General features: G+C 41.1%; 2 protein-coding genes, 1 non-coding gene and 3 pseudogenes across 6 annotated transcripts in view; 4 read left to right on the top strand and 2 right to left on the bottom strand.

Annotated features, from left to right (window-relative positions):
* The window catches only part of IRF5 (interferon regulatory factor 5), an 11,619-nt gene extending 10,577 nt beyond the window's left edge, over positions 1 to 1,042 (top strand). For both annotated transcript variants that reach the window (XM_002818429.4, XM_063726164.1), the window contains exon 9: positions 228 to 1,042. In XM_002818429.4, coding sequence (XP_002818475.2) covers positions 228 to 473 — 246 coding nt within the window. In that variant the 3' untranslated portion in view covers positions 474 to 1,042. The remainder of the gene's footprint in view (positions 1 to 227) is intronic.
* Positions 1,043 to 5,869: 4,827 nt separating this feature from the next.
* Positions 5,870 to 103,859, bottom strand: TNPO3 (transportin 3). 3 transcript variants are annotated; one of them, XM_054559071.2, is made up of 23 exons: positions 90,551 to 90,688; positions 68,204 to 68,404; positions 67,229 to 67,302; positions 65,230 to 65,386; positions 56,160 to 56,303; positions 52,204 to 52,379; positions 51,574 to 51,712; positions 48,555 to 48,701; positions 45,026 to 45,133; positions 43,211 to 43,302; positions 41,178 to 41,317; positions 37,956 to 38,147; positions 35,411 to 35,502; positions 33,482 to 33,558; positions 31,245 to 31,305; positions 30,257 to 30,397; positions 27,099 to 27,215; positions 26,152 to 26,246; positions 23,748 to 23,904; positions 21,448 to 21,615; positions 18,569 to 18,681; positions 8,907 to 8,998; positions 5,870 to 7,058 (listed from the first exon to the last, which is right to left on the bottom strand). In XM_054559071.2, the coding sequence occupies exons 2-22, from the start codon at positions 68,324 to 68,326 to the stop codon at positions 8,938 to 8,940; spliced, it is 2,574 nt and encodes an 857-aa protein (XP_054415046.1). In that variant the 5' UTR covers positions 68,327 to 68,404; positions 90,551 to 90,688; the 3' UTR covers positions 5,870 to 7,058; positions 8,907 to 8,937.
* Positions 76,637 to 79,557, top strand: LOC103891206 (ornithine decarboxylase-like; annotated as a pseudogene).
* Positions 103,860 to 104,750: 891 nt separating the features above from the next.
* LOC129060476 (triosephosphate isomerase-like) lies at positions 104,751 to 108,120 on the top strand (annotated as a pseudogene).
* Positions 108,121 to 113,069: 4,949 nt separating this feature from the next.
* LOC112134509 (small nucleolar RNA U13) lies at positions 113,070 to 113,173 on the top strand. Its single transcript, XR_002915925.1, has one exon. It is a non-coding gene; the product is annotated as a small nucleolar RNA U13 (small nucleolar RNA).
* A 4,378-nt stretch (positions 113,174 to 117,551) lies between these two features.
* LOC100937428 (protein transport protein Sec61 subunit alpha-like) lies at positions 117,552 to 118,003 on the bottom strand (annotated as a pseudogene).
* Positions 118,004 to 121,896: the final 3,893 nt, after the last annotated feature.

Genomic DNA, 121,896 nt, shown 5'->3' on the forward strand with positions numbered 1-121,896 from the left:
CAAAGTCGGCCTTGGCTTGAAAACTGGGGAATCCTGGGGCTAGGCCCTTGCCCCAGGCTGGAGGCTCAGGGCTCCCTGAGCAGTGTGAACTTGGCCACCAGAAACCATCAAGGCTCAGAGCCGGAGAATGCAGTCTATTACTCACCCCTGATGGCTGCCCTCATGCACAGCTGGATCTGGCAGCCCTGCCACGGGTCTCCCTGTCCCATCTCCTCTTTGCCTCCCAGGTGGTGCCTGTAGCAGCTCGACTGCTCCTGGAGATGTTCTCAGGGGAGCTATCTTGGTCAGCTGATAGTATTCGGCTACAGATCTCAAACCCAGACCTCAAAGACCGCATGGTGGAGCAATTCAAGGAGCTCCATCACATCTGGCAGTCCCAGCAGCGGTTGCAGCCTGTGGCCCAGGCCCCTCCTGGGGCAGGCCTTGGTGTTGGCCAGGGGCCCTGGCCTATGCACCCAGCTGGCATGCAATAACAAGGCTGCAGATGGTGACTGGCCCTGGCTTCCTGGGTGGCAGTGCGGACTGATGAGGAGATGTGACAGCCCGGGTGAGCACCTGGCTGGCTGCAGGGTCCTACCTCTGGGTTTCCTGGAAGTGGATTTGGGCCAAGAAGGAGAGGGAGAAAGGCCCGAGCCCCTGCCTTCCTGGGCCTTTCTCTCCTGGGCTGTCTCTGGTCTGGTCAGCCTGGCTCTCGAGAAATTCAGCCATGAGCAGGGAAGGAACTCCCCCAACCCTGGGGCCTAGTTGTATAGGAGGAATTGCCTAAGGGTGGCCCACTCTTGTGATTGCCCCATTTCCTCCGGCAAAAAAAGCCAGAGTGTTGTGGGCCAAGTCCCCCACGGGGCCTCTGCAGGGCATGGCCCTGATTTCCCTGGTTTGAGCCTTACTTCCTCATCTGCCTGTCCTCTGAGATAATATGAGTGAGCACTTAGGTATCATATCAGATGCTCAAGGCTGGCAGCTACCCCCCTTCTTGAGAGTCCAAGAACCTGAAGCAGAAATAATTTTTATGTATTTTTGGATTAATAAATGTTAAAAATAGACTCAGCTGTTTCTTTTCTTTTTCTACTACCAGTTGCTCCCATGCTGCTCCACCAGGCCCTGTTTCGGATGCCAGCTGGCCCACTCCCCAAGCACTTGCCCCCAGCTTGCGACCATTGGCACTGGGAGGGCCTGGCTTCTGGGCTGATGAGTCAGTTGGGCCTTCATAAACACTCACCTGGCTGGCTTTGCTTTCTAGGACGAAGCTGGCTGAAGCAAGGGTGTGGAATTTTAAATGTGTGCACAGTCTGGAAAACTGTCAGAATCAGTTTTCCCATAAGAAATGGTGAAAAAGGGTGGGCTAGCATTGCAGCTGCATTTGGGACCATTCAAATCTGTCACTCTCTTGTGTATATTCCTGTGCTATTAAATGTATTAGGGCAGTGCATGCAAATCGTCCTGATATATTTATTATATTGTCCCCCGAGGTGGGGACAGTGAGTTCTCACTCTTAGTCCCCCCCAGAGCTGGTTGTTAAAGAGCCTGGCACCTACCCCCTCACTTCATCTGTGTCATCTCTGCACACTTCAGCCCACTTTCTGCCTTCAGCCATTGAGTGGAAGCTGCCCAAGGCCCTTACCAGGTGCAGATGCCCAATCTTGATGCCCAGCCATCAGAACTGTGAGCCAAATAAACCTTTTTCTGTATAAATTACCCAGCCTCGGGTCTTCATTTACAGCAACACAAAATGATTAAACCCCCATAAGTGTTCAAGGATACCTTGCCCCACAGCCTCATCCACAGAATATATTGTCACTGTTTGGATATTTGCCAACCTGACAGGTGAGCTAGTATCTCAGTGCCACTTCTCATTATCAGCAAGGCTGAGTAGCTTTTCAAATGGTTAAGTGGCCTGTACAGATTTTTTTAAATAAACAATTTTACAGTGGTTTTAGATTTATGGAAAAGTTCCTAATAGAGTTCCTGTGGACCCACAGTTTCTCCAATTGTTAACATCTTACATTACTATGGCACACTTGTGACAATAATGAAACCACGTGGACAATTACTATGAACTCAATTTCTTTATTTGGATTTCATGAGTTTTTCGGATATCCTTTTTCTGTTCCAGGATACTATCCAAAATATCACATTACATTCACTTGTCACGTCTCCTTAGATTCCTCCGGTCTATGACAGTTTCTTAGACTTTTCTTGTTTTTGGTCTTGATGGTTTTGAGGAATACTGGCCATTTTTTAAAGCATGTCCCCCAGTTTGGGCTTATCTGATGTATTTCTCATTTGCTATTAGAGATAGGGTCTTTGCTCTGTTGCCCAGGCTGGAGTGCCATGGTGCAACCTTGAACTCCTGGGCTCAGATGATCCTCCCACATAGCTGGGACTACAGGTGCACACCACCACACCTGGCTTGCTTTGTTTTTTTTTTAAGAGACCTGGTCTCGATATATTGCCCAGTCTGGTCTCAAACTCCTGGCCTCAAGTGATCTTCCCACCGTGGCCTCCCAAACAGCTGAGATTACAGGTGTGAACCACTGTGCCCCGCCTGTTTCTCATGGTTTTTGTATGGAAGACCACAGAGGTGAAGCATCATTCCCACTACATCATATCAAGGGTGCATACAATTAACCTGATTTATCACTGTTTCTGACTGAGGTAGTGATAGGTTCCTCTATCATAAAGTTACTCTTCATCCTCCCTGATGTTCTGTATGTACACAGGTACAGTGGTTTTAGTATTATTCACCTGCATCCTCTTAAACTTCACCAACTAAAGTACAGTGATTATGTAGTGCTCCTTTTGTCTTTAGTCTTAGTTTTCAATCATTTACAAAGGTGTGCACCTTTTTTCTTCACAGGCCTGTGCAGTTCTATTCCCTCTCGAAATTGTCAATGTTTTGAGATTAGGAGAAGGGAGATGTCACATACCTGGTTTCCAGCTTCTTCCAAAAAACTGGCAAATATGAAAACACCGTCATACATTCCTCAAAGGCAATAATCAGCTGGAGCTCTGGATGGGGAATGTTCTCCCAGTTCAATACGGTCCTCTCCTGGCCTGCTTCCTTCCACTGCTCTCCGTGTCCCTAAGGGCATTTGAGTTTGCAACCCTTGATGAATGGTGGAGCAGGGAGACTGAGTGTAGATGAACTGGGGAGGCTTGCAAGGGCCAGGTGCCCCTCGCGACCATGAGTGGGCTGACTTCCCCAGGTACTGCTAGCAGTTGAGTAACTGCCAACAATCTTCCCTGAGTTTGTATTAATTGGTTTCCTAAAAATAAAATGAAAACAGCAATAAAAAACCTGGCTGTCACTTATAGATCTCTGTGTTGTAGTAGCCAGCTGTGGATGAACATCCAGAAGTGACATATGTAACAAACTCCAGAGGTAAAGGCAGGCCAGTGTGTGGTACAATTCACTGCTCCCAAGCCAGGCTAGGGCTCCCCTTGGTAGTAGCTTTTGGCTGCTCTGGTGGCCTGTGCTGGAGCTTAAGTTGGAACCCACAGGACTTTGATGCCCACACCCTGGGGATGAATGCATCCCTTTAGCCCCAGCAGTTTCTCTCCCTTCTTTCAAGCTCCTTGTCCCCACCAAGTTCATTCTTATAACCAACTAAATATACCCTTTTTAAGACTTTCAGCTCTTTGACACAACCTATCCTGGCCGGGTGCAGTGGCTCAAGCCTGTAGTCCCAGCACTTTGGGAGGCTGAGGTGGGCGGATCACGAGGTCAGGAGTTCGAGACCAGCCTGGCCAACATGGTGAAACCCCATCTCTACTAAAAATACAAATATTAGCCAGTCATGGTGGTGGGTGCCTGTAATCCTAGCTGCTCGGGAGGCTGAGGCAGGAGAATCGCTTGACCCCATTAGGCAGAGGTTGCAGTGAGCTGAGATCCCGCCATTGCACTCCAGCCTGGGCAACAGAGCAAGGCTCCGTCTCAAAAAAAAAAAAAAAAAAAAAAAAAAAAGAAAGAAAAGGAAAGGAAAGGAAAAAAAAAAAAAAAACCTACCCTTTTCAGTCTCTGTAGAGTAGAAGATATCAATGGCTTTTCCCATTTTTGCTGAACGAGCATTCTTGGAAGGCAATTTTCTCATTTGCTGGTAATCTATCCCAAAGAATCAGGCACATCTTGTTGCAAAACCTTGAACCTTTAAGGCCTCTTGGTTTTGGCTTTCATCTTATGATTCACTTAAATCAGGGTCACACAAGGTAGACATTTACATAAACTCATGAATGTTGATGCCATTCAAAAGCACAATTTCCTTTATGTCTTAGGTGTGCATTCTCAGTTATTGTTCTTTGTAACAATTCCCTTCAGATACATAAGGATTACAAGTTACTGTGTTTTAGTACAGTCTTGCTGGAAATAGCCCCAATGCTGATGATCTGTGCTCCACATAATCATGACCAACATCTCATGGCTAATCCTATCACGGAACAGACAATTCTGTGGGGAGATGACTTAGGCAAGTTCAGGTGCAGTTAGCTGACCTGCCCACATGGACGGGAGATACTCATCCTATTTCTACTAGACAATGCCATGCAGAAACACAGCATCTCCATTAGGTGAGCTGATCCTGAACAGTTCCTTTTTAAATTAAAATCTAGATGGGCAACCTTGCTCTGCCGAAAGTTTCAGAGCAGCCCTTTCAAATAATCTGTAAGGCTTAAGTAAGCAGTGAGGTTCTGACACCATTAACAACACAGGGCTGTTTGCAAAGCTATAGCTTTAGATATGCATTCCACATGCTGTTTTTCAGTGGCTGGGGAGGGCTGCATTCAGTCTTCCACACGTTTTTTTCAGTTCCCCACACAATTTCCTGTGAAAACAGCCAAATTCCTTAAACAGAGCAAAATCAACTGGTTATTTCAAGGACCTATGGTTGGACAAAACTTAAAAAGGTTTTATTATTTAGCCAGAGCATGAGAGGGATGGCTGGGGTAATGTGCTGATCCTTGGAATCTGATATCACTCTAAACACTCAAGTTTTTTTCTCTCCTTCTAATATTGCCTCTTTAGAGATTAAAACCCTGTGTACCACTGATGTTATGCTGGAAGATTTGTTTCACCAATTCCTATTGTTCTGTAGCTTGAGGATTTATGCCCAGGAGTGAAAAAGCTAAAGTGACAGGCAAAGAAAAGGCAGAGAAGTGTCAGTATATCAACAACACTGCCAGATGTATCACATTAGAACACAGCTCTGCAGTTATTAGCTCAAAGCCCAATTGCCATAACAGACTGTTATAATTCCATTTATTAAAAACTCAGGAAAATGCAAACTAATCTACAGTGACAGAAAACAAACCAGTGGTTATGTGGAAATGGGGATGGATAGGAAGAGGCAGGAAAGAGAGATTACCTAGGGGTTCAAGGAAACTTTTGGAAATAGAGAGTATGTTCACTACCCTGATTGTGATAACGGTTTCATGGATGTATCTTATGTCAAAGCTTATCAAAGTGTATACCTTAAAGACATGCAAATTATGTTAATGATACTTCAATAAAGTTTTTTTTTTTTTAAAGACCAATAAATCTGTAGGTCAGGGAACTGTCTACTTGGGTGGCCATAGTAGAAAAACCATACCACACTGTTTAACTGAAAGAGTAACCCAACTCCCTTTCCCACTGAGGCTACACGAAAGGGTAAAATGTAAGCGGGATGAGCTTTGGTGTGAATTAGGAGAATAAAAAGTGCAGAATGAGCCAGTTCCCTGAAGTCTGAAGGGTCTGTGGCATCAGGGCAGGGGCCTGCCCTTTCAACTCCATCCCCAGATGTCTATCAGGTACCAAAGGCTGCTTCCATAGCTAGTCTAGCTGAACCATTTCCGAGCTACAAGGCAGTGAATGAAAGTAAAAACAAAGAAACACTGGTTAAATTTTACAAATTTATTCTTTTTCTTTTGTTGCTGTTGATTTGTTCTTGAGATGGCTACAACACCAGACAGAACAGTGCCCTCATATCTGATGGCTGTGAAGGGCTGCACTCCTTTGAAACATTAAGATCTGTTTTGGGCTTCCCTCTTCGGCCTCACCCTCCCCTTAAAATCAAGTCATTTCCACACTTTTTAGTAAAATACTAAATGACACGTCATCCCTTGTTAGCCCTGTAAACATTTTTTCTCCACACACCCTCCCTCTTTTTTTCTCTCATGTCTGTGGGTGAATAACTCACTAAGAAAAAAACCTTAAAAAACAAAAACTTATACATTTATATCCTGCACCCCCCACCCACCCCAGTTTTGGCTCTTCTCTCCAAGGCAGACAACAATCTGATGTGGATTGGAAGTGGACTGAGAGAATGAACGGGGTCAGGGTTCAGATATCCATAAATTCTGACCCTGGCAGGTCCTGAGCATCACCAATGTGACCACAATAGAAAGCAGAACAAGTTCCTTGCTTACTCCTCCTTGTCTAAACAACTCTAAAGGTGGGAAGAAACAGCTGGGGAAGGTATAAGAAATTTCTACTCATTTGCATTTAAAAGGAGGGGAGAGAGAAAGAGAAGGAAGGGTAAGAGAGGAGAGGACAAAACAATAGAAAACCTGAACAAATGACCCTGACCCTCTTCTTCCAATTGCAGCTATTTAATTCACGTGAATCCCCACATTATCCCTAAGTAAATATTTTGTTTCACAGAAAGCTTGTCCTTTTGTTTTTCCGTGTACACGTGCGCACTGGCGCTTCTGTGTGTATGTGTGCGTGCGTGCATGTATCATTTGCTACCAGGTGAATGTTTCAGTTCTGGTTTCTGTTTAGTCTTCCTTTTTTTTCTTTTTTCTTTACTTAAAATTATTTTTCCTTTTAGAAAGTTCACCAGTAAACCAGCTCCCCTCCCACCACGCCGGGCAGGCCACAGCCATCTTTTTAAAATCCGCGCTGATTTTCCCTCACACCCCCAAACAGGAACTCCTCAGGATGGCCTCGGAAGGCTGGAGTCTCTCCCTGTCTGGCGGGACACCCTGGTGGCGGTGAAGGCCCCTCTGCCACAACGGAGGTTTCTGATTGTGGGACACAGTCTGGTTTTTGTTTTCTTCCTGTCTTCTAATTAAAAAAGACATTCCTGACAAAAGAGATAAGACAGTCAATAACTGCACCAGAAAATAGAGCATTTAGTAAAATCAGCCTTAAGGCAGAGGGTTCCATATTTCCTCAGGTACCTCATTCTGAAGTCTGCCATAAGAACTCAGAAAAAATAAATAAATAAATAAAAGTCTGGCGTTTTAACTTGTGGGTTTAAGGGAGCTACTGCTTTAATGAGACACCATCTGCAGTGTGCTTCCAATGCTGAGTGTGCTGTGGAAACAAGGGATGATGTGTCAGGAGGGCAAAGAGCCAGCAGGTCCAGGCCTCCCATTCCAAAGCAACCAGGGAAGCTTTGCCTCAGTCTGCTAAATCCCACAGGCTTCATGTCGATTTTATTTTGAAAGAAGGCTTTGCCTACTAATAACAGTTGAAAACAAAACAAAACACCAATTTAGATGCTATCGAGAGGATACTGTATTAAGCGGAGTGGTTCAAAGTGAGGACTCTGGTACCAGAATATCTACATGTGAATTCTGGCTCCACCAATAACTGTCAGGCAAATTGTTAAACATTGTTGAACCTCAATTTCCTCATCTGTAAAATGGGAAAAATAGTAACAAATCCAGAAAAGCAGATGAGGATTATCTTAGTTAATACATCTAAAACACTTAAAACAGTACCCTGACACACAGTAAGGGCACAATAAAAGTTAACCATGAACACCTACGGCTGTCCATGAGCAACCTTATGAGGTGTATCAATGTCAGCTAACCCAGACACCATGCAAAACCGGGACATCCCAAATGATATTATTACTCACTAAAACAATCAAAGTTGAGAAATGATTTTGGGTGTGGCAAGGCACTGCTGAATATCACCTTTACCTACGAATACATTTAACACAGAAACTACCAGTGAGTGCTACAGATTCATCAAGAATTGCCTCCTGGGAGAAGAAACTCACCTTGAGACATCAAAGGGTGGGCTTAGAGGAGAGCTGCCTTTCTTCTCTCCATCAAGAAACTGGCACCCAAATTCTACTACCCACTCCTTTCAGCTAAGCTTCTTGCTTTGCTTCAGAATCAGGAGACGGAAAGCACGTGGAGAAAAGTGCTCATGGGGAGCCAAAGATGCTCCTCCTTTCCTGTAAGGGCCAAGCATCCCTAACCTCAATAGCCAAAATGCTTCAACAGCTGAAACTTTTTGAACGCTGATATGACCATCAAGGGAATGACCATTGGAGCATTTTGGATTTTGGATTTTTGGATTAGGAATGTCCAACTGGTGTGCATCCTGCAAATATTCCAAAATCCCAAAAAATCCAAAATTGAAAAACACTTCTGAAAGTGTTTTTTCCTCCGAAATCCCAAGCATTTCGGATAAGGGATATTCAATTCATACCTCCTGCCCTGGTCAACACCTAGCACTTCAGCATTCAGGTCATAAAAGTGATAAGAATAAGCTCTTTGCTCATTACATCTGGAGGGTCAGTTTTAGGAGAATGGCACCACATGTAACAGTCAACTTGAGGTTGTTTTCGCCAAAGTGGCCAGGTTAAAAATACTTATTTGTTTGTTGCCATGTACACTTACCATCTTAGAAGTGTCTGTAAGGGGAAGGGGGAAGAAAATGTTTCAATGCACTGTGTAACAGTTACTTTCGTATGGAGGTGAAAATGGTACCCCAAAGACACTGACAATTACTGGCTGCCCAGGCCCCAAGAAAATCCGGGCCCTGTATATTCCAGCTGTTCACCACAGTTAAACTGCTGAGTCCTTCCCTGACTCTAGCTATAAGACCGGTCCCATGATAGGCATTAAAACCTATCCCCATTCCCAGGCATCCCCAGCAGTCCAGAGAAAAGCTGGGAACTATGTATCCTCACCTGGGTGACAGGCACAGTGCAGGAGTGTGAGCTATCGAAACAACCTGGTGAAGTCTCGCAAGGCCCAGCAAACTTGCTTACATTCCTCAGCACTAGAAAAGAAAAGGTAGGTTGGTCCTTGACTGAGGAGAAATACAGAATATGCTGAAAAACAATTGCAACATTGGGGCACACTGAGAACCGTCCCAACTCTTCTAGGAGCTCTCTCCATCGTCTCCTGAGCGACCCTGCCTTCAGATCTTTCTGTAATTCAGGGCAAAAATTATTATATATGAGAAAAGTTGTAAGCTTGATGGTCTTCAAAGGGTGGATTCTGGACACAAACTGCCCGAGTTTGAATCTTGGCTCCACTGTGCCCTTGAACACGTTATCAATCTTTGTCTCAGTTTCCTCATCTATTAATATTATCTACTTCATAACACTGTTTAGAGGATTAAAATCGTCCAAATACAGAGTGCTTATGAAAATAGAGCAGTGAACAAAATAGTATTCAATAAATGTAGGCTGCTACAACAACACTTGGTTGCTAAGGCTCTCATAAGTTTCCTCATTCTCTTCCAAAGATAGATTTTGTTTACAAAGGCCGGTCTAGCAACTAAGTCTCCACCAGTCATTGATTTTCTAGTTGAACAGGCTGCTCAGGATTTCCTCCTGTGGGAGGAGGAGGGAGAGAGGAAAGGGTTAAAGCATGTAGAAAGAGAGACGAAGCAAGAGACGCCTATGTGATATGAATAGCCCAATATTCATCTGACCCTGTTTTTTCAAAAGCCCCCCGACCTCCTCCCTTTGTCCAAAACTGTCACCAAGAAACCAGCTGATGCCAGCTTCATTCTACTGTATCTGTCTTCATAACAGTTTTTGCTAAATGAACATGAGGCTAAGCTAAAGCAGTGGAGAAGGAAGCACTTCATTTTTTTTTTCTTTTTTTTGATATGGAGTCTTACTCATATTATCCAGGCTGGAGTGCAATGGCATGATCTCAGCTCACTGCAACTTCCGCCTCCCAGGTTCAAGCAATTCTCCTGCCTCAGCCTCCCCAGTAGCTGGGATCACAGGTGCCCACCACCACGCCCAGCTAATTTTTTGTATTTTTAGTAGAGATGTGGTTTCACCATGTTGGCCAGGCTGGTCTCGAACTCCTGACCTTGTGATCCGCCCGCCTCGGCCTCCCAAAGTGCTGGGATTACAGGCATGAGCCACCGCGCCCGACCAGGAAGCAATTCTTAATATGCTTGCCTTCCTGTGGCCCTCTCCCTGGCTCAACTAACTAACTCAGATACCAGTGCCTACAGCCTAGGATTCAATGAAGATAAAAACACACTTTCCATCTCATAATGGTTAAACACCAGGGGAGGAAACTGCTCTAAGTGATCCAACAGAAAAGGTGAAAATAGAGCTATCCACTTAGGTTCCTACATCCAGATTTCCCCATCCATTATAAGTTCCGAAACATCATTAAGAACCTTGACTTAGACCCCATGACTTGATTCAACAGAACATTCTGGAAACTTTCTTCTAGTCTCTCCATCCTTAAAATGTAATGAAAGTAAGGCAGGTGGCCAGGCACAGTGGCTCATGCTGGTAATCCCAACACAGGGAGACCCCGTCTCTACAAATAATTTAAAACTTAGCTGGGTGTGGTAGTGCACACCTGCGGTCCCAGCTACTCATGAGGCTAAGGCAGGAGGATAACCTGAGCTGGGGAGGTTGAGGTTGCAGTGGCCCATGATTGTGCCACTGCACTCCAGGCTGGGCAACAGAGTGAGACCCTGTCTCAAAAAAAAAGAAAAAAAGAAAGGAAATGAGAAAGGTCTTTTGGCTTTATTGGAATTGCCATTACCTCTGCGGATTTAATAAGCTTCAATTAAAGTGTTACATTTCTCATTTTACTTCCAAATTAATACTGACTGTTAAGGAGGCAGCCAGGGTATGTGAGCCCATATCACTCATGCTCCCAATGTCAGGAAGGAGGAAGATCTGTAACCCAAGAGAAGTTGCTATGTGGTGTGTTATTACAAGGGACTAGGATAATAGAAAACCCTGAAACTTAGGACAGTGCTGGAGACTGAGATTTTTTTGCTATCCTAATGTCTTACATGTTTTAAATTTTACCCTTCTTCAAGAGACTTCTGTTTTGTTTTGTTTTCAAAACAGATAGAAACAGATAGAAACAGGGTCTCACTGTGTTGCCCAGGCTGCTCGAACCTCTGGGCTCAAGCTATCGTCCTGCCTCAGCCTCCCAAGTGCTGGGATTACAGGCGTGAGTCACTGTGCCCGGCAGAGACTGGAAGAGAAATGATAACTTCACAGCCTCCTTTGTGGCACATGAGAAAAAGTATTGAAACCGAAATGCAAGTGTGGGAGAACTTTAGTGCGATAGGGTGAAATGAGGGACAGGTGACACTGTCAACTCGGCTTCTGCCCCAATCCTATCTGCAAGTGCTTTGGTGTCAAACACTTCAGCCAAATGTTTAACTGAAGTGTCCTTGGTGGGGAGCCCATAGAAATGGATCAAAAAGCTCCTTGAGGCCGGGCACGGTGGCTCACACCTGTAGTCGCAGCACTTTGGGGGGCCAAGGCGGGTAAATCACCTGAGGTCAGGAGTTTGAGACCAGCCTGGCCAACATGGTGAAACCCATCTCCATTAAAAAGACAAAAATTAGCCGGGCGTGGTGGTGGGCACCTGTGATCCCAGCTACTCGGGAGGCTGAGGCCAGAAAATCACTTGAACCCAGGGGGCGGAGGTTGCAGTGAGCTGAGATCATACCACCGCACTTCAGCCTGGGCGACAGAGCAAGACTCCGTCTCAAAAAAAAAAAAAAAGCTCCATGAATGTTAGAACTATAGTTATATGCTACAATGATGTTTTGGTCAACGATGGACTGCATGTATGACAGTGGTCCTATGAGTAAAATAGAGATGAACAACTGCACGTTGCGTTACTCACATGCTTGTGGTGATGCTGGTATAAACAAACCTACTGCACTGCCAGTCATATAAAAGGACAACACAAACAATTATCTACAGTACACAATACTTCATCATAAGCAACTATATTACTGGGTTATGTATTTACTATACTACACTTTTTATCATTAATTTAGAGTATATTCCTTCTACTTACAAAAAAATTTTTTTTTACTGTAAAACAGCCTCAGGCAGGTCCTTCGGGAGCGATTCCAGAAGAAGACATTGTTATCCTAGGAGATGGCAGCTCCATGTGTGTTATTGCCCTTGAAGACCTTCTAAGTGGGACAAGATGTAAAAAGGTGGAAGACAGTGATATTGATGATCTTGACCCTGTGTAGGTCTAGGCTAATATGTGTTTGTGTCTTGGCTTTTAACAAAAAAGTTTAAAAGCTAAAAAAAAATAAATAAAGTAATTTTAAGAATAGAAAAAAGCTTATAAAGATATAAAGAGAAAAATTTTTAATGAGCTGTACAATACGTGTTTTAAGCTAGGTGTTATTACAAAGGAGTCCAAGAGTTTAAAAAAAATTTAGTTTATAAAGTAAAAAAGTTACAGTAAGCAAGGGTTAATTTATTCAACCTCTGCCTCCCAGGTTCAAGCGATTCTCCAGCCTCAGCCTCCTGAGTAGCTGGGATTACAGGTGCCCACCATCACGCCTGGCTAATTTTTAAAATTTTTAGTAGAGATGGGGTTTCACCATGTTGGCCAGGCTGGTCTCAAACTCCTGACCTCAAGCGATCTGCCTGCCTCGGCCTCCCAAAGTGCTGGGATTGCAGGCATAAGCCACCACGCCTGGCCAAGGGTTACTTTATTATTGATGAAAAAAATTTTTTTATAAATTTAGTGTAGCCTAAGTATATAGTATCTATAAAAAGTCTACAGTAGTGTACGGTAATGTCCTAGGCCTTCTATTCACTCACCACTCACTCACTGACTCACCTAGAGCAACTTCCAGTTCTGCAAGTTCCATTCATGGTAAGTGCCCTCATACAGGTATACCTTTTTTTTCTCTTTTATACTGTATTTTTACTGTACCTTTTCTATGTTTAGATACGTTTGGATATACAAATTCTTACCATTGTGTTACAATTGCCTACAGTATTCAGTACAGTAACCTGCTATACAGGTTTGTGGCCTAGGAGCAATAGGCTACACTATATAGACCAGGTGTCCGGTAGGCTATACCATCTAGGTTTGTAGAAATATACTCCACGACGTTTGCACAACAACTAAACCACCTAATGACACATTTCTTGGAACATATCCCCATCATTAAGTAACACATGACTATATTTTCTGTCTCAGTCCTTCTGACGTTTGATATTTCTTAGCTTTTTATTTTATTTATTTACTTTTTCAACTGCCAGTATTTTTTAGATTCTGTTTTCTGGCTTCTAGTCCCCAAATTCCTATCCTTCCACCATATTTCTGAAAGCTTTTATGGTCGCTATTTCTCAAGCCCCATAAGATTACTAGGGGAGTGCTGAGAAATGAGATCCTTTTGATCCGACGACCTGGTAGGTAACAGAAAATAATGAAACTCTGATGACTTGACTAGGGATTCAACCCCTTACTGGCCTCTAACTCCAGTATCAATGCTTCCCATGTTCAACATCTTTTGGCTTTGAAGAGCCCCAGGCAAGTGACAAGTAGTCACAGAATAAACACCAAGATGGAGAAATGGAAATGATGGCAGGGTTTCTTCTAGTCCCAATTGGTCTTAGTTAATGATAGGCTCATTTGGCACTTGGAAAGCAAGAATGTTATTTTAGAATGAAACGTCCCAGCTTTCTTCAAGTTGACCAACTAAAAAAGCTAGGGAATTAATTACCAGTACCATGTGAAAAGCAGGCTTGGACTTGCTGAAATGAAACTGAACCAGTTCACCCTCTCTGCCAGAATGGCAAACAAAGTAGCATGTTGAGGCAGGTGTTACGGACCTTAAAATCAAAAGGGAGACTGAGTCATGCATGGGACAGAAAGTTCAAGGGCTTTCTGTCCTGTCTACTACAGGCATTCTAGAGGAAGAGAATTACTAAGAGGAGATGAGCAATCTCAAGTCCTTTCTCTAGCACCTCAACATTAGCTCTTACTTATGTTCATTTCCCACCACTATGTTACATATGTTACAGCCTGCTATAGGAAGAGCTGCAAAACTTGTTTAGCAATGGAAGATCAAGTAGGTCAGGTTGGTGGTGCACCTTATTTTCCCATATCACAGGACAAAGATAACAGGTTTTTTTTTTTCCCCCGCACAGCACTGCTTTACTTAGGTCTCTTTTCCTTGCCCCAAGATTTATCTTAAATTAGGAAAGGATATCTATGACCTTGACTTCAGACTTACCATATTATTTTATCTGTCATATATTAGTCCCACTGAGGGAAAGAGGGCTTGATAGAGACTTATTCTACAATGTGTGGGATTCCAAATGTGTGGGTGGCTGCCTTAGAGTCAACAGGAGACATGCCCCAGCTAGTTTTGCAAGTACCTAATGACATTCTAGAAGTTTCTCCTCTGAGGAGAAAGGAGTTAACATTCACTGATCACATACTATGTGCAAGATCTTCTTTAGATTTCTATTTGGTATCTCATAATAACCTTATGAGACTGGTAGTACTAACCCTATTTCACTGGATAAATAAACTGAAGTTCAAAGTAATAGGGTATGTGGCAAGATTCAAACCAACATACTTGACTCCAAACCCCATCTTTGGAGGGTTTCCCCTAGGTTCCCATTTGCTTTAGGAAAATTAGAGCCAATATGATCCTGCCCTTATACTGTAACCAGCACTGAATGGAATAATGCAGAACAGAAGCAGAGAGAAGCAACTACTATACTTCTTTCCCCTGAGACAGCTTGTAGACAGAATACTACTTCTACTGAGAAGATTCATAGTAAAAGCAATCAAAGAATTTTTAGGGTCACCCCAGTCAATATATGCCTACCCAGTGGAGGGGAAATCCCCACTTCTGGCAAAATGTGTCATGAAGGGTCACATGCTATTTTTCAGTCATGCATGTCACTTGATCTATGGCTAAAAGTGAGTTATTTCTGGGGCATACTGGGCTTACTACTTAAGCCACTTAGTAAACTATAAAATAATAGCATTCCATGGTTTGGCATTTTAACATTAACAAAATTGTTGGAGACATTCCAGAAGATGAGAAAGTAAACTATTTTGGAAAGTGACATTAAGAAATCAATTCTGAGAGAAGACAACTAACTCTTGTACCACTGCTTAAAGTTCATTTTCTTTCCCTTCTAAGTCTGATTTTACCCATAAAAGTGTAATTTATGCTCATAAAAAAGTGCACGTAGTACAGAAAGTTATGAAATGAAAAGAAAAGCCTCCCTCCCCTCCTAGTCTCACTTATATATCTTTCCAAAAACTTACTGTGCAGAAAGTAGCCTGTGTGTGTGTGTATAATTTATAATAAAACAGCTCTTTAAAGTACAAGTTGGTTCATTTACAATAGCATAAAAAAATCCTTATGAAAAAATTTAACCAAGGAGGTGAAAAACTTATACACTGAAAACTACAAAATGTAGCTGAAAGAAATTAAAGACACCAATAAATGGAACAATATACTGTATTTGTCGATTTAGAGATTTAATATTGTTAAGATTTCAATACTACTCAAAGCAATCTATAGATTCAATACAATCCCCATCAAAATCCCAACAAACTCTTGTACAGAAAAATCTACCCTAAAATTCATATGGAATTTCAAGGGTCCCCAAGTGGCCAAAACAATCTTTTTTTTTTTTGAGACGGAGTCTCGCTCTGTCACCCAGGCTGGAGTGCAGGGGTGCAATCTCGGCTCACTGCAAGCTCCGCCTCCCGGGTTCACGCCATTCTCCTGCCTCAGCCTCCCGAGTAGCTGGGACTACAGGTGCCCACCACCACACCCGGCTAATTTTTTGTATTTTTAGTAGAGACGGGGTTTCACTGTTTTAGCCAGGCTAGTCTCGATCTCCTGACCTCGTGATCCGCCTGCCTTGGCCTCCCAAAGTGCTGGGATTACAGGCGTGAGCCACCGCGCCTGGCCACCAAAACAATCTTTAAAGTGAACATTACAGGCCTCATATTCCTGATTCTAAAATTTATTACAAAGCCACAGTAATCAAAACGGCATGGTATTGACATAAAGAAATACATCATAGACCAATGGAATAGAACAGGGAGCCCATTAATAAATTCTCCTGTATATGGTCAAATGATTTTCAACAAGGATGTCAAGACCATTCAGTGCAGAAAGGACAGTCTTTTCAACAAATGGTGCTGGGAAAACTGGATATCCACAAGCAAAAGAAAGAGGCTGGACCCTTACCTAATACCACATACAAAAATTAACTCAAAAAAGATCAAAGACCTGATATAAGACCTAACTGTAAAACTCTTGGAAGAAAACCTAGGCAGAAAACTTCATGACATGAAATCTGGCAATGATTTCCTAGATATGACACCAAACAGACAACAAAAGCAAAACAGATGAACTAGGCTACATCAAAATTAAAAACTTCTGTGCATCAAGGGACACAATCAACAGAATGAAAAGGCAACCTAAAGAATGGAAGAAAATGTTTGCAAATCATGTACCTGATAAGGAATTAATATCCCAAATATAAAAGGAACCCCTGCAACTAAACAACAAAAGAAACCCAATTTTTAAATAGGCAAAGCACTTGAATAGACATTTCTCCAAGAAGATAAACAAATGGCCAATAAGCATATGAAAAGATGCTCAACATCACTAATCATTAGGGAAATGAAAACCGCAATGAGATATCACTTCACACTTGGTGTGAAATGCTAAGATGGCTACTCTCAAAAACCCAGAAAATAACAAGTGTTGGTGAGGATGTGGAGAAATTGGAAGTTTGTGCACTGCTAGTGGGAATGTAAAATGGTGCAGCTACTCTGGAAAACAGTATGATGGTTCTTCAAAAAATTAAAGAAGATTAAATAGAATCACCATATGATCCAGTAATTCTACCTCTGGGTATCCAAAAGAATTGAAAGCAGGGGCTGAAAGAGATATCTGTACACCTGTGTTTATAGCAGCCTTACTCACAACAGCTAAGAGATGGAAGCAACCCAAATGGCCATCAACAGATGAAAGGATAAATAAAATGTGGTATATGCATACAATGGACTATTATTTAGCCTTTAAATGGAAGAAAATTCTGGCACATGCTACAACATAGATGAATCCTAAGGACATTATACTAAGTGAGGTAAGCTAGTCACAAAAAGACAAATCTGTATGATCTCACTTATATGAGGTATCTAGAGTAGTCAGACTCAAACATTAAGTAGGAAGTTAATTGCCAGGAGAGGGGGAGAGGGGAGAATGGAGAATTGTTGCTTAATGGGTATAGTTTCAGTTTTACAAGATGAAAAAGTTCTTGAGATTGGTTGTGCAATAACATGAATATATACTTAACCCTACTGAACTATGCATTTATAAAAATGGTTAATACTGTAAATTTCATGTTATGTGTATTTTTATAACAATTAAAATTTTTTTAAATTATTTTAAAAGCTCAAGTTAGGTTATGTAATACTGTTATTTTAACCTTTACAATTTATCTTGCATATTTTTCCATATTATCACATATTTCTTCTTCCTTGTTCATCTTTGGGACTATTTACTAGTATAAGCTTACTGTTAATTATTTAACTTTTTTCTATTGATGGGCAATTAGAATATTTCCATTTTTTTCACTACTACTAACCTTGCTATAACATTCCTTCTTTGACCCATATATCTTTCCACACTGTATAAGTCATTGCCTAAAATTTAGACAAAACTCTAAAGACTCTAGATATAAAAAGAGAATCAGGGCAAGGGAACAAGTAGCTATAAAATCGAACTTAAGTTGCTGTCATTACCATTAAGACCATAAGTCTCATAACCTTTGATTCGGTGATTACATTTTAAAGGAAAATATTCAGAAGAAGGAAAAGGCTCTATTTTTGACATTATCTGTAACACTAAAAAACTGAAAAATGATCTAAATGTCTACTAATACAGCCATTATAAGAAAATCAAGTAACACCTTTATGGCTATAAAACAATAATTAGGAAGACTATGTAACTGTATTAAAAATATTTATATGTTCACAGTAAAAAAACACACACACTTTACACTTTAGGCTGTAATCCAGAGATTGTAAGTGCCTCATGGGCCTAATGTATCCCAGGCAGATGTTCTGTTCGGACTACACAACTTCTTTGAAATTAGAATTTGACTATCTTTAGGCATGGTGAACATTCTCCAATTCACTGTCGTCTACATCACTTTCTGATGTTTTATAACCAATGCTTTGCCTTACTCAGGTATCTACATTCTTGACCCCCAAATGTGGATGAAAACTCAGAAGGACTTAGAAAAATATAGACAGATCTCCTGACGGGGAGTGAGCTGCTCAGTGCATTTTCCTTTGGGAGAAACAGTGCCTCCACTTACCGTTAAAAAATCTTATACCAGTTATCACATATGTTAAATATATGTACATACATACACAGTATGATGATGTTTTCCCACCAGATTGGCTTCCAATGCCAATTTGTGCAATTCAAGGTTAAACAGACTATAAATTGTCCATTTCCAAGGGTGCATAAGAAATAAACATGTTTCTTCCCACATCCCACACCTCCTTAAGAACCCCCAGTATCACTCACCTAGTGACTTGCTTGTGGAAGTCTGTAAGTTGTTTGTGTGTCACTGTGACGGCTCCCACGGTTGTTTCCTTTGGCAAACCTTTTAAGGAATTTTCTAACCATCGACAAAAAGTCTGTATAGGAAAGAGGTGTAAGAGTTTTAAAAGGAAGCATGGCTTACTCACCTGAAACCCTATAGATACTAATAAAACCCCACAAATTTTCCTTAGTAGCATTTACTTCTCTACACTTGGGAGCAAGTAAAGGAATCAACAGAAGTGCTCTCATTAGCCCTTCAAACCCTCTGGGTTGATGCAGTCTGCATACGCATGCCTAGACTTCCCTTCAAAGGGGCAGCGGGCATCATTTCAGAAAAGGACCTTCTACACCTTAGAAGTGAAGTTTCTTCTGGATGAGGCTATTGTTTTGTTCCTGTCATAACGTATATGACATATATACATATGCACGCATGCGAACATGAATACACACACACACACTCGCTCTCTCTTTTTTGAGATAGGGTCTCGCTCTGTTGCCCAGGCTGGCATGCAGTGCACTGCAGCTTTGACCTTCCAGGCTCAAGTGATCCTCCCACCTCAGCTTCCTAGGTAGCTCAGACTACAGAAGTCCATCAACATGCCTGGCTAATTAAAAACGATTTTTTTTTTAAGAGATGAGGAGTCTTTCTATGTTGCCCAGACTGGTCTCAAATTCCTGGGCTCAAGAGATCCTCCCAAAGTGCTGGGACTACAGGTTTAAGCACTTGACCAGTATATTTTAAAAATTAAACAGATTTCCAAAAACTCTTGAGCTTAAAGATCAAAAGTGATCCAGAGTAAAGGTTCAGATACCTGAAAGAGCAGGGGCAAAAAGTATACTAAGCCACCATGTCAGAAAGTATACATATGAGACATATGAGTCCAGAATCTCAAGGATTTTAAGGCCATCTCTCTCAGAGTAAGTCCTATCCATTCAGTTCCTTTGTGATATCTGCCTGTTCTTTGTGTTAAAAAACCTTGCTCTTGTTGCTGTTTAATTTACTTATATATATCTTTTATATAAGTATATCTGAGCATTCTCTTTATGCCTTTCCTATGCACAAAAATTGTCTCTACTCCCTTTACTTCCTTCCTTTCTAAAATAAAAATTCTACAGACTTCCTCTGGGTTCTTATTTTCAGTTTAATTGTTGTCCTTTGGGTCAGCGCTAATATTTCTTCATCCCTTTCTTAAGTGGAATGTATACTTCAGTCATAGTTTTGGGCTGTAAAATTACTCTTTTATACCTAATTTTTTTTACATTATATATTTTCCCATCATATTCATTTATGACCATAATAGGCCAGAGCAAAAGTATTATAAATGCTCACGAAGTACTAAGCATTTAATTATGGATACATAACAGTTTCTTAGTTCTTAAAAATACATAATAGTTGTTATATAGCAAACTTTTTTTTGTTTTTTTTTGTTTGTTTGTTTTTGAGACAGGGTCTTGCTATGCAGCTCAGACTGGAGTGCAGTGGCATGATCATAGCTCACTGCAGGCTGGAACTCCTGGGCTTAAGCAATCCTACCTCACCCTCCTGAGTAGCTGGGACTTACAGATGTATGCCACCACACCCAGCTAATTAAAAAGAAAAATTTTTTTTTTTTTTTTTTTTGTAGGGATGGGGTCTATGTTGTCCAGGCTGGTGGTCTCAAACTCCTGGCGTCAAGTGATCCTCCTGCCTTGGTCTCCCAAAGTATTGGGAAGACAGGCGTGAGCCATTGTGCCCGGCAGATATACAGTACACTCCTTAGAGTCCATGGCTACCTGGTTTCTTTTCCTGTCCAAACTTCTTGTTCTCATTTTTTGTTGTTGTTGTTAGCACTTAACAATATGCTTACAATCAAGAATGTTTTCATAAAGTTAGATTTACATAAGTTTTCTGTTACTTGGGAACCAAATGTATTTGTAAAAAAGTTTAAGCAGAGTATGAAGACTTTTTCCCTCAGGTCAAGGACTTTTGAATTAAATTTGCTGATTCCTGGAGGCTCAAAAAGTACTTTTCTTTAGAAAAACAAATATGCTACTCTATCAGGTTGAAATGGAACATGTGTATTGAACCAGCGATGAATAGGTACTATCTGTTATATATTATTATTATCAATTTTATATTCTGTGGTTCTGTAAGACAGCTCACTTTAACTAGGTCCCAATGAGTACTTTCCCGAACTGCTTTTACAGTAAGATTAAAAATTATAAATTCCATTTTAAAAATAATTTCAGGTTATATTATACTTTACCATTCTACTCAACTTTCACACAGTACACATAACCTGAGTTATGGTCATGTGGCCCAGTACTGTAATTACTTGGGCATTATTAGATAGCTTTAAAAAAACAACTCCATCCTTAGGTGGGTGATAAAGGATCTGGTTCAAAGAAATCCAAAGGGGAAATATATCCAACTGTACATTGTGGGTTACTTTGACAATTATGTGCTTCCAAATGTTCTGGCTAGATGTATCACCAAGAAATAATACCATGCTATAGAATAAGTCTGAAAGGATTAAATACTTCTTGAGTAATATGTAACTAATATAACTGACATTTGGGCATCTCTCACAAGTGAACAAATTTCACATTGGACAGCCACACGACTGAATTCAATGCTTGATACTTACTTCTGGTAATATACCCCCTATGACAGTGACACAGAAACATGCTTTAAAGAACTCAATAATAAACTACTGATCTTTACGGGCCTCTTCATCTACCAATCTAATTTGGCAATATGCCTAAATTTGGTTCCATGGACAGAAAACAGGGCTAGTTTCAAAATTAGGGTTGGCCTTAAGGAACCAAAGCCTATTACGTTTAGGGACTATGAGATAAATTCCTCATGAAAACAATCTTACCGGTCTGTCAACCTGCATGATCTCCCAGAGCACTTCAGCCACATCTGGTAGGGTATAGGGGGGGAGGCAAAAGCAGCAGGTGTGCAGCAGCTGGCTGACAAGCTGCTGTCCAAGCTGGTTCATCACCTGTCCAATCAGTTCTTTCCGTAATTCAAAGTCTTCTTCATGCTGTATGTAGGAAAGCAGGAACATCAGATAAATTCTGGTCTCAACTTCCCAAAGACCAAGCACTCTTTCCCCTTTAGTAATTTCTCTTTAATAGGAAAGTGTGTGTGTGTGTGTGCGGGTGTGTGTGTGTGTGTGTATGCAGGTGTGTGTAAAATAACAGCTGGATTCACAAAGTCCAGAAGTTTTTTGTCTTTAGAAAGAAAATGAAGGAGTTTATTAGTATCCAAGGAATGAACATGGGTTTCAGCAGAGATTAATGCTTAGATTTTTCATGATTTGAAGGCAGAAAACATGGTTGAGAATTAAAGTTAGCAATTTTTTAAATTTTTTTCTCTTCATCTTCTATGTGATGGTATTAATTTTTTTTTAATGTGAAAAATAACTTGTGTTCCTATTTCCTTTTTTAAAAACTAAGTCAGCCTGGCATGCAGCACACACCATAGTCCCAGCCAATCCAAAGGCTCAGGTAGGGGAACAGCTTGAACCCAGTGTTCTGGGCTAGAGCATGCTATACCAATTGGGTGCCTGTGCTAAGTTCAGCATCAATGTGGTGACCTCCCAGGAGCGAGGAACCATTCCTGGGTTGCCTAAGGAGGGAGGGGTGAACAGCCCGAGTCAGAAACAGAGTGGGTCAAAATTCTATTCTGATCTGTAGTGGGATCTCGCCTGTGAATGGCCACTACAGTCTGTCTGGGTAACACAGCTGGAACCCCATGTCACAACAAAACAAAACAAAACCAACTGAAATAAGAATTGAAGATGTCTATCAGAGATCTAATTTTTTCTACCAAAAAAAACAAAAAAAAAACCTTTTTTTCTTCTTGCGGTCTTTAATTTTTTTTTTTTTTTTTTTGAGACAGAGTCTTGCTCTGTCACCCAGGCTGGAGTGCAGTGGCCTGATCTTGGCTAACTGAAACCTCCATCCCCTGGGTTCAAGCAATTCTCCTGCCTCAGCCTCCCTAGTAACTGGGATTACAGGCATCCACTACTACGCTTGGCTAATTTTTGTACTTTTAGTAGAGACAGGGTTTCACCATGTTGTCCAGGCTGGTCTTGAACTCCTGACCTCAAGTGATCTGCCCACCTTGGCCTCCCAAAGTGCTGGGATTACAGGCGTGAGCCACTGCGCCTGGCCCTTCTTGTGGTCTTTAAATACACATGTATTTCTAATACCTTGAGAAAAATATTTTTTAAATTGCCTTTCCCTTCTAGTTATTTTCTTCTCTCTTTTACTGCCAAACTTCTTAAATGAATAGCCTGAATAGAATGCAGAATACATACTTCTTCACTGCTCTCCCCTGTCTACAATCTAATCAAACCTACCTTCTACTCCACATCTAATCAAACCTACCTTCGAAATTCCCGTGAAGCACTTTACTACTCCCACTGCTTAGCTGTCTAGTAACAAACTTAGTACTATTCTGACTTGCTCTGATCTTGGTTTAGAGGCAGTATGACCATCTGCCTCTCTAATCCATCAACATCCCACCTCTAATTCATGGCTCCATTTAAACCCCTCCCCTTCCATAAAGTTCTTCCAACTCTTTTTGGTCTAGAGCTTTCCCTCGTCTGATCTCATACCAATCATGACTTTTATCACTCATCTGACAATCAAATACTGGAGACCAAGGTGGGAGGACCACTTGAGGCCAGGAGTTCAAGACCAACCTGGGCAACATGGTGAAACGCCATCTCTACAAAAACTATAAAAACTAGCCAGGCATGGTGTTGAGTGTCTATAGTCCTGGCTACTCAGTAGGCTGAGGATCCCTTGAGATTCGCATCACTGTACTCCAGCCTAGGCGACAGAGCAAGACCCTGTTTCAAAAACAAATGAAAAACACCAAATACTGGCATCTCGTTGTTACTTAACTCTTTAAACTTGTTTGTCTCTTCAACTAGACACCAAATGATTTGGGAGCATGAACAGTTTTAGACTGCTTTATATAGCCTAAAGCACCCTGCACAAGTGTCTTAGTTGATATTTTGGCTAGTGAATGATCCACTATGATATATGTCTACCAATACAGATCAAGTGAGGAAATACTGGGATGCTGGTTTTCTCCTAAGGAATGACAAAGAGACAGGAGATAAAAGCTGTTAAATAGAAATGGTATCATTTTTATACTTACATCATTGGCTACCCCTGTATGAATGAGGTCTCGTAGAAACCTCATGACACTACAATTGGCATCCCGGTGGTCCAGGGTAGTAGAGGCAATGGCCCACTGTAAGATAGGGATGACTACTTGGCTCCGCAGCAAGGTGACAGGGCTACGCTGAATAAACCTGGTGTGGAAAGTGAGACTAGGTATAAATGACAAGATTAGGCTATAAAAGCAGCCAGGGTAAAAGGGCAAAACTATGAAGACAGTAAAAAAGATCAGTGGTTGGTGGCAGGTTTCAGGGAAGAAGGGATGAATAGACAGAACATAGAGGATTTTTTTTGGCAGTGAAAGTATTCTGTATGATACTATAACAGTGGATACATGTCATTACACATTTGTAAAAACCCACAGAATGTACACCCAGAGTGAAGCCTAATGTAAACTATGGACTTTGGGTAATAATGATGTGTTAATATAGGGTCACTGTTTGTACTACTCTGGTGGGGGATGCTAATAGAGGGGAAGGCTGTGTGTGTTAGGAGGGAGGGGTATATGGGAGCAACTTTTCACTCAAATTTGCAGTGAACCTAAAGTTGCTCTTAAAAAAAAAAAGGACCATGTCTTAGATTAGTATATTAAAAGACGTGTCACCACACCCTATTTCCAACTAAGATTTTATAAATCAAGAAAGACCAGTCAAAAGGACCTACAAGTAGAAACTCTCCTAGGTTATAAAGTCCTAAAGATGCTAGAAAAGCATTTCCCAAACTAAAGTTCACAGAATTCCAGTTCCCAGGATGTCAACAGGAATCCCTCAAAGAAAAGGTTGTGTGTTCAAGCAAGCTTGGGAAATGCTGCTGGATTTTGAAAGTAATTTTGCTTGTTTATTTTTTGCTTTAAACTACTATCAGGTTTCTAAGTTCCTTTAATATACAGGGAGAATCTCTTCAGAAAAAGATACAGTATACTCCAAACTTGTTTCATCATTTGTATAAAGAACATTTTTAGGGACTAGTTTTCCAAGGAATACATACCCTAAGAAAACAGAGGGCGGGCCGGGTGTGGTGGCTCAGGCCTGTAATCCCAGCACTTTGGGAGGCCTAGGAGGGCGGATCACGAGGTCAGGAGATCGAGACCATCCTGGCTAACACAGTGAAACCCCATCTCCACTAAAAATACAAAAAATTAGCTGGATGTGGTGGTGGGTGCCTGTAGTCCCAGCTACTCGGGAGGCTGAGGCAGGAGAATGGCGTGAACCCAGGAGGCAGAGCTTGCAGTGAGCCGAGATCACGCCACTGCACTCCAGCCTGGGCGACAGAGCAAGACTCCGTCTCAAAAAGAAAACAGAGGGTGACAGCCCATCCAACAATTCTATCAACTAAAAAAAAAAAAAAGAAAAAGAAAAAAAAAAAGGTTTTTCTAACCTATCCAAAAACTAACAAAAAAAAAGTGTTCAATATTCAATCCTACCAGGTACGGTGGCTCACGCCTGTAATCCCAACACTTTGGGAGGCCAAGGTGGGTGGATCACCTGAGGTCAGGAGTTTGAGACCAGCCTGACCAACATGGCAAAACCCCATCTCTACTAAAAATACAAAAATTAGCTGGGCATGGTGGTGGGCACCTGTAATCCCAACTACTCGGGAGGCTGAGGCAGGAGAATCACTTGAACCCAGGAGGCAGAGGTTGCAGTGAGCCGAGATCATGCCATTGCAGTCCAGCCTGGGCAACAGAGCGAGACTCCATCTCAAAAAAGAATCAATCCTAAGATGAAACAATCAAGTCAATATTACTTTGCATTTGTAAATGATATAACAGTTGGGCTTTTGTTGGTTTGAAAATAATGATTTTTCTTTTTTTTTTTTTAAATGCTGATATGGTAACAATTTTGGTTCAAATTCCTTAGTTAGGGACTAAGGAATTCAAGCAGAAGTTTGGCAATCATATTATCAGTGCTACTGATGAAGTAGGCTGTGAGTAGAGCTGAGAAATACAGTATGAGATAACTGCTAAGGCATCTTAAAATCCCAAACATTCTTTATTCCGAAACTGATTATATCTAAAGGATGCTAAGCTTCTCAAAGAGAAGGTTGAGGTGAAACATGAAATTGCAACAGCACGAACAGTTAAAACCTACAGAGGACTGTAGAGATGATCTAGTCAAGTGTTTTGCCAGGCACACTGCATTGCCTTGTGTGTGCGCCCTCCTTCCTGGCAGGAACTCAGCTCCTTTATCTCTTGCTTCCCGCAATACTCTGCATCATTGCTAGGGATATATCAGCTTGCAATTTACCTTTGGGTTATGAATCATTAATCCACTTACTCCAGTGACTTCATTTTACAAGAATAAAACAACCAAGGGTCAGATGGCAAGACTAAGCAGTGATAGGATGAGCAATTAAGAAATGGGCTCTTCAGAAGGATTTACCTGGTGGCTAGCCGGAACAGGTCATCTACAGTGTCAGGGTGATTCTGGAGACCATTCTGCTGTTCTAGGAGCTGAAAGGTGGGGATGCACAGTGCCTAAAACAGAACAGTGATTTTAAAAGAAATGCTTTTTCAGAAATGCCACAGCATTCAGACTTGCCAAATATTACAATAAGTACAAAAGGAACAAAGAAGAAAAGCACAGCTGGGAAAAAAAAAAGATTGTAATGAGAATCTGATCAGGAAAAGAAACACATAAATCCTTCCCAGTTGACATAAACAGTTTTCACCTATGAAGTCCACATTTAAGAAAGGGTTGAGGAAACAGATTTTACCTGATAAAACTCAACAGATGTCATCTCAAAGTTTTAGAAATTTCTGAAAGCAAAGATTCTATTTAGGTATAGTCCACTAAGGGAGTGGAAGTTTTTATAATAATTATGAAATATCAATTTTAAATGAAAAGACATCTTGGGAAAAGAAACAACATTCTTCAACTCAATATTGCCCTCTGTGGCTGGAAGGAAGGGAAAAGCAGTATCTGAGGAGCTGTTTCCAATGCTATTATTAACTCTAAAACCCTCCCTGCTGCTAAGTAAACTAGTCAGTTGGCTGTTCCAGGCAAGAAGTTAAAAATACAATAATGCCTGAGCTTAGAGATTCATTTTTCTCACCTCCTCCCCTCTCCAAACACCCTATCTCTGGAAGAGCATAAACCAGGCAGTAACATGTAATAATCATTACACTCATGTGGTCAGTCTCTCATTCTCTCAAACAGGCCTGTTCAGAGAACAACTGGGAAGCTTCCACCTCCCTGTTATTAGGAAATCAACATGCCTGGGGGAAAACATAAAGAAGCAACAGAATTACAGACATGGTAAAGAATACGCTGCTAGGCCTTCAGACCCTCTAGGCCTGATGCGTCTATACTCCTCATGGAAAAGATACCTGGAGCATGTCTAGTAGTCCCTGCCGACAGCCTTCTTCCATGCCATATTCATCCACGAGGATACTGCCAAGGTACAGGAAGCAGGAATGCTGATGTACGTGGTACACATTCACCATCTGTTGAGGGAAAAAACAATTAGTTCAATGCTATGTCCTTCAAAAAGTACCAACTTATGAAGCTGTCTCCAGGAAGAAATTCAGAGATAGATTGGCTTCTTCTCTTTAAGGCAACATAGTATAAAGCTTGTTAGCACTATTCTGTGAAACACAGGGCTCAATATCTCAATGATTTTCAGGTTCTCTATTCTTCCAACCCTTTGACCTTTCATCTTCCCAAGACAACGCTGTATAAGAGTTGTCTAATACTTAAAGCTGGAAGCTATCAGGGAGCTCATGGATTATTTGCAAAACCCCAGCACAGAATATTTCATCCAGTACGTAAAAGTTGCTCTCATTTGCACTGTAAATAAGTCATATTTTTAAATAGGATATATAGCCATAGTTGGGAAAACAGTATCAAACACCTTCATCTTGGAGAAGACAGCGAAAGCATTGTTTAAATTTTGAGTTGCTCCTAAACCTATTTTATCTTTTAAGTAAAAAATAGTGTTTTCTATGAAGATATTTGGATTTCAACACAGCAAAAATTTTAACACAATATGCACATTATTTTTTTTAAAGAGACTGGGTTTCGCTCTGTTGCCCAGGCTGGAGTGCAGTGGTGAGATCTTGGCTCACTGTGGCCTCAACCTACCAGGCTCAAGGGATCCTCCCACCTCAGCCTCCTGAGCAGCTGGGACTATAGGTGTGCACCACCATGCCCAGCCACGATATGCACTTAAATGATTTGTTTAGAATTTTTACTCCACTATCCTCCCAGAATTAAGAAACAATTGTACACTCACCTATTTAAAATGCCACCACAGTACGTATGTATTGATCTTATTACATAAATTCAACTCTATGAACTTGGGACTGAAAGGATACAGTAACTTAATTCTTCTATTGGCATATGCCATGGAATGAGCATGAGATGGGAGCTATGAATCCATTCCATGTTGTAAAATCAGAATTATATGCTCTACTAAGGAATGATTAAGTCAAGGGTTGCCAAACATTTTCTTAAAGGGCTACTTTGTAAAAAGTATAGATCTTGTCCGCCATTCAGTCTTCTGCCCACTCAAGTTTGCCAGGGTAGCACAAAAATGACCAATAGATAATACTTAAATGAATTATGGCTATAGCTCAGTAAAACATTAAAAAAAAACAAAAACAAAAATAGGTGGCAAGGCCACTGACTATAGATTGCTGGCTCCTGAGTTAAGGGATTTTTTTTAAGGATAATTTTCATTTTTGTCACATGTACTGACTCTAGGACACACTTCCTATATAATAGTGCTACCTACTCTATTGGGTTGGTCATATACTTAACTGGCAGGAATTAAAAAAAAGTATCAAAGTCATGAGGGTATCCTCCAATAGCAAAGGGGCATTCTATCAAGTTGTAGTAGACCCAGAATGTATTGCACTGAAAGGGACACTTGACCAGAGGTGGCAATCACCTAAATGCAAACATACATTATTGTGCTCAGCATATAGTGAAAGTAGAGAAATCACTAAAAATTAAAATTCTGTTGAAATATTTACCTGTACAACCTTTAATCAAATCTACAATTTAGAGAGGCAAGGTTATCCAAGTACCAACACTGTACCAGCATGCCTGTGCCCGTGGTTGAGGGCACCTATGATGCAGAATTTAAGAGGGAACTCATTCTTTTCTTCTTCTTTTTTTTTTTTTTTTGAGACGGAGTTTCACTCTGTCACCCAGGCTAGAGTGCAGTGGCACGATCTTGGCTTACTGCAACCTCCACCCTCCGGGTTCAAATGATTCTCCTTCCTCAGCCTCATGAGTAGCTGGGACTACAGGTGCCTGCCACCGCGCCCGGCTAATTTTTTGTATTTTTAGTAGAGATGGGGTTTCACCATCTTGGCCAGGCTGGTCTTGAACTCCTGACCTCGTGATCCACCCACCTCGGCCTCCCAAAGTGCTGGGATTACAGGCGTGAGCCACTGCGCCTGGCCAGGGGGAACTCATTCTTAAGGCCAGGACCTCTTTAAAATCTGCACCCTTAGGTGCCCTCCCTAGGTGGAGCATGGTCACTTCAGGTTGGGTGGGGTATGACTCTAGCCTGGAGCTCTGTGACTGTTTTCCTCACAGCATGGGTACAAAATTTCAGAAAGCACCTCAGAGTCCTGCAAATGCAGGACTGGCACTTTGCCTTGTGTCCCTAAATCTTGTGCCCTAGGCACTGGCATCCTGGCCCTGCTCTACGGTTAACATCAACACAATTACTTAGTGACTTAAGCATAGGCATCTCATACAGTTCTAGATGAGAATATGATTTTAGAGAACATCATTTAGTGAGTCATACCATCATAATTACATATCAATCTTAATGACTAAAAAAGTCAAATTTATTTTTTGACAAGAGACTTCTGTGGACAACTAACTGTGGCCAAGACTGAAGAAAATCCCTTTGGGCCAAGAAACAGGAAAGTCTGACTTGCTACATTTTTTTCCCAAGGATCTCAATATAAAAATGCTTACCATTAGTATATAAGTACTGAGCCCAAGTCATTCGCTTCACAGAATTTCACACTGGACTGTGTTGCTACTTAGAATACTGCTATAGCTACTATACAGAAGCGATTTTAGGCTGTTTCCCTTATAGACAATGTACCTATCACAGGCACTAATCTCTTTCAAGTGTTTTTTTAGTTTGTTAATAAATACAAAAGTGTTTCATTTCATCAGCAAAGTTTTTGTTCTAAAGGCTCCTATTTCCTTTTTTGAGATGGAGCCTTGCTCTGTCACCCAGGCTGGAGTGCAGTGCGGCTCCTGGGTTCAAGCGATTCTCCTGCCTCAGCCTCCCGAGTAGCTAGGATTACAGGTGCCCGCCACCATGCCTGGCTAATTTTTGTATTTTTAGTAGAGACAGGGTTTCACCACGTTGGCCAGGCTGGTCTTGAACTCCTGACCTCAGGTGGTCCACCTGCACAGGCCTCCCAAAGTGCTGGGATTACAGACGTGAGCCACCACATCCTGACTATTTCAAATTCTGTACATGGAACACGTCCTCCCCAACAGATAACTTTACCTGTGTGACTAGTGGCTGCAGCAGTGCTGCAGATCCTTTGCCTACACAGCGAACAGCAAAGCGCAGGCACCTGCAACAACGCTCTACAATCCGATTATCAGCTCGGTGCTTATTTAGAGTCTCGGATAAAACTGGCCATATCTGGGTCAAAAGTAAAAGAGCACAAGAAAGAAAATAATCAACAACTAGGACCTGAAAAACTGCTAAGTTGGTAACACCTCATTTAGCTTTTAAATAACTGAGATAAAACTTTCTGTATAGGAACACACATGGCCAGCATGCTCAGGTTCAATAGACTACCCACCACAAAACCCCACCACTTAACAAGAGAAAACAGTGCCTCTTTAGAACTGGAAGAGCATGTCTAACTTTGCTAAAAGATAGAGATACACAACTTCCTAAACTTCAGACTTCCCGAAAGGCTATGAAAAGAATCGGTATGAGCTATACAGGAAGAGATGTTTAAAGATAGTTCCTGGAAGGTGGAAGAATTTGAACAAAAGGACTAGAGTTAAGGAAATGGCATCATTTGAGACCACTGGACACTTAAGAGTATTTAGTGTTGATGTAATTTGTCCTCTGAAGTCTCAAGAGCAATTCTTAAAACATGACTTTTGATCCTCACATAACCTTCAGTGAAAAAAGTAGAGGGGAAGTATGTCATCACTGAGGAAAATGAAGTCACTAGCTTTGTCAAAAACATTCTGCTGGTATTGATGAGGCCTCCTAGTAACTCTAGGAGTCACACAGTGAATCTCTTTCTACCACTTCTCTGGCCTTTCAATGCATTCCCTTGCAGCCTGTTTTGTTATCAAATCTAAAATAAAAGACATTTGGATGGCTCTGTCCCTCATTTCATTGAAACCACATCAACAAACTGAATCTTGCTATGAACTTGGAAGACAGTATCTTCTCAGGTGAGTTACCCAAAGCCCTGTATGGAAAAAAGAAGCAAGCCTTGATTCCACAAGCATCCATTAGCACTTACTTCCTGTATGACTTTCTGACACGGATGAGTCTGTCCATTTTCCACAATGGGATTGGTATGCCTGGGAAAAGACAACAGCCCAAAATAGTGAACAAAGACCAATTTCACTGAGGACCCAGAGCCCTGATCCCTGCTTGCTTACTTAATATCATTTTCACTAAATAAAGAAACCAGATGATAAAGTCATTTATTTACATCACCTTTATAAGCACATCCTTTAAATCATCCTATCATTTTTTGGCCACCTTTAAGTCACTTCCAATAGAACATGCAAATTCAATCCAACTTTGGGTAGATGGGCTGTGAGGCACTATGGCTATCTTTTCCATTTTTCCCTTTATAAACCCAAATATGGGCTGGGTGTGGTGGCTCACGCCTGTAATCCCAACACTCTGGGAGGCCGAGGCGGGTGCATCACCTGAGTCCAGCAGTTCAAGACCAGCCTGACCAATATGGTGAAACCCTGTCTCTACTAAAAATACAAAAATAAGCCAGGCATGGTGGCGCATGCCTGTAATCCCAGATACTTGGGAGGCTGGTGGTGGCACATGCCTATAATCCCAGCTACTTGGGAGGCTGAGGCAGAAGAAACACTTGAACGTGGGAGGCAGTGGTTGCAGTGAATCGAGATCACACCATTGTACTCCGGCCTGGGCAACAAGTGGATGAAGTAAAATTCCATCTCAAAAACAAACAAATAAAAACAACAACAACAACAAAACCAAACCTGAATATGTAGTTTCTTCCTAATTAACAAAAAAATATACACAGGTTGTCTAAATCCACTACTAGAAACCAAGTATTGCTTCATTCCTTGCATTAAAAGACTAAAAGCTATAGGAACTGTAGTCCAAAGATGTTGTAGTTCTAGTCTGAATCCAATGTACTATCCACAATCAGCCAAATACAACTCCTCTGTCTAGTTCGATAGCTCACCAATTTGAAGAAAAGCAGGAAAAAAAAACCACACACATAATTAACTACAAACTACTTTAAAGGAAAGCTACTCTTTAGTTTTAAAAAGCTCAACAGCAACTTAATAAAAATTTAACTTTAATTCGAGTATTTACATCTATTTCAGATTTTCTTTCATTTACTGTGAAATAAGGGTTACTGTTAATAGGTTCTCAGAATGGCATGTTAATAGGGCTCTCCTAATTATAAAAGGAAAACATTGCACCAACTCAGAGAAAGATATCTGTTGACAATAACTAGTAACACATTACCTTTTTAAATATTTATCCCACATAGGCTTCTACACGATTACTATAACATTCCAGTTATACATAGGTCCCACAAATTATAAATTATGTTACTCAGTAAGAATCACTCTTTGAAAACTGTTACTCAAATGCCTTTTTAATCATTAGGCTCCTCCTCTTCACTTCAAAGATGCATTCATTTCACCTGATCACTGAAGAAACTTCATTATATTTTTGTACCCATACACTATATATAGCGATGGTTCTGAAAGTATGGTCTCTGGATTAGCAAGCAGAATCATCAGCATCACCTGGGAATTATCAGAAATGCAAATTTTCAGGTCCTGCCCAAGATCCAGTGAATCAGACACTGAGGGGATGGGACCTAGCAATCTGTGTTTTGATAAGCCCAGGTGATTCTGATGCATGTGGAATGATGATATATGTGAAAGTTTGGTCTTTTGGTCTCCACAGAACTGGAGACCAAAAGAATTCCATTTTTAAAGAGTCTTTTTTTTTTTTTTTTTTTTTTTGAGATGGGGTTCTCACTCTGTCACCCAGGCTAGAGTGCAGTGGCGCGATCTTAGCTCACGGCAACCTCTGCTTCCCAGGCTCAAGTGATCCTCCCACCTCAGCCTCCCAAATAGCTGGGACCACAGGCCCATGCCACCATACCCACCTAATTTTTTATATTTTTGGTAGAGACAGGGTTTTGCTACGTTGCTCAGGCTGGTCTCGAACTCCTGAGCTCAAGCAATCTGTCTGCTTTGGCCTCCCAAGTGCTGGGATTACAGGTGTGAGCCATCGCTCCCGGCCTTCCGCTTTTTAAAGAGTATTTTAACACAAAGACCTACCAGGAATGAATTCTTAGAATTTGCCTTTGCCCCAGAACTTCAGGTAACAGCTGGCTTAATTAGTCTCCAAACACAGGGAGATACTTGGAAGTATGAGGAAAAAATACTTGCTTACTTCAATACACAATGGTTTCATTTGAGCCTTTAACCCAAGTAAGGCATCCAGAGTCTCCTTTCTTACCTAAATATCACTGCAAGGCGATCTAAGAACACTGTGGGATCTGAGGATATGCCATTGCTGGGCTCTTGAGACAACAGCTGAAGAGACAAAAGGACATTAACACCCAATTGTCACATGTACAAATCTACAGCCAACACTGCAACATACATCAACCTTTGTCTCAATCTCTGCTTATTTCCTTATACAAAGTCCTAAAAGTATATAAAGTCCTAAAAGTTACTCAAATGGTGCAAATTTTAATTTATATTGTCAAATTATTTTCCTCCATCTTATTGCATCCTGGCCAAGACTACATATTGCTACATTTTACTGTCTGATCACTGAGGAGTAGAAAACAGTATCATTTGATTTTTTCCCATTTACTTTAATTATTATTATTATATATTACATAATATAGATTGTATATATGTTATGTTACACAATATGTAAAAGATTATATATTTAGCTTTATATTAAAAAGTTTTAAAATTATTATAGCTTTGTAATATATTTTAAGCAAATTGTCTCTTACTCTTCTTTCCTAAAATTTCTTAGATACTCCCATTAGTAAATCATCAGAGATGAACTACAGAATTATTTTATCAAGTTCTAAAAATCCCATTGGTATGTCTAAAGTTATTGCACTATAAATATAACTGGAGAAGAGTTGACATCTTTAAAATATCCTTTAAGGAAACATGGTAGGTTCTGGCGTTGATTGCTAACTTGAATGAATTCTTTTCCCATTACATTTTCTAACTGATGATTACCAATGTAAACTAAAAATAAAATCCTAAGTCTCCCACCAACTGAACAGGCCCCTCCTATTGCCACGGGGACTCCAGAGAAAACTTAAAAACTGAGCTCTCAGCCATGATGGAAAGGGAGGTCAGATATGTTTTGTTATACTCCCTATCTTTTGGAGTTTAGGGGCAAGTGGCCAGCGTTAATGTTAAATGGAGATTATAAGACCGATTGAAGACCTTTTTTTTTTTTTCTCTTTTTGAGATGGAATCTTGCTCTGCCACCCAGGATGGAGTACAATGGCGCGATTTCGGTTCACTGCAACTTCCGCCTCCCAGGTTCAAGTGATTCTCCCGCCTCAGCCTCCCGAGTAGCTGAGATTACAAGTGTGCGTCACCACACCTGGCTAATTTTTTGTATTTTTAGTAGAGACCAGGGTTTCACCATGTTGGTCAGACTTTAACTCCTGACCTCAAATGATCCACCTGCCTAGGCCTCCAAAATGCTGGGATTACTGAGCCACGACACCCGGCTGATCAAAGACTCCTTTACCAAATTATAAACAAGATCTGAGGCCACACAAAGCAAGAGTTAAGTCACATCTATAGCCCATCAATCTTATTAAACTGTCAGAGTTATGGCTGACTCTGACATAGCACCCTTAACTTAAACATTCCTTTCTGCTAGCTCCAAGCTTTTTGTTCCTTTAACCAACTGCAGATTAAAGAATCTCTGAATCCACTTATGACTTTCAAGCCCCCACTTCAAGACAGCCCATCTTTTTAGATTAAACCAATGTATACCTTCCATATTTTGATTTATGTATTTGCCTGTAACTCCTACATCCCTGAAGTGTATAAAACCAAACCATAATCCCACCACCTCAAGCACACTTTCTCAGAACTCCTCGAGACTGGGTTTCCCTGGGCTGTGGTCACTCATACTGGCTCAGGACAAACCTCTTTAAAACATTTTATAAAATTTGGTTTTTCTGTTAACACTGATATAATGAGAATCTACTAATTCTGAAATACTTATTTATTGTATGCAGCTACTTTGATTACATTATTAATTTTAATAAATTCTTAGTGCATTTTCTTGGATTTTCTAGGTAGACAAAAGATCTGTAAATAAGTAATTTCATCTTTTCATTTTTAACATGTAAACATCTTATATTTGTTTCACACCTTCCTTAATTGGACTTACCTTTTTCAATGCCATAACCTGAACAGAACATAGTTCACTAAGACATTCAGTAATCTTATCCAAAGGTAATCGGGCTAGGACAAGTGCTGTCCCTGAAAAACAAAGGAAGATACAAATGAAAAATAAACGCTGAATTGAGGTAACTCAACTGGTCTACATCATATGAGTGACCAGAAAAAGCGAACTGGTTTGGTTCCATTCTTTTAAAAAGATCAGCATTGTTTTTTAAAATGACAACACTTTGTTATTTACAGTTGTTTTTTCTTTATTTGGCTCAGAAGGCTAAGACTGATTAACACTTACAACTGAAGTTAATATTTGTCAAAGACTTTTAAAATCTCCTTCACAAAGCCAATGGCAAAGCTATTTTAAAATGTATACCACAGTGTAATGTTTCTCAGACTTCCCAGAGATTCTGATTTAGTGGGTCAAAGAGAGTCTTTATTTTTGATAAATACTTTCAGCAATTCTTATCACAAGAGAAATTCTGACATAATGGTTTTAGAAGAATGGGCTGAAATTAGAGACTTCACTCTTACACCATAACACTCTCTGTGAGGTTATAAGAGACATTTTCTTTGGGCTTCAGTTTCTTTATGAAATAAGTGACTCGAACAGCAAAGTAACAGTTAAATTTGCCTTTCTTACATTTAAAAAAAAATAGTTACAAAAGCCTCCTACCCCCTTCTTTTTCCCTCCTAAACAAATCTTGACTTAGAACTCCAATAAAATAAGTTAAAAAGAAAAACCGAAAGAGGCAGTTAGGTTCAAGGGGAGACAGAAGGTCCAGACCCTTCCTACTCAGCCTCCCTCTTGCTGCAATCTCCATTCTATCCCCACCAACTGCTGAAACACCTTCCCCAAATCCAAAGGATTACATATTAGCCTAGGTCCCTTCTAGGTCAAAAAACACCTTGAATATAAATGTTTTCATTTCCTGAAGTTTCATTCAACAGAAGAGTAATTTATCCCTAAATCTTCAAATCTGAATTAAAAAACAGAGTGAATCTTCTTGGCCATCTATAAGCCATAGATGAGTTAGACTTTTCTTTAAAACTAGGAGGGAAAAGCCTAATTTCAGCATGATTTTCCTTTTAATTAATTCCTATAGAAAAGTATGTTACTTTAAAAAGTTTTCAGCCAGGCGTGGTGGCTCATGCCTGGTATCTCAGCACTTTGGGAGGCCAAGGCAGGAGGATCACTTGAAGCCATGAGTTCAAGACCAGCCTGGGCTATATAGCAAGACCCTGTCTCTATTAAAAATGTAAAAAATCAGCTGAGCATAGTGGTGTGCACCTGTAGTCCTTGCCACTTGGGAAGCTGAGACACGAGGGTCACTTGAGTCTAGGGGTTCAAAGTTACAGTGAGCTATGATCATGCCACTGCATCCCAGCTTGGCAACAAGCAAGACCCTGTCTCTAAAATAAATAAATAAATAAAAATTGAAAACCATTTTCTACATCTATTAGATACCACTGAAAATTGGGAGGCCACATTGTACTATAGGTTAGACCTCACTTCAATATCAAGGTTAAATTCCACTAGAAAATGACAATATTTGAATCTGATTTATCTGTGCCTATGAAGGGAAACAACAAAAACCCCAGGTACAAAAAGAAAATCTGATATAAAAAAGCACAGTCACACTAGCTGGTAAGGAATCTGGTCATATGAATAACAAAGGACACAAGTCACAAATAAGGCCATCCACTCTTGCCAAGGCTAATTGTTTAACAAGTCACAGAGGCTTAGAAGATATCACACAGGTTATTTTACCCAATCTTTTAATATACCTCAATCTCTCTAATTTACCAGTGATAAGAATTTCATTACCTCACAGGGCACCCCAATCTGTGTTCAGAAAGTATGGTTAAGTGTTTTCTTCCTAGAGCCAGTATATGCTTCCCTATAAATGGCTGACAAGTGACTACTCATAAAATAAATATGATCCTTCTTTTATAAGACCATCTTTCAAATATTTAAAAATAGCCACCATGCTTAAAGGCTGTTCTAAGTCTTTTCCCCTAGCCTTAATATCTCTAGTTCTTCTATTAAGTCCGAGCCTCATCACAACGGCTGTTTGCCTCTGGATAGACAATCACTGAGTATAAGCTGATCAGTAATGGTTAAAGGCTGCTAAGAGACCAGGACTCCTGATTTCTACTCATGGCACTGATCCATGTATACTACCTTTCAACTCCCACTTACCTCTTTGGTATGGCAATGCTTCTTTGGTCTCCCTTTTTATTCTTCCAACTTAAAAAGCAGTTTAAGTTGAATATGTTGTCTCTACCCAAATCTAGGTCGGTGCTATATATACTGCAAGTAGTATTAATTAATTATATAGGCTTAAGATAGTCCAAGAAAAGAATGCATGTACATATATGTCAACACTATCCCCTCTGGTGGAAAAGCCATCTTCCTCATCTTATAAATTCTTAAACACTAAGTACATTGCAACTGAAAAACTGGGATATGACAGATGTAAGATTATCCCAAGTAGTGGCTTTGAGGTGACTATTAGTGGTTAACATCAAGTAAATACCTTTTAGCAAGCCCACAGCAGCTTCTGGAGACAACAGGAAGGAATCAAGGGAGCGGGCAATCTCCAGGAGTCCATTAAAGTGCTGAGCCATGTGATCTCGGCAGACAGAGCAAATGTTATGAATGGCTTTGGCTGCAGCAGAAGCCAGGGGCTTTTCACACAGGCCTTTCATCAAATAGCCCAACACAGGGTCTAAGAAGAAAAGCAAAGCAGAGATTACATACCTGAAACTAAAGGAAAACGTCTAGTTTATTAGAACAGAGGTATACTTGCTTTTCTTTTTTTAAAGCAAAAGAACCCTTTTAAAAAGTGAAATGTGTTCAGAACCACAATAAATAAAACACATAAAAATGGAGCTGATCTCACTTACATATTGTCAACAGGCCCTGAGACCCATCTATTTCATCTTCCATTTCTTCCCTCAGGGCAGTCAACGTAACTCCCAGGGATTCACAGAGCAGTTCATAAACCACTGACTTAAGAGCATATATGGCAACCCAGGTATTAAGAATATGGCAATGTAAGAAAGAATGCAAAGCTCAGGGAGTTACAATTACACTGAGAGATGAATTACTTGGTAAAACAGCCTATATGAATCAGGACAAGGACAGTTGTCTAAAGCTGAAACTTATATACTTGCTTCTTTCTAGTTACCAAAGGCCTTAAAAATAGGCAGATGAATCTTTAGCACTTCTAGATGAATTCACTATGTTTTAATTTTACCAAATATAAGTGCTCCAAGAAAGTTTATTATAAAGTTGAATTTCTATAGAGCTAATTCTACTCATCTTTTTATTTTCTTTTATAAAAATCAGAATTTTTTTCTATAGGAGAAAAACCTTAGAAAAACCATATATTGTTTTTGGGGACAGAGCCTCACTCTGTCCCACAGGCTGGAGTACAGTGGCACGATTTCAGCTCACTACAACCTCCATCTCACGGGTTCAAGCAATTATCCTGCCTCGGCCTCCTGAGTAGCTGGGACTACAGGCATGCGTCAAGCCCGGCTAATTTTTGTATTTTTAGTAGAGACGATTGTTTCACCACGTTGGCCAGGCTGGTCTCAAACTCCTGGCCTCAAGTGATACACCTACCTCAGCCTCCCAAAGTGCTGGGGTTACCACTGTAAGCCACCATGCCTGGGCAAAAAACCATGTATTGTTAAAGGTCATTGTGAGTACTTTATATTGACCTTGTAGCAAACTGTGAAAAAGTGGAAAGAATCAAAAGAATAACATCTTTTATCTTCTTTTTTTTTGAGATGGAGTCTCGCTCAGTCACCCAGGCTGGAGTGCAGTGGTGCAATCTCGGCTCACTGCAACCTCCGCCTCCCAGGTTCAAGTGATTCTCCCTGCCTCAGCCTCCTGACTAGCTGGGATTACAAGCATGCGCCACCAAGCCCAGCTAATTTTCCTGTATTTTTAGTAGAGACAGGGTTTCGCCTGTTGGTCAGGTTGGTCTCGAACTCTTGAACTCAGATGATCCTGTCGCCTCAGCCTCCCAAAGTGCTGGAATTACAGGTGTGAGCCACCATGCCTGGCCAATAATAATGTCTTAAAGCCCATTTAAAACCATTATGTCCATTTCCAGTCTAATGATCAATACAATGCCCAAACTCAGCACAATCTGCCTACCTCCACCAAAAAGAAAAAAACAAAACCAAAACCCCACCCTGTTTAGTCTAGGAATCAAAAGACCTAGAATCTAGAACCCAGCCCAAGCAACTCTAATAATATAGACTTCTGTGATTCCCAAATTGGGTATTTGTGGTTTTGACTATTCTGAGTATGAACATACAGCAATCTGTCTACTGCTGAGGCACAAATCTGAATGAGATACTGCAAGGTGGCACTGAATGATAAATCTTTTGATAAGAGTCTGCAAGTCAACCTAGATTTGCTGCTTTCTGGACATTAACTGAAGGTATTAAAACAAACAAATCTACTATGTTTCTTGGTGGAAAAATGGTTCAGAAAAGAAAGCCAAATGTTGAGCCAGATAAAGTGCAGAAATCTAAGAACTAAAAAACAGCCATTTTGAAATCACTTGGAAATAGTATGTTGGGCCAGGTGTGTAATCCTAGCACTTTGGGAGGCTGAGGCGGGCAGATTACTTGTGGTCAGGAGTTCGAGACCAGCCTGCCCAACATAGCAAAACCCTGTCTCCACTAAAAATACAAAAATTAGTGCGCATGGTGGCATGCACTTGTAATCCCAGCTACTTGGGAGGCTGAGGCAGGAGAATCACTTGAACCTGGGAGGTGGAGGTTGCAGTGAGCTGAGATCAGGCCTCTGCATTTCAGCCTGGGCAACAGAGCGAGACTCCATCTCAAAACAACAAAAAACAAAAACAAAAACAAACAAAAAAAAGAAATAGTACGTTGAACTTAGAAAGCAGCTCAGTGTATAGAAACAAAGAACACATTCACTCTTTTTAGCATGTGTTTCAGTCAGTAAAAACAGATGTATAAAATAAAATCAAGTAAAAAAGGCGATAATAAAGATATACACAGGAAACACATCAAACTTAATGATATAATACTAATCACAAATTTTGGCATTCCTAAAATTCTCAGAATGCATCCCTCTTAAATGTTAGGGCTTGATATATATTACCCTGGAAAAGTCATTTCGTCTCTTTGGGCCTCAGTTTCCTTGTCTATAAAATGAGGAGGTTAGAATAAATCATTTCTAACTTTACCTTCAATTCTAAAGTTGTTACTTACGATCTTTAGTTATTTTTTCAAGTCAATAAGGACAGCCAGAGGTTATATAACAGTCTTCATTTTAATTTGCAGTTACTTAGTTTTGAATAATTCTTGGCTTTTAAATGGAGCATGTATTACAAGTGAAAAATTATCTCCTTTGCTTTGGTCCTTTAGTAGCTTCTAGTATGTTAAAACTGTAAGAGATTCTGATTAGCTCAAGCATATGCCAAAGACTAACAGAGATAGAAATGTTCATGCTTAAACAGAGTACTAGAAGCAAACTGTTCACTGTTTCCCTATCTGTAGATCTAATCTTTCAAAGGTCCTTGTCCCAGATCAGATTATAAATGTTATATCAAATAAGCACTAACTTACAACATATTGTTTACTCTCAGTTTCTATAAACACTCCGTGTTAAAAAAACAGAAAGGAAAACACATGCAAAAGTAAAAGATGAGAAGAAAAATCAGAAAAATGACAAGTTAGAAGTAGCAGAGGAGAGAGATTACACATACCAAGGAACTGAGGATTTCGATCAACGACTTCACTCATCTCTCCAACCAATTCAATGCTGGTGTATCGCACAGCCGTATGTACAGTCTCCGGGAGGCGGACAACTCCTTCTAGGACTTCCACAAGTGTTGGATTGTTTTCCCTGAGTACAGGCGGTAAGTACTCACAGTTACTGATTTCAGAGGTTATATTCTGGCCAAATAACAGGCTGTGATGACACACAGCATTGCTAAAGGGCTTCTTTCTAAACAATCATTAAGATAAAAGTACTTGGTATTTGTTATGAAAGATTTTCAAATCCTCAAAAAAGAGGAAAACATAGAAATGAAAGATATTGTTTCAGGAAAAGCATACTGCTCCTTAATCTTCTGAATGCCAGTAAAGTGTCTAAAGACACATCAAGCTATCAAATGCAGGCTCTTTAAATTGGAGAGGCAGACATTTACTGTGGATGAATGTATTCTTCTAAAGAATCTATTTTATTTAGTCCTATAGCTGCAGCACCTAGAACAGTGCCTGGCACATAGTGGGCACTCAATAAATATTGCTGAATGGCTAAACAGATGAATGAATAATTCTCATAGACCATTCTCTGTTGTTATGCTCCAAAAGATTTCTTATGGCTGGATATTGGAAACTTTAAGAACAGGTAAGTATGGGTAGCCAGCTCACTAACTGAAAGAACAAGAAAATAAGCTGCAGTAATAGATTAAGTTGCCCCGATTTGGAACATGAGGGAAAATTAAAGTTAACCAAACACTTTCCATAGCTCCATGAGTTTATCTGTTCCCTCTCCTCCCTCTGTCCCCCACAAAATATACTGGCTAAAGGCGTTTTGAGCAGAGTGGAGGATGCCCCCAAAGTGGCAGAACTTAATCCAGAAATGAAAGATGTTTAAAATGTAAATAATATCCTGGATTACAGCAAGACCACCCTCTGCTAATAAACTAGTCTATTAAGTCCTTTTATATGCACTAAAAAATTATAATCATGCAGTTGGCTTGAAATGCATATAAACAAAAAAAATATCGAATCTCTCATTTATGCCTTATGTTTCCTAGGGACACTAAGTCAATTAATGAAGACTAGCCATCATTTTTCAAACCAAGACATATTAGTTAGAATATTAATGATTTTAATAATCTTCAGACTTGTCACAGAAGGTTCAAAATGACACCAAAATTGGTTTAAGAGTAAATAGTGTGGTACATAATTAAGGCCCAGGACTTCTTAATAGAGAAAAACAAACCTATTTGACCTCCTTGAATATTTACTGGATTAGAAACAGTATGCCACTGACGAGGCCCTGAAAGGCAGCTAAGAAAGAAGCACTGTGCTTTTTATAAATATCTGCCTTAACCATCTCTCCAATCAAGACTGAATACAGAGCTTGACTGCAGGTATCAGGTCACAATTCAGCGTGGCAGATATTAACATCAATTTATATACTCATGGCACAAAGCAAATTTTGTCTCTAGGGCTTCGTGTCATAAATAGAATTTCTATGCAATTAGAAGTAAAATTTGAATAATTTGAAATTTTTCAATGGCAATAACAAAAACAGTAATTGCCCTTTAGATCTGGCTCTTTTAGGTGAAAAGGTGCCTATGCCTTGCCTCTCTGAAACAATGTAATTAATTTTGTAGGAATAACTTACCCAAGGTCACAAAAGCAGGAAACCCAAATTAGTGTCTATTCAATTGCTTTTAAGCAAGTATCAACAATTAAACAGTCTAACAAATTCTTTACCATACCAACTTTCACAAGGGAGCCTCAGTTGGAAAAATAAATCAGCATTCTATTCCTAGCATCAAGAATAAAATAATTTCAACTCTAGGAAATGCTGTTAAAACATGGTATCAGCAATTCAGGCTACCCTGGACTAGACTCTAGAAGTCAGAAGACTAGACGGCACAACAGAAGTAAGAAGTTCTAAAAGTCTCCAGGTATATACCACATAAGAAAAAAAAAATAGTGTCATTTTCCTTCCTCTTGATATTTAGAGTTCCCAGCAAAAGACTTATGAGACACTCACGGATCAACACTCTTTGCTATAGCAGCCATGATAAAGAGAACCGCTTCTGTCACCTCCCAGGGTGGGTTGCCTTCTTTCAGAGTAGAATATAACTAGAGAAGAAGAGGTGGATTATGGATCCATTAAAAGGAAAACAGAATGCCAAAACAAACAAAACAAAAAATCCAGTTAAAGTAAATCCTACTCCTTGTTTCTAAATCTAATTACCTCTCAAGCCAGACGAGAATATTATTTTCACTTTTTTACATCATCACTAACTAGGAGTAACTATTTTAATATTTGAAATAAACCCATTTAGACCCCCAAGAGTTTATCAAAATTATCATCTGCCCCCAGAAAATGACTACTATGAGAAAAACAAAACACAGTACATGAGTGTCTTCTCCTGATCCTGATAATAACTGATAAATACATAAACACACTTAAAATAGAGACACAATGTAAATCCTCTATATATGTATTGGCTTTACATTTCTATTGTTTTAACTACTTGTCTGCATCAACACTGGTAGTACTGACTGAATTCCTAAAAAGCAGCTGTTTAGAAGCACCTATCACAATACTGTATCCAAGCAGAATTAATTTTTTTAAAAAAGGTACACCTAGCAGAATACTCAGAGATGTTCTGGTCCACAATTTCCCAGATTATATCCACCTACAGAACGTGACTAAATAATATTTTTATAGTGAAATAACAGACACTGTTAGGAAAGGCAAAATTAAACAGCTCTCTTATTATACAACTTCACAGAGCCTTTAATATACTATTTATACCATTTCCCAATTTTAATTAATGATATAACTTTTTTTTTGGCAAAAAACATCTCATGGGGTTGGTGTTCCACAGACTATATCTTGAACAACATTGATAATTTACATAAATTTGTAAATTAAGTCAAAGGATTGAGAAGATCAAAGGATTTCTCAAAGCCATAGAGCTAAAGAGAGAAGAGCTGAAATCTGAGCAGAGATCATCTGGCTAAGATCCAGGGATCTCACGTAAGTGGCTTTCTAAGAATCCTCAGCTCTTCACAGATGGGTCAATAAGCATGCTTTGCTTAATATAATGAAAATAGTTATACTTTTATTAATACTTTTTGGATCGTATTACGCCCAAATATACAAAAAATGACTGAGTTACCAAAAAAAAAAAAATTTAGTTTAGTTTAGTATTGCTGTGACAAAGCTTCCAAAGTAGTATTTCAGAGCTCATTAGAATATAATCCAGCAATATGAAAACTGCCTGAAATTATACTAATGTTAAGTGATATGGAATGATGATTATTGTAACCTTATGAGGTAAAATGTTACTCAATGATTGCCAGGAAAACCTCTGGACTATGAATCTTCTACTCTAGCATAGTCACCTCTGGGATGAAACTGCACAGGAATCTAACCATAAGTGTGGACAAAGATAATGCCAAATAACTACAAGAGTTACCAGGAGTTGGTACGTAATTACTAAAGCAGAAACACTTGCCTATTGTTCCTGGCTAGGTCCAAATTCCCTATAAGTATCCTAGAGGCTTTAATGCTTATCTATGATCTTCTATTCCAGCTGTACAAGTGGAACAGCAATCAGTGCAAGCATACAGAGTAAACCATAATCAAATCATCCATAAACTGCAACTGATTTGTAAAATGTTAAATAAACATAGCTACTATATGCCAGGCAGTGTGCTAGGCACTTGCGTATCTATTATCTCATTCAGCCACTAAAATTGAAGAAATAAGATAGAACATTCACAGAAGACACAGAAGTGAATACAATTAAGGTGACCAGTAAAACTGGAAACAATCTCCAAATAGGCTTACCTGAGCAAAACACTCCATAGACCCTATCAAGAAAATCAAGTCCTTTACCAGGTCTGATACCCTCATCCGAAACTCCCCGAAGTCATCAGTCTCCTCAGGAACCCCCTCCTAAAATAACAAATCAGATAACATTTGCTTTAAACTCACTGCGGCTTTCAATGACCTCTATAAAATCAAGAAGAAGAAAAAAACCATTAAGTAGTCAAGTTTCAATGAACAAAAGTTGCCTAAATCACGAGGGTATTTTATTTTAGACAGAGGGTTTCCCAAATTGTGAGGTATGCCAAGTCAAGACAACCTATTCTCTGCTTTTACCAGGAGAAACTATTTGGTTTGTGTGTGTGTTTGGTATTTTATTTTTATTTTTTTGAGACAGAGGCCCACTCTGTCACCCAGGCTGGAGTGCAGTGGTACGATCTCTGCTCACTGCAACCTCCGCCTCCCAGGTAACTGGGATTACAGACACAAGCCACCACACCCGACTAATTTTTGTATTTTTAGTAGAGACAGGGTTTTACCATGTTGGCCAGGCTGGTCTCGATCTCCTGACCTCAAGTCAGCTGCCCACCTCGGCCTCCCAAAGTGTTAGCCACCGTGAGCCGGCGTGCCCTGCTGTGTTTTGTATTTCTAAGCTACAGCTTGTTTTGTTGTCGGAAAAATGTGGTTTGGGGAGAGTGAGAAGTGACCTGGAAGAAGTAGTAAATTAAGTGATAAGCCTATCTAGAGAAGGTCAGCTCTTTAGTGCCAAAAAAACTGAAGATTTATGTTTCAAGATCTACCAAAATCAACCACTGTCACAATAACTTCACACAGAAAATATACTTTTTATTTTTGAGACAAGGTCTCACTCTGTCACCCAGGCTGGAGTGCAGTGACATGATCTCGGCTCACTGCAGCCTTGACCTCCTGGGCTTAAGCAATCCTCCCACCTCAGCCACCGAGCAGCTGGGACTATAGGCATGCACCACCACGCCTGGCTAATTTTTATATTTTTTGTAGAGTTGAGGTTTTGCCATGTTGCCCAGGCTGGTCTCAAACTCCTGAGCTCAAGCGATCTGTCCGCCTTGCCCTCCCAAAGTGCTAGGATTATAGGCATGAGCCACGTGCCTGGCCTCAATTAATTTTTAAAATTTTTTTGTAGAGGTAAGGTCTCACTATATTACCCAGGCTGGTCTCAAACTCCTGGGTTCAAGTGATCCTCCTGCCTTGGCCTTCCAAAGTGCTGGGATTACACATGTGAGCCCAGCCCGGAATTTTAAACTTAAAAAAACATTTCATGTAGGTGGACAGATACAAAAAACAAGCATAGTAAAATATGAACAGTGGAATTTAGGTGGTAGGTATACAGATGTTCTCTATGACATTATTTATGTTTGCTGTGCATTTGAAATTTGTCATTAAAAAATTTAAAGATCATTTATATTCCATGGTTTCCTATTCCAAACACTTCTGTATCTTTCCTATTCTGACACACTTCTGTAAATAAACAAAGAGTTACCAATTATAAGATGGTTAAAGGCATGTACGAGAATCTTGGGCCCAAACACCTAGGAAAAGCCCTTAGTACTATTGAGAATTGCTAATCTAGTTGAAGCTCCTTGCTTTAAGATGAAGAAATTAAGGTGAAGGAATGAGGAGGAAACGATGGCTATCTCAGGTGAGATAATGGCTAACATTATAAAGCACTATACAAATTATAAAGCACTATACACTTACAAGTGTAAGAAATTACCCGCAAGGGAAATGGTGGCACAGAATTAGCAAAGGCAAAAAAGGGATCAAGTACAGAGCCATTTAAACCAAAGGGGCCCTGCTTTATACATCAGGCTTCCAAGTAAAATGTGGTTGAAGACAGGAGTCTTTATTTTATTTTTTTGAGACTGAGTCTTGCTCTACTGCCCAGGCTGGAGTGCAGTGGCGCAATCTCGGCTCACTGCAACCTCCACCTCCTGGGTTCAAGTGATTCTCCTGCCTCAGCCTCCTGAGTAGCTGGGATTACAGGAACCTGCCACCATGCCCAGCTAATTTTTGTATTTTTAGTAGAGACGGGGTTTTGCCATGTTGGCCAGGCTGGTCTCAAATTCCTGACCTCAAGTGATCCACCCGCCTCGGCCTCCCAAAGTGCTGGGATTACAGGCATGAGCCACCACGCCCAGTTGGATTCTTCACTTTAAAAAACAGCGGGGGTGGGTGCAGTTTGAAAACCACTAGACTAAATCATGACTAAGGTTGTGTGGAGATACAAAATACCGTGACTCAAACACAATACTAATATTAAAATTAAGAGAATAGCATGTGGGATTTAATTGTAAGCAATAAAACTTACTGCAGGTCCTAGATTAAAGGACAGATTCAACCAACAGGATGAAATCAATGTGGCAAAATTTGAAGAGACTAAGCATGACGTTTGAAGAGTTTTCTAATAAACTAATATTTCTAGTATTTTTTTCTAAGCAAATAGATTTCTATATTCTTTTAAACTATAAAATCAGTATAAATAAGATTTTTAAAATGTGTATGTTCATGGGCAAAATCATATACACAAATATTTCACTTTTGTATTAGTTTTCATCTAACCACTTATTTTCTACTATTTAATAAAAGTACAAAATTTTGGCCAGGCGCGGTGGCTCACACCTGTAATATCTCAGCACTTTGGGAGGCCGAGGTGGGTGGATCACAAGGTCAGAAGATCAAGACCATCCTGGCTAACATGGTGAAACCCCGTCTCTACTAAATACACAAATAATTAGCCTGGCATGGTGGCGGGTGCCTGTAATCCCAGCTACTCGGGAGGCTGAGACAGGAGAATGGCGTGAACCCAGGAGGCAGAGTTTGCAGTGAGCAGAGATCGTGCCACTGCACTCCAGCCTGGGTGACAGAGCAAGACTCCATCTCAAAAAAAAAAAAGAGTACATAATTTTACATTCTGATTTTTCTCTTACCATATCATCATTTCACTACCTTTTAATTGCTGCATCAAGTTGCTAAATCATAACTCTTCTTATATAATTCATATAACTCTTGTTATACTGCTGTACATGGGTTTATAACTTTTACTTTTACAGATAACATTTTGTATATAAAATAGCTGTTTTTCCTTCTGCAAATTTAAGATATATTCCCAGGAAAAGAATTACTGGTTTAGCTAGAGTGTTTTTTTTTCCTAAATAGACCTAACAGATTATACTGGTACTCACTTCTTCAGTATAAGCTGTAGAGTGACAAAACCTGCCAATCCTCCCACCTCAGCTTCCTGAGTAGCTAGGACTACAGGCGTGTGCCACCAGGCCCGGCTAATTTTCTTTTATTTCTTTTTGTAGAGACAGGGGTTTCCCTATGTTGCCCAGGCTGGTCTTGAACTCCTGGGCTCTAACGATCCATCCGCCTTGGCCTCCCAAAGTGCCGGACTACAGGCATGAGCCAGGGTGCCCAGCCAGGTTTATTATCTATCTTTTCAGTTCCTTTTCAAGTTGGCACTGACAAGAGGAAGAAATTAAGATTTGAAGAGGTAGAGAAGGGAACTTACATGGTCTGGTTCCAGCTGGCAGTGTCGAGCCAAGGCATGAAGCAGCCTCTGAATGTAAGCTTTGAAGATGCCATGAATAACTTCATCGTTAGTTTTGTACAAATGCTCCCCTAGTCGGTACCAAAAGTTAAATGAAATTTCTACTACCTGTTAGGTTAAAAGAGATGATTTATTTGAACGGGAAAGGAATAGAATAAGAAGACATTTTATTATCACCACGACAATATAGGAAGAAAGATATATTTTTAAATAATATGAGTGGAGCCAGTTAAGAAGTCACCTTTTCTCCAGCAGATTTACTATTATCTCCCCAAACTGTCTTCCCATGTTAGGCCCAAATCTCCATTTAGAATGACTGGCTTTACATTCCATTTAGTCCTGAGGTAATGCCTCCAAAAGTATACTAAATTTTGAATTTAGAGAAAACGATAACAGACATGGAAGTCTTTATTTATTTTTTAGAGATGGAGTTTCATTCTGTTGCCCCAGATAGAGTGCAGTGGAACGAACACAGTTCACTGCTGCCTCAAACTCCTGGGCTCAAGCGATCCTCCTGCCTCAGCCTCCCAAGTAGCTGGGACTACAGGTACACACCACCAAGCTCAGCTAATTTTTTTTTTTTTTTTTTTCAGTAGAAACAGGGCCTTGCCATCTTGCCCAGGATGGTTTTGAACTCCTGCCCTCAAGTAATCCTCCCACCTAGGTCTCCCAAAGTGCTGGGACTACAGGCATGAGCCACCGAATAGTTTTATTTTATTTAAAACAAATTTCAGCCAGGCGCGAAACACCATCTCTAAAAAAATACAAAAATTAGCCAGGCATGTAGGTGGCACATGCCTGTATTCCCAGCTACTCAGGAGGCTGAGGTTGGAGGATCACCTAAGCCCAGGAGGCTGAGGCTACAGTGAGCCGCGATCGCACCACAGCATTCCAGCCTGGGCAACAGAGTGAGACCCTGTCTCAAAAGATATATATATTTTCTTTAGAGACAGGGTCGCCTAGGCTGGAGCGCAGTGGCACAATCATGGCTCACTGCAGCCTTGAACTTCTGGGCTGAAGCGATCCTTCCACACAGCCTCCTGAGTAGCTAGGAGGACTACAGGCGCTTGCCACCATGTCTGGCTAATTTTTAAAATTTTCTGTAGTGACAGGGTCTTGCTCTGCCATCTAGGTTGGAGTACAGTGGTGTAATCATGGCTCACTGTAGCCTCAAACTCCTGGGCTCAAATGATCCTCCCATTCAGCCTCCTGAGTAGCTGGGATGAGAAGTGTGCACCACCACACCCGGCTAATTTTTAAAATTTTCTATAGAGACAAGGTCTTGCTTTGTTGCCCAGGCTGGTCTCGAACTCCTGGGCTCAAGCAATCCTCCCACCTCAGCCTCCAAAAGTGTTAAGAGGTATGAACCTCATTAGAGGTATGAACCACTGTGCCCAGCCAGAAGTCTTTTTATTTTTATTTATTTATTTTTTTTTTGAGATGGAGTCTCGCTCTGTCACCCAGGCTGGAGTACAGTGGCGCGATCTTGGCTCACTGCAACTTCCACCTCCTGGGTTCAAGTGATTCTCCTGCCTCAGCCTCCTGAGTAGCTGGGATTACAGGAGCGCAATTTTTGTATTTTTAGTAAAGATGGGGTTTCACCATCTTGGCTCACTGCAACTTCCACCTCCTGGGTTCAAGTGATTCTCCTGCCTCAGCCTCCTGAGTAGCTGGGGTTACAGGTGCACACCATCACCCCAGCTAATTTTTGTATTTTTAGTAAAGATGGGGTTTCACCATGTTGGTCAGGCTGGTCTTGAACTCCTGACCTTATGATCTGCCCACCTCGGCCTCCCAAGGTGCTGACAGGCGTGAGCCACTGTGCCCGGCCAGAAGTCTTTTTTAAAGTACTTTTCTGAAAATTCTGAAATCATTTCATTGAATGTTTGCGATTAGAACACTTCTTACTTGGCAAACCATCTGTAACTCCTGAACATAACTGATTCAGCTTCATGTCACTTTTATTCACCTGTTTCCTTGAGTGTGAGAGAAAGGGAGAAAAAGCCTGGGATTTTACTCGTAGCCTCTTTTCCATATGGTACTGTTTAAAGGAGTGATAGGACCACTGTGCCTAAGGCACAGTAAGAGGATCCCTACCATCCTTTTCCCATCAAGGATCCAAAACAGAGCTATTTAAAACAATGCCCAACTTGGGAGCACTTCTTTCTCACTTTTTTTTTTTTGAGATGGAGTTTTGCTCGTCGCCCAGGCTGGAGTGCAGTGGCCTGATCTCAGCTCACTACAACCTCTGCCTCCCAGGTTCAAGCAATTCTCCTGCCTCAGCCTCCCAAGTAGCTGGGATATTACAGGTGTGAGCCACCACGCCCGACTAATTTTGTATTTTTAGTGGAGGCAGGGTTTCACCATGTTGGCCAGGCTGGTCTCAAACTCCTGAACTCAGGTGATCCACCCACCTCGGCCTCCCAAAATGTTGGGATTACAGGCGTGAGCCACCAAGCCTGACCCTTTCTCATTTCTTATACTATAAAGAGGTAAAACTTCTCAAATAAATGAGATTTTAAAAAATCTAGCAAACCTCGGTAGGTAGGTTGTCAAGGATTCTGAATGACAGAGACCCTTAAGTCCTTTCAATCCCTTTGTCATTCTCATCCATCATTTGGAGAAAAATTGGGGGTGTTAAGACTTGCGGAAGTATAGTTAGAATTTGGTGTTTTTTAGCTGTAAAGCTCTAGAGAATAAGTCAAGCTAGACAAGGGGTTCATTGGAAAGGCTTGCTTTCTAACAAGTTCCTTGAGGGGCCTACAACAGCCCAGTCAACCGGGTAAGAAAACAGAAATGGACACAATGCAGAAACCCAAATATAATTTTTTTTAAAATTCCAAAACAGACGAAATCACATTAATTAAAAACAAGACTGTAATTTCTCAACAATAAAAATCTGGGCACGAGGTAATGAAATATAGATAATATGCAGCACACAACTTGGAGAATAATGGCCTTTGAATAGCATAAACACTACCTCATATTGAGGATGTCCTGCACAGATAAGAAGCAGCTCCAGAGTTCGAAGGTCCCCAAGACCTTGGCCTGGAGTACAAACAATTTTTTCAAGAAAAGTTTCACATAGTTCAGTGAAAATACGGCAGTAATTCAGAACTCTGTAGAAGACAGGGGAATGAGAACAACGAGTCAGAAATCTGGATATTATAAGTATATACAGGCACAGTTAATCAAATAAATAAAAGGTTCCTCAGTCTAAGGGACATCTAGTGATTATTTACTATGCTGTATCACAATCCCCATAACAGACACCTTTACCTAGATCATACACTCCTACACAAATGACTTGTCAGTTCAAATTCTCAATTATTAAAACATTTGAATAAAAATTCCCATCAAATCACACTTGATATTTTAAAATTTGTCTCTAATTTTTAAAGCCTTACCTTTCTATGGTAATTCTACAAACCCTGCACCCAATTTGCCACTCTAGGTTCAGAAGAGCATAGTAGAGCATCTTTAGGAAGCACTATCTGTACTTTACAGAATCACTGAGAATCACAAATGACAGATGAATAATAAAAAGTGACTTAAAAGAATGACCAGACTGTAGGTAAACCCAGGGCTCCAGACTTAAACAATTACTCACTTGTCTAAATCTTCACGTGCCACAGCCATATGATAAGCAGTCTCCAATGTCAGCACTCCCTGAAAAAGTTGCATGGCTAATGGCAAGTTAGTCTCCACATTCTCAATGGCATAGAGAGCTGAGCATACACAGTCCGAAGCAGCTTCATGTAGGTTAGATGAGGTCTTATCCTGTTGCTGGGGAGGTAGCAGGAATAGAGAAGCAAGAAGTATGATCACTAAGGAGTGATCTACAGTTGGCCCTGCACAGCCTAGGGTTCAACCAACCATCGATAGAAAATATTCAAAATATAAGTAAATAATAATACAATGAAAAACACAAATTTAAAAATTACCCTATAACAACTATTTACATAGTATTTACATTGTATTAGGTATTATAAGTAATTTAGAGGTGATTTAGAGTATATGGGAAGATGTGGGTAGGTTATATGCAAATACTGCACCATTTTATATAAGGAACTTGGGCATCTGCGTCTCTTGGAAACTGTGCACAGAGGGGCAGGGGTAGTGGGTGGTCCTGGAACCAATCCTTTGAGGATAGTGATGGATAAGTATAATAGGAAAACAATTAGAGCCTCTTTCTTTCTTTCAATTATAGCCTCTTTCTGAACACGTACTTTAAATGTGTAACAGTTAAGTCATAGCCTTCCATAAGACAACATCCATCAATCTTCCCAATCCCATTTCTATTTCCTTACATGTCAAGCAAATCAGCCTTTCTGTCCCTAAGCCATGGTCATATCATTTCTAATCTCCATGTTCTTGTTCACACCAGCCCCTCCAAATGGAAAGCCATGTGTTCCCTACCCTATTCTAGTGTGTGAAAATCTTTTCCATCCTTTTTCTGATACTCAAGTACTACCTAAAATGAAAGGGCTCAACAAGTATCAAAGACACATATCTAAACACATTATTGTGAAATTTCAGAATACCAGAGTTAAACAAAGGTCTGTAAAATTTCAGGGGAAGAGAGGAGGAGGTAATAGTAAGGAGCAGAAATCAGAGTTCTCCGACTTTTCATTAACAATGATGCATGCTAGTAAAGGAGAGCAAGGCCTTTGAAATTTTGAAGGAAAATAATATTCAACCTACAACTTAATACCTAGCTGAGCCATCAATCAAGATTGAAAGCAAAATAAAAACAGTTCTCAGGTATGCAAAAATTCCAAGTTTACTTTCCATTATGTCTTTTCTGAAGAAGTTATTTGAGGGGGTTTGAGAAACAGCTAACCTAATCCAGAAAGCACAGTAAAGACAAGTCCCAAGATGACAGGGAGTAGATCTAAAGAACAACTGATGCAAATCAGAGCAGACGAAAAGGTCTAAGAAGGGAATCCTCCCGGGTTTCTAGTGAAGAGAGTACAGTTGAGAGGTTGAATACACTTAGTAAGGGCGTATTAGTCTTCCTTGAATAATTTTTTAAAAAGGATATTTAAAATCTCCAGTGGGACAAAAAGCTATATAAGCAGGTTTGGGAGAGTCCAAAGATGCAAATTATTCATTAGGTATTCTTAGATTGAATAGTGGGTTCAGAGATTCTCATTATATTACCAAGTTATAAAAAGTCAGTGTTCGAGCTGGGCATGGTGGCTCACACCTGTAATCCCAGCACTTTGGGAGGCCGAGGTGGGCAGATGACAAGGGCAGGAGATCGAGACCATCCTGGCTAACGCAGTGAAACCCTGTCTCTACTAAAAACACAAAAAATTGTCCGGGCGCAGTGGCTCATGCCTGTAATCCCAGCACTTTGGGAGGCCGAGGCCAGCGGATCACAAGGTCAGGAGATTGAGACTACGGTGAAACCCCGTCTCTACTAAAAATACAAAAAATTAGCCAGGCGTGGTGGCGGGTTCCTGTAGTCCCAGCTACTCAGGAGGCTGAGGCAAGAGAATGGCATGAACCCAGGAGGCGGAGCTTGCAGTGAGCCAAGATGGCGCCACTGCACTCCAGCCTGGGCGACAGAGTGAGACTCATTATCAAAATAAAAAAAAATAAAAAATAAAAAATTAGCTGGGTGTGGTGGCACACACCTGTAGTCCCAGCTACTCAGGAGGCTGAAGCAGGAGAATCATTTGAACCCAGAGGGCAAAGGTTGCCGTGAGCTGAGATTGCGCCACTGCACTCCAGCCTGGGCGACAGAGGGAGACTCTGTCTCAAAAATAAATAAATAAATAAATAAATAAATAAATAGTAAGTGTTCATACTTATTCTTTTGTATATATGAAGTATTTTAATTTTTAATTTTTTTTTTTTTTTTTTTTTTTTAAGAGCTGTTGGGGGCAAGTTGTACAAGAAAGTCATGGTCCAAACATCAAAATAAAATGTGACATGGGCCAGGTGTGGTGGCTCACATCTGTAATCCCAGTGCTTTGGGAGGCTGAGGTGGGAGAACCGCTTGAGGCCGGTTCAAGACTAGCCTGGGCAATAAAGAGAGACCCTGTCTCTAGAAAAAATTAAAAATTAGCCAGGCATGGTGGCACATGCCTATATCCCAGCTACTTGGGAGGCTGAGGCAGGAAGATTGCTTGAAGCCAGGAGTTTGAGACTACAGTGAGCTACAATCATGCCAATGGAGCTACTCCAGTCTGGACGACAGGGAGACACCCTGACTCCCTGTGACACTCCCCCCAAAAAGAAAAAAAGTAGCATGATTTTAAACCACTGAATGAATGTAAAAATGAGAATATATTTTACCCTGACTCTAGATAAACACTCTTACTAGTGACAGAGGGGTCCTGACACTGGATCAGTAGAGGAGATAATATAATCCTGGCATACTAATTAACTTCTTCCTTACTCCAATTCCAATTCCCAGAAATTACCACTGTTAAGTTTGAAGTGTATTCTACACGGTCCTCCATTTATATGTAATCACATGTACATTTTTTAAACAAAAGTGGGACATGACTTTATTTACAGTGATTACTCTTCACACTATTTGTTGAGGTGATAATAAATATTATCATTATTGAGGAAGGATACCAACATACATGGAGACAGACAATGGCAAGCAAAACAATGATTGGCATCCTAATTTTCCTAAGACTTAGCTTCTGATGCAAAAATGACACAGAAATACACTACCAATGACATGCCAAATGTCTCCTTGAAAAATGTCTTTCTTTTCTTTAATTCACAGTGGCATCAATCTAGCATCATGGTACTATCTTCTAAGTAATAGCGCATCGGCATACATTCACAATACATGCAGCTTCCATACTAATATATTTTCATTGAAGGAAACCCTCCAGCAGAAAGAGACAGTTTTTCATGTTTCCAAAGACCCCTTCAATAATATTTATGCTTGAGATAATGTTATGTTTCTTGTTCTAAAATGTAATCTTATTCTAATCACTCCCTGACTCCTATCTACCAAGACTATATTACTAGGCACTGCTACTTTCAAAGCTTAAAGAAGAAACACACAAGTATATAAAAAAGACATTAGTACTTATTCTACTAATCTCAAAAACCCAAATCCATTTTGCACGTACAATGTTTAATCTCAACTACAAAGATAATATCTTAATCTATAATTGTCTCTAGATGCACTAAACATAATTTTTAATTCTTCCTGTTCTGTTTTTCCTAAACTTGTGATGCACACATAATTATATCATGGAAATGTCTAGGATTCAATGACCATTATTGAAATACATAATTTTATATTTTTAAAACAAGGAAAAAGATACCAATGGTTATTTGGATTTTAATATGTAAATCATGTATCAACATATAAGATTGTTTTCCTCTTAAACATAACTATATCCTATTAGGAGTATTAAAACTGATACTTCTAATTTGGTACCTCGTAGCAAGGAAGGAACATTGCTGCATTCTTAATACACACCTTCCAGTTACTGTGCAAAAATTTAAAAACATTGTTATGTCCCAGCAGGTTAGTTACGAAAAGTGACTGGCAGAAATACTTTGATAAATAAGGTCATTACTTACCAAAACCTCAAAAAGGAGTGCTAGTAATTTATTGTTAGCCATGAAGTTACTGTCCAAAACTCCCAAGTTAAACCAACTTCCCAAACAGCGAAAAACCTTCATAAGCATTTTCTCATCTGTTCCTGCTTTTTCTACACAGGTCATCTGAATAGGGAAAAAAACTTAAAATGAATAATGTTAATCTATATATTTAAACCATTATTTCAATCACCTTACAAGTATAATAATGAGAAGGATGGCAATAAAACAGCCAATGGTTAAAAGTGCTTTTTAAGTTTAAGTGTCACTATTTTTTTTTCCTTTTAAGAGAGAGGGTCTTGCTACATTGCCCAGGCGGGACTACAGGCATATGCCACTGCATCCAGCTAGGCACCACTGTTCTAAATACTACTAATCTACTTAATCCCCGAAATGGTTTCGTTCTTCTTCTATGTCCCCACCCAAATCTCATGTCAAATTGTAATCCCCAGTGTTGGAGGAGGGTTCTGCTGGGAGGTGACTGAATCATGGGAGTGAACATCCCCCTTGCTGTTCTTGTGTTAGAGTTCTCACGAGATCTGGTTGTTTCAAAGTGTGTAGCACCTCCCCCTCCTCTCTTTCCTGCCGGCCGTGTGAAGATGTGTCTGCTTCCCCTTCACCTTCCACCATGATTGTTAAGTTTCCTAAGGCCTCCCTAGAAGCAGAAGCCTGTACAGCCCACAGAACCATAAGCTGATTAAACCTCTTTTCTTTATAATTACCCAGTTTCAGGTATTTCTTTTCTTTTCTTTTCTTTTTTTTTTTTTTTTTTAGATGGAGTCTTGCTCTGCGGCCCAGGCTGGAGTGCAGTGACACAATCTCGGCTCACTGCAACCTCCACCTCCCTGGTTCAAGCAATTCCCCTGCCTCAGCCTCCCAAGTGGCTGGGATTACAGATGCACATCACCACACCCAGCTAATTTTTTTGTATCTTTAGTAGACACTGGGTTTCACCATGTTGGCCAGACTGGTCTCAAACTCTCAAACTCCTGACCTCAGGCAATCCGCCCACCTCGGCCTCCCAAGGTGCTGGGATTACAGGCATGAGCCACTGAGCCCAGCCTCAGGTATTTCTTTATAGCAGCATGAGACTGGACTAACACAATCCCCAAATACAACTTTATAGGTAGCTACTATTATTGTCTCTACTTTCTCAATGGGAAAACTGAAGTACAGAGAGGTTACAGACTTACCCAAGTTGTTTCAGAAATAACTTACTAGTTCATTAGTTCTCACTTCTGCATTAAGGTTTATTATCCAAAAAATTATTTTACAAGTAATTTACTTATTTATATACCTGGTTGATATAGAATAGATAATAAGCTAGAGTAAGCTAGGCATACTACTGTATATTTCCATAAGAAAAGCTAATGTTTCAGCTTTGGCAATAGAATAATAAACATGTCATCCCACAGAAAGTGATACTACTATAAATACTGTAAAAGAGATAAAACAGAATTAGACTAAAACTCAATGTTTCTCCTTGTAGTCTGTTTCTGTGACATATATTTTTTCCAAAGTAAAATGTAATGCATCTTTTTCTAGACAAAGAATGTTTCAAAAAAGCTCTTGCAAGCAATGAGTTAGAAATACAGGAAATATTAACAGCATGGGGAAACAGAATCATCTATCACACATGAACCAACTATTTTACTAGTTTTAAGTATGTCAGCTTGAAGTATACATCATTTGTAATGAATAACATCAGAACTTGATTGCTAACTAAATGCAGACTCACTTCCACTCATTTTCATTTATTGTGCATATTGCATTATATATGCTTGTTGGAAAAAGGTGGAGTTGCAGCTAACTTGCAGAGAAATTAACCACATAACTATGAGTATACACATAAGTTTACGTCTAGGATATAGACTTCTGAGACATCTGTCACTATCTAAAGCCACAAGAGGCACACAGTAAATATCCAAGTATTTATAGAAGGAAGAATGGCAGGGGCCAGGCGCGGTGGCTCACGTCTGTAATCCCAGCACTTTGGGAGGCCGAGGTGGGTGGATCACAAGGTCAGGAGTTTGAGACTAGCCTAACCAACATGGTGAAACCCCGTCTCTACTAAAAATACAAAAATTAGCCAGGTGTGGTGGCACGTGCCTGTAATCCTAGCTACTCGGGAGGCTGGGGCAGGAGAACTGCTTGAATCCGGGATGCAGAGGTTGCAGTGAGCTGAGACTGCGCCATGGCACTCCAGCCTGGGCGACAGAGCAAGACTCTGTCTGAAAAAAAAAGAAGGAAGAATGGCAGGAAAGGAAAGAACTGAGAGCCCTTGCTTTAGAGGGGAAAGTATTTGTAAAAAGTCATCATAGGCTGCATGCAGTGGCTCACACCTGTAATCCCAGCACTTTGGGAGGCTGAGGTGGGAGGATCGCTTGAGCCCAGGAGTTCTAGACTAATCTGAGCAACAAAGTTAAGACCCTGTCTCTACAAAAAAATTAAAAAATAAAACAACATTTTAAAAGTCACCAGAAAACACACTAGATGAGATGAGAAAATGTCACAAATATGGTTCTGGCCCCATTAAGTTCTTCTAGTTACTTTTTACTCAAGACTTTCTTTGTTCCCCTGAAACTCAGAAAGAAAATATTCAGGGATGCCAGGCACTAAAATGGCCAGAATTTTTAGAAAAGACTATGACACTAATATATGCAATATATTTAAATATGTAATACATAAACTAATAAATGCACAGGAGCACTTAACTTAATACCGTTCAAGGCTGAAAGCAGCAAAATGAACGGAGTAACTAAGTTCCCTTAACATGAACTGGAGCCACTGAGAGAGTTCTCTTTAAGAGCTGATACTCATTCTCTCTCCCCCTCAACCTGTCTCAAACTCTCAATTGAATCTTTGATGCTGTTGATATAAACTCATTACATAATCACTTGGCCTTTATACTTCCTGAATGACATTTCAATTTTAATAAGACATGATATATACAAGTGGAAGGATTTGCTTGTACATTCTAACTATTGACTCAAACTGAAAGACCAAATTCTGAAAAAAACCTGTTTCTAAAACTAATCTCTTTGAAAAGATGAAATTCTGCAAATTAAATCAAACATACATTCTAAAACATCAGAACTAAGAGTTATCTTCTGTTCCTCTTTGAGAGCTATGCTATGTTAAAAATCTGTCTCTTAAAGTCCTCAAAAGCTTCAAGATAAATGCCACAGAGTCCAGAAGAGCTCACCAGTAAAAAGATAGCAGGGATAAATAAGGATTGAGATCTTAGATTAACAAAATAGAAAGTGGAGAGACAAAAATGTTAGAAGCACAGGTTCAGTTTAGCTATGAGAGCAAGCAGAAACACGTTTAAAACTTCAAAAAGTTCAACACCATGTTTAGGAATGGTCCATTAGGACAGACCACAAAAGTATAATACTAACAAGAAACAGGACAGAATGTCGTCATTGAAGGAGAGTGTGCAGGAAACTAAATGAGAAAAGGTCTTAAGAAGGGTTTGGAACCTGGCATTATAGCCACATGCCTATTTTTTTCTTGGCCATTTTGGACTAATTTCATCCCCTGGGTTCTATAACAAGACAAGCTACATGACAAAATTAGAGACATTTTTAAGCACCACAGGAAATATATTTTTCAGACTGCGTCACAATTCACCAAAATATCACCTGTGATTGATTGTCATGATGTGCTAAGTCAAGCACGTGCCTTGAATGCCCAAATGGCTGCTGTAGTTGACTGCTGCGGCAGTAACCATGACACAAAATACATGTGGACTGGATTATTTTAAGTTCACAAGTGCTTACAAAAAGAAAATGACAAATTCAAGTCCATTAACTCTCAACTCAGGCCATAGTCTGAGCACTAGAGCTTTCATGCCAAGTCTAAAAGCTGCTCTTTTTGTAGCTACAAAGTTAGTACTGCTGAAACTCGTATACAAAACTTAGTTGTGTGACTTGCTGAATTACAAACAACAGGTGAATTTACAGTCCCTCCACATTTCTCATGTGAAAGTTAGGAAACTGACTGGTAAAGAATGGGATTCTGAAACTTGGAAAGGAGACATCTGGTTGGACCTAAATGAACATGAGTCCATCATACTTCAAAAAGACAAAGCCAGAAAAAAAAAAAATTCAAGGCAGCTTTAAAATAAATCTTCATTTTGAAAAGAATTAAGATTTATCCTACCTTTCTAGTAGGAGCTCATAAGAATGCCAACTTATATGTACAAGAAATAACAGAAATAGTCAAATATCATTTTGCAACCCATGATGAAATTATTATTATTTTTAGAGACAGTCTTGTTCTGTTGCCCAGACTGGAGTGCACTGGCCCAATCGTGGCTCACTGCCACCTTGAACTCCTGGGGTCAAGTGATCCTTCCTGCCTCAGCCTCTTGAGTAGCTGGGACTACAGGTGCATGCCACCATGCTTGGTTAATTAATTAATTTATTTTTTTGAGACAGGGTCTTGCTATGTTGCCCAGGCTGGTCTTGAATGCCTGACTTCAAGCAACCGTCCCACCTCAGCCTTCCAACGTGCTGGAATTATAGGCATAAACCACATTGCCTGGCCCATAATGAAATTATTGATTAAGGTAGGGATTATCTACTGTAATGTAAAACAATTAGGCTAAAGTCTGATAGGGAATTGAACATTCATAAAATAACAAGCTACCATCACACAAACTACGTTATATTACAAAGGAGGAAAGTGAACTTTAAAAATGGAAGGATCAGACTTTCATCTTAATCCAGTGGTCAACCCTAGCATCACTAATAGAAAGTCAACTGAATGCTGTATATATACTAAGACATAGCATCAAGTACCTATGATATATGCTAGCCCAAAATATTTAACTTTTAAAAACTAATCCTCTAAGCCTCTCAGTTTTTCTCAATCAGGATTCTAGGAAAGAATTATATCCTATAGGTTGGGTGTGGTGGTTCACGTTTGTAATCTCATCATTAAGGGAGGCCAAGGAGAGAGGATCACTTGAGATCGGGTTTGAGACCATAGAGAGGCTCTATATCTACAAAAAAATATATTGTATAGAATTAAGCCCTTCAGAAAATTATCTGAGTGCCTATCTTCTTAATTATCCTAAGGACGGTATATAGCTAGAACCATTATTAATGTAGAGGAGAGAATTCATTACATATAATGAAGGCTTTAGGCTTAATTCTCTTGAGGAACCCCTACTGAGAAGGGCTGCTTCAGATACAACTTCCAATTAGAGGAAATACAGAGAAAAGAAAAACAAGCTAAATGAAACGAAGGAGAGGCAATCAGAAAATTATAAAGGTAAGATAATTCTATAAAACAACTGGTACAATCTGTTCAACAAGTCATGTTATTTTAAACAAGGAACAGAATGTGGGACTGTGACTAAGAACCTGATACAAGGCATAGTTATAGATTGGATATTCTTTGTAAAAAGTATCTTTTTTTTTCTTTTTGTTGAGACAGAGTCTCACTCTGTCGCCCAGGCTGGAGTGCAGTGGTGCGATCTCGGCTCACTGCAACCTCTGCCTACCGGGTTCCAGCAATTCTCCTGCCTCAGCCTCCCGAGTAGCTGGGACTACAGGTGCATGCCACCACGCCCAGCTAATTTTTGTGTTTTTAGTAGAGATGGGGTTTCACCAGGTTGGCCAGGATGGTCTCGAGCTCCTGACCTTGTGATCTGCCAGCCTCAGCCTCCCAAAGTGCTGGGATTACAGGCATGAGCCACCACGCCCAGCCTGTAAGGAATATCTTAGGACCAACTGGTGAAATGTGAATATGGTCTGGGTTTATCAGATGATATGAAAACTTACTAACTTGAAAAAGTAAGCAGATGACTGAAAAAGCAAGATGCAGAAGAATAAGTAAAGTATAATTTCATTTGGGCTTAAAAAATCTGAATATATGTCCATAAATATGTTCATAGAGGATATGTATTAAAGGGTTAACTGTATGATCTCCAGATGGTTTGAGTGTAATTTGCTGTCCATATTTTCTAATTTTCCATAAAACTATTTCTTTAAAATAAATGGCTAAGTGAAAAACATATATTTAACTTAAAAGAATTATTTTTCAATGAATTTCTTTTTTCTTTTTCTTTTTCTTTTTTTTTTTTGAGATAGAGTCTCCCTCTATTGCCCAGACTGGAGTGCAGTGGCACAATCTTGGCTCACTGCAACCTCTGCCTCCCAGGTTCAAGAGATTCTCCTGCCTCTGCCTCCAGACTAGCTGGGACTACAGGAGTGCACCACCACACCTGGCTAATTTTTGTATTTTTGGTAGAGACAGGATTTCACTATGTTGGCCAGGCTTGTCTCAAACTTCTGACCTCAAGTAATCCACCCACCTCAGCCTCCCAAAGTGCTGGGATTACAGGGGTGAGCCACCGCACCCAGTTCTCCAATGAATTTCTAATACAAAACTGAATACAATTTTTAATAGAATTTTAATTTTTTTCAAACAAAAAGATCTATGATCTTGCTATACTGAAACACATCTCTGAAAAATAATTTACTATAGGTTAAGTATCCCCAATCCAAAACTCCAAAATGCTCCAAAATCCAAAACTTTTTGAGTGCCAACATAACGCTCAAAGGAAATGCTCACTGGAACATTTCAGATTAGGAATGCTGAACCAGAAAGTATAATGCAAATATTCCAAAATTTTAAAAACTCAGAAATCCTAAACACTACTTTTTTTGCCCTACCCTAAAACCCTTCTGGTCCCAAGCCTTTCAGTAAGTGATATTCAAGTTGTATAACCACATTATTGAGAAAATTAAGCTGGACTATAAAGACCTAAAAATGAGATATGGGCTAATCAATTTATTAGCATCTACTTTAGGAACCAGTAAACATTTTCTATTAAAAAAACAGATAAACGTTCTACACTTTGCAAGCCATATGGTCTCTGTGAAAAATACTCAATTATGCTGATGTAGTCCAAAATAATGGACAGACAAAATATAACCAAATGGGCATAACTGTGTTCCAACAAAGCTTTATTTACAGAAAGAGGCAGCCAACCCATAAACTATAGATTTATCCACTCCTGCTCTAGAGTATTAAAAATATCAACTAACTGAAAGGAGCTTAATCACATCTAATTCTTTTAAAAATGTGTATTAGCTCATCCATAATGCGATACTCCTCAAAGGTCAAGTAAAATCTTCTATCACCTTTCAGTTCATCTTTAAGAGAGGATCCTTTATCTCTCACAATATACAAAAATCAAATCAAAATGGATTAAAGACTTAAATGTAAGATGTGAACTATAAAACTACTACAAGAAAACATTAAGGAAATGCTGCAGGACATTGATCTGGGCAAAGATCTCTTAAGTAAGACCTCAAAATCAAAGGCAACTAAAGCAAAAAAAGTCGACAAAGGTCAATCTAAAAGGCTTCTGCACAGCAAAAGAAACAATCAACCAAGTAAAGAGACAACCTACAGAATGGGAGGAAATATTTGCAAACTACCCATCCAACAAGAGATTAGTAACCACAATATATAAGAAACCCAAATAACTCAATAGCAAAAAAAAATTAAAAATTAAAAAATGGGCAAAAGATCAATAGCAAATGCTGGCAAGGATGCAGAGAAAAGGGAACGCTCTGGAATATAAAGCAGTACAGTCATTATGAAAAACAGTATGGAAGTTCCTCAACAGACTGAAAATAGTACTACCATATGATCTAGCAATCCCACTGCTGGGTAAATACCCAGAAAAGAAACCAGTATATCAAGAAGATGTCTACAATCCCATGTTTATTGCAGCACTATTCACAATAGCCAAGATATGGAATCAATCTAAGTACCTATCAACGGCTGAATGGATAAAGAAACAATGGTATAGATGCACAATGAAATATTCGTTAGCCACAAAAAGAATAAAACCCTGTCATCTGCAGCAACATGCACGGCGCTGTTAGACATTATGTTAAGTGAAATAAGCCAGGCACAGAAAGACAAATATCACATGCTTTCACTGCTATGTTGGAGTGAAAAAAAATGGATCTCATAGAGATAAAGAGTAGAATGATGGTGATCAGAGGCTAGGAAGGGTAACGGGGAGGGGAGGATCAAGAAAGGTTGATTAATGGGTACACAAATACAGCTGAATAGAAAGGATAAGTTACAGTGTTACACAGCAAAACAGAGTGACTATAGTTAATAATTTATTGAGTACTTCAAAATAGCTGAAAGAGAAGATTTAGAATGTTCCCTACACAAAGAAATGATAAAGGTTTGAGGTGATAGATATCTCAATTTGATCATCACCTGATTTGATCTGATCATCACATATTATATACTTGGACAAAAATAATACATGTCGCTAGGCACAGTGGCTCATGCCTGTAATTCCGGCACTTTGGGAGGCCAAGGCAGGCGGATCACTTGAGGTCAGGAGTTCGAGGCCAGCCTAGGCAACATGGAGAGACACCATCTCTACAAAAAATAAAAAATTTAGCTGGGCATGGTGGCGCACACCTGTAGTCCCAGCTACTCAGGAGGCTGAGGTGAGAGGATCACTTGAGCCCAGGAGGAGGAGGGTGCGGTAAGCTGAGATCATGCCACTGCACTACAGCCTAGGAGACACAGACCCTGCTTCAAAAAATAAAAGTAATACATGTTACCCCATAAATATGTACAACTATCATGTATCAATTAGAAAAAAAAAAGAAAGGATTCTTTCTTAGTAAAGTAGATTTATACACACTTCCCTTTGCAAGATCCTTTATTAACAGCCAACAGTTTGGAGCATTAAGCAGTAGAAGAGCACAAGATAAATAATGAGATGGCCTTAGTTCAAATTCTGAATTAACAGTTGTGTAACTCTAAAGTCCATTTCTCATTCATAAAAGAGATAACGTCACCTTTAGAGGATTATACAGAAACTTAAAAAGCATAGTTTCTGAAAGTATGTTGTAATGGTAAGGTGTTACATAAATGCCAAAGCATCATCATTAAATTTTGCAAAGAAAGCTATTTCACAATAATGCAATTGGATTACAAAATAACCACCATGGCTTTCTGCCTTTATGCAGCAACTTAGTATTTCAAACTGACTCACCAATAGAGATACTACTGTACTAGAGTAGAAGGCCAAATCTTCTATAATTTCTGTGCGCCGATTAGCTCCAATTCGTAAGGAACGACTATGTACTTCTTCAGGTAACACTGTAAGGATCTCTAGCAAAAAAGGCAAAGAAGTCACATCATTGCTGTATCTGCAAAAGAAAAAAGCAGAGATATGTTATTTATAGCCAGAAAATACACAATCACATAAGATAACAGCCATCAGAGTAACTCAGAACAACAAAAGCAACATTCCCACCACTGTTAAGGGGGAGAAAAAAGATACAAACATAAATGTCCTCCATAATTAGTTAAGATTAAAAAAAGGACACAGTTATTCAATGAAACATAGCCATTATAATGAACATGATATCTATATGTCCTAATATGAAAAAAATGTCCATAATGTAGTAAGTGAAAAACATGTATGAAACATATTGAATATGGGTGAACAAATATATAGGTATATGTACATTAAAATATATATGCACTTATTTATTTTAAAATGCATAAAGGAAACTCTACATAGCCAATTGTTAATAGTGGTTGCTTATAAAATACAGGGTTAAGGGCCAGGTGTGGTGGCCCATGCTTATGATCCCAGCACTCTGGGAGGCCGAGGCAGGAGGATCACTTGAGTCCACAAGTTCGAGACCAGCCTGGGCATCACAGGGAGACCGTTTCTACATTAAAAATTTTTTAATTAGCCAGGCATGGTGGTGTGCATCTGTAATCCCAGCTACTCGGGAGACTGAAGCAGAAGGATCTCATGAGCCCAAGAGTTGCAGGTTCCAGTGAACCATGATCACACCACAGCACTTCAGCCTGGGTGACAGAGCGAGACCCTGTTTCAAAAATAAAATATAAGGATAGGGAGAGAGGATGGGGTTCATTTTGTACTTTGAAGGTTTCCATACTGTTAGAATTTTTTCAAGGAGCATGTGTCAATTTCCCCAATAAAAATTTTATTTAAAAAATAAGCTATCCACTCAGGAGGCTGAGGTGGGAGGATGACTTGAGCCCGGGAAGTCGAGGCTGAGGTTGTAGTGAGCCATGACTGTGCCACTGCACTCCAGCCTGGGTGACACAGCAAGACTGTGTCTCCAAAAAAATAAAAATAATTTTTAAAAAAGTTATCCAAGCTGGATGAGGTGGCTCACACCTGTAATCCCAGCACTTTGGGAGGCCGAGGTGGGCAGATCACTTGAGGTCAGGAGTTCGAGACCAGCCTGGCCAAACCCCGCCTCTACTGAATATATAAAAATTAGCCAGGCGTGGTAGCACATGCCTGTAATCTCAGCTGCCTGGGAGGCTGAGACAGGAGAATCACTTGAACCCGGGAGGTGGAGGCTGCAGTGAGCCGAGATCGCACCATTGAATGGGCAACAAGAGCGAAACTCCATCTCAAAATAAAATAAAATAAATAAAAAGTTATGCGTAAAATGCTTTAATGACACACTATATTGGAGGTAAAAAGTAATTCTACTTTGTTCAAAAATAACTTCCCAACCAAATGCAAGCAAATATCAAGGTTATCTTGCCAGGACCCAGAAGGAATGCTTGTTTCAAAGTAGCAAGCTCTGTGTGTCTAAAAAGAATATTGCCCCTCTGACAAACGTGAAACAAACTCCAATTAGTAAGAACATATATTCATAACAACCTCCCATTTAATATAATCTTAAATTCTATATATTTACAAAATGGCTGTCATGCCAGTTAGTGAGAGTGATCCACAAGGCAATAAAAGACTTTGCTGCAATTAATTCAAGAAGTGTGTGTTACATAAATTACTAGTCTTTTACATCCCACACAATATATTTCAGTAGTATTTAAAATTTTAGATAAGTTTCACTTAATCTAACAAAGGTTAATAACATAATTCTATGTTAAGAGTTAAGGGAAATAGTCAAATATCTAGCTATTGCTAACAAATTTCTCTGTGTAGGTTAATGGCAATTCCAAATGCTAACATACAGTCAATACAAATTACTTACTTTTCCACCAGTGTTTGCACACATCCCTTCCAGGAAGGCATCTGTAGGGCAAGATCTGCTATTGCTAAAGCCAGCTGAATAAGAGAGATTAAATAAATGAAGACAGATAAACAGAAATAGGGTTACAATAAATATTAACTGGGAAGCAAAGAAACATTTCTTCCAAACAATATGACAACTAAGACTAACCTCCTTCCCCCATTTCTCCCAACCTCCAATTCTATATATCTGATGTAAACTCTTCTGGGTTAGCTACAAATTGCTGAAATTTAAGAGTTAACCTTTAAAAATTAAAAAGAAAAGAAAAGAAATGAAGTCAGAAACAACAGACTACAGACATTCCTCAAAATATACCAATATTTACTTTTATTTGGCAATACCACAGAACTTCACAGACATATAAATTACACTATGCCAAAGGTCAAAGCTACTAACAAAGTCAGACCTTTGACTCAGTTCTCAAGTAATGGATTGCCATTTCCCTTCTCTTTCCATTTCTCATCTTGAAGACTTAAGAAAAGCCTCCTCTTCAAGGGCACTTCTATGCCAGGAAGAGAACACATGTGAGTATATACTCACAGAAGTTTCCGGTTTTCCTATCTAATGTATTTCCCTGTCCAAGGGGGAAAGGACAGATGCTCTAGTTCAACCTTTCATTCATGAGACCTTTACTAAAGCCAATCAGCCCTGAAAGAATTTCTTAAAAGGCAACTACCTAAACCTCTGACCTAGCATGCCTGTGAAACCACATACTCACCTTAACCACTTCTGGTATCAAGTTAGTGTGAAACCAAATGAACTCCAAGATTAATACAAAAGATTAACAATTTCGTTTTCTATCCACTTACAAGAACATAGCAGTACATCTGTAATGAAGTTAACATTACCTCACATGGCCTAGCAATAAGAATTAAAACAATCCTGATAAATCCAAATGGCCATACAAATTTCTCTAATGAGAAGCACAGGATTTACCTGCGTTACAATGACAGGCGACAAGTCTTTCAAGTTCTGGATATGGGTTAGCAATGAGTCCCGTAAAGAGGCATGAGAGTCTGTAGGGAGCTCATAAAATGAGGTCTGAATCTTCATTTTCATGGTCTGTGCAGCAAAATAGCATGATTCCACATCCTGTCGGATCTGTAACAACTGGTCTGAGATCTCCCATGCATGAACCTGAAAGTGTATTAGACAAAGATGTCTTAAAGAAGACTACTTTTCTAATTTTAATGCCATAACCTCAATACTTATATAAACATATTTAGACCAAAGTATAAAGAAAGAAAAATCTGACAAGCTAAATTACCCAGTAATTCAGCCAACAGTTCAAAATACATTGTTATAGGCCCTGTTCAACAAAATAATTACCTAAAATCTGACTCATTCTAAGAAGGCATGAGAGCTATCAGTTAAATTAGTAGATACAATCTTGTTGATTTGAATGACTGTGTGGGTGTCAAGAGTATGAAAAAAATGTTCCAAAAGTCTCCACTAAACTAAAATGTCACTGTATAATTTCCAATCCTAATCTATGGCTGCATGTTTCTTCTCTTTTCTTGCTTAAAATAAAGCTTTGTTCACTCTAAGAATTGAATCCAGAAGCTGTTTTAATATATCTATAAATATGAGAATATATTTCATACTGGTCTCAGTAGCCCTACATTTTAATTATTAATTCCCGATTAAATAGCAGAAAAACTATCTTGGTTCAAGTAAATATTTCACATCCTTCAATTATTTTCTTTCTTTTTTTGGAGACAGAGTCTCACTCTGTCACCCAGGCTGGAGTGCAGTGGCACAATCTAGGCTCACTGCAACCTCTGCCTCCCAGATTCAAGCAATTCTCCTGCCTCAGCCTTCTGACTAGCTGGGATAACAGGTGTGCACCACCACACCCAGCTAATATTTGTATTTTTAGTAGAGGCGAGGTTTCACCATGTTGGCCAGACTGATCTTGAACTCCTGACCTCAGGTGATCCTCCTGCCTCGGCCTCCCAAAGTGCTGGGATTACAGGCATGAGCCACGGTGCCTGGCCCCTTCAATTATTTTCTGATGTATTACTACTTGGCAAAGTGCTACACATGTTACTGAAATCATTTTCAATGGAAAAATAAACTTATCTATAGACATAATAAGAAGAACCAAAGTATAAAATCTGGTCTCTAGTAGCTAGTCACAATTACAAAGGGGAGTCATATTTTGAAGTCAACTTTGGAAACAATATCGTGCAGTAGATTGTAGACAACTAATTAATTAGATTAATTCTAATCCAATTCTACACTCAACAGCCTCCGGAAGAAGACAAACATGGACGCAATAATGGACTGAAAAAAATTTCAACCTCAATTTGGGAATAGTGTCTATTGTAAAGAGAAGGGGTCAATTTCTTATGAAGACAGAGCTCTTCACAAGTAATACATAATCCTTGTATATCCTTCAAGATCTTTCCAAAGATTGATACGAAGCAAGTTAAGATATAGAAACAGGTAGAATAAATGGCTTGTACAAGTTCCTAAAGTAAATGGAAAATAAAGACCCTGAATTTCCTAATTACAGATTTACTGACATAAAACTTAGCTTTAGGCTGGGCGTGTGGCTCATGCCTATAATCCCAGCACTTTGGGAGGCCAAAGCGGGAGGACTGTTTGAGCCCAGAAGTTTGACACTGGCCTGGGCAACATGGCAAGACCCCCGTGCCTCTACAAAAAAATTAAAAAATTAGCTGGGGCCCAGCACAGTCGCTCACACCTGTAATCTCAGCACTTTGGGAGACAGAGGCGGGCAGATCACCTGAGGTCGGGAGTTCAAGACCAGCCTGGCCAACATGGTGAAACCCAGTCTGTACTAAAAATACAAAAAAATTAGGCAGGTGTGGTGGCACTCACCTGCAATCCTAGCTACTCGGGAGGCTGAGACAGGAAAATAGCTTGAACTCAGGAGGCAGAGGTTGCAGTGAGCCGAGATTACACCACTGCACTCCAGCCTGGGTGAGAGTGAGACCCTAAAAAAAACTTAAAAAATAAAAAATAAAAAATTAGCTGGGCATGGTGGCATGCACCTGTGATCCCAGCTACTTGGGACGCTGAGGCGAGAGGATTGCTTGAGCCCAAGCAACAGAGTGAGACTCTGTTTTTAAAAAAACCACCCTTCCCGCCCCCAACCAAAAAACCCCAACCTTAGCTTTCAATGAAATAAGGGGTGCAAAGTAAGCATGAGGTGTTAACTTCTTTACAGATATAGTACATTTTACTAATTTTTGTACTTTTTAGTCCAAACATCATGTCTCAAATGTATTCAACAAATGTTTAATTAATTAATGTAGTACTAATAGCACCAATTTTCCTTTCTCAAGTAAAAAAATCTTCCAAAGTTTTTAGCCATTGATTAACCAGTAACCCAAGCACACCTATGATTTAATAGACCATCAGAATATCTTTACTTTGCTCACATTAATATCTTTTTATTTTGTGAGACAGGGTCTCGCTCTGTCACCTAGGCTGGAGTGCAGTGGCACAATCTCAGCTCATTGCAGCCTCAACCTCCTGAGCTCAAGAGATCCTCCTGCCTCAGCCCCCTATTAGTTGGATCTACAGGTGTCTGCTACCACACCTGGCTAATTTTTGTATTTTTTTGCAGAGATGGGGTTTCGTTATGTTGCCCAGGCTGGTCTTGAACTCCTAAATTCAAGTGATCCTCCTGCCTTGGCCTCACAAAGTGCTGGGATTCCAGGCGTGAGCTACCATGCCTAGCCGATATAGTTTTAAATAGCAAAAAGATTCTATGAAGCTTTATACAATCTCCACAAATCCCTCAAAAAAAAAGAGCATTAGATAGCAACAAAACTAGGTGTTGTCTAGTTATCTCCAACGGTATCTACAAGAACCCCAAAATTTAAGTGGAAGGAGACAAACCAGTGACACCTGTAAGACCTGTGTGGTTTTAGTCTCAGTAAATGTGGAAGCAGAGGCAAACAACAGGGTGTCTAATGGACCTAAGAACAGAGAAACACCAAGAACCAACACAGATTCACCGGAAACTACAAGGAGCCAATCTGAGGATGGCAGTTGAAAATGGAGGAGGTTTGGCCGGGCGCGGTGGCTCACGCCTGTAATCCCAGCACCTTGGGAGGCTGAGGCAGGCAGATCACCTGAAGTCAGGAGTTCAAGACCAGTCGGGCCAATATGGTGAAACCCCATCTCTACTAAAATACAAAAATTAGCTGGGCATGATGGCGGGTGCCTGTAATTCCAGCTACTCGGGAGGCTGAGACGGGAGAATCACTTGAACCCGGGAGACGGTGGTTGCAGTGAGCCAAGATCGCACCACTGCACTCCAGCCTGGGCAGCTGAGTGAGACTCCGTCTCAAAAAAAAAAAAAAAAAAAAGAGAAAGAAAAAGGAGGAGGTTTTACCCAATCCAGTAGCCAGTGAGTATAAGTGTGAAGGGGATGCCAACAGTTTAGCCTTTATAAAACCTTGAAACCAAACAGTCAGGAAGAGACCCCAATTGAGGAAAAACTGCTATGAAAAAAACCAAAATAATATAGAACAAGTATAATAGAGATGAAGGAAGAAAAGGTTGGAAGTATTATCCTTAATCAAACCTCCTTCTAGAAATTCAGAAAAACTAATTTCACAAAAATAAGCAACTGAGGTCAAATGTCATATATGGCTGAAACAGAAAATAAGCAGAGTAATACCTTACGAGGAAAGAAGACCAGAAAAACAGGTTTAAAAACCTAGCCTATTACTTCAAAATGAGCTAAACAACATTAAGAAAATGATACAAGATACAGAAGAAAAGAATTGAGAAGGAAAATTTCAGAAATTAGGTAAAAATCTCAGGAAAAAATTAGAAATTAAAGAAAAAAATCCCTTCAGAGATGAAGACTAGGAGGAATTTCACATGTGACTAAACACCAGATAATGTCTTAAGAGAAACACATGAAAAGGAGTGTTTTTTTTAAACAAAAAAATTTAAAAACATTCAAGAGGAAATGACAAATATTGAACACAGGCAAATATCTAACATATAGACAACAGAGATCTCTGAAGAAGAAAATCAAAACAAGGAAACAGAACAATTATCAAAAACTGTAATTCAAGAAAATGCTCCTGGTTGGGCAAGGCAGTTTACGCCTGTAATCCCAGCATTTTAGGAGGCGGAGGCGGGAAGCTTACTTGAGGCCAGGAGTTTGGGACCAGCCTGAGCAGCATAGCAAGATTCTGTCTCTACAAAAAATTTAAAAATTAGCTGGGTGTGGTGCCTATAGCCCTAGCTACTAAGGAGGCTGAGGAGGAAGAATCATTTGAGCCCAGGAGTTTGAGGTTACAGTGCACTATGATCCTACCACTAATCTTTTTTAATTTAAAAAATTTGGTATCAAAGTTACCAAAAGAGGAAGAGTAAATAAATGAATATAATCCCATCACTGCACTCCAGCCTGGGTGACAGAGCAAGACCCCGTTTCTTAAAAAAAAAAAAAAAAGAAAAGGTTTCTGAAATGTTGGGGGGTAGGGGAGAAAGACATGAAACTATACATTGAAAGAGTATATCATATACTTAAAAATACCAACCCAGAACAACCAATACTGAGACATAATCTGGTAAAATTAATATACTTAAAGAAGAAAATAAAATAATTTGGACATCTATATAAAAAGAGCAACTGATTTATAAGGGAAAAAATTAGATTATCATCTACTTTGACTTGAACACTTCATGGCAGAAGAAAATGAAAGAACATGGTAAAGATATGCTAAGAAAGAAAATGTGACAAAGATTTTATGTCAAGTCAAACCGATTTTCAATTATAAAGGCCAGAAACTGTTACTTGCAAAAATGTAGATATTATTCCTCTAAGCCCTTCCTAAACAATCTGTTTAAAAAATCAAACTGATTAGAGAGAACAAGGCATCAACATAAGGACTGGGGATGAATATTAAACATAGTTTATTACAACAATTAAGAATAAATGAAAGTCAAAAGAGAAATGGTATATAATGATTACAAGCTCTGTACAGACACAGTGTGGAAGAAAGGGGAGAGCACATGCAAAACTATGCTTGTTTTTGGTGTATATACTGATGGTAGTAGTGTTAGTATTGTTAGTCTGAGGCTACTGACTAGGTTAATGTGGGACAGAGCTACTGAGTAATTATGAGATACTCTGTCACCCTCTGTGTCCCTCACAACCTGGATTCTCAGTATGGAAGAAAGGAAGTGTAGACATAAAAAGGCTTAAGTTAAAAACTTTATAGTGCTGTAGTTGAAAAGGCAATATCTCTATAAATTCATGAGGTATTTTACCTTTAAGTATTTATAGCCACTATTTATATACATACTTTTCTACACTTGTATACATACACGTGTAGATAATTTATATATATTATATAGATATATAAAAATATATAATTTCCTAGCTCTATCCACTGAAAGCCCTAAACACACTGTCCAACTCAGTAACAACTTGCATCCCTAGTGCCTACATTGTAGTCTTTAAATTCAATTTCCCACTAAAAGATACCAATATTAAATACACAAGATAGGCACATGATGCATCCTGTCATACTAGAAAGGACAGAAGACAATAAAACTAGTAGAGTCATTTCAAAAGTACTGAGGGGCAAAGGAGGCAACCAGCTGGCCAGAGACAGGACAATTTAGGATTCAGCTAAGGGACACAAGGAAAAAACAAACTGGCCACCACAGGCCATTTTTCTTAACAATTACAAGCAGACATAAACTCATTATCTTACAAGGGTAAAAATGATGTATTTATCTTGGTTTTCCTATATAAACTGTACTCCTAAGTAACCTAACAGAGAAGAGTCTCTTTATAGAAGTATTCTAATGGCAAAAACCACAATTACTTTGGCACCAACCTAATAGCATGTAAGTAAAGAAATAACAGATTTATAACGTTAACACTTCACAACCCACAATTAATGGATTAAGCACTGAACAATAACAGCCAGTTACATCACACACAAAAAACAATGAGGTGGATTAAAGATAGCTGCGAATATAATGTTAATCCTACACTGAAAGGTAGAATCTACATGCCTTTGAATCTGCACCGGCCTTCATACCCTGCTTAACTGATAGAATATGGCAGGAAGTGACATTCTGGGACTTTCAAGGTTAAGTAAGTCAAAGGAATCTTTGGAGCTTCTGCCTTGGTATCCTGAACACTTACTCTGAGGAAAGCCACTGCCTGTAAAAACTTAAAACTACTCTGCTAGAGAGAATGTGGAAGAGCCCTGAGACTACATGGAAAGTTACAGGGGCCGAACTGAATCCAGGCTTCCAGTCATTCCCACCAGACTGTCAGGCATGTAAATGAAGCCATCTTAGAACCTCCAGACCAGCCCAACCACCAAATGGATGAAAACTGAAGGAGCACAATCAGCATCCTGGATGCTGATTTGAGCCCGCTCAAATTCCTGATCAACAAAGTTATGAGATACAATAAAATGTTTTTTATTTCAAATCACTTAAGTTTTGGGGTAATCTGCTTCACAGTGGTAAACAATTAGAACCACCAGAAAACCAAACACTATACGCCTCTTGATGAAAGGAGATACCACAATAACAAGGGAATCAAATCTGTGCCTCACTGAGCCTCTAGATCCAGCAGCTAATTTGCCGGAAAAACAAGGGAGAGTAGAACTGAATCATGACAATAAAATCAGCAAAATCCTCTGTGGGAAACTCTACAGGTCAAATGGCCCTGATACTTCAACAGATAAATAACCTACAGAGGCCAGGTGTGGTGACTCACACCTGTAGCCCCAGCACTCTGGGAGGCCAAAGCAGGAGGATCACTTGAGGCCAGGAGTTTGAGACCAGCCTCTATGAAAAATTTTTGAAAAATCTGCCAAGTGTGGTGGCATGCCCCTTAGTCCCAGCTACTCGGGAGGCTGAGGGGAAGGATCCCTTGAGCCCAGGAGTTTAAGGCTGCAGTGAGCCATGACCACACTATGCACTCCAGCCTGGGCTACAGAGTGAGACAGTCTTAAAAATAAAATAAAATAAAACAGAGAGAGAACCTGCAGATTAAGACACTCAAAAAACATTATATAAAAAAACAGGCCAGGCGCAGTGGCTCACACCTGTAATCCCTGCACTTTGGGAGGCCAAGGAGGGTGGATCACCTGAGGTCACCAGGAGATCACCTGAGGTCACCTGAGATCACCTGGAGTACAATGGCACAATCTCAGCTCACTGCAACCTCCACCTCCCAGGTTCAAGAGATTCTCCTGCCTCAGCCTCCTGGGTAGCTGGGACTACAGGCACACACCACCAAGCCCAGCTGATTTTTGCATTTTTAGCAGAGATGGGGTTTTACCATGTTGGCCAGGCTGGTCTCGAACTCCTGACCTCAGGTGATCTGCCCGCCTTGGTCTCCCAAAGTGCTGGGATTACAGGCATGAGCCACTGCACCCGGCTGTTTGAATATTTTTAAAGTGTCTTTTGTAATTACCTGTTTATTAAAAATAACTTGTACTTTATATACAATTTTTTAAAAAGTGATACAGATCTTGTAAAATTTTTTTTGACAGGGCCTCTCTCTGTCACTCAGGCTGGAGGGCAGTGGGACCATCACAGCTCACTGTGGCCTCAAATTCTTGGGCTCCAGTGATCTGCCTATGTCAGCCTCCTGCATAGCTGGGACTACAGGCATACATCACGGCACCCAGCTATTTTTTTTTTTTTTTTTTTGTAGAGACAGGTCTTGCTATCTCCTGGTCTCAAACTCCTGGGCTTGCCTGCCTCAGCCTCCCAAAGTGCTAGGATTACAGGCACGAACAATCACAACGAGCCTGTAAGATTTTTTTCTGTAAAATTTGTTTAGAAAAGGTAGCAAAGCTTTTTTAACAACACACAGGAGTTAGTTTCATGTCCAAATGCTCCCTAAACAGTAATGCTATCTCTCTCATTACATTTATCCGGTGTTTCAACTTTGGTTATAACAGACCATCTGGTATTACACCAATTCATAAACTATCAGAAAAGATTCACTAAGACCAGGCACAGTGGCTCATGTCTATAATCCCAGCACTTTGGGAGGCCGAGGCGGGCAGATCACTTGAGATCAGGAGTTTAAGACTAACCTGACTAATATGGTGAAACCCCATTTCTACTAAAAATACAAAAATTAGCCGGGCACGGTGGCACGCACCCGTAATCTCAGCTACTCAGGAGGCTGAGGCAGGAGAATCACTTGAACCAAGGAGGTGGATGCTGCAGTGAGCCAAGAACACGCTACTGCACTCCAGCCTGGGCGACAGAGCAAGACTGTCTCAAAAAAAAAAAAAAAAAAAATTCACTAAATACTCCCTACAAAGAACCTTTTTAAAGACACCAAAGCTAAAATATGAGGCCACAGATCCCAGAAAGAAGGGAATGGAAGAGCAGAGAGTTCAGTTCACTCTTTGGCTCCACTTTTCCCCTCATGGCATTTGCCAATTTGAAAGTGGAAGACAAGAGGCTAAGAAGCTGAAGAGCTCTGGACAGCCTCTCAAGACTGGGGAAATAAAAACTGGAATTCAGAATATCGAAGAGAAGCCCTGGTAAATACTCCAAACTCTTGAGTTGGGACCCAGTGAAGGAAACAAGAAATATACCACTCCTTAAAAAGACTGATACGTTAGGCCACAAAGTAAGTCTTAATAAATTTTCAAAGACTGAAATCATACAAAACATCTTTTCTGATCACAATAAAACTAGGAGTCAACAGCAAAAGGGAAACTAGAAATTTCCCAAATATGTGGAAATTAAACAACATACTCTTAAAAAACCAATGGGTCAAGGAAGGGAAATCAGAAAACATCTTCAGACAAATGAAGATGTTTCTTGACTTGGGTGGTGGCTAAAAGGACATTCACATATAGTAACTCACTAAGTTATACATTTGTATTGTGTTTCTGTGTTTATGTTTAGAAAACAGAACAAAAACCCCAATGTTGCATATTAAACTGAACTAGTATAAGATCTAGTATAAAACTGAACTAAACTGAACTAGTATAAGAACACAACATACCAAAACTTATGGGATGCAGCAAAAACTGTGCTAAGAGGAATAAAATGTATAACTGTATATATGCTTACATTAAAAAAGAATAAAGGTCTCAAATCAACAACCTAATTTTACACCTTAAGGAGCCAGAAAAAGAACAAACTAAATCCAAAGCTAGCAAAAAGAAGGAAATAATAAAGATTTAGGGCAAAGATTAACAAAATAGAGGATAGGAAAATCAAGGGAATGCTACAAAAAGATCAACAAGGTCAGTCCCGGCAGCCACAGTCACTGGCCACCCCTCTGCCAACAGCTCCAGCACTACCTTGGGCCAGCATCTCTGGCGGGCAGAAGCAAGGCACTGACAGGCACAGCAGAGAGGTCCTGTAGCTCTGGCTCAGACAGCAGCATCTTCACTCTCCGTGGTACCCAGGTGCTCTGAGAATGTTTCCACTGCTGCTCTGAGGGCACAAGAGGCAGGATTTGGAATTCGTGGAGAACTGTCTTTGTGAGAAGCTGGAAATATTTCTTTCAATTCCATCTCTTAGTTTTCCATTCTGTTGTGTTTCAGAGGAACATCAAGAAACCATGAAAAGTTTAATAATGAAGAGTTTCACTGCCACTTGCTTCCTTGATGAAGGTTTTACTAACAAGGACATTCTGGACCAAAAAATTAATGAATTTTCTTCTGATGATGATTAGGATGCCTTCTATGTCATGGACCTTAGAGACATTCTAAAGGCACATCTAAGATTTTTAAAAGCTCTTCTTCATGTCACCCCCTTTTATGCAGTCAAATATAATGACAGCAGAGCCATCATCAAGACTCTTGCTGCCATCGGGACAGGATTTGACTGTGCTAGCAAGGCTGAAATACAATTGGTGCAGATTCTGGGGATGCCCCCAGAGAGGTTTATCTATGCAAATTCTTGTAAACAAATGTCTCAAATTAAGTACACTGCCAATAATGGAGTCCAGATGATGATTTTCGGTAATGAGGTCAAGTTGATGTCAGTTGCCAGAACACACTCAAAGCAGAGTTGGTTTTTAAGATTGCAAATGATGATTCCAAAGCAGCCCGTCACGTCAGTGTTAAATCTGGTGCCATGCTCAAAGCCAGCAGGCTTCTTCTGGAATGGGCAAAAGAGCTAAATATTGATGTTACTGGTGTCAGCTTCCATGTAGGAAGTAGCTGTACCAATCCTGAGACCTTCATGCAGGCAGCCTCCAATGTCCACTATGTCTTTGACACAGGAGTTGAGTTTGGTTTCAGAATGTAACTGCTTAATACTGGCAGTTGCTTTCCTGGATCTGAGGATGTGAGGCTTAAATCTGAAGTATTACCAGTGTAATCAACCCAGCATCGGACAAGTATTTTCCACCAGACTCTAGAGAGAGAGTCACAGCTGAGCCAGGCAGATATTTCATGTGGTATCAGCTTTCACTGCCAAAAAAATCATATTAAAAGAACAGACAGCCGTCGCGGTGGCTCATGCCTGTAATCCCAGCACTTTGGGAGGCTGAGGCAGGCAGTTCATGAGGTCAGGAGATCAAGACCATCCTGGCTAACACAGTGAAACCCCATCTCTACTAAAAAAAATACAAAAAATTAGCCGGGCATGGTGGCGGGTGCCTGTAGTCCCAGCTACTCGGGAGGCTGAGGCAGGAGAATGGAGTGAACCCAAGAGGCGAAGCTTGCAGTGAGCCCAGATCGCACCACTGCACTCCAGCCTGGGTGACAGAGCGAGACTCTGTCTCAAAAAGAAAGAAAAAAAAAAAAGAACAGACAGGCTCTGAAGAGGAAGATGAGTCAAGTGAACAGACCTTTATGTATTACATGAATGATGAAGTATATGGATCATTTAATCAATCCTTTATGATCATGCACAGGTAAAGCCCCTGCTGCAAAAGAGACCTAGATCAGTGAGAAGCATTATTCATCCAGTATATGGGAAAAACATGTGATGGCCTTGATCAGATTGTTGAGCACTGTGATCTGCCCAAAATATATGTAGGTAATTGGATGCTCTTTAAAAACATGGGCGCTGACACTGTTGCTGCTACTTCTACTTTTAATGGATTCCAGAGGCCAACAATCTACATGTGATGTCAGGACCAGCATCAAAACTCATGCAGTGTATCTAGAACCACGATCTCCCACCCCAAGTAGAGGAACAGGACGTTAGCACCCTGCCTGTGTCTTGTGCTTGGGAAAATAGAATGAAACATCAATCAGCAACTTGTGCTTCCGCTAGTATTAATATGTAGATATCACTCTTGTAGTTGTTAACCATGAGTCCAGCTTGAATTAAGGGATTTCGTAAGAGTTGAGTTCGCATGGACATGGCAATATGGAAGACTAGGATATGGGTTACACATTATTTGTGTTACTATGGAAACTATTTAAATTTTTGTTTTATATGGATTTTTATTCACTTTTATTAAGAGTTGGGTTCATATGGATGCAGCAATATGGAAGACTAGGATATAGGTCACACATTATATATGTTCCTATGGAAACTATTTAAATATTTGTTTTATATGGATTTTTATTCACTTTTCAGATATGCTACTCAAGAGTGCCCCTCAGCTGCTGAGCAAGCATCTGTAGCTTGTACAATGGCGGAATGGGCCAAAAGCTTAGTGTTGTGACCTGTTTTAAAAGTAAAGTATTTCAAAATTAACAACAACAACAACAAAATTGACAAAGCTTAAGCTAGATTAAGAAATAAGAGAGAGCCGGGTGCAGTGGCTCATGCCTGTTAATCCCAGCACTTTGGGAGGCCAAGGCGGGCAGATCACTTGAAGTCAGGAGTTCAAGACCAGCCTGGCCAACGTGGTGAAACCCTGTCTCTATTAAAAATACAAAAAAAGAAATAAATAAACTAGCCAGGCCTGACGGCAGCTGCCTGTAGTCCCAGCTACTTGGGAGGCTGAGGCATGAGAATCGCTTGAACCCGGGAGGCAGAGGTTGCAGTGAGCCGAGATCATGCCACAGCACTCCAGCCTTGGTGACAGAGTGAGGTTCTATGTCAAAAAAAAAAAAAAAAAAAAAAAGACAGAAAGAAAGAAATAGACGATTTAAATAACTAATCAGAAATAAAAGTCAGGATATTACTACCAATTTTACAGAAATAAAAAGGGTTATAAAAAGTATTATGAACAACTGCAAGTGAACATATTGAATAACTTACATGAAATAAACAAATTCCTAGAAAAATAACCTACCAAGACTAAATCATGAAGAAATAGAAAATCTGAATAGATCTATAACTTGTAAAGAGATGAAATCAGTAATGAAAAACTTCCCAATGAAGAAAAGCCCAGGACCAAATGGCTTTACTGGTGAATTCTACAAAACATGTAAAGAAATAACATTAATCCTTTTCAGACTCTTTCCAAAAACTGAAGAGGAAAGAACACTTCCTACTCATTCTATGAGACCAGCATTATTCTGATACCAAAGCTAGATGAAGAAACAAGAAAAGAAAATCACAGACTAATAACATCCCATATGAATAGTAATGCAAAAACCCTCAATAAAATACTAACAAATGGAATTCAATAGCATATTTTTTTCTCAATTTTTAAATTTTTATTTTCAAAATTTTAAATTTAGAGATGGGGTGTTGCTATGTTGCCCAGATGGGTTTTGAGCTCCTGGCCTTAAGCAATCCTCCTGCCTCAGCCTCCCAAATAGGTCAGATTACAGGCATGAGCCATCATGCCTGGCTTTTCAACAACATATTGAAGGGATTATACATCATCATCAAGTGGGATTTATACCTGGAATACAAGGGTGGCTCAACATACGAAAATAAATGTAATCCACCACATTAATAGAATGAAGAAGGAAAAGACATGGTCATATCAATTTATGCAAAAAAAGCATCTAACAGACTTTGACACCCTTTCATGATAAAGACACTCAACAAACCAGGAAGGAAACAACTTCAACGTAATAAAGGCCATATATGCAAAAACCAACAGCTAACATCACACAACAGTGAAGACAAAAAGCTTTTCAAAACTGTAAGATCAGGAACAAGACTAGGATGTCTACTGTTGCCACTTCTATTCAACATAGTGTTCCAAGTTCTAGCCAGAGCAATTAGGCAAGAAAAACAAAGGGCATCTAAATTGAAAGGAAGACATAAAATAATCTCTGGTCACATATAATGTAAGATCATTCTACATGATCTTACACGTAGAAAACCCAAAAGATTCCATAAGAAGACTGTTAGACTTAATAAATGAATTCGGCAAAGTTGCAGGTCACAAAATTAACAGATTAAAATTAGTTGCTTCTACATACTAACAATGAAAAATCTGAAAAGAAACAATTCCATTTATAATAGAATAAAAAAGAATAAAATACTCAGGAATAAGCTTAACCAAGGAGACAAAAGACTTGTATACTGAAAATTACAAAACATTGCTGAAAGAAATTAAAGATGACACCAATAAATGAAAGACATCTCATGTTCATGGACTGGAAGACTTAATATTGTTAAGATTTCAGTACTACCCAATGTAATCTACAGATTCAATGTAACCTTCAACAAAATCTCGATGACATTTTCTGCAGAAAATGGAATTGTTTCCTTCATATGGAATCTCAAGAGACCCCAAATAGCCAAAACAATCTTAAAAAAGAATAATATTGGAGGTCTCATACTTCTAATTTCAACACTTATTACAAAACCATAGTAATCAAAACAGTATGGGTACTAGCAAAAGACGGACACACAGACCAATATAATGGAATAGACCCAGAAAGAAACCCTCCTGTAAAGGATTCAAATGATCTTTGTCAAGGGTGCCAAGACTACACAATGGTGCTAGGAAAACTGAATATTCACATGAAAAAGAACAAAGTTAGTCCCTTACATCACATATAAAAGTTAACTCAAAAAGGACTAAAGACCTAAACGTAAGACCTGAAACTATAAAACTCTTAGAAGAAAGCCTAGGGGAAAAGCTTCATAATCATTGCAATTGACAGTGATTTCTTGGATGACATTTCTGGAATAAATATTTCTCCAAAGAAGATATACAAATGGTTAACAGGCATATGAAAAGATGCTCAACATCACCAACCATAGGGAAAGGCAAATCAAAGCCACAACAAAATATTACCTCACACCCAACAGAATGACCACTATCCAAAAAAACAAAGCAAAAAAACCTCAGAAAATATTACGTGTTAACAAGGACGTGGAGAAATTGGAACCCTTTGCATCACTGGTGGGAATGTAAATGGTGTAGCTACTATGGAAAAGGGGATGGAGGCTCCTCAAAAAATTAAAAATAGAACTACCATATATTCCAAAAATCCCAGTTCTGGCTATATATCTAAAAGAACTGAATATAAAATCTCAAACAGGGCCGGGCACAGTGGCTCACACCTGTAATCCCAGCACTTTAGGAGGCGGGTGATCACTTGAGGCCAGGAGTTTGAGACCAGCCTGGCCAACATGGCAAAACCTCATCTCTACTAAAAATACAAAAGTTAGGTGGCACATGACTGTAATCCCAGCTACTTGGGAGGCTGAGGCATGAGAATAACTTGAATTCGGGAGGCCAAGGTTGCACTGAACCAAGATCATGCCACTGCACTCCAGCCTGGGCAACAGAGCTAAACTCAAAAAAAAAAAAAAAAAAAAAAAGATCTCAAACAGATATTTGCACACCCATGTTCAACTGCAGCCAACTGCAGCATTATTCACAATAACCAAGAGACAGAAGCAACCTAAATGCCCATCTATGGATAAATGGATAAACAAAATGTATATATATGCAGTGGAACGTTACTAAGCCTTCAAAAGGAAGGAAATTCTGACGCACATTACAACATGGATGAACCTCAAGGACATTCTACTAAGTGAAAATACACTTACCACTAAAAGATAAATACTGAATGATTCTAACTTATATAAGGTATCTAAAGTAGCAAGACTCATAAAAACAGAAAGTAGGCCAGGCACAGGGGCTCATGCCTGTAATCCCAACACTTTGGGAGACTGAGGCAGGAAGACTGCTTGAGCCCTAGGAGTTCAGGACCAGTCTGGGCAACAAGGTGAAATTAGCTGGGCATGATGGCAGGTCTGTGGTCCCAGCTACTGGGGGGTGTGGGCAGGAACACTGAGGCGGGAGTATTGCTTGAGCCCAGGATGCAGACGTTGCGGTGAGCCATGATCACGCCACTGAATTCCAGGCTGGATGACAGAGCAAGACCCTGTCTTGGAAAACAAAACAAAACAAAAAAAGGCTGAAACACAGCTTAGAATTTGCTCAATTCCTTTTTGAATTTCAAAGAGATCTGTCCCTGTCATAAAGACCTGCCAGGCCGGGCGCGGTGGCTCACGCCTGTAATCCCAGCACTTTGGGGAGCTGAGGCGGGCGGATCACGAGGTCAGGAGATTGAGACCATCCTGGCTAACATGGTGAAACCCCGTCTCTAATAAAAATACAAAAAAAAAATTAGCTGGGCATGGTGGTGGGAGCCTGTAGTCCCAGCTACTCGGGAGGCTGAGGCAGGAGAATGGCGTGAACCCGGGAGGCGGAGCTTGCAGTGAGCAGAGATGGCGCCACTGCACTCCAGCCTGGGCAACAGAGTGAGACTTCGTCTCAAAAAAAAAAAAAAAGAAAAAAGACCTGCCAGAAGCAAAAGAAACTCATCTCGGGAAGGAAACATCATTTATCTCTTCAACTTATCTTAAACAACATATCGGCCAGGCGCGGTGGCTCACGCCTGTAATCCCAGCACTTTGGGAGGCCGAGGCGGGCGGATCATGAGGTCAGGAGATCGAGACCATCCTGGCTAATACGGTGAAACCCCGTCTCTACTAAAAATACAAAAAATTAGCCGGGCACGGTGGCAGGTGCCTGTAGTCCCAGCTACTCGGGAGGCTGAAGCAGGAGAATGGCGTGAACCCAGGAGGCGGAGTTTGCAGTGAGCCGAGATAGAGCCACTGCAGTCCGGCCTGGGCAAAATACCGAGACTCCGTCTCAAAAAAAAAAGAAAAAAAGAAAAAAAACAACAACATATCAAGCATCTATCAAACAAAAGCAAAGCCAGGCCAGGAACATTGGCTCACACCTATAATCCTAGCATTTTGGGAGGCCAAGGTGGGAGGATCACTTGAAGCCAGGAGCTCAAGACCAACCTGGGCAACAAAGTGAGACCTCGTCTCTACACAAAAAAGAAATTAGCCAGATGTGGTGCTACATGCTTGTAATACCAGCTACTTTGGAGGCTGTGGTGGGAGGTCCATTTATTTAGGCCCAGGAAGTCAAGGCCACAGTGAGCCTTGATCACACCATTGCACTCCAGCCTAGGTGACAGAGCGAGACCACGTCTGGGGGGAAAAAAAGCAAAACCAAGTGACAACAACTAGAAAGAAACAGACAATACAAAGTAATCATTATCTAGATAATGAATTATCAAAGACTAAAATAACTGATGTCTTAACCAAAGTAATAAAACATCACCAATAGATTTTATGTGACTCCTGATGTGATTCAGTAAAAATGACAAATTATCGCCTATGCAGTATTCTTCCAAAAAATGTTTGACCTGAATGCAATCATGAGAAAAGAACCAGACAAATCTAAATAGTGAGGCATACTAAAAACTAAGACAAAATGGCCCACCCTGGATTTGTGTGGGGTATGTGTGTTTTTTCTTTTCTTTCTTTTTTTTTGAGATGGAATCTCCCTCTGTCACCTAGGCTGGAATGCAGTGGTGTGATCTCGGCTCACTGCAATCACCGCCTCCCGGATTCAAGCGATTCTCCTGCCTCAGCCTCCCGGGTAGCTGGGACTCCAGGCGCCTGCCACCACACCCAGCTAATTTTTGTATTTTTAATAGAGACAGGGGTTTCACCATATTGGCCAGGCTGGTCTTGAACTCCTGACCTCATGATCCGCCCACCTTGGCCTCCCAAAGTGCTGGGATTACAGGCGTTAGCCACCGCACCCAGCCGTGTGTATATGTTTTAAAGGGACAAGGTCTTGACATGGTTGCCCAGTCTGGCCTCCTGGGCTCAAGCAACCCTCCCACCTCAGCCTCCTGTGTAGCTGGGGCTACAGGTGTGCACCACTGTACCTGTCTTGGATTTTTTAATATCATTATCATAAAAGAAAAAAAAATACCCAGGTAACTAGAGACATAACAACCAAAAGAAAAGCATTACTCTTGAAGGATCCTAGATTAGAGAAAATAAAATTTTAGAAAGCTTGAAATCTATAGCTAGAGCAATTAGGAAAATTTGAATACAGACTGATAATACCATCATATCAATGTCAAATTTCTTGAGAGTGACAACAGTTTTAGTTTATTTTAGAAACATGTCCTTGTTCTTACAAGATACAAGTGGAAAAGTTTAAGGAGTAGGGCATTATAAGGTGTATTTCTAAAAGGTTAAAAGAAATAAAGAGTTGGAAAAACTGAACAGCTGATTAATATATGCAAAGACTTAGAAGACAAAACTGGAGAATTTCCATTAATAAATGGAATATATAAAAAAGAATTAAAAGGAAATTCTAGAAGTAAAAAAATACAGTAACTGAAATTAAGAACCATTAGAAAAGGCCAAACAGCAAATCAGACAACTGAAGAATTATAGATTGCTATGCTTGATAACAGGTCAATAAAAAACAAAAAGACTGAAGCACAAAGTCAAAAAAAGGATAGCAGGTAAACAATGAGAAGAATGCAAGTGACATGTGGGACACACTGAAAAAGGCTAAGACACATACAATTGAAATTCTAGCAGGAAAAGAGAAAACGGAAATCAGGAATGAATGAAGAACAATGGAAAAGCAGTTAAGTATATGGGTAAATACAATTAACACTGATTATATAAAGCAATAATATCTTGTGGGATTTAAAATATACGAAGAATAAAAATGTCTCAGAAGAGTTCCGCATCCACCTAAGATATATAATGACAGAAACAATACTGCTTTCCGTAAGTTAACAATACACAAAAGCAAATAAACTACAAAATAACCTTGCTTAAATGCATCAGAAAGCTGAGGTCTTAGGGCAACCAAGTTGACTGAAATCTAAGGACAGACCTCTAACAAGGAAAATGAAGGCAAGCACTGGCTCATCTACCACAGGACAGAGGAAGAAATTCAGGGCACCTGGCAACCAGCTCATAAAAATTCAGCTAACACGTCTAACAAATTGAGAAAGGTTGCATGTGGGCTAGCATGAGCATATAGAACCCCTGGGACTCGCAGACACAAGGGGAACTCACAGTCACCCAGCAGATCACCTTCGCAGACCAGATACTCAAGAGAAAGACTGGGGGTAGGGCAGAAGACCACCTCCTTTGGTGGTGCAGTCCTGGAGGAGGGGAAGAGCCTCTGTTGGGAAAAAGCACAAAAATCTCTGACTGAACCCTTCCCTCAACAAAAGCCTTAGGCTATGGGGAAGGGGCAGCAAAGCATGTCACCACTCAAAGTACAGGTTAAGACTCACTGCAGTTGCACTAAGCGTAAAAGAAAAACCTCTACCCCTAGGGGATAGGCATAAAACAGTCTTGAGCCTATAATAATACTACCAACACCATGAGAGGTCTCCTACCACTGAGAGAAGGGAAAAAAAAAACTATTTTGCACAATACCTGCCAGATGCAAGGCAAAGAATGAATGCCACGAGAAAAACTAGGATCACTGAGGCCGCCCTACCAGTGAGAATGGCAGACAATGGAAATGCTAAAGACTAGGGTAGACCAGGGCAACAGAGAATGTTACTCCCCCAAATAAGCGAACAAATTCTAAATATATCATACTCAAACTCCTGAAAACCAGAGATAAAGAGAAATACTGAAGGGAAGCAGAGAAAAAGGACACATTAAATACAGAGGAACAAAAGTAAAAAGCTAGAGCAGACTTCTTGTCAAGAATGAGGATGCCAGAAGACATGGAGAGGTAGATCTAAAAAATGGGAAGAAAAAAAGGAAAGAATTCTAAAGCCAATGAAACCATATTTCTAAAATGAAAGCATTCAACATCAAGAACCCAATTTAAAAATGGACAAAGCAAAAAATAACAGATGCTGGTGAGGTTGCAGAGAAAAAGAAATGCTTACACACTGTTGGTGGGAGTGTAAACTAGTTCAACCATTGTGGAAAGCAATGTGGCGATTCCTTGAAGAGCTAAAAACAGAACTACCATTCGACCCAGCAATCCCATTACTGGGTGTATACCCAAAGGAATATAAATTGTTCTATCATAAAGACACATGCATGCAAATGTTCACTGCAGTACTATTCACAATAGCAAAGACATGGAATCAACTTAAATGCCTAACAACAGTGGACTGGATAAAGAAAATGTGGTAGATATGCACCATGGAATACTACGCAGCCATAAAAAAAGAATGAAATCATGTCCTCTGCAGGAACATGGATGGAGCTGGAGGCCATTATCCTTAGCAAACTAACACAGGTTCAGAAAACCAAATATCACATGTTCTCATTTATAAGTGGGAGTTAAATGATGAGAACACATGAACACAAAGAAGAACAACAGACACTGGGACTAACCGGAGGTAAGAGGTTGAGAGGAGGGAGAGGATCGGAAAAAATAATTAATGGGTCCTGGGCTTAACACCTGGGTAACAAAATAATCTGTACAACAAACCCCTATGACACAGGTTTACCTATACAATAAACCTGCATGTGTATCCCTGAACCTAAAAGTTTTTTAAAAAATGGACAAAGAACTTGAATAGACATTTCTCCAAAGATACATGAATGGTCGAAAAGCATATGAAAAGATGCTCAACATGATTAGCCATTAGGAAATGCAAATCAAAACCACAATGAGATATCACTTCATACCCACCAGGATGGCTATAATCAAAAAGACAGACAACAAGTATTAGTGAATATGTAGAAAAACAGGAACACTTATACACTGCTGGTAGGAGTGTAAAATGGTACAGCCATTTTGAAAACAGGATGCCATTCCTTGAAAGGTTAAAAATAGAGTGTTATCACCCAGGCACAGTGGCTCACACCTATAATCCCAGCACTTTGGGAGGCCAAGGCGGGAGGATCGCTTGAGCCCAAGAGTTTGAAACCAGCCTGGGCAACATAGTGAAACCCCATCTCTAGAAAAAATACAAAAATTAGCTGGGCATGGTAGTGTGCACCTGTAGTCCCAGCTACTCAGGAGGCTAAGGCGGGAGGATTGCTTGAGCTGGAGAGGCAGAGGTTGCAGTGAGCAAAAATCACACCCCTGCACTCCATCCTGGGTGACAGAGGAAGACTCTGTCTAAAAAATAAATAAATAAAAAATAAGAGTTATCATATAATCCAAAAATTTCAACAGCACTTGTACATGAATGCATTATAGCACTATTCACAAATGATAGCCAAAAAGTGGAAACAGTCCCAATGTCCACTGACCAATGAATGGATAAGATGTGGTATATATGTTGAATGGAATACTGCTCAGCCATAAAAAGGAGTGAAGTAATAACATATACTATAACATGGATGAACCTTGAAAACATCATACTAACTGAAAGAAGACAGTCACAAAGGATAATGAACTATATGATTCCATTTATATGAAATATCCAGAATAGGCAAAACTCTAGAGACAGAAAGTAGATTAGTAGTTGCCTAGGAATGAGGTGGGAGGTGGCAGGCCAAGGGGTACAGGTCTCTTTTTGGTATGATGAAAATGTCCAGCTGGGCATGGTGACTCATGCCTGTAATCCCAACATTTTGGGAGACAGAGGCAGGTGGATCACTTGAGGTCAGGAGTTCAAGACCAGCCTGGCCAACACAGTGAAACCCCGTCTCTACTAAAAATACAAAAATTAGCCAGGCGTGGTGGTGCACACTTGTAATCCCAGCTACTCAGGAGGCTGAGGCAGGAGAATCGCTTGAACCCAGGAGGCAGATGTTGCAGTGAGCCGAGGTCGTGCCACTGCACTCTAGCCTGGACAACAGGGCAAGACTCCATCTCAAAAAAAAAAAAAAAAAAAGAAAATGTCCAAAACTTGATGGATAAAGAAATCTCTATATTAAAAACCATTAACCGGTATACTTTAAATGAGTGAAATGTAGTTGTGTGAACTATATTTCACTAAAGCTGTTTTTTAAAAAACAGGCAAAACAAATCTGTGGTGATGTAAGTCAGAATAGTGGTTATGGGAGGGGAATGATTTACTGGGAAGAGGCATTCAGGTATCTGCTAGAGTAATAGAATGTACTATGCCTTGATGTTATTTGTGATTACTTAAAATATACATATAAGAAAAAATTGAGTTATACACTTAAGATGGTGCACTTTATGTAAGAAAATTACCTCTCATTAAAAAAATTATTTTTCTGCGAGTTGAAAATTGCACCTTTTAATGCTCATTTTGTTATTATCTAGTTTGCGGTTTTTTTAAACAAACTATGGATGGCAGCTATATGAATTTCTCAGGACAATGCTATGGGAAATTAGTCTTAGAAAAATCATTGACTTACTCTTGTGCAAATGTATCAAGTAGAAGCAAAAGGAAGGTACTATCTTCTAAATTCAATCACCCTTATTTACTTTGATACTGTCTTACCCACTGGTCAAATGTACTTCTCCTTTCAAATACTGTATTAGTTTTTTCAGAATAATAACTAAATATGAGAGTGACCCCTAAAGAATCACTTGGCAAACTTGGGTATCAAGGCTACTACTAAGTACATCGTCAATGAAAAATCACCCATGATGACACTGCCCATACTAAATATTAAGGGTCATAATTATCCCTTTATTTTGAATTCCAGGAGAGTTTAAGAATTGTTGACACCCAGCCAGGCATGGTGGCTCACACCTATATCCCAGAGCTTTCAGAGGCTCCTGCCTAGGCAGGAGGCTTGCTTAAGGCCAGGTGTTCAAAACCAGCCTGGAGACAATATAGTGAGATCCTGTCTCTACAAAAAAATTTAAAAATCAGCCAGGCATGGTGTACTTGTAGCCCTAGCTACTCAGGAGTCTGAGGCAGGAGGATTGGTTGAGCCCAGTAGCTGGAGGCAGCAGCGAGCTATGATCACACCACTGCCCTCCAGCCTGGGTGACAGAGTGAGATGCTGTCTCAAGAAAACAAAATGAAATCTTGTTTTGGCTACTGAGTCATAAAGAAAATTCAACCAAATCCTGATACCCTACAAACTACAGTACATTGCTCATTGTTCTTCCCCTCTGCTAAACAGCAGAAAAAAGGAAGGGAAGGAAGAGAATCAAGGAAGGAAAAGGGATTCTTTATAAGGAGAGAATAAAGCACTTACACTTCATAGGACTTTCTAGCCACAGATGCCAGGTGCTACCCACTGAAATCCAGGCTTGGACTAAGCTCCACATTTCTGAAAGGACCATCTCAACTGAAGCCTGGGGCTCAGAGTCAGCAGGAGGAAGCTGCAGCTCCCACTAGCAGCACATTTCAAAGAGGCTGCAACAAGAGAACATTTTCCATTTAAGCATCTAATTCCAATCTTCCATGTCACAAAGCAGTAGCAGAACAGGCCTTTATATCAGTCTTTTCAAAAGATATTTCCATGACTATGTGATGAATATGAGGCAGGCTATGGCCCAGCAATCCTTTCACTAACATGCTCTAAGCCCTTCATTATACTTCACAGCAGATCCTAAAGTACTTGCTCCCTTTTTTGTTTAATGGTGCACTGTTGCTCCAAGACTCACTTCTACACTAACGTTTCTAAAACTGCTGAATCAACCAAAATCACTGAGCAGGCCCTCAACAATGCAAGCACACACCCAGACAGGTGCCTAAGGACTCATTAGCTGCCAAGAATTAGAAGCAGATTACAGCTGCTAGTTAATCCTACATAAAAACTCCTCAAATTAAGCAGAATTACCTAAAATACTTCACTGAGTACCAAAGAGCTCTGGCAAATAGAAAATAAAGTTCTGGAAATACAGATAATTCAATAAGACTTGAAAAGTAACATAAGTGTCAGGTTGCTGCATTTTTTAAGCATTTCGATGAGTGAACGATATTATTTACTAAATGAAGACTTTCAAAGATTTATAGTATATTGGGGAAAGTTCTGGGAAGGAAGGCTACATCAGAACACAGAGAAAAAAGAACTCTTAAAAAGAAAACTATAAATCAGTCAAACAAAACAATATTTTAGATATATGCCCTGCAACCATGTGGTATAGAGCTAGAAAAGTCAGAATTTCCCATATCAAGAAAAAATCATTTTCATGAGATGGGGAAAGAAAGAACAAGTCTAATTTACCTGAAACAGAAAAAGTAATTTTTTAAGTCATCAACTACCTTAAGTTCTTTTATCTAATCCTTTATGAGAATTTTACAAAACGAGATAAATTGCTAGATTTGTTACAACAAATTACTTCCTGATAATTTTCTCGGACAGTGGGAAGAAAAATGGTTTGAAAGGATACTAATTAAGAAAAAAATAAACTGAGGGGCACATAAGATAACCATCACTACCTAAAAACATTTTTCAATATAACTTCTTTTGCAAGATGGCCTGAAACACAGAAACCAAGATGAAATCAAACTTAGCTAATATCTTCACCAAAGCAGTGATAAAACAACTCCCATCCTCCAAAAAAAAAAAAATTGTAAAAGAAAAGTAATCATAAATCTCCTAGCAAGCTCCCAGATTCACAAAATACACTTGGGTATACATAAATACATTTTCTAGAAGCAAAAAAGTTCCCTTATAGAGGTAAGTTCAGTCAACTTACATTTTCACAGCCATCTCCATAAGAGCTAAATATATAATCAAAAGGAAAACAAGTATTTTCCTTATGAGGAAAGATATTCGTAGCTAAAAACAATTACTTAAAAGGAAGGGCCAGGTGCAATGACTCACACCTGTCATCTCAGCACTTTGGGAGGCCAAGGTGGGAGGATCACCTGAGACCAGAAATTCTACACCAACCTGGGCAACATAGCAAGACCCAGTCTTTACAGGAAAAAAAAAAAAAATTAGCAGGATATGATGGTGCGCACCTTTGGTCTCAGCTTCTGGGGGTGGGGGTAGGGGACTGAGGTGGGAGGATCACTGAAGCCCTAGTTACAGTGAGCTGTGATCCTGCCACTGCACTCCAGACTGCGTGACAGAGTGAAACCCTATCTCTAAAATAAACTGAAATTGAATCAAAATAGAAGAAAGGAATCAATAAGGCCAATGACAGCACTGCACAGTGTGGTCTTCCCAGATTCTTCTGAAATCCCAGAAGTTCTGAGACAAGCATTTTTAAATAATCCTATATCATAATGACCTCTGACAAATGAATTTTGGCTGAACTATGTAGTTGTTGGTCACACATAAGATGGTACTAAGATATCTTGCCCCAATTTTTTCATGACAAGAATCCCTATCCAAAATAATAATCCTCAATTACCTATGAATGTCAGTATTAATCTCAAGAATGGCCCTCAAAAAGACAAATAAATTTAGATCCATAAAGCCAACTTCAGTTGGGAATGACCACGGCAAGCATTACTCGATAATCTTTTCACTGTGGGCCTTATTTATACTAGGCAGTCTTGCTTTAAAAATAGAAAATGCCAAGCTTGAAACCATTTCATTTGAAACAAATGGTTAGCCCATGCAAGGGCTTCCTGAAAGCCAAAATACAGAAAATTTATCTTCTTTCAACACTGGTCTCTATTTCTGCCTACCTGCTCAGTTTTATAACTCATATAAACCAGATGAGAATTCTATTATACATACAAAGCATATGTTAACAGTGCTTAAGACTCAAATTTTTCAAACTTACATAAATGTAATATATCTAACTTAAAGTATTGTAATAACGCATTAAAGTATTTAAATCTCTGAATGCTTATTTATATAAAAGCATGTATATTTTCTTGAACCCCTGACCTCAAGTGATCTGCCTGCCTTGGCCTCCCAAAATGCTGGGATTACAGGCGTGAGCCACTGCGCCTGGCCTTTTTAAATTTTTTTGTTTTTGAGATGGAGTCTTGCTCAAAACATCTATGTTTTCATGTCTACTTCCAAATATATTCTCTTGCTTTGAATATAACTGTTAAAATATTACACTATGACTGAGACAGAAAATACAACTAGGAAGCAATGAACACAAAATAGAAAAAAGAATTGTGCTGTGGGCTTGAGAAAAAAATAAGTAAAAACCATTATGCAAACTCTGTTAACAGAAAACCCACCAAAAAGAAAAATACTTGTTTTCTAATTTCATTTTGGATACTCTACCAGAAGAGGAAATTAGTACTTTTAAGAGTATGTACATACCAAACACTACAAAACTATCCCTTGTAGCAATACTGTTAACTTCCAGTAAAGAGAAATAAGGTTTATCTTAGAGGCTTCACCTATACAGCTGTAAAAATACTCTCTGGTAATATTTCAGCACCATGGTACAAGTGAGGGAAATACAGGACAGGTAGTCTGAGTAATCTCAACTTCCTAAGAAATAAATTTGTTTTTAAGTTTAACAGAGCTTAAAAATCTGGGAAACAGTATGGCAGTTCCCCCAAATAAGTAAACAAATAAATATAGAATTACCATATGATCCAGCAATTCCAATTCTAGGTATACTGTATATCCAAAAGAATTGAAAGCAGGTACTCCCACAAGTATTTATACACCCATGTTCATAGCAGCATTATTCACAAAGGTGCAAGCAAGTGTCCATTGATGGATGAATGGATAAGCCAAACGTGGTATATATACATACAACGGGATATTATTCAGCCTTAAAAAGGAAGGAATTTCTGACACATGCTACGCACATGGATGAACCCTGAAGATATTATGCTAAGTGAGAATAGCCCATCACAAAAAGGCTAAATACTGTATGATTCCACTTACCTGAGGTACCAAGAATAGTCACATTCATAGAGACAGAAAGTAGAATGGTGGTTGCCAGGGACTGGGGCAGGAAGCAAATGGGCACCTATTTTGTTTAGCGGGCATAGATTTAGTTTTACAAGATGAAAAAGTTTTGAAGATGGATTATGGTGATGGTTGCACAACAATGTCAATGTAATACCACTGAACTGCACACTTAAAAATGGTTAAAATGACTGGGCACGGTAGCTCATGCCTGTAATCCCAGCTACTTGGGAGGCTGAAGAGGCAAGATAGCTTGAGCCTGGGAGTTTAAGGTTGCAGTGAGCTATGATCGCACCACAGCACTCCAACCTGGGCAACAGAACAAGACCCTGTCTCAGAAAAAAAAAAACGTTAAAATGCTAAATTTATGTTTTGAATGTTTTACCACAAAAAAAAAAACCTATAAAACCTACTTTCCATTTCATCCATAAACATCAGTGCAATCACTATAAAAGAATGCTGAAGAAATATCTGAAAAGCTTTGAAAAAACTATTGTAATTAGAAAATATAGTAGTACCCTGATAATTTTACATCCTAAATCAAACTATCAACTTTGGCCCAAGGCCTGGCAAGACAAGAAACTAATCAAAATATGGAGAAATGCCACCACATAACAGACTACCATGGCAACAGAAATACTGTCACAAAATCACAAACATAGACTCCAATACTTCAAAGACATGAAATGTTCTATATTTGCACTGTACAGTACTTGGAATGTGGGTAAGTGCAAATAAGAAACTGATTTTAGGCCGGGCGCAGTGGCTCATGCCTGTAATCCCGGCACTTTGGGAGGCCGAGGTGGGTGGATCACGAGATCAGGAGATCGAGACCATTCTTGCTAACACAGTGAAACCCCATCTCCACTAACAATACAAAAAATTAGCCAGGCATGGTGGCATGCACCTGTAATCCCAGTTACTTGGGAGCCTGAGGCAGAATTGCTTGAACCCGGGAGGTGGAGTTTGCAGTGAGCCAAGATTGCACCACTGCACTCCAGCCTGGGCGACAGAGCGAGACTCCATCTCAAAAAAAAAAAAAAAAAAAAGAAACTGATTTTAACTTTTACTTAATTTTAAGTTTAAATAGTCACACTGGACTGGTGGCTACTACACGGGATGACACAGCTACATTGGTACACTCTCTGGGAGAAAGATCTTTGGTTTTCATTATTTACATACTCCCGTTTCTATCAGTGCAAGGCACAGAGTATTCCTAGACTGAACTCATCTACTGAAGTTGTATAGGAACATTTTCTGTTTTCTAGAAGGCTTTCCTTTCAAAAGCATGTTTTGACTGGAAGGTGTGAGCATAAGCACACACAAAAAATGCCTAAACTTTCAAGATAAATCAGTAACGACCAGAGAAAAGCCAAAAACCCTAGGTTTTATAACCAGGCTAAAGAATCAATAAATTCCAAATAGGAAAAGTACTAGGAAAGAAGTTTGAAGCCGATAGTCCATGACCCATGTATTAATGTGTTCTCACACTTCTAATAAAGACATACCCAAGCCTGGGTAATTTATAAAGGAAAGCGATTTAACTGACTCAGTTTCACATGGCTGGGGAGGCTTCACAATCATGGCAGAAGACGAAGGAAGAGCAAAGCAACGTCTTACATGGCGGCAGGCAAGAGAGAGCTTGTGAGGGGATCTCCCATTTATAAAACCATCAGAACTTGTGAGACTTATTCACTACCACAAGAACAGTATGAGGGAACCCCATCATGATTCAATTACCTCCACCTGGCCCCACCTTGACACAAGTCAGGGGGTATTATTACAAGGTGAGATGTGGGTGGGGACATAGCCAAACCATATCAACCCAAGACCTTTCTGATATGATATCTAAGAAGAAAATTCCTATGGACATGTGATAAACCAAACATGACAATGCCAACTTAGTCTATCAAAGCATGACTTTACTTCGTCTGCTTTATGCTTTTGATGCTTTTCATCAAAAAGCTGCATACATCCATGTTGAAGCATGCCTTTTCAGTTTCCAGGCTGAACTATAAAACTTTTGAGGTAATATCTAACCCAAAGATTGTCTCTGTAAAAGTTATCTCCTACTTACAACTTAAATTAAAAACTTATAACTGAGTAGCTTAAGTAATTGGCCCTATGAAAAGATGGTCTTTCCTTCAATAGCTCTCTACAACTTCTACTAATTTTGGTTAGTAGGGGTGGACAAATGAAACTACTAAATATACAGGACAGGCTACTAAGATTCCTTTAAGATCTGCCTCAAAAAAGTGTTTCAGAACACTTTGAAGTTATCAGTGATATCTACCTATCACATAAAACATAACCATGGCTGCACATCTCCAAAAATTTTGGTGGAAGAAGTTTAGAGCAATGAATACAGATTCTTCAGAAAATGGCTGTTTTATACAAATATTAGAGAAAGAGAAAAGATGCTAACTCACAGTACAGGCTAAAGCATATTCAAATTATACCTCTATACCACGTCTACTGTCACCAGGTCATTTGAACTATACTAAATTAGGTGGGGTGGTAGAGAAGAATAAGGATAATAGTTTCACACAAATACATATTCTTGAAAGTAGTTTTTTAGCAAACCACACAAATTCTATGCCTTACCAATTTCAAATGGATGTTAAAATGCTATACTTATTACTACAGTTAAAACACGCTTTTGTTCCAGTAGACAAAATCTTCTGGAAAGAAAAAAACCACCACACACATTACTTTTGGTTACAAATGACACTTAGTGACCACTTAAAGAGAGCCTTGGCCAGGCACAGTGACTCATGTCTGTAATCCCAGCACTTTGGGAGTCTGAGGTGAGAGAAGTGCTTGAGCCCATGGGCTCGAGACCAGCCTGGGCAACATGGCAAGACCCTGACTCTACAAAATATACAAAACATTAGCCAGGTGTGGTGGTGCATGCCTGTAGTCCCAGCTGTCCAAGAGGCTGAGGTGGGAAGATCACCTGAACCCAGGCTCAGGTGAGCAAGGCTGCAGTGAGCAGTAATCACACCCCTGTGCTCCACAGCCTGGGCAACAGAGTGAGACCCTGTCTCAAAAAACTAAATAAATAGGCCAGGTGCACTGGCTCACACCTCTAATCCCAGCACTTTGGGAGGCCAAGGCAGCCAGATCACTTAAGGCCAGGAGTTTGAGACAAACCTGGCCAACATGGCAAAACCCCATCTCTACTAAAAATACAAAAATTAGCCGGGCATGGTGGCACGCGCCTGTAGTCCCAGCTACTTGGGAGGCTGAGGCAAGAGAATCGCTTGAACCTAGGAGGCGGAGGTTGCAGTGAGCCAAGATGGTGCCACTGCACTCCGGCCTAAGCAGCAGAGTGAGCGAGACTCGGTCTCAAAAAATAAATAAACAAAGAGAGCCTTATTGAGTCAAAAAGTTCCTCTCCCTTTCTGTACCTGAATATTTGCAAGTATAAAATGAGGGCAACATATACATCTCATAAAGGTTTTTTTTTAAAAAAAAAAAGAAAAAAAGACTGGAAAGACTGAAGAGCATTAAAGGAGCCAAATATTGTTTATTTTTAACCATGTATATGGTGAAGAGTGACAGCAAAAATGAATAAAACTCGCAGATAAAGAAAAATGTGAGTTATCCAACTGAGTATCTGCATGTATGCACTTCTGACAATCAACATTTTTAAGAACCTGTGTGTGAAGCATCTTGATTGTTTATCTTAATAACCACGGTTTATTTCTTCAACTATGGGTATTGGACTATATAAACAAATGTGACAAGAATCCCGGTCTAGTAGGGGAGGCAAAACACTTATTTTCAAAAGGGTTTATAAAAAGGAAAACATAATGAAATAAAGTTCTCTAGGCATTCATTGGGGGCTGAAATCACTTTTGGCTGAAGAGAAGCAGGTAAGCCTTGAAGGACAAAGCAGAATTTAGGTTGGGCTTTCAAAAGATGAGTTAGTTTCTGCATTTGAAGAAAGGGTTGGGAAAGAGTAAAAGCAGAGAAGAAAGTAAAGTTGGGCAAAGGCAGCATCCACTCTACCCCAAAATATCTGTATACTATGAGAAATATTTCAGCTATTTGGATGCTGATGGGAAAGACTCAGTAAAGGAGTCTAAAGATGCAGAAAGACATAGGATAAACCAAAAGATCAAGGTCCCAGAGATTTCAGAAGATTGAGAGATGCAAAGCACCTAGATCTGACAAGAGGAGAAGCAGCTGCATACAACCATGCTGAAGTTTGACCAAATTAGAGGGGAAAGGTGATGGTGTATTTATAAAATGACTAGAATGATAGATCTTGGAATCCACATTTGATAAGGAGAGAAGTAAAAACAAGAAGACCTAATAAAGAAAAAGTAAGGAACAGTCAATGAACTGAGGTTTTGATAAAATTCAAGAACTAATGCAGGGACTTCTGTTTAAAATGACTAAACTAACTGATTGAACACAGCTGTCCGCTCTCAGGTCCTTCCAAAAATCTAATAAAAATCAGAGTAAAGATCTTTTTTAAAAAAGGCAAAAACACACAAAGACAAAGAAAATGGAAACAGGTGACAGATATCAATAGAACTGTGGAAACTGGAAAGCTAAAGGACAGTGTTAACTGTCTTAGCAGATCCGAAAAGGCTGATATTTGCCTGGGGGTGGGGAGGGAGGATGAGATGAGAATAGGGAAGGCAAGGGACAAACTATTCATGTTGCAAAACCCAGGAAGACTGGGGAATTGGAAGCACAGGTACATCTGAAGGCGGATGCACAGGTGGAACAAAAAATAAAGGAGTGGAGCTGGGTGTGGTGGTGTGCACCTGTAATTTCAGCTACTCAGGAGACTGAGGAGAGAGGATTGCCTGAGACCAAGAGTTCGGGTCCAACCTGGGCAATATAGCGAGACCCCATCTTTTCTTTTCTTTTTTTTCTTTTTTTAAAAAGGGTGGGGTGGGCTGGGCGCGGTCACTCACGCCTGTAATCCCAGCACTTTGGAAGGCCGAGGTGGGCAGATCACAAGGTCAGGAGATTGAGACCATCCTGGCTAACATGGTGAAACCTTGTCTCTACTAAAAATACAAAAAATTAGCTGGGCATGGTGGCGGGCACCTGTAGTCCCAGCTACTCGAGAGGCTGAGGCAGGAAAATGGCGTGAACCCAGGAGGCGGAGCTTGCAGTGAGCCGAGATGGCGCCACTGCACTCCATCCTGGGAGACAGCGAGACTCTGTCTCAAAAAAAAAAAAGGGTGGGGTGGGGGGAATCTGCCAGTAATGCAGCCTTAAAACAAAAAAAGAAAAAAGTTAAAATAAATAAAAGGGTCAAAATCTGTGTAAGAAGCAGTAGACTCCTAAATTTCCTCTCTGACTCTGAGCAACCAGGCTACTACTCTCCCACCGTAACAGAAGACTCAAGGTTTACTGTGGAAAGATTGAAGTAGGTGGTCTCTGGACTCTTAGACAACAGACTCAGCTATAGACAGGAGTATCATGCTGAAAAACAAGAGATTAAATTAAAACCTACACACTCAGTTGTGAGATCCATCCCCTGGCTTCATTCCCTGACCTGGCTTTAGAACACTGGCAGTCTAGCTTATAACCCCCAGGCTGACTAGAGAACTCAAGGTAAAAGCAGCCCAAGAAAAACAGACCAACAGAAAAGCAATGAGAGAAAAGATGAAGGTTCCCTTCTCGATGATCCATTAAATGGAAGAGTAACCCAAGAAAACATCATGGAATCCAAGAATCAGTGGATCCAGCACAACAAAGAGGCAAAGGGAATTCCCTAGGACAGTGTTTATGGAATCCCATGACAATAATTATCCAACAGACCTAGCAAACCAGGCCAGACTGGAGCAGGGAAATGGAGGGCTCTTGGGATAGATATTTCCTTCAGCCAAAAAAGAAAACAAATCACCAGTCTGAACAATGAGGATATTTACAGTACTGAGATTTGGGGGTGACTTATTGTGGATACCCAGAAAACCAAAATGTTAAAAAAAAAAAAAGAGGTATTTGATTGCCAACAGGAAAAAAAAGGTTCCACAAAATTTTGTTTTAAAAATAAAACTTAACTATTAGTAAAACTACATAAAGATTTAAAAAAAAAACTAGGTGACGTTATTTGAGATTTTTGAGCCAGCAAACTGGAAAACAGTGGGTTATGATCACAGCAGAATGTCTGAATCAGTGATTTGGAGGTGTGATGACTTTTTTTTTTTTTTTTTTTTTTTTTTTAACAATCTTGCTGTTTCCCAGGCTAGAGTGCAGTAGCGAAATCATAGCTCACTCAGTCTTGAACTCCTGGGCTCAAGGGATCCTCCCGAGTAGCTGGGACTATAGGCGAATGTCACCACACCCAACTAATTTTCCTATTTTTTTGTAGAAATGAGGTCTCGCTATGTTGCCCAGGCTGGTCTTGAACTCCTGGGCTCAAGGGATCCTCCACCTTGGCCTCCCAAAGTGCTAGGATTACAGGTGTGAGCCAATGGGCCTGGCCTGGCAGACAACTTTTTTTTTTGAAATGGAGTCGTGCTCTGTCGCCCAGGCTGGAGTGCAGTGGCACGATCTCAGCTCACTACAACCTCCACCTCCTGGGTTCAAGAGATTCTCCTGCCTCAGCCTCCTGAGTAGCTGAAACGACAGGTGCGCACCACCACGCCCAGCTAATTTTTGTATTTTTAGTAGAAACGGGTTTTCACCACGTTGGCCAGGCTGGTCCCAAATTCCTGACCTCAAGCGATCCGCCCGCCTCAGCCTCCCAAAGTGTTGGGATTACAGGCATGAGCCACTGCGCCCAGCCTGGGTGGTGGCTTTTTAGTAAAGACAAGATCCAGGGTGTGATTGTGTGACCAGGTGGCTAAAGAGAAGAGGTAAAGGAATCAAAAGGCCAAAGTGTTAGCTGAACTGTCAATCCAGATGCTGAAGTTGCCTAAACATGATGTGTGACTGCTGGATATTTTCCAGATCCACTTTTCCACCCTCCTCTATCATGTTTTCTGCTCCAATAGGCTGACCTGTATAGACTTTACCAACAGGTCACTGTGTCCCCTGGCTTCCGGTTGGGTTTGGCCAATGGGGAATCCCAGCAAGAAATTAAGAGAACAGGGTCAGGATATTCATTCCTCCAGCTTCATTCTCTCAAGGTCACCTGAAACTAGCTATGTCCCTTTGGCTGAAAGTCACCATTCCTCTCAAGGCAGCCAACTCCATACTTTTCAAGTAACTATTCCCTCTTTTATGGGATGTTAACCGTTCAGCTACAGGTCACCAAACTATTTCTTGTCGCACCGCTATACCTAAATCTTTATAATAGTATCTTTATAAAATAAACTCAAATTATCCTGTCAAGTGTGCCATCTGTTCCTGTCTGGACTCTGACTATTAACTGTGATGGTGAAGATGATGTAAGGTTGTAATAGAGTATTGGAAAGTAAGGAGAGAAAAGTGACTAATATTTAAATAACAATTGCTAACATTTTAATCTCTATGTTCCAAGAACTTTTCTAAGCTCTTCGTAGAATATTAACTCATTTAATCACAACTACCTTCTGTGGTAAGCAGAGATTTTTGTCTGGTTCATTTCCAAATCCAAACACCCAGCATAGTTGCTGGCACATGGTAAGCACTCAAATATTGATTTAAAATACACACAACAAGCAGGTTTAATTAGAAAGAGATTACTTTTTTAGTATAGTGTAGCATTTCTCCTAATTATACCTTAGAAAACTATACAAAGATCAGGGAATTGTTGACTCTCCAGAGATCACAGAAACACTAAATGAGACCATACATATGTGAATGATTTTCTTGTGTTGCCTACAGTGAGTCGTATTCCTTTATTTTCTGAAGAGGAGTTGGGCGCCAATTTTTTAGGTTTAATATTCAAAGTCAAAGTTGCAGCGGGGGGCGGTGGCTCACACCTATAATCCCAGCACTTTGGGAGGCCCAGGCGGGCAGATCACCTGAGGTCAGAGTTCGAGACCAGCCTGGCCAACATGGCGAAACCCCGTTTCTACTAAAAAATACAAAAATTAGCTGGGTGTGGTGGCGTGTGCCTGTAATCCCAGCTACTCAGGAGGCTGAGACAGGAGAATCACTTGAACCCGGGAGGAGGAGGTTGCAGTGAGCCGAGATAGCACCACTGCACTCCTCCAGCCTGGGCAACAGAGCCAGACTCTGTCTCAAGAAAAAAAAAAAAAAAATTAGTCGGGTGTCATGGCGGGCACCTGTAATCCCAGCTACTGGGGAGGCTGAGGCAGGAGAATCACTTGAACCCGGGAGGAGGAGGTTGCAGTGAGCTGAGATGGGACCACTGCACTCCAGCCTGGGCGACAGAACTAGACTCTGTCTCAAAAAAAAAAAAAAGGCAAGGTTGCTCCATACCAAGACCAGATTTTTAAAAAGTCAAAGTTGCAAATTTTTAAATATTATGCACTTGCAGCCTAGGAGCTCATTTAATAAGGCAGAGCACCTTTAAGTATCAGTTATGAGTTAAAATAAACGGAAGGGGGCCAAAAAAATATGGTTGTAAGTATAAAATGCAAAAATAAAGGTAAAGGTGAGTATTTTGTCAGCCTGTAAAAAAGCCTTTTTAGTTTTCAAAGTACTTAATTTTTAACGTACATCCTACATTAGAACCTAAGTCAGCCAGATCACCAAGAATACACATTTACACAGAAATGAAGCACAGCAAAGGCGGAAAATTAGGGCAGGAAGCATAAAACATGAATCAAAGAATGCAGAAATACAATAGATATAAGCTACAATTAAATATCTCACCGGATGCACATACAGTTTTATATGGAATAATCAAAGCAGCAGTGATACCCATCTTATAAATAAAAATCTAAAAGCCAGAGAAATAACAAGGTTAGAGGATTAATATGAAACAAAATGAGAACTCCAAAGATTTTCTGAAAGCAGAATTACTGTTTTTTCTTCATATTATGTTGCCACTCCAAAGCAACGGTAAAACTCGCATGAGTAAGAATCTAGAAACCTGAGAAGTTTCGAGAAGAACAGACTCAAACTGGAGTGAAAATAGGCAAAAAGAGTGAGGCATAAGGCTACGACTGGGAGGAAAGTGCCAGATTCAAGTCTTGGACACGGAGGGGAGACGAATAAAGCCTTCTTAAGCGGAAGGTGGAGAAACACTGGGGTTGGATTTGGTGGGAGGAAGACAAAACGGAAAAGCACGGCCCAAGAAGCAACGGCAAAGGGAGAACTTAACATTAGATTGATGCCATAATCGAAAAGTATGAGACCTACAAATCAGATTCTACCGGGTGGGGAAAGGGCCAGGTCGCGACCGATCAGGTGCGACTAGTTTCCCAAAAGCGGCAAAGATGTAGCTTCGCAGCCCCACCCCACGACAGCAGCTCCTCCCCAAGGAGGACCTCACGAGGTCAACCGCCGGGCTCTGGTTCTCTCCTGGAGCCTAGGTTCCACCCTGCCCCGGCCCCGCGGCACAGAACTGCCTCTCTGGGCCCCTCACCGAACGCTGCAGCTCCCCAAGCCAAAATGAGGCGCGCTCCTTTCCGCTGGGATCTGGGTCGTGGTAAAGCGCCTGCACTGCCTGGTACACGAGCTGCAATGTCGGCTTTGCTCCTTCCATGGTGGTGGCGGTAGTGGCGGTAGCGACGGCTCTGATTCTTCTCCGGAGGATTCCTCGGTTGCTCCGCCTTCGCGCTTCCTCACTGTCTGGGCCACGGCCGCTCCCTGACTGGCGCCATCTCCTCCTCTTTGGCCGTTACCAGGGCAGAAGGTTCTCCGTAGAAGTTGCCCCCTCGGAAACAGCTATTAGGTCGTATTCAGGTTCCTGGCCTTTTTTCCGGTTTTTCCACTTGACTCTAGACTTCTGAGTCCACAGATTCTGGCGCTCCCGTCTTCACTCGCTGACTTGCCCTCAGAAGACTATCTTCGCACGCCGCACACCAGTGTACCTAAGGTGCGTTTACCCGGACCGGAAGCGACAGCACCGATACCTTTGGCACACTTCCGCCTGGTACACTACAAACGGCCTCCTTCCCGGCACGCCTCCTCTTGTCTCCCCGCCCCCTCCCGGAAGTGACCCTGCCGGGCCAGGAGCCGGGAAGAAGAGCAGGTGTTTTCTCTGTTCCTCGCTAGCAGCTTGGGACATTAGCGCCGAGATGTGCCCCATATCTGAGCTGCCTTCAGCTCCTTGGAAATGGATCCAGGTTTTTCCTACCCCTTCCGACTTCCCCATCCCTCTCCAGAGAATCCTTTTCTGCCCTGGTGATCAAGGCGCGTCAATTCAACTCTCCCTAGAGTGGCCACAATAGTGGAGATCCAAAGATGACTTAAGACATGGTACCTACGCTGGCTCTAGTGGAGGAGACAGACACGTAGTCAACTGAGCTATTTTACAAACCTGAAATATGTGCCACGTTGAGATAAATCCAAAATGCCTAGAATCTCTGTTCAGCTCCCCTTTACTTAGTTCTTAAGCTCAAAAGAGGTCTTCGTTCTGCTTACAGCTCCTGGTGCTCTAACTCCAGAGCATTTTGCATACATCTTTAGGGTTATTCTCACATTGAACTGTATTTTTGTGAATGCCTTTCTGTCCGAATCCAATACCAATGGTCTAACAATTCACAAAAGAAAATAGAAATCTTGGAAACTGTACTATGGAGAAATTGGGGACAAAAGGTAACAGTATATTAATATTAACATTGCTGCTAGTCCTTTGCACTAGCAAATAACTGCTATTTGATAAATGATCACAATGTGTAAAACACTGTAGTTACAAGATCTCATTTAATCCACCTAACAACCTTGCCAAGTATTAATAAAACCCGTTTTAGGCGCTGACACTGACCTACAGCGCCTCAGCTCCAGCGCCATGGCGCCCTCCAGGAAGTTCTTCGTGGGGAGGAGCTGGAAGATGAACGGGCGGAAGAAGTGTCTGGGGGAGCTCATCGGCACTCAGAACGCGGCCACTGTGCCTGCCGACACCAAGATGATTTGTGCTCTCCGCACTGCCTGTATCGAGTTGGCCCCGCAGAAGCTAGCTCCCAAGATTGCTGTGGCTCCGCAGAACTGCTACAAAGTGACTAATGGGGACTTTACTGGGGAGATCAGCCCTGGCATGGTCAAAGCCTTAGGAGTCACGTGGGTGGTGTGGTCCTGGGGCACTCAAAAGGCATGTCTTTGGGGAGTCAGATGAGCTGATTGGGCAGAAAGTGACCCATGCTCTGGCAGAGAGACTCAGAGTAATCGCCTGCATTGGGGAGAAGCTAGATGAGAGAGAAGCTGGCATCATTGAGAAGGTTGTTTTTGAGCAGACAAAGGTCATCGCAGATAATGTGAAGGACTGGAGCAAGGTCATCTTGGCCTATGATCCCGTGTGGGCCACTGGTACTGGCAAGACTGCAACACCCCAAGAGGCCCAGGAGGTACAGAAGAAGCTCCGAGGATGGCTTAAGTCCAACATCTCTGATGCAGTGGCTCAGAGCACTGGTATCATTTATGGAGGCTCTGTAACCAGGGCAACCTGCAAGGAGCTGGCCAGCCAGCCTGACGTGGATGCCTTCCTCATGGGTGGTGTTTCCCTCAAGCCTGAATTCGTAGACATCATCAATGCCAAACAATGAGCCCCATCCGTCTTCCCTACCCTTCCTGCCAACCCAGGAACTAAGCAGCCCAGAAGCTGAGTGACTGCCCCTCCCCTGCACATGCTTCTGATGGTGTCATCTGCCCCCTATTGTGGCCTCATCCAAACTGTATCTTCCTTTACTATGCATACCTTCACCTTGTAATGGTTGGGACCAGGCCAGTCCCTCCTCCACTTACTATAATGGTTGGAACTAAATGTCACCAATGTGGCTTCTCCTTGGCTGAGAGGTGAAAGGGATGGAATTTGCTCCTGGGTCCCCTAGGCCCTAGTGAGGGGAGGAGAGAGAAACCATCCTCTCGCTTCTTACACTGTGAAGCCAAGATCCTCCACTCAGAAGCCAGGGGTGCTGCCCTCTCCCACGGTGCCAACGCCTTTGTGTGTTGTGTATGTGAGCCATCCCACATGTGAGGGAAATAAACCCCTGGCACTTAAAAAACAAACAAAAAAACCCATTTTAAAGAAAGAAAAATAGTAATGTAATTTGCCCAAGGATACAGTTCTTAAAGTTAGGATTTGAATCCAGATCAGTGTTGCTCCAAAACCTGTTAAATCACACAATCCCTATCATCTTGTGCGTTCCTTTGCTTCTGAATTGTTAGTCAAGGAATTTTTAATTGCCAACAACATGATGAAAACAATGTTACTGCACAGAGTTGATACAATTTTAGACAGAAAAAAGAAACTTGATATTTTAGTTACCTAATCCATTCATTCATTAAAAAAAGATTTAGTGCTGGGCTTGGTGGCTCACAACTATAATCCCAACATTTTGGGAAGCCGAGGCAAGAGGATTACCTGAGGCCAGGAGTTCAAGACCAGCCTGGGTAATGAAATGAAACTCTGTCTCTACCAAAAAAATGCAAAAAAATTAGCAGGGCATGGTGGTGGGTGCCTTTAATCCCAGCTACTCAGGAGGCTGGGGTGGGAGTATTGCTTTAGCCCAGGAGGTGGGGGTTGCAGTGAGCAGAGATTGTGCCACTGCACTCCAGCATGGGAAACAGTGAGACCATATCTCAAAACAAATTTTTTTGTGTGTATCAAAGGACACTATCAAGAAAGTGAAGTAACAGTCCACAACATGGAAGGGAATGTGCAAATAACATATCTGATAACTGATTAGTATCCAGAGTATATAAAGAACTCTTACAATTCAACAATGAAAAGACAACTCAGTTTTTGGGTGGGTGGGTGTGTGTGTGTTTTGTTTTTTTGTTTTGAGATGGAGTCTCACTCTGTTGCCCAGGTTAGAGTACAATGGCACAATCTCAGCTCACTGAAACCTCCTCCTCCTGGGTTCAAGCGATTCTTGTGCCTCATCCTCCCGCGTAGCTGGGATTACAGGTGCCCACAACCATGCCTGGCTTATTTTTGTATTTTTAGTAGAGACAGGGCTTCACCATGTTGGCCAGGCTGGTCTCGAACTCCTGACCTCAAGTGATCCACCCGCCTCAGCCTTTCAAAGTGCTGGGATTACAGGCGTGAGCCACCGTGCCTGGCCTCAGATAATTCAGTTTTTTAAATGGACAGTGAATTTGAATAGACATTTCTTCCAAGAAGATATACAAATGCACATGAAAAGATTCTCATCATTAGCCCTCAGGGAAATACAAATCAAAAACTGCAGTGAGATACAACTTCACACCCACTAGAAAAACTAAAATTTAAAAAATGATAAATGCTGGTGAGAATGTGGACAAATCAGAACTCTCATACACTATTCATGGGATTGTATCATGGTGCAGCCATGTTGAAAAACAGTTTGGCAGCTCTTCAAAAAAATGTTAAACATAGAATTATCATATGAACCAGTAGTTCTACACTTAGGTGTATATTCAAGATAAATGATAACGTGTGTGCATACAAACACTTGCACATGCATATTCATAGCAGCATTATTCATAATAGACGGCAGAAACAGCCCCAATATCCATCATTTGATGCACGGATAAACAAAGTGTCCTATATCCATACAATGAAATGTTATTTGACCCTTAAAAGGAATGAAGTACGGATAGATGCTACAATATAGATAAACTTGAAAAATTATGCTAAGTGAAAGTGGCCAGACACAAAAGGCAAGTTAATTACATGATTCCATTTACATAAAATGTTCAGAGTAAGCAAAATTCTAAATATAGACGGTAGATTGGTCATTTCCATGAGAAGGATGAGTAAGGAGAGACTGCTGATGCATAGGGTTGGTTTTTTGTTTTGGGTTTTTTTTTTTTTTATACTAACGGAAATAAATGCTCTGGAATTAGTGGTGATGTTCAGAAAAACCTCATGAATATACTAAAAACCACTGACATATGTTTTATATATGTTTTAAAAGGATGAATTTTATGGCAATGTGAACTGCATTTCAATAAAACTTATTTTTAAAAGTTCTATGGTTAGGAATTATTAAAACACCACATGGATATTTAGCTAACAGTTGGAGAAAAAAGAAAAAAAAATAGAGGTGATACCTAACCCAGAGTAGAGAGATTGGGAACACCATCTGGAGAAATTATGTCTAAACTGAGACCAGACTGATAGATAAATAGGAAGCAATTAGGCAAAGGGTTTAGTATTGTAGGCAGAGGCAACAGTATGAAAGCCTGGAGGCAAGGGAAAAAATTATGTTCTGAAGACTGAAAGTAGCTGAAGGATAGAGTTGACGTTGGGTAGGAGTAAGAAATGAAGCTAAACAGTGTTTAACCCATCTTTGTGACCTCATGCCCTTACCTGATACATAGTGGGTGCTTAGCAAATGTCTTAAGTGACATGTTTCTTCGTTCTTTAGTCTTCAAAAAAAAAAAAAAGTCTAGTTTAACATGAAATGGCTTGGGCAGGGAAGGTGGCTAGAACAGAAATAAGAAATGATTGTAATAATCGTGGTGAGGAGTGATGGTAGCCTGGAGTAAAGTGTTGGCGGTGGGCATGGAGATAGAGAGGTATTTAGGAACTTAGGAGGAAGAATCTTGATACGGTGATTACTTAAGCTGCAAGGTATGACAAGAGGGAAGAAAACCCAGGCTTTTGAGATATGGAACCTAAAGGAAGAAATGGCTTTTATGGAAACAGAAAAGGATACGAGGATGAAGATGAGTTTAATCTTAGCCATGTTGAATATTGAGGCACTTAACAGACAGCCAAGACCAGCAGGCTGCAGCATGTGTGGGACTGAAGCCCAGGGGGTGGGTTGAAAATCCAGATTTGAGAGTTGTCAGTTTCTAGTTGGTGGCTAAAGACAAAGGAGTGATTGAGATGTGCATCTTTAAGCACCAAATAAATGCACCAGAGATGTCGAATATTGTTAGAATAATACATTTGAAATAAAATATTAGAAATACGTGAAATATTTAAAATACCAAAACCCCTATAAATTTTGTCATTAGGCACAATGGTAACCCTAGGAAAACTGGACTCTAATGCAAAGTTTAATGAGACCAAACCCACCCCCAACAAAAAGAGCCCCGACTCCTTCCTTCTGCAAGCAAGCTAAATATGGATTCTCTGAAGGAAAGAAGGAAAGAGATAATGAGTGTTTCTTTTACTTTTTTTTTTTTTAATTTATGAAGTATTTATTGATCATTCTTGGGTGTTTCTCGGAGAGGGGGATATGGCAGGGTCATAGGATAATAGTGGAGAGAAGGTCAGGAGGTAAACACATGAACAAAGGTCTCTGGTTTTCCTAGGCAGAGGTCCCTGCGGCCTTCTGCAGTGTTTGTGCCCCTGGGTACTTGAGATTAGGGAGTGGTGATAACTCTTAAAGAGCATGCTGCCTTCAAGCATCTGTTTAACAAAGCACATCTTGCACCGCCCTTAATCCGTTTAACCCTGAGTTGACACAGTACATGTTTCAGAGAGCAGGGGGCTGGGGGAAAGGCCATAGATCAACAGCATCCCAAGGCAGAAGAATTTCTCCTAGTCAGAACAAAATGGAGTCTCCTATGCCCACCTCTTTCTACACAGACACAGCAACAATCTGATCTCTCCTTCCTTTCCCCACACCTCCCCCCCTTCTCTTCAACAAAACCGCCATCGTTCTCATGGCCCGCTCCCGATGGTCGCTGTCTCTTCGGAGCTGTTGGGTACACCTCCCAGACAGGGCGGCCGGGCAGAGGCGCTCCTCACCTCCCAGACGGGGCGGCCGGGCAGAGGCGCTCCTCACCTCCCAGACGGGGTGGCCGGGCAGAGGCGCTCCTCACTTCCCAGACGGTGTGGCGGCTGGGCAGAGGCGCTCCTCACTTCCCAGATGGGGCAGCCAGGCAGAGGCGCTCCTCACTTCCTCCCAGATGGGGTGGCCGGGCAGAGGCGCTCCTCACTTCCCAGACGGGGCCGCCGGGCAGTTCCTCCCAGACGGGGTGGCGGCCAGGCAGAGGCGCTCCTCACTTCCCAGAGGGGGCGGCCGGGCAGAGGCGCTCCTCACTTCCCAGACGGGGCGGCGGCCAGGCAGAGGCACTCCTCACTTCCCAGACGGGGTGGCGGCCAGGCAGAGGCGCTCCTCACTTCCCAGAGGGGGCGGCCGGGCAGAGGTGCTCCTCACTTCCCAGACGGGGTGGCCGGGCAGAGGCGCTCCTCACTTCCCAGACGGGGCGGCCAGGCAGAGGCGCTCCTCACTTCCTCCCAGACGGGGTGGCGGCCGGGCAGAGGCGCTCCTCACTTCCCAGATGGGGCAGCCGGGCAGAGGCGCTCCTCACCTCCCAGACAGGGCGGCAGGGCAGAGGCGCTCCTCACCTCCCAGACGGGGTGGCCAGGCAGAGGCGCTCCTCACTTCCCATATGGGGTGGCGGCCGGGCAGAGGCGCTCCTCACTTCCCAGATGGGGCAGCCGGGCAGAGGCGCTCCTCACTTCCTCCCAGACGGGGTGGTGGCCAAGCAGAGGCGCTCCTCACTTCCTCCCATACGGGGTGGTGGCCGGGCAGAGGCGCTCCTCACTTCCCATATGGGGTGGCGGCCGGGCAGAGGCGCTCCTCACCTCCCAGACGGGGTGGCAGCCGGGCAGAGGCACTCCTCACCTCCCAGACGGGGTGGCGGCCGGGCAGAGGCGCTCCTCACTTCCCAGATGGGGCAGCCGGGCAGAGGCGCTCCTCACTTCCTCCCAGACGGGGTGGCGGCCAGGCAGAGGCGCTCCTCACTTCCCAGACGGGGCGGCCGGGCAGAGGTGCTCCTCATCTCCCAGACGGGGCAGCCGGGCAGAGGTGCTCCTCACTTCCTCCCAGACGGGGTGGCAGCCGGGCAGAGGCGCTCCTCACCTCCCAGACGGGGTGGCAGCCGGGCAGAGGCGCTCCTCACCTCCCAGACGGGGCGGCCAGGCAGAGGCACTCCTCACTTCCTCCCAGACGGAGCAGCCGGGCAGAGGTGCTCCTCACCTCCCAGACGGGGCGGCCGGGCAGAGGCGCTCCTCACTTCCCAGACGTTGGGTGACTGGGCAGAGGCGCTCCTCACTTCCCAGACGGGTCAGCCGGGCAGAGGCGCTCCTCACATCCCAGACGATGGGCGGCCAGGCAGAGACGTTCACCACTTCCTACACGGGATGGCGGCCGGGCAGAGGCGCTCCTCACTTCCCAGATGGGGCGGCCGGGCAGAGGGGCTCCTCACATCCCAGACGATGGGCGGCCAGGCAGAGACGCTCCTCACTTCCTAGATGGGGTGGCGGCCGGGCAGAGGCTGTAATCTTAGCACTTTAAGAGGCCAAGGCAGGAGGCTGGTAGGTGGAGGTTGTAGCGAGCCGAGATCACGCCACTGCACTCCAGCCTGAGCAACATTGAGCATTGAGTGAGCGAGACTCCGTCTGCAATCCCAGCACCTTGGAAGGCCGAGGCAGGCAGATCACTCGAGGCCAGGAGCTGGAGACCAGCCCGGTCAACACAGCGAAACCCCGTCTCCACCAAAAATACAAAAACCATTCAGGCGTGGCGGCGCGCGCCTGCAATCCCAGGTACTCGGCAGGCCGAGGCAGGAGAGTCACAGGAGCTCGAGGCAGGGAGGTTGCAGCGAGCAGTACAGTCCAGCTTCAGCAACAGAGGGAGACCGAAGAAAGGGGAGAGGGAGAGGGAGAGGGAGAGGGAAAGGGAGAGGGAGAGGGAGAGGGAGAGGGTGTTTCTTTTACTGACTTGGGGTGAGATTATCCAAAGATTGAGGGCTGTACCTCAAGCACTCCAGTTCTTTACAGGCAATACCATGAAACCTTCCATAAAAGCTTTGATCTGGCCAGGCGAGGTGGCTCACACCTGTAATCCCAACACTTTGGGAGGCAGAGGTGAGTGGATCACCTGAGGTCCGGAGTTCAAGACCAGCCTGGCCAACATGGCGAAATCCCATCTCTACTAAAAATGCAAAAATTAGCCAGGTGTGGTGGCATGCGCCTGTAATCCCAGCTACTCAGGAGGCTGAGGCAGGAGAATCACTTGAACCTGGGAGGCGGAGGTTGCAGTGAGCCAAGATTGCGCCACTGCACTCCAGCCTGGGCAACAGAGCAAGATTCTGTACCCCCCACCCCCTGCCAAAAAAAAGCTTTGATCTGCCACGAGATGGAACCCATGATTTGTGATGAACCTCAGGTTACAATAATAAGCATAGGTTGTGGCCCCACAGAGGCCTCCTTAATTCTCTTCTAGCCTCTTGACACCCACCCCACCCCACCCCACATCATCCTCCAACCTCAGGGTAAAGTGAACCACTGCACTTTGCAGAGAAGTTGCAAAGGCAGTGTGTCAGAGGCCAGTGGTTTTACTCTAATACCCATTGTTTTCTTTCCTAGAGTTCTTTGAAGAAATAGTCTTTTTTTCTTAAGCTAATTCAAATTAAGTTTCTGTCACTTCCACCAAGAATTTTGAAGTCCAACTTCATCAAAATCTTAGCTTGACTTACCATAACAAAATACCAGCTTGAAGAAGGGAAATTTATTTTCTTACAGTTTTGGAGGCTGGAAGTTCGAGATCAGGGTACCAGCCTGATCAAGTTCTGGAGAGGGCCCTCTTCCTGGCTTGCAGATCACCACTTTCTTGCTCCTCTTCTTGTAAGGCCACAGTCCTCTTGGATTAGGGCTCTACCTTATACCTCATGTGACCTTAATTACCTCCTAAAGACACTATGTCTGGATACAGTCACATTGGGGGCTAGGGTGTCAACATATGAATTTTGGGGGGACACAACTCAGTCCATAGCATCTGTCATTATGCCCACTGGCCTTGAAGAGTTAGTAGAAGGCCCTCATCCTTGCCCAAAAGAATACGATAACATCAGACTTCTTTGGTACACAGATTATAGTAAAAGTTCAGGCAAAGCCATGCTGACTGCACCAGGGACAGGGACATGTTATGCTTCACTGAAAGACAATACCTTGATTCTTTTGTAGTTGATAAGCATGATGACTGGAGTTTCATGTGCATGTGTGAGACGTACCTCCCTCCAACCTTGTTACCACATCTGCACATTACCTGCCTGATGTGAACAAAAGAAAAGAAAGATTTTTTTTTTAAAGACGATGCCTTTGAATTGGATTTCACAGCTCCCTGCTAGGAAAACAAGCAGTCACAATTTTCTCAGGTAGTAACAGGACACTTATAGGATAAAAAGATGTATGCGTAAGAATGTTCATCCTAGTGTGGTTTCCCCTAATGAAAAAGTAGAAATATCCTCAATGTCCATCAATAGGCATCTTGATGTCCATCAAGAACTTTAGGATATACGCATGCTTTGGATACTAGGCAGCCACTGAAAACCAAGCAGAAACGACTCTCATTAATTTTGTTACATATGGTAATGATATTGGGGCTACATAGGAAAATGTCCTTACTTATTTAGAGGTACAGACAGTCCCCGACATGATTTTTTGACTTCACAGTGGTGCAAAACAGCTACTTGTGGGGGCTGAGGCAGAAGAATCACTTAAGCCAGGGAGGTTGAGGCTGCGGTAAGCCGAGATCGCACCACTGCACTTCAGCCTGGGTGACAGAGTGAGACCCCGTCTCTAAAAAAAAGAAAGAAAGAAAGGAAAAGAAAAACAAAAATCATAAATTGAAAATGCGCTTTTTATGTGTGAGATAGGGTCTCACTCTGTCACCCAGGCTGGAGTAAAGGAGCACAATCTCAGCTCACTACAGCCTCAACCTCCCACACTCAAGTGATTCTCCTGCCTCAGCCCCTCAAGTGGCGGGGACCACAGGCAGGCACCACCACACCCGGCTAATTTCTTTTTACTTTTGGTAGAGAGGAGGTTTCACCATGTCGCCCAGGCTGGTCTCAAACTCCTGAGTTCAAGCAATCCACCCACTTTGGCTGCCCAACATGCTGGAATTACAGGTGTGAGCCACTGTACCCGGTCTGCACTTTTGACTTACAATACCTTCAATGTACTATGGTTTTGCATATCCTAAAATACTTAGGCGCAATGTAGTATAATAAAGAATATATCAAGTCTTCATCCCCCGTTCCTGGCACAGTGCTTCAAATGCTCTTGAAATTTTCCAAGCGATGGCAATGCCTTCATTACAGTAATTAAGTGACTCTGTGCAGACCCCTAGATAACTTCAGGATAGGTTTGGTGACCAGAAAGACCAACCATGTGTTTAGAAGGTTGGGACTCTGGGCCCATTGGAACGCTGGTAGGAACTCTAGGAGAGAGAGGAGCTTAAGATGAGTTCAATCATGTGGCCAATTGTTTAATCAAACATGCCTACACCTTGAAACCCCAGCAAAAACTCTAAACACAAAAGTTCAGTGGCTGTTCCTAGTTTAACACATTGGTGTGCTGAAATGGTGATGCCCCGTGATTCCAGGAGAGGGGATGGAAACTCTGTCTTCCTCCCAGGCCTCTAACAATGTTTTTTTTTTTTTTTTTTTTTTTTGAGATTTTTTGAGATGGAGTCTCACTCCATCACCCAGGCTGGAGTACAGTGGTGCGATCTCAGCTCACTGCAACCTCCACCTCCTGGGTTCAAGCAATTCTCCTGCCTCAGCCTCCCAAGTAGCTGGGATTACAGGTACACACCAACACGCTCAGCTAATTTTTTTATATTTTTAGTAGAGACGGGGTTTCACCATGTTAGCCAAGCTAGTTTCAAACTCCTGACCTCAAGTGATCCATCTGCCTCTGCCTCCCAAAGTGCTACGATTACAGGTGTGAGCCACCACTCCCGGCCATGTTTTATAATAAAACTTTAATCATAAGTATTATGCTTTCCTGAGTTCTGTGAGTTGTTCTAGCAAATTATCAAGCATGTGGGGACTGTGGGAACCCCTGAGTTTGCAGCCAGTTGGTCAAAAGTGCAAGTGCTTAGGGACATCCCAAAGTGAGGCTGATGTCTGAAATGAGAGCATCTTATAAAAGACTAAGCCCTTAATGCCATGGAGTCTGATACTAACTCTGGGTAAATAACATCAGAATTGGGCTGGGCATGGAGGCACATGCTTATAATCCCAGCACTTTGGGAGGCCGAGGCAGGTGGATCATTTGAGCTCAGGAGTTTGAGACCAGCCTGAGCAACATGGCGAAACCCCATCTCTACAAAAAAAAAAAAAAAAAATTAACCAGGAGTGGTGGTGAGCACCTGTGGTCCCAACTACTGGGGAGGCTGAGGTGGGAGGATCACCTGAGCCTGGGAGGCAGAGGTTGAAATGAGCCAAGATCGTGCCACTGCACTCCAGCCTGAACAAGAGCGAGAACCTGTCTCAAAAAAAAAAAAAAAAAAGTTGCTGTTTTTTAAATAACCAACAGCACTTTGAATTGAATTATAGCTCACTTAGTTGGGGTGGAAACAGAACAGGTAACCTGCTCATCATGTCTATAATTGAGTTTAACATATATAAACAAAAAGAAGGTAAAGCAAATATGGCAAAATAATAATGTTATAGGGAATAAATAAATGTGTTTACCATTCTCTCTACTTTTCTATATGTTTAAAGTTTTCCATATTAAAATAAATTGCTTGATGACTCATGACATAGAAAAAAATAAAAGCTAGAAACAAAATTGTATCAGTTTTTGTTTATTGATATAAAAAGATATCTCAGAAATATTATTGGAAAAGAAACAGGTTATGAATCAGCCTGTAAAAATGCTTGTTGATACAAAAACATATTTGTATATTGGCAAAGAGAGGGGTTTGGAAGAATAGACAACAAAATGTTAACAATGGTTATCTCTGGTGATGAGATTTTGAGTGGTTTATATTTTCTTTCTTTCTTTTTTTTTTTTAAGACAGAGTCTCCCTCTGTCGCCCAGGCTGGAGTTCAGTGGCGCCTTCTCGGCTCACTGCCATCTCCACCTCCCAGGTTCAAGCAATTCTCCTGCCTCAGCCTCCCGAGCTGGGATTACAGGTGCTCACCACCACACCTGGCTAATTTTCTATTTTTAGTAGAGATGGGGTTTCACCATGTTGGCCAGGCTGGTCTCGTTCTCCTGACCTCAAGTGATCCACCTGCCTCGGCCTCCCAAAGTGCTGGGATTACAGGTGTGAGCCACTGCGCCCAGCCGGTTTATATTTTCTTTTTTGTGTTTTTCTTCATGGCACTATCACCACTTGACACATTCCATACTTGTGTTGTTTTTAGCTACTCCCTTCATTAAAGTGTAAGTTCCCTGATGAGAAAAGAAAATAGCTTTAATCTGAGGAATGAGAATTATTTTAAATTATCAGGCGCAGAGAGGCATGAAAATGAGATAACAATCACGCCCTACTTCCCCATTTTGAACTATGTATTCGTCTCTTGAAACTGCTTGCTATTGCCACAAGTAGCTGAAAATTAACTAAAATTAACCTAATAATGCCATACCTGACACCATAACCCACATTCTGTAGCTTAACAGTGTATGGCACTCAATAGTCAATGTTATTTCTATAAACCAATTAGAATTTTTGACAGATAACTTTGTATCGGCCTACTAGCTTTTCCCCTTTTTTGACTTTAAAAACCTGCTATAATAAAGGCCAAATGGAGCTCATATCCAAGGGTACTTGGGTCTGAGACTTCTGGGCAGCTCTTCTCACTTTGTCTCAAATAAATTCTTTCTGAGACAGGGTCTTTCTCTGTCACCCAGGCTAGAGAGCAGCAGCGCAATCATGGCTCACTGCAGCCTCAAACTCCTGGACTCAAGTAATACCCCTGCTGAGTAGCTCCTACCAAGTAGCTGGGACTACAGTTGTGCACCACCATGCCCAGCTAATTTTTAAATTTTTTGTTGTTGTTGTTGAGATGCAGTCTTGTTTTGTTGCCAGGGTTGGTCTTGAATTCCTTGCCTCAAGCGATCCTCCCACTTCAGCCTCCCAAAGTGCTGGGATTACAGGCATGAGCCACTTTGCCTGGCCTCTAGTAAACTCTTCAAATTATATTTTGTGTCTCTGCCTCTTTCATTTAGGTCAACAATGCAAACAGAAACTCTGTGTTGGTCACTGCCATATCCCCAGTGCTTTGAACAGTGGCTGGAATATGGTAGACAGAAAACAAATAGTTGTTGAATGCATTAATAAGGTTCACATCATTTGAATCCTTTTTTTTATAGACAGGTTCTTGCTCTGTTGCCCAGGCTGGAGTGCAGTGGTGGGATCATAGCTCTCACAGCCTCAAACTTCTGGATTCAAGTGATCCTCCCACCTCAGCCTCCCAAGTAGCTGGAACTACAGGCCTGTGCCATTATGCTAATTTTTTAAATTTTTTGTAGAGATAAGATCTCGCTATGTTGCCCAGGCTAGTCTCAAACTCCTGGCCTCAAGTGATCCTCCTGCCTCAACCTCCCAAAATTCCAGGATTACAGGCGTGAGCCATCATGCCCAGCCTGAATTTTTTCTTTATAGTGATTGTTTACATTTATTATAGTTTTTAAAAATTAATTTATTTTTTTAATTCCAGCACCCATTTCAGAAGGGTCCCTGTACATCCCTGTCATCACATACACGATAACTGGCCAATAGTAATGATCATGTGAAGTAACTTTTGGGCTTCATTGACGAGAGCTTGGTCTTTTGGGGTGCCACCAACTTCAATTATCTTGGCACCAGCCAAGAGTTGCATTATAAGGCCAGACATGACAATGGGAGAGATCCCCAGCTCCATCAATGTGCCTCTGTTAGAGGCTAGAATCACTCTCATCCAATAGAAAGGGTCAACTGAATCTGAAGACATGATACCAAATAGGGGAATCTGGCAGCACACTAAGATAAAGAGGGCAATAGCGGTCCACAGCATTTTCTCCTTAAACTGAATCCTCCTCTCCAGCTTCTGAATTTCCAGCAGGATGACACGGAAGGGCTTGATGACTTGCAGAAATTTGATCACCATGGCGGCGGCTACTCAGGCTCTGGGTCCCGCTTCAGCTCAGCTCTGTTCCGCGTGAGGCGACGCTGCCCGCAGCCCAGCCTGTTCCACTGCACAACTAAAGAGAGAGTCTGGCTGTGTTGCCCAGGCTAGCCTTGAATACCTGAGCTCAAGCGATCCTCCTGCCTCAGCCTCTTAAGTAGCTGGGACTACAGGCACAGGCCGCCACCCAGTGATTACTTACATTCTTAACAAGCGTATTTTATCAAAAACAACACAGCTGGAGTTCCCCTGCCCCCCAAAACAATGACACTATAAACTTGAAGTTATAATTGTCAGGGGGCAGTGTTGGCTGAATCTTGGTGGCTGTTTGTGGAGAAAAGGCCACATGGCACCAACCTCTCCTGACTCAACTTCTCCTGACTTACCAGCCCTCAGGGCACGTACTCTAGACCAAATTCCTGCAGCTGCACAACCTAAGACAGCCAGAAATCCAGCACCAAACACATTTCTTTTCCCTCAATTAAACCCAATTCAGGGTTTGCGTGCTGAGGACAGCATCTGCCTTTGTCTGGCTCTTCAGCTCAGAACCACCCTGAGTCATAGCCAGCATTTCACTGGATTTCAATTGCAAAGCAAATGCAAACTGGTGGGAGGGGCTAGAAGTGGAGGACACTGAACCGAGATCTTGAACTTCCATGAATCATGATGTTATGGAATTTTTTTTAAGGAATCAGAGAGACCAGTGGGGTTCAGGAGGATATTTATTATTTAGGTGCACTGGCTCAGTCAGATTAACATCCAAAGGACTGAGCCTTGAAGAAAGAGTTAAGTTACCTTTTAAGCATTTCGTAGGGTGGGGGGAGATCTGTGCAGGGGAAAGTATAATACAAAAGCGAGAAGCAAAGACAGTTATTCAATTAATTGAGACATGCATTACATCATTTGTTACTTTTCAAGGAAAAACATGTTTTACTACTTGAGTTTATCCGTCTAGTGACCTTGCAACTGCATAGCTAGGGAAACAGGGTTTTCACAATGCCTGGGAAAGGAGGAGAGATAAGGCTTACTAGACACAGAAAAATAGGCAGTTAATTTTTAAAGGACTCCAGCTCTTTTTCTTTCTTGGGGGAATTGGGTTTTCTTACATACAGCTGAGTTTCTGCTTACACGCTCTTTAATTTCTTTTAATTCCTGTTTCAATGAGAGCACAAATTAACTGCCTACACCCACAAGGAGCCTTGCTCGAAGATTTTCTGAGGGACGGTTGTGACATGCTGGGGTGGGAAAGTACTAAGTAGGTCTGCATTCTTCTGAACATAAACAGAGTGAAATTCATTTCAGAAAAGGAAATATGATACAGAGAACCCCGGGGAAAGAGAATAGAAAAAAAAAATCCTAATTCAGTAAAAGGAGCACCAAACTACCCCGACCCCATCTCTCTTATCACACTCAAAGGCTTTCCTCGACGGTTTTCTCTTTGGAATCCAGATGTAGAGGAGGGAGAAAAGTAGCTTTCACCCAAAAAAGATTAATTTGTATAATTCATATTATATCCAGTTTATTGATACCCAGCCCTGAAGTATACTTCAGGGTGCTGAGCAATGCATTGGTGCTGGTGTGATCTGGCCGAACTGCCGGACAACCAGGCTGATGGATCAATGCTCTTCTCCCACAAATACAAAAAGCACCGCTGACTGTAAGGGGAAAAGTGACTCTCTCGTACAGCACTAGGAAGAGAGCTGTCCTAAAAACCAGACTCCTTGGTGCCAATCCCAACACCACTTCTCTCCAGCCAGGTGACTCCAGCCAAATAACTACCTTCCTAAGGTGGATTCCCCTACAAAAAGGGGAACAAGACACAGTGACTCACACTTGTAATCCCTGCACTTGGGAAGGCCAAGGTGGGAGGATGGCTTGAGCCCAAGACTTGAAGACCAGCCTGGGCAACATAGTGAGACCCTGTCTCTGCAAAAAATAAAAAAATTAGCCAGGCAATATGGCACGAGCCTGTAGTCCCAGCTACTCTGGAGGTTGAGGTGGGAAGATCCTTGAGCCTGGGAGGTCAAGGCTTCAGTGAGCTGAGCTGTGATCACGCCACTGCACTCCAGCCTGGGTGACAGAGTTAGATGCCCCTCCAAAAAAAAAAGCGGGGCATTGGGAGGCAGGTGCTCATAATACCTACCAATCTGACACACAGGAAAACCAGATAATGTGAAAGGGCCTTGGAATTGGTTCACTGTAAACAACTATAAAATGATGAAACACTGTTTTACAAATATGTGGAGTCAGTAACTTCTGGTCTTAGATATAATATTTAGAAATAATTCACAGAATCTGGGCACCATGACTCACACCTGTAATCCCAGGACTTTGGGGGGCCGAGGCAGGTGGATGACTTGAGGCCAGGAGTTTGAGGCCAGCCTGGCCAACATGGTGAAACCCCGTCTCTACTAAAAATACAAAAATTAGCTGGGCATGGTGGCAGACGCCTGTAATCCCAGCTACTCGGGAGGCTAAGGCTGGAGAATTGCTTGAACCTGGGAGGAAGAGGTTGCAGTAAGCCGAGATGGAGCCACTGCACTCCAGCCTGAGCGACAAGAGCAAAACTCAGTCTCAAAAAAAAAAAAGGGAAATAATTTATAGATTTTTACGAAAACCCAATAGCCCTTTGGAACACCGGAGGAATCGTGTATTTAGTGAGTTACCAAGTCAGGAAACAAGACAAAGTCTTGGCTACTCCACCAGCCAAGCACCCGAGACCACTGTCACATTACCACACTGCCTGCAGCTTCCTGCTTCCTGGGGCCAAACTGCTTGCCAGCCAGCTATTGCTTCCTGAAGAATTTAGATATTTACATCCATCCATAACTCTCCCCTTCCCTGTCAGTCTGCTTAATGGGTACTGAGTACGTACCTGCTCTGGTTCCACTCCACTGCATTTAGACCCCAGAGGCTCTTTCCCTGAACAAACTCAAAGCCCTCATCGATGTCCTCCAGCGTTCTAGATCTCTCTGCAGCCTCCAATTTCCCTCTTCCTCCAATGCCCAAATCCTCACCTTCCAGGACTCCAACTTCCAGGACTCATTCCTCTCCGGTTGTCGCTCTGATTCTTAATCACGGCTATCAACCCATTGCACATGAAATCACCTGGGGGACTTTTAAAAATACCAATGCCTGGGTGCCTTCCTAGAGCAATCAAATCAGAAACTCTGGGGCTAGGTCTGGAGTGCCAATCTAGGTATTTTAAAGCTCCCTGGTGATTCTAATGTGCAACTGTGTTGATAGGCATGCCTTCATTTTGTTACAGAAGAAATTTCTCAATGGGAGAGCCACTGGCATTCGGGGGAATTCTTCCTTGTGCAAGGAAGCACTGCAGCCTGTCACTAACACATCCCAGTCATAGCGGTAGCCAAAAATACATTAAACAACTTCACATGCCCTTAGTGAGAATCTCATCAACTCTTCTTCCTTTTGTGCACTTCCTAAGAGTCAAAGCATACATACCCCACAGCTGTTCAGGTTTTTGGTTGCTTTTTTGAGACAGGGTCTTGCTCTGTCACCCAAGCTGGACAGTGGTAAGATCTCAGCTCACTGAAGCTTTGACGTTCTGGGTTCAAGCAATCCTCCACCTCAGCCTCCCAAGTAGCTGGGACCACAGATGCATGCCCCTATGCCTGGCTTATTTTTAAATTTTTTCCAGAGACAAGATCTTCCTATGTTACCCAGGCTGGTCTTGAACTGAACTCAAGCGATCCTCCTGCCTCAGCCTCCCAAAGCACTGGGAGTACAGGCATGAGGCACCATGCCCAGCTGGCTCTTCAGTTCTTTTTTCTTTCTTTTTCTTTTTTTTTTTTTTTTCGTGAGATGGAGTCTTGCTCTTGTCACCCCAGGCTGGAGTGCAATGGCGTGATCTT

Source organism: Pongo abelii, chromosome 6 (assembly GCF_028885655.2).
Source record: "Pongo abelii isolate AG06213 chromosome 6, NHGRI_mPonAbe1-v2.0_pri, whole genome shotgun sequence".
In the NCBI taxonomy this organism is placed as follows: domain Eukaryota; kingdom Metazoa; phylum Chordata; class Mammalia; order Primates; family Hominidae; genus Pongo; species Pongo abelii.

Bases quoted from the DNA above. Each gene is read 5' to 3' on its own strand.
- TNPO3 (XM_054559071.2), bottom strand. From the start codon at position 68,326: ATGAAAATGAAGATTCAGACCTCATTTTATGAGCTCCCTACAGACTCT. The intron at 48,702-51,573 runs GTAGTGTTTATG...TTAACCTAACAG, and splicing joins CAGGACATCCTCAATATGAG to GTAGTAGAAATTTCATTTAA. The intron at 18,682-21,447 runs GTAAGATTGTTT...TTTCCTATACAG, and splicing joins TCATGCAGGTTGACAGACCG to ACTTTTTGTCGATGGTTAGA.